At 44.7% G+C, this 144,179-nt stretch overlaps 2 protein-coding genes across 2 annotated transcripts; both read left to right on the plus strand.

Moving 5' to 3' along the window:
- Nucleotides 1-52,795: 52,795 nt before the first annotated feature.
- Nucleotides 52,796-99,742, plus strand: LOC140065256 (phospholipase A2 inhibitor and Ly6/PLAUR domain-containing protein-like). The gene is made up of 4 exons (XM_072112853.1): nucleotides 52,796-53,004; nucleotides 53,979-54,101; nucleotides 98,686-98,838; nucleotides 99,549-99,742. Exons 1-4 carry the CDS (start codon nucleotides 52,911-52,913, stop codon nucleotides 99,740-99,742), a joined length of 564 nt encoding a protein of 187 aa, XP_071968954.1. The 5' UTR covers nucleotides 52,796-52,910.
- Nucleotides 99,743-99,779: 37 nt separating this feature from the next.
- Nucleotides 99,780-121,511, plus strand: LOC140065299 (uncharacterized). Its single transcript, XM_072112892.1, has 5 exons — nucleotides 99,780-99,933; nucleotides 114,521-114,637; nucleotides 117,205-117,354; nucleotides 118,798-118,941; nucleotides 120,784-121,511. Exons 2-5 carry the CDS (start codon nucleotides 114,526-114,528, stop codon nucleotides 120,978-120,980), a joined length of 603 nt encoding a protein of 200 aa, XP_071968993.1. The 5' UTR covers nucleotides 99,780-99,933; nucleotides 114,521-114,525; the 3' UTR covers nucleotides 120,981-121,511.
- The last annotated feature ends 22,668 nt before the right edge of the window (nucleotides 121,512-144,179 follow it).

The raw sequence follows: 144,179 nt of genomic DNA on the forward strand, positions 1-144,179 counted from the left end.
CATGTGCAGCATACATGAGTTACATAACACACTGAGCGTGTGCAGCATACATGAGATACATAACACACTGAGCATGTGCAGCATACATGAGATACATAACACACTGAGCATGTGCAGCATACATGAGATACATAACACACTGAGCATGTGCAGCATACATGAGATACATAACACACTGAGCATGTGCAGCATACATGAGATACATAACACACTGAGCATGTGCAGCATACATGAGATACATAACACACTGAGCGTGTGCAGCATACATGAGATACATAACACACTGAGCATGTGCAGCATACATGAGATACATAACACACTGAGCATGTGCAGCATACATGAGATACATAACACACTGAGCGTGTGCAGCATACTTGAGATACATAACACACTGAGCATGTGCAGCATACATGAGTTACATAACACACTGAGCGTGTGCAGCATACATGAGATACATAACACACTGAGCATGTGCAGCATACATGAGATACATAACACACTGAGCATGTGCAGCATACATGAGATACATAACACACTGAGCATGTGCAGCATACATGAGATACATAACACACTGAGCATGTGCAGCATACATGATCAAAGAAAGTAGGTAGAAGCAGCACGCCAATATCAAGTGAAAACGAAAAAGTTTAATCCACCATTGATGCAACGTTTCGCCTGATCATTACAGGCATTCTCAAGCATAGTGTTAATCAGAAAACCGCTGACTTAAATAGGCGGCGTTAGTAAACGCCGGAACACGTGATATATCATACAGAGTATCTCAAAACATTGTTACAAAAAGAGCAAGATACAAAGTGTGTACAGTGACAACATAAAGTGCATATTATCATTAAAGTGCATAATTAAAGTGCATTAATGCTATTATAAAGTGCATTGATTGACTAGGACGCTATCAGCATACGTAAAAAATGAGAGCTATTCAAAAATGCATCCTCAGTCGTGTAAAACACAGCGTGCAAGTAAATACAAGAGAACGTTCCATAACGAGGCATCCGAAAAAAAATTTTTGAGTTGTGTATGCTCACGGACCTAGTATCGGTATGCAGCTGTCAATCAGCCCAAGTCCCGTATGTAGAGTCCGAGATTGACGCATGCGCACAAGGGTTGAGTGTCCACGTAGTCCCCATCTTCGTAAGGGGAATTTTTCCCAACTCCTTTGCAGCTGAAAACACACGGTAGGACTCAGACAGACCAAGCGGGACTTGTGAAAGGTGATGTACGGGGAAGTAGGACCAAGGACATTCAGGACAATGGGCAAAGGAACACTCAGAGTGCCACAAGGGCTAGAGAGAACCAGCCCGTCTTATATGTCCCATCCGGGATCGTGGTCCCGTCCAAGGTATCCATGGTTTCCAGAGTAGCCCAGTCACCTGTGTGTCACCGCATCCAGGAGAGTCTTGTAAGTCCACATCGTGGTTCAATTGCTGCTGTGGAGTGAAGAAGAGAGACAGTAAGTGTGGATAATTCTACCCGCAGTAAAAAGTTACCAATGGAGCCTCATATGGTATATTCATGTCTGAAAAAAGTTTGTAAACACATAACAATAGTATGATATATGATATCCACTGACGCAGAATCGGAAGAAGACAGAAAAACGGTCCAATGAGAGACAGAAAAATCAAAGGAATACATTGAGGAGGAAATCCCTATTTAAACCCTTCGGGTTCAGGGAGTTAAGTTTGTGTATCCACTGTACCTCCCTACGTTTAAGTAGTAACTCCCTGTTGCCACCCAGGGGTAATGGTGGTATTCTGTCAATAATGGCGAATCGGAGATCGTCTAATTTATGTCCAGCCTCATGAAAGTGAAAAGGAACTGGGAGATCAAGTTTTTTGGTGCGAATGCTGGATTTATGATTATTGAGACGTAGTCTGCATTCGGTGGTAGTCTCTCCCACGTAAAGCAGATCACATGGACACTGTAAAACATAAATAACAAAATCACTTCTACAAGTCATTATGGATTTGATTTTGTATGATGTCCTGGAGGTGGGGTGAATGAAATTCTCGCCCTTAAGCATTAAGGCACAATTTTCACAGGACATACATGGAAAACAACCTGTGCGGGAGGATTTAGTCCTTCCAGTGGGCAACACATCAGTCCTCACCAGTCTGTCACGTAAATTTCTATTCCTTTTATATGAGAACAACGGGGGAACCTGGAATTCAGGTATTTGTTTATAAAATGTATAAAATTTGTTTCCCATGGAGTATAACCCTGTCAATTGTAAGTCCTCATCTTCAACAATCCGTTTAACTCTCAGAAGCTGGCTATAGGGCAGGGAACGGATCATACTTTTAGGATGGTGACTGTCAAATCTCAAAAGTGTATTACAGTCGGTTTTTTTAAACATACAGGTCAGTACAGAGTCGATTGTCCACTATGGAAACCTTGGTATCCAGGAACTGTAAATAAGTGTCAACAACAACCATCGTGAATTTTATGTCGGGGTCTACACTGTTGAGGTAGTCCAGAAACAAATGCAATGAGGGGAGGTCCCCTTTCCAGATGGCAAAGACGTCGTCTATGTATCTCCACCACTCCAGCACTAGGCTGAAGTGGTGGGACACATAGACGCTCGTCTCCTCCAAATCTGCCATTACAATATTGGCGTAGGCTGGGGCCACATTGGACCCCATAGCTGTACCGCATAATTGTACATAAAATGCATTATCAAACATAAAATAGTTACAGGTAAGTATCAATTCCAATAGGTGTAACACAAAATCTTTACTCTCGTTCGAGAAGCTAGTACGAGACAGAGCTCTACTAACACTCATAAGACTCATGTGTCCCACCACTTCAGCCTAGTGCTGGAGTGGTGGAGATACATAGACGACGTCTTTGCCATCTGGAAAGGGGACCTCCCCTCATTGCATTTGTTTCTGGACTACCTCAACAGTGTAGACCCCGACATAAAATTCACGATGGTTGTTGGTGACACTTATTTACAGTTCCTGGATACCAAGGTTTCCATAGTGGACAATCGACTCTGTACTGACCTGTATGTTTAAAAAAACCGACTGTAATACACTTTTGAGATTTGACAGTCACCATCCTAAAAATATGATCCGTTCCCTGCCCTATAGCCAGCTTCTGAGAGTTAAATGGATTGTTGAAGATGAGGACTTACAATTGACAGGGTTATACTCCATGGGAAACAAATTTTATACATTTTATAAACAAATACCTGAATTCCAGGTTCCCCCGTTGTTCTCATATAAAAGGAATAGAAATTTACGTGACAGACTGGTGAGGACTGATGTGTTGCCCACTGGAAGGACTAAATCCTCCCGCACAGGTTGTTTTCCATGTATGTCCTGTGAAAATTGTGCCTTAATGCTTAAGGGCGAGGTTTTCATTCACCCCACCTCCAGGACATCATACAAAATCAAATCCATAATGACTTGTAGAAGTGATTTTGTTATTTATGTTTTACAGTGTCCATGTGATCTGCTTTACGTGGGAGAGACTACCACCGAATGCAGACTACGTCTCAATAATCATAAATCCAGCATTCGCACCAAAAAACTTGATCTCCCAGTTCCTTTTCACTTTCATGAGGCTGGACATAAATTAGACGATCTCCGATTTGCCATTATTGACAGAATACCACCATTACCCCTGGGTGGCAACAGGGAGTTACTACTTAAACGTAGGGAGGTACAGTGGATACACAAACTTAACTCCCTGAACCCGAAGGGTTTAAATAGGGATTTCCTCCTCAATGTATTCCTTTGATTTTTCTGTCTCTCATTGGACCGTTTTTCTGTCTTCTTCCGATTCTGCGTCAGTGGATATCATATATCATACTATTGTTATGTGTTTACAAACTTTTTTCAGACATGAATATACCATATGAGGCTCCATTGGTAACTTTTTACTGCGGGTAGAATTATCCACACTTACTGTCTCTCTTCTTCACTCCACAGCAGCAATTGAACCACGATGTGGACTTACAAGACTCTCCTGGATGCGGTGACACACAGGTGACTGGGCTACTCTGGAAACCATGGATACCTTGGACGGGACCACGATCCCGGATGGGACATATAAGACGGGCTGGTTCTCTCTAGCCCTTGTGGCACTCTGAGTGTTCCTTTGCCCATTGTCCTGAATGTCCTTGGTCCTACTTCCCCGTACATCACCTTTCACAAGTCCCGCTTGGTCTGTCTGAGTCCTACCGTGTGTTTTCAGCTGCAAAGGAGTTGGGAAAAATTCCCCTTACGAAGATGGGGACTACGTGGACACTCAACCCTTGTGCGCATGCGTCAATCTCGGACTCTACATACGGGACTTGGGCTGATTGACAGCTGCATACCGATACTAGGTCCGTGAGCATACACAACTCAAAAAATTTTTTTCGGATGCCTCGTTATGGAACGTTCTCTTGTATTTACTTGCACGCTGTGTTTTACACGACTGAGGATGCATTTTTGAATAGCTCTCATTTTTGACGTATGCTGATAGCGTCCTAGTCAATCAATGCACTTTATAATAGCATTAATGCACTTTAATTATGCACTTTAATGATAATATGCACTTTATGTTGTCACTGTACACACTTTGTATCTTGCTCTTTTTGTAACAATGTTTTGAGATACTCTGTATGATATGTCACGTGTTCCGGCGTTTACTAACGCCGCCTATTTAAGTCAGCTGTTTTCTGATTAACACTATGCTTGAGAATGCCTGTAATGATCAGGCGAAACGTCGCATCAATGGTGGATTAAACTTTTTCGTTTTCACTTGATATTGGCGTGCTGCTTCTACCTACTTTCTTTGATTATATCCAACGAGTCACGTCAGACCCGTTGAGAAGACCTGCACCCGACTTTCACACAGTGCCGTTCCAACCTGCTTTTCTTATCCTGCAGCATACATGAGATACATAACACACTGAGCATGTGCAACATATACTAGATACATAACACACTGAATGGGCACTAAATCAAACGGCCCCGTGATCTGCCCCAATTCAACTTCTTTCCATAACTTGTCCCTAATGAGCTAAACTGGAAGCCAAGTTACATGGCTCCTGCAACTCCCCCCGTACCTCACAAGGGATGCGAAACCCTCCTCAAATTGATGTCCTCATGATCCCACTTCAACCTCGGCTTTCCGCTGACGAAACTGATTGTCATGTCGTAGCCTTGCGTTACCCCCTTACACCCTGTATGCTTCACCGATAGAGTCTAAATAGTAAAACAAACCTGTACAATTTTGGGGTGCTTTTTCCCCAATCACCGCCGCTAATATAGCAACCAGCTTGAGAACGTCTGTGGTATAAGCCTATGATGCCGTAAATCCTCCTTCATGCTCTCCTCTGCTTTCAACCTCTCTAAGTTAAACTTCTCTAAAGGGAACAGCAAGAAAATCTCCACGTACTCCCCCTTCCAAATATGCACCTGCACTTCTGACTTTAAATGATTCCCCAGTGAGCCCGCGTAGCACACGTACACTTCCACCTTGGCGCCGTCCACCATCCGGACATCGTCCACCTACTTACTCACCGCCACTAGCACCACCACTGGCGCTGCCACTGCTGACTCAGGCCCAGTTGCCGCTGTTTCTGCTAAAGAACCCCCAGCGTCCACCCCTTGGGATATCCCCTTCCCTACTAACCCACCTGACTCTCCGCTTGCTGCCTTACTGCCAGTGGGGACCCGGTACCTGCGCTTTTCTGCACCCCTAACAGCTGCTGTGAGCCCATTAATAATGTATTCACTCCTTCTAGTGTAAGCTGACCCACCCATCCCCAAGAACCCCATGGATGCACTGGTGGTGGCCTCACCTGATCCCACGGCTCCTCTAACGGCCGCAGCCATAGCGAGTATCAAAGAAGCTACTCCCTCACCAGATTTCATCTGGAATGTGCTGCATCGTACGCATCATCCAGGAGGGGACTCAGGGACTTCTTCCACACGCCCCAAAAAACCGAAATGCCTCCTCACTCTGCCTCAACCAAGATGGCCGAAGGAGCTCTACTACCGGTAGCTCAGAGGTGCTACACTCACATTGCCTGCTCCAGGCATGCTGCTCCTTCTTGCAAGCCGACACCGGGGGCAATCTCCTCCTTTGACCCACCAGTCCCCAGGAGCATCTTCACCCCAGCCAACGGACCAGATGCACTGAGAGTGAATGCTGGTTGGAGCTTCAGCAAGCAATCCGGCCATCTCCTTGGTTGCTGGATCACACTGCAAGGGGCGTGGGGGGGGGGGGAAGCTACTAGGGCCCCCCATGCGCTAAGCCCCTGCCACTCATCCTCCCTCCAGCCTCAAATAGACATCTCTTGGAGGAGGATGGAGGATCCCTCGTGGGGCTTCAGAAGCAATGCAGGGGACGTGAGGTCACTTCTGGGCTAAGCCTGGATGGAGGGCAAGATCTTCTGCTCATCCTGGGAAAAGCAGCCTCACCTGCTGGAGCCAGAGAGGCCACTGCCACTCCCGCCAGGTGCTGTTTAATCCACCCTGGCCCATGCTGCTGGATATCCTCCTGGACTCTCAGATCCTGAACATCAGCCATGGCTACTTGTAAACAAAATTGGTCTTTTCTCCTCAAACTCTGGTAATAGACTGGCTCACACACATTTAGTGTTATTTACAAATACATTGTAACTCCTCCCCTGTACGTGACTTCACTAGTCCATCTATTAACACCACTACCTACAATTCGGACCTTCACTTAACCCATGAATGCTGCTTAAAATTTCTCGACATGTCATGCGCTGATTCCATTAATTGCATCTCACTCCATCGCTCCATGAGTTACATAATACACTGAGCATGTGCAGCATATATCAGTTACATAACACACTGAGGATGTGCAGCATAAATTAGTTATTTAACACACTGAGCATGTGCAGCATACATGAGTTACATAACACACTGAGCATGTGCAGCATACATGAGTTACATAACACACTGAGCATGTGCAGCATACATGAGTTAAATAACACACTGAGCATGTGCAGCATACATGAGTTACATAACACACTGAGCATGTGCAGCATAAATGAGTTATATAACACACTGAGCAGGTGGAGCATACATGAGTTACATAACACACTGAGCGTGTGAAGCATACATGAGTTACATAACACACTAAGCATGTGCAGCATACATGAGTTATATAACACGCTGAGCATGTGCAGCATACATGAGTTACATAACACACTGAGCATATGCAGCATACATGAGATACATAACACACTGAGCATGTGCAGCATACATGAGTTAAATAACACACTGAGCATGTGCAGCATACATGAGTTACATAACACACTGAGCATGTGCAGCATACATGAGTTACATAACACACTGAGCATGTGCAGCATACATGAGTTATATAAAACACTGAGCAGGTGCAGCATACATGAGTTATATAACACACTGAACATGTGCAGCATTCATGAGTTACATAGCACACTGAGCATGTGCAGCATACATGAGTTAAATAACACACTGAGCATGTGCAGCATACATGAGTTACATAACACACTGAGCGTGTGCAGCATACATGAGATACATAACACACTGAGCATGTGCAGCATACATGAGATACATAACACACTGAGCATGTGCAGCATACATGAGTTACATAAGACACTGAGCATGTGCAGCATACATGAGATACATAACACACTAAGCATGTGCAGTATACATGAGATACATAACACACTGAGCATGTGCAGCATACATGAGATACATAACACACTGAGCATGTGCAGCATACAGGAGATACATAACACACTGAGCATGTGCAGCATACATGAAATACATAACACACTGAGAATGTGCAGCTTAAATGAGTTACATAACACACTGAGCATGTGCAGCTTAAATGAGTTACATAACACACTGAGCATGTGCAGCATAAATGAGACACATAACACACTGAGCATGTGCAGCATACATGAGATACATAACACACTGAGCATGTGCAGCATACATGAGTTATATAACACACTGAGCATGTGCAGCATACATGAGTTATATAACACACTGAGCAGGTGCAGCATACATGAGTTATATAACACACTGAACATGTGCAGCATACATGAGTTACATAACACACTGAGCATGTGCAGCATACATGAATTAAATAACACACTAAGCATGTGCAGCATACATGAGATCCATAACACACTAAGCATGTGCAGTATAGATGAGATACATAACACACTGAGCATGTGCAGCATACATGAGATACATAACAGAATGAGCATGTGCAGCATACATGAGATACATAACACACTGAGCATGTGCAGTATACATGAAATACATAACACACTGAGCATGTGCAGCATAAATGAGTTATATAACACACTGAGCAGGTGGAGCATACATGAGTTACATAACACACTGAGCGTGTGAAGCATACATGAGTTACATAACACACTAAGCATGTGCAGCATACATGAGTTATATAACACGCTGAGCATGTGCAGCATACATGAGTTACATAACACACTGAGCATATGCAGCATACATGAGATACATAACACACTGAGCATGTGCAGCATACATGAGTTAAATAACACACTGAGCATGTGCAGCATACATGAGTTACATAACACACTGAGCATGTGCAGCATACATGAGTTACATAACACACTGAGCATGTGCAGCATACATGAGTTATATAAAACACTGAGCAGGTGCAGCATACATGAGTTATATAACACACTGAACATGTGCAGCATTCATGAGTTACATAGCACACTGAGCATGTGCAGCATACATGAGTTAAATAACACACTGAGCATGTGCAGCATACATGAGTTACATAACACACTGAGCGTGTGCAGCATACATGAGATACATAACACACTGAGCATGTGCAGCATACATGAGATACATAACACACTGAGCATGTGCAGCATACATGAGTTACATAAGACACTGAGCATGTGCAGCATACATGAGATACATAACACACTAAGCATGTGCAGTATACATGAGATACATAACACACTGAGCATGTGCAGCATACATGAGATACATAACACACTGAGCATGTGCAGCATACAGGAGATACATAACACACTGAGCATGTGCAGCATACATGAAATACATAACACACTGAGCATGTGCAGCTTAAATGAGTTACATAACACACTGAGCATGTGCAGCTTAAATGAGTTACATAACACACTGAGCATGTGCAGCATAAATGAGACACATAACACACTGAGCATGTGCAGCATACATGAGATACATAACACACTGAGCATGTGCAGCATACATGAGTTATATAACACACTGAGCATGTGCAGCATACATGAGTTATATAACACACTGAGCAGGTGCAGCATACATGAGTTATATAACACACTGAACATGTGCAGCATACATGAGTTACATAACACACTGAGCATGTGCAGCATACATGAATTAAATAACACACTAAGCATGTGCAGCATACATGAGATCCATAACACACTAAGCATGTGCAGTATAGATGAGATACATAACACACTGAGCATGTGCAGCATACATGAGATACATAACAGAATGAGCATGTGCAGCATACATGAGATACATAACACACTGAGCATGTGCAGTATACATGAAATAAATAACACACTGAGCATGTGCAGCATACATGAGGTACATAACACACTGAGCATGTGCAGCTTAAATGAGTTATAGAACACACTGAGCATGTGCAGCATACATGAGTCATATAACACACTGAGCATGTGCAGCATACATGAGTTACATAACCCACTGAGCATGTGCAGCATACATGAGTTTAATAACACACTGAGCATGTGCAGCATACATGAGTTAAATAACACAATGAGCATGTGCAGCATACATAAGCTACATAACACACTAAGCATGTGCAGTATACATGAGATACATAACACACTGAGCATGTGCAGCATACATGAGATACATAACACACTGAGCATGTGCAGCTTACATGAGATACATAACACACTGAGCATGTGCAGCATACATGAGATACATAACACACTGAGCATGTGCAGCATACATGAGGTACATCACACACTGAGCATGTGCAGCATACATGAGATACATAACACACTGAGCATGTGCAGCATAAATGAGTTACATAACATACTGAGCATGTGCAGCTTAAATGAGTTATATAACACACTGAGCAGGTGCAGCATACATGAGATACATAACACACTGAGCATGTGCAGCATACATCAGTTTCATAATACACTGAACATGTGCAGCATACATGAGTTACATAACACACTGAGCATGTGCAGCATACATGAGATACATAACACACTGAGCATGTGCAGCATACATCAGTTTCATAATACACTGAGGATCTGCAGCATAAATGAGTTATATAACACACTGAGCATGTGCAGCATAAATGAGTTATATAACACACTGAGCATGTGCAGCATACATGAGTTATATAACACACTGAGCATGTGCAGCATACATGAGATACATAACACACTGAGCATGTGCAGCATACATGAGATACATAACACACTGAGCATGTGCAGCATACATGAGTTACATAACACACTGAGCATGTGCAGCATACATGAGTTATATAACACGCTGAGCATGTGCAGCATACATGAGTTACATAACACACTGAGCATGTGCAGCATACCTGAGATACATAACACACTGAGCATGTGCAGCATACATGAGTTAAATAACACACTGAGCATGTGCAGCATACATGAGTTACATAACACACTGAGCATGTGCAGCATACATGAGTTAAATAACACACTGAGCATGTGCAGAATACATGAGTTACATAACACACTGAGCATGTGCAGCATACATGAGTTACATAACACACTGAGCATGTGCAGCATACATGAGTTATATAAAACACTGAGCAGGTGCAGCATACATGAGTTATATAACACACTGAACATGTGCAGCATTCATGAGTTACATAGCACACTGAGCATGTGCAGCATACATGAGTTAAATAACACACTGAGCATGTGCAGCATACATGAGTTACATAACACACTAAGCATGTGCAGTATACATGAGATACATAACACACTGAGCATGTGCAGCATACACGAGATACATAACACACTGAGCATGTGCAGCATACAGGAGATACATAACACACTGAGCATGTGCAGCATACATGAAATACATTACACACTGAGCATGTGCAGCTTAAATGAGTTACATAACACACTGAGCATGTGCAGCTTAAATGAGTTACATAACACACTGAGCATGTGCAGCATAAATGAGACACATAACACACTGAGAATGTGCAGCATACATGAGATACATAACACACTGACCATGTGCAGCATACATGAGATACATAACACACTGAGCATGTGCAGCATACATGAGTTACATAACACACTGAGCATGTGCAGCATACATGAGTTATATAACACACTGAGCAGGTGCAGCATACATGAGTTATATAACACACTGAACATGTGCAGCATACATGAGTTATATAACACACTGAGCATGTGCAGCATACATGAATTAAATAACACACTAAGCATGTGCAGCATACATGAGATACATAACACACTAAGCATGTGCAGTATAGATGAGATACATAACACACTGAGCATGTGCAGCATACATGAGATACATATCAGAATGAGCATGTGCAGCATACATGAGATACATAACACACTGAGCATGTGCAGTATACATGAAATACATAACACACTGAGCATGTGCAGCATACATGAGGTACATAACACACTGAGCATGTGCAGCTTAAATGAGTTATAGAACACACTGAGCATGTGCAGCATACATGAGTCATATAACACACTGAGCATGTGCAGCATACATGAGTTACATAACCCACTGAGCATGTGCAGCATACATGAGTTTAATAACACACTGAGCATGTGCAGCATACATGAGTTTAATAACACACTGAGCATGTGCAGCATACATGAGTTAAATAACACACTGAGCATGTGCAGCATACATAAGCTACATAACACACTAAGCATGTGCAGTATACATGAGATACATAACACACTGAGCATGTGCAGCATACATGAGATACATAACACACTGAGCATGTGCAGCTTACATGAGATACATAACACACTGAGCATGTGCAGCATACATGAGATACATAACACACTGAGCATGTGCAGCATACATGAGGTACATCACACACTGAGCATGTGCAGCATACATGAGATACATAACACACTGAGCATGTGCAGCATAAATGAGTTACATAACACACTGAGCATGTGCAGCTTAAATGAGTTATATAACACACTGAGCAGGTGCAGCATACATGAGATACATAACACACTGAGCATGTGCAGCATACATCAGTTTCATAATACACTGAACATGTGCAGCATACATGAGTTACATAACACACTGAGCATGTGCAGCATACATGAGATACATAACACACTGAGTATGTGCAGCATACATGAGATACATAACACACTGAGCATGTGCAGCATACATGAGGTACATCACACACTGAGCATGTGCAGCATACATGAGATACATAACACACTGAGCATGTGCAGCATAAATGAGTTACATAACACACTGAGCATGTGCAGCTTAAATGAGTTATATAACACACTGAGCAGGTGCAGCATACATGAGATACATAACACACTGAGCATGTGCAGCATACATCAGTTTCATAATACACTGAACATGTGCAGCATACATGAGTTACATAACACACTGAGCATGTGCAGCATACATGAGATACATAACACACTGAGTATGTGCAGCATACATGAGCTATATAACACACTGAGCATGTGCAGTATACATGAGATACATAACACACTGAGCATGTGCAGCATACATCAGTTTCATAATACACTGAGGATCTGCAGCATAAATGAGTTATATAACACACTGAGCATGTGCAGCATAAATTAGTTATATAACACACTGAGCATGTGCAGCATACATGAGATACATAACACACTGAGCATGTGCAGCATACATGGGATACATAACACACTGAGCATGTGCAGCATAAATGAGTTACATAACACACTGAGCATGTGCAGTATACATAACTTACATAGCACACTGAGCATGTGCAGCATACATGAGATACATAACACACTGAGCATGTGCAGCATAAATGAGTTACATAACACACTGAGCATGTGCAGCATACATGAGTTACATAACACACTGAGCATGTGCCGTATACATAAGTTACATACCAATGAAAAATATGAAAAATGGCACACAAAGCAGAAGATGGTTCTGCCTAAATAAAACAGATCAGAACTGTGCTCAGAAATCGGCTGACACCATAGCCTAAAATGTAAACAAAAGTAAAGTTACAAGTAAAGATACAGTATGTTTGTAATAATAATATTTAATACATACAACCCCTGTATTGAAATGGATAAAACAATACACAGATAAATAAATTGATAACTAATAGAGATGAGCGAGCACTAAAATGCTCGGGTACTCGTTTTTCGAAACGAACTTTTCCCGATGCTCGAGTGCTCGTCTCGAATAACGAACCCCATTGAAGTCAATGGGAGACTCGAGCATTTTTCAAGGGGACCAAGGCTCTGCACAGGGAAGCCTGGCCAAACACCTGGGAACCTCAGAAAAAGATGGAAACACCACGGAAATGGACAGGAAACAGCAGGGGCAGCATGCATGGATGCCTCTGAGGCTGCTTAATCGCACCATTATGCCAAAATTATGGGCAACAGCATGGCCATGACAGAGTGACCGAATGAGGCTAGATAGCATCTAAAACATCCAATAATTGACCCTGACACTATAGGAGACGGCATGCAGAGGCAGCGGCAGCAGCGGCAGGCTAGAGAGTGGCATGGCAACATACCCTAAATGGACTCAGGCTTCAAACCAATGGGTGGCAGAGAGGAACCAAAGGAGGTGAGCAAGAAGCGCTGAAATAATATCGGTACATGATAAAAGTTTGCCAGTATATTTTGTGGATTACACAGCAGGGTGGCGACAAAGTTAACATGGAAGCCATGAAAACAATCCAAAATTCTGCCTGACACAGCTCGTTTGATAAGGGGACCATGTATGGAGGCAGTGAACTAGTAGTAGATTAAAGGTGCTGCAGTTAAAACTATGTTAGTTGGATCTTGGCATGGAGCTGGCGCTCCGCTGCCAGGCGAGCTTTTGCCAATCCAAGCCCCTGTCTCTAGGCTACTCCCCAAACAGCACTTCTAAGAACCTTTTGTATAAGATCAAGTGTAGTAGCGTTCTTATAAGTTTGGGATATGGCGGGTGAGGGGAATGTAAACATCTGCGCAAGAAGCGCTGAAATAATATCCGTAAATGAAAAAAGTTTTCCAGTATATTTTGTGGCTTACACAGCACGGTGGCGACAAAGTTAACAAGTTTGATGCGGAATGCCCTGTAATAGCTCTTGGGCGGTGTGCCTTTTATCACCTAGGCTCAGCAGTTTGAGCACCGCCTGCTGTCGCTTAGCGACGGCACTGCTGCTGTGCCTAGAGCTACCGACTGATGGCGCCATGCCCACGCATGGTAATTCGGAGGAGGAGGTGGAGGAGGGGTGGGAGGAGGAGGAGGCATAGTAGGCCTGAAACACCTGGACCGAGGTAGGCCCCGCAATCCTCTGCGTCGGCAGTATATGACCAGCCCCAGGGTCAGACTCGGTCCCAGCCTGCACCAAGTTAAGTGTAGTAGCGTTCTTATAAGTTTGGAATATGGCGGGTGAGGGGAATGTAAACAGATGCGCAAGAAGCGCTGAAATAATATACGTAAATGGTAAAAGTTTGCCAGTATATTTTGAGGATTACACAGCAGGGTGGCGACAAAGTTAACAAGTTTGTTGTGGAAGCCATGAAAACAACCCAAAATTCTGCCTGACACAGCACGTTTGATAAGGCGGCCATGTATGGAGGCAGTGAACTAGTAGTAGATTAAAGGTGCTGCAGTTAAAACTATGTTAGTTGGTTCTTGGCATGGAGCTGGCGCTCCGCTGCCAGGCGAGCTTTCGCCAATCCAAGCCCCTGTCTCTAGGCTACTCCCCAAACAGCACTTCTAAGAACCTTTTGTATAAGATCAAGTGTAGTAGCGTTCTTATAAGTTTAGGATATGGCGGGTGAGGGGAATGTAAACAGATGCGCAAGAAGCGCTGAAATAATATCCGTAAATGGTAAAAGTTTGCCAGTATGTTTTGAGGATTACACAGCAGGGTGGCGACAAAGTTAACAAGTTTGTTGTGGAAGCCATGAAAACAACCCAAAATTCTGCCTGACACAGCACGTTTGATAAGGCGGCCATGTATGGAGGCAGTGAACTAGTAGTAGATTAAAGGTGCTGCAGTTAAAACTATGTTAGTTGGTTCTTGGCATGGAGCTGGCGCTCCGCTGCCAGGCGAGCTTTCGCCAATCCAAGCCCCTGTCTCTAGGCTACTCCCCAAACAGCACTTCTAAGAACCTTTCGTATAAGATCAAGTGTAGTAGCGTTCTTATAAGTTTAGGATATGGCGGGTGAGGGGAATGTAAACAGCTGCGCAAGAAGCGCTGAAATAATATCCATATATGGTAAAAGTTTGCCAGTGTATTTTGTGGATTACACAGCAGGGTGGCGACAAAGTTAACAACTTTGATGTGGAATCCATGAAAACAACCCAAATTTCGGCCTGACACACCTCGTTTGATAAAGGGACGATGTATGGAGGCAGCTATATGGACGACTTTTGGAGGTAGCAATGGAGACAACGTGTGGAGGCTGCTATGGAGTCAATTCAATTTGGATAGTGCCTGTATGTGGCAGTCCAAAAAAGTTTTCAAACCAGAGGAGCAGGTAGGTGGCCCTCCAGAAAAATGGAATAGATTGAGTGCCTGTATGTGGCAGTCCAAAAAAGTTTTCAAACCAGAGGAGCAGGTAGGTGGCCCTCCATAAAAATGGAATAGATTGAGTGCCTGTATGTGGCAGTCCAAAAAAGTTTTCAAACCAGAGGAGCAGGTAGGTGGCCCTCCATAAAAATGGAATAGATTGAGTGCCTGTATGTGGCAGTCCAAAAAAGTTCTCAAACCAGAGGAGCAGGTAGGTGGCCCTCCATAAAAATGGAATATATTGAGTGCCTGTATGTGGCAGTCCAAAAAAGTTTTCAAACCAGAGGAGCAGGTAGGTGGCCCTCCATAAAAATGGAATAGATTGAGTGCCTGTATGTGGCAGTCCAAAAAAGTTTTCAAACCAGAGGAGCAGGTAGGTGGCCCTCCAGAAAAATTGAATAGATTGAGTGCCTGTATGTGGCACTCCCAAAAATTGTTTAAAACAGAGGACCGGGTCGGTGGCCCTCCATAAAAATTAAATGCATAAAGTACTATAGCTAGAGCCAGTGGGCCTTGTAAAAAAATAGCCAGTTTCCTCTGCTTTACTGTACAAAGAGGAGGAGAAGGAGGAAAATGAGGAGGAGGAGGAGTGGATAAATTATTCAGGTTGAGCTTCCTTCACCTGGTGGAGATTGGAAATTAGGAGAAATCCAGGCTTTATTCATCTTGAAAAGCGTCAGCCTGTCAGCGCTGTCAGTCGACAGGCGTGTACGCTTATCGGTGATGATGCCACCAGCTGCACTGAAAACCCGCTCAGACAAGACGCTAGCGGCAGGGCAGGCAAGAACCTCCAAGGCGTACAGCGCCAGTTCGTGCCACATGTCCAGCTTTGAAACCCAGTAGTTGTAGGGAGCTGTGTGATCATTTAGGACGATGGTATGGTCAGCTACGTACTCCCTCACCATCTTTCTGTAAAGATCAGCCCTACTCTGCCGAGACTGGGGACAGGTGACAGTGTCTTGCTGGGGTGACATAAAGCTGGCAAAAGCCTTGTAAAGCGTACCCTTGCCAGTGCTGGACAAGCTGCCTGCTCGCCTACTCTCCCTCGCTACTTGTCCCGCAGAACTACGCACTCTGCCGCTAGCGCTGTCAGAAGGGAAATACTGTTTCAGCTTGTGCACCAGGGCCTGCTGGTATTCATGCATTCTCACACTCCTTTCCTCTCCAGGGATGAGAGTGGAAAGATTTTGCTTGTACCGTGGGTCCAGGAGAGTGAACACCCAGTAATCGGTGCTGGAATAAATTCTTTGAACGCGAGGCTCACGGGATAGGCAGCCTAGCATGAAATCTGCCATATGCGCCAGAGTACCAACGCGTAAGAATTCACTCCCCTCACTGGCCTGACTGTCCATTTCCTCCTCCTCCAACTCCTCCAACTCCTCTTCTTCTGCCCATACACGCTCAACAGTGAAGGACTCAACAATGGTCCCCTCTTGTGTCTCGCCAACATTCTCCTCCTCTTCCTCCTCATCCTCCTCCACCTCCTCCGATATGCGCAGACCTAAGGGTGCTTTGGCTATCAACAAGGGAATCTTCTTCCCCCGTCTCTTGTGAGGAACGCAAAGCTTCCGACTTCATGCTGACCAGAGAGTTTTTCAACAGGCCAAGCAGCGGGATGGTGAGGCTGATGATGGCGGCATCGCCACTGACCATCTGTGTTGACTCCTCAAAGTTACTCAGCACCTGACAGATATCAGACATCCACGTCCACTCCTCATTGTAGACTTGAGGAAGCTGACTGACCTGACTACCAGTTCTGGTGGAAGTTGACATCTGGCAGTCTACAATCGCTCGGCGCTGCTGGTAAACTCTGGATAACATGGTCAGTGTTGAATACCACCTCGTGGGCACGTCGCACAACAGTCGGTGAGCGGGCAGTTGGAGGCGGCGCTGCGCTGCCCTGAGAGTGGCAGCATCTGTGCTGGACTTCCTGAAATGCGCACAGATGCGGCGCACCTTCGTGAGCAAATCACACAGATTGGGGTATGTCTTGAGGAAACGCTGAACTATCAGATTTAACACATGGGCCAGGCATGGCACATGTGTCAGTCTGCCGAGTTGCAGAGCCGCCACCAGGTTACGGCCATTGTCACACACAACCATGCCTGGCTTCAGGTTCAGCGGTGCCAGCCACAGATCAGTCTGCGCCGTGATGCCCTGTAATAGTTCTTGGGCGGTGTGCCTTTTATCGCCTAGGCTCAGCAGTTTCAGCACCGCCTGCTGTCGCTTAGCGACGGCACTGCTGCTGTGCCTAGAGCTACCGACTGATGGTGCCATGCCCACGGATGGTCGTTCGGAGGAGGAGGTGGAGGAGGGGTGGGAGGAGGAGGAGGCATAGTAGGCCTGAAACACCTTGACCGAGGTAGGCCCCGCAATCCTCGGCGTCGGCAGTATATGACCAGCCGCAGAGTCAGACTCGGTCCCAGCCTCCACCAAGTTAACCCAATGTGCCGTCAGCGATATATAGTGGCCCTGCCCGGCAGCACTCGTCCACGTGTCCGTGGTCAGGTGGACCTTGTCAGAAACGGCGTTGGTCAGGGCACGGATTATGTTGTCTGACACGTGCTGGTGCAGGGCTGGGACGGCACATCGGGAAAAGTAGTGGCGGCTGGGGACCGAATACCGAGGGGCGGCCGCCGCCATGAGGCTGCGAAAGGCCTCGGTCTCTACTAGCCTATAGGGCAGCATCTCCAGGCTTGGCAATCTGGAGATGTGCACATTAAGGGCTTGGGCGTGCGGGTGGGTTGCACTATATTTGCGTTTCCGCTCCAGCGTCTGGGGTATGGAGAGCTGAACGCTGGATGCTGTGGAGGATCGTGGAGGCAACGATGGGGTTTTTGTGGCAGGGTCCTGGGCAGGGGGCTGACTATCAGCTGACGCAGGGGAAGGAGCAGTGGTGTGCACGGCCGGAGGTGAACGCGCTTGTTGCCACTGAGTGGGGTGTTTAGCATTCATATGCCTGCGCTTACTGGTGGTAGTTAAGTTAGTAGTGGTGGAACCCCTGCTGATCCTGGTTTGGCAAATGTGGCACACCACAGTCCGTCGGTCATCCGGTGTTTCCTTAAAGAACCTCGAGACTTCTGAAAATCTAGCCCTCGCCGCAGGAGCCCTCGCCACGGGAGCTTCACTAGTTGACACATTTGGCGCTGATGCACCAGCTCTGGCCCTGCCTCTCCGTCTGGCCCCACCACTGCCTCTTCCAACCTGTTCTGGTCGAGGACTCTCCTCCGTCTCAGAAGCACTGTGTTCACCCGGCTTCTCAACCCAGCTTGGGTCTGTCACCTCATCATCCTCCGATCCCTCAGTCTGCTCCCCCCTCGGACTTCCTGCCCTGACAACAACTTCCCCACTGTCTGACAACCGTGTCTCCTCATCGTCGGACACCTCTTTACACACTTCTTCCACTACGTCAACAAGGTCATCATCACCCACAGACTGCGACTGGTGGAAAACCTGGGCATCGGAAAATTGCTCATCAGCAACCGGACAAGTGGTTTGTGACTGTGGGAAGGGTCCAGAAAACAGTTCCTCAGAGTATGCCGGTTCAAATGGCAAATTTTGCTGGGAGGGGGCAGACTGGGGGGGAGGAGGCTGAGGTGCAGGAGCTGGAGGAGTGCCGATTTCGGTGACATGGGTGGACTGCGTGGAAGACTGACTGGTGGACAAATTGCTCGAAGCATTGTCGGCAATCCACGACATCACCTGTTCGCACTGTTCTGGCCTCAACAGTGCTCTACCACGAGTCCCAGTAACTTCAGACATGAACCTAGGGAGTGTAGCTCTGCGGCGTTCCCCTGCTCCCTCATCAGCAGGTGGTGTCTCACCCCGCCCAGGACCACGGCCTCTGACCCCTGCAGTAGTTGGACGCCCACGTCCCCGCCCTCGTCCTCTACCCCTAGCCCTCGGGTTAAACATTTTGAAAATGAGAGTTATAACTTTAATTTTTTTTTTACCTTTTTTTTGTGTTTTTTTTTTTTTGTGTGTTTTTTAGTTTTTAAAACCAAACGATGCTATCCTATTGCTATGGCTATTTTCTAGCCAAGTATGAAAGCACACTGCTATGCCAGATGAGATGACGCTGAGTAATGAAAAAAATAAACGTAAAATAAAAAAGGAAATGGCAGACTGTGCCTAATTGAAATACAACCCTGGGCCCTAATAAATTTTCCCACTTCGGTCTTTGCGATGGATATGTGCGTCACTAAGCGCAAAACACAGTGGTCGCACGTCTCACTCCAAATTGCTCACAATTTGCTAGTAGATGCACTGCAGCAACTACAGCCACCAGCAGATCAACCAGAAATCAAATATATATAACGCTACTGTAGGCGTAAGTAAGCCGTTTGGATTCTCCTATGGCTATTTTCTAGCCAAGTATTAAAGCACACTACTATGCCAGATGAGATGTCGCTGAGTTATGAAAAAAATAAACGTAAAATAAAAAAGGAAATGGCAGACTGTGCCTAATTGAAATACAACCCCGGGCCCTAATAAATTTTCCCACTTCGGTCTTTGCGATGGATATGTGCGTCACTAAGCGCAAAACACAGTGGTCGCAAGTCTCACTCCAAATTGCTCACAATTTGCTAGTAGATGCACTGCAGCAACTACAGCCACCAGCAGATCAACCAGAAATCAAATATATATATAACGCTACTGTAGGCGTAAGTAAGCCGTTTGGATTCTCCTATGGCTATTTTCTAGCCAAGTATTAAAGCACACTACTATGCCAGATGAGATGACGCTGAGTTATGAAAAAAATAAACGTAAAATAAAAAGAAACTGGCAGACTGTGCCTAATTGAAATCAAACCCCTAATAAATTTTCCCACTTTGGTGTTTGAGGTGGATATGTGTGTCACTAAGAGCTAAACACAACGGTAGCAAGTCCCCCTGCAAATTCCTCACAATATGGTACTAGCTGCACTACTAGTGCCAGCAAGCCCAGCCACAAGCAAATAAAAAAAAAAAGTATAACGTTATTGTAGCCCTAAGAAGGGCTGTTGGGTTCTTGTAGAATCACTCCTGCCTAACAGTAAGCTAATAGAACACCCTAACGCTTTCCCTGACCAGCAGCAGCTCTCTCCCTAGCGGCATCCAGACAGAGAATGATCCGAGCAGCGCGGGCAGCGGCTAGTCTATCCCAGGGTCACCTGATCTGGCCAGCCAACCACTGCTATCGACGTGTAAGGGTACCACGTCATGCTGGGTGGAGTGCAGAGTCTCCTGGCTTGTGATTGGCTCTGTTTCTGGCCGCCAAAAAGCAAAATGGCGGGAGCTGCCATTTTCTCGAGCGGGTGAAATACTCGTCCGAGCAACGAGCAGTTACGAGTACGCTAATGCTCGATCGAGCATCAAGCTCGGACGAGTATGTTCGCTCATCTCTAATAACTAACAATCGTTATATATTTCCTCCGTTGTACCTTTACTATACTATACTATGAGTGACTTGCATGTAAATCTCTATTTATACTCCTAAAATGCAACTGACTAGGTTATCCAATAGGTCAGAGTATATAAAATATGAAAAATGTAAAATATAAAATATGCCCAAATTTAAATAAACAAGGATTCCTTGTTGTATCTTTACCTGCAATGGTATAAAAAATATCACATCTATGAATCATATACACATTTTGTCAGTACCTGTCCAGCAACCGCGCAAACACAACCAGTTGTCAGACTAGGTAAGTGGTGGCAAACTCACCCTGGGATGTCCCTGCAGGCTAAGGCACTGCCTAAAGCAGATAAACCGCTCCCGGGAAAGGGCAAACCCACTATCAGGAACCTAACTGATGGTCCCTGAGAGACCCTACAAGATGACAGGGAAGACTTACTTCATCTGGCAGCTGCTGGATGGTGGAGCGGACATGTCACCGGAATACAGGTATAGACCAGTGTTCACACTGGTACACAGAAACCGACACAAGAGTGAGACAGGATGGTGGCAAAGGTACAGAATCGTATAGCAAATAGAATGGTCAGTAGGCAAAGCAGAAATTAATATACAGAATAGCAAGAACCGCAATGGCAAGAGCACTAGAGGACCCAGGAGACTGAATAACCAGCACCCAATGAAGGGATTGGGCAGAATATAAGGCAGTAATGGACACCACCTCCAGTACTGACTGGCTCAGCCATCCATCACTCCATCGTAGCTGCAGACAAAATGAGTACAAAGACACACCCAGCTTTCCCAGGATCAGAAATGGAGCTGTCAATCACAGGCAGCACTGAGTGTGGTTTTACAGCAAGAAGCCTGAAACCTGATCCTATCATAACAATTTGTGAGTTCTGACACAATTATACTCCTATAATATTTCTGAAGAATAAAAATGTCCAGTCAGAAGAGATATAGGTTTCCGTTGCTTTTATTATTTTTATTTATTATTTATTTATATTATTATAATTATTAAAGAACCCCTCAGCATAGGACAGCATTGAGTCAATGGACTGAGGGTCTTCTCTTTCAGGATCTTGCTGGGGCCTCCAAAACTGTTACATTAGTTAAATCATCAGAAAGAGAGTAATTAATTAAATAAATGCTTCGACCAATAACATAGACACAGCCAAGATGTTGTTGCATCAACGGAGATCTGAACATAACATCAACGGAACATAACTCAGTGTATCTTTATTTCATACACTTCCAGTCTATGAGGGTTCACAATTCTTGTGTAAAGGATTTTGGGTGGTAACATGAGAAATGACAGTTATATAACCACACACAATAGCATCATTGGCACATATATCAAAAAGTACTAACATAGGAATTCAGATGAAGTTGATTTTTCTGACTTTATCAGAGCAAATTATCCATTTCCAAGAAGCCTTTGGCCCCATAAATCTCTCAATATCAACCATTTTATTTCATATTGAGTACTAAACTCCCACATCCCAAAACTTTCATAGTGTATGTTTAATTCTAACAATTATAAAAGGCCGGGGGAAGTCTCCCAGCAGCCAAGTCATATAATACACCAAATTATATAATATGCCTGTGTCAGGATTGGTGGTAGTGGTTCCTGTGTACCATGACATAGTCCGACACCTGGGACCGGAGTCTATGTGGTGGTACCCGGTTTTCACCAGAGCCCGCCGCAAAGCAGGTTGAACTTGTTGCGGTGTGGTACCACCATATTGTACCACAGGCTCGACTTTGTCCGCGGTGGTGGCCAAGGCTTAGTACAGAAACTTAAGGCAAACTCGTGGTCGGGAACAAGAGCAGAATACAGCTTTCTCTAAGGCGTGGAAGCACAAAGATCCAGAAGGCGAAATAGGAAGGGGCTGGAATTCATCAGGGCAGGCAGCTGGGCAGCTGCCTTAAAATTTTACAGAGCCGACAAGCGCGCCCTAGGGCACGGGAGCACGCGTGTCGGAGCGCGGACATCACAGGGACCACCACTAGAGCAGGGACAGGTGAGTTAGAGACTGGGGCACATGGAGGTACCCACCCCCTTCTGCCTCCCCCTTCTTTTTAGATTGAAACAACCTTTGCAAAAAAGCATGATCCAGGATGTTGTCCTCGGGCTCCCAAGACCTCACCTCTGGCTCAAACCTCTTCCAGTCAACAAGAAAGAACCACTTCCCTCTGACAGACTTTATGCCCAGGACCTCTTTCACCTCATAGACATCGGTGGAATGTGCCTCAGGTGCTGGAGGTGGTACCACTGAAGTAAGGCAGACAACTTGGCAGGATCCATCTGTAGTCTGTTCTCAGAAATGATGTATCCCAGAAATGGAAGACTGGTCTGATGAAATTGGCATTTCTTGAGCTTGCCATATAAGTGATTGGCCCTTAGGCGCTTGAGAACTTGCTGTACGTGGATCATGTGAGACTGTAGGTCAGGCGAAAACACCTGAATATCGTCCAAGTAGACAACGACACAAATGTAGAGCAAGTCTCTGAAGATATTTTTTATATCATTCATGGATGAGGTTATATGCCCTTCTCAGATCCAGCTTGTTGAAAACCTTGGCTCAGTGATGAAAGGCAAAGGGTAATGTTTTTTCACCATGACTTCATTGAGGCTTTGGTAATCGATGCACGAACGGAGGGACCCATCCTTTTTGGCCACAAAAAAGAATCCAGCACTAGCAGGAGAAGACGACTTGCGGATGAATTCCTTCTGCAAATTCTCCTTGATGTAGGCTCAAGGAGGAGATGTACCTGGCAGCAGGTCTATGGGACAGCCATAGGGGAGGTGTGATGGCAGCATCTTTGCGTGCTTCTCAGAGAAGACACCTGCAAAATCCTTATAAGTAGCGGGAAAGCTTGCCAGCTGCTTGGGAGAGTCCACAGAAGACATTATGGACATAATGGACACCAGTCCTCAGCTTAGGATTTCCCCAGTCTGCGAGTCGAGCACCGAAGTGTGTTGCTGCAACCACGGGGGAGCACATAAAACGACGGCTGAGGTGATCTTTGGAAGACTGGAGCCAAGCGGGGCGGACGAGGGGTCCTGACTTGCAGTTGTTCCAGACATCGTCCTCCGAGCGCTCAGTAATACGGATGTCTAATTGAGTGGCCAGAAAGAATTGTTCACTCAGCTTAGACGGAAGGTCCGGTGCAGACAGGGCGTCTATGATCTGACTGGCGGCTTCATTCCAGGCAAGCTCAGAAGCCAGGGTACGGAACTGAACCACATAGTCACCAACAGATGAGTTCCCTTGAAGCAAGATCAGCAGGGCGGTCTCAGCAGAAGAAACTCGGGCTGTTTCCTGAAAGACGGACCGGAACTCGGCAAAGAAGGTGGTGATATTAGCCGTGACCAGGTCTTTCTTGGTCACAGCTTTCAAGAGCCGCGGCTCTTAGAATCGCTTCACTCTTCAATTACATGGGCAATTACATAGGCCAACTCGCCCAAATAAGTGAAGCGGGAATGCAGCCTCACAAGGTAACGTCTGTGCCAGCTTAAAAGGACTGGTGAGGGACAAGATCCCGCTATAGCATCACAGAGTGCACTCCTTTTAGACTGACATCAGATGATTCCCTAGATTACGACAGAACCTGTTCTGATACATGTAGAAACCCCCCAAAAGAGTGGAGAGAGTGTCGGCAGAGGGTTTTGATGATTTTGCCCTTCTTTCATCCATCAGTGTCCGCTTTCAATTCGTCAATAATCCATCAGTATTACTAAAGCCAAAAACAAACCGAAGTTGATCTAAAACAGAAATGACCAGTAAGTGGGATATTTGTATGTCCTCTGTGTTCTGTATCCACTCCTACTTTTGGCTATCAATCCTGAAGCTTTTCATTCCTTCTGACAGATGAAATGAAGGGGAAAAACCAAACATAGTGGCAATGTCATAGAGTGGTGGAGGGTGAAAACAGCATTATGGAAATCACAGAGTGTGCCAGGGAGACAGCGGTCAGTTGGCAGCAGCATGAGTAGGCCCAGAGTGGCACAATGACAAATTATGGAGGACGCAGGAACATCCTAGGCCACAGAGTGGCAGAATGACAAAGTGTGGAGGTTGTGAGAGCAGCAGGAGGTCAGAGAATGGCACAATCACAGTGTGTGTAGGTGGCGGCAGCAGCATCAGGAGGCCAGATAGTGGCACAATGACAAATTCTGATGGTGGCAGCAACATGGTAGGCCACAGAGTGGCACCATAAAAAATTGTGGAGGTGGCAGCAGGAGCAGGAGATCAGAGAGTGGCACAGTCGCAGTGTGTGTAGGTGGGGGACAGCAGTAGCAGCAGCATGAGGCAAGAGAGTGGCACAATGACAAATTCTGGAGGCGTTACTAACAAGGCGTTCCATACTGCGACATCATACTGCGCCGGAAGCGGCTGCACGTCACTCTGCTCCTGCTCCTGTCCGGTCCGGGCGCTGTTGTTGCTCGGGTGCCGGCTCCCCGACATCCCCGTCCTCCTTCCTCGCCCCCGGTGTGACTTGCTTTTGCCACGTGTGCTGTGGCCGGCGCGGTGCCTGGTGTGCGTTCCGGTCGGCGTGGCCTGCCTGGGGCTGGTTGCGGCTGCGGTCCGCGTGCTGCTGGTGCGGCGGCCCGTGTCCCCGGCTGAGGACCTGCCTGGGGTTGGCTGCGGCTGCGGTCCGCGTGCTGCTGGATCAGCGGCCCGTGTCCCCGGTTGTGGACTAAGGAGATTTGTTTGTCCGCCTCCCCCCCTCCTTGTCATTTGTCCTGTCCTGTCCGGTCCTGTCCTGTACTTTATGTGGACTTGGATTGTTGGGGACTCCTTACCTACACCGCTGCTGCTTGGACTGCTGGGGAACCCTGGGTCCTGTGTTGCTGCTGTCTGGGACGGCTGGGGACCTTCTGACGTCCGTGTTTGGATTGCCTGGGAGCCTCCGTCCCTGCCGCCAGTGCAGGGATTGCCGGGGATCGCCTGTATTTGCAGCGACTGCTTGGGTGGCTGAAGGTCCATTTGTGCTCATCGTATGTATATTTGACTACTATAACATCTGGACCCTATTATTTTGGACTACCGCCAAGATCTGGATTTGTGCCCACCGTATGTATATTTGACTACTATAACATCTAGACCCTATTATTTTGGACTACCGCCAAGATCTGGATTTGTGCCCACCCTATGTATATTTGACTACTATAACATCTGGACCCTATTGTTTTGGATTACCGCCAAGATCTGGACTACCTCGAGGACCTGCTGTACCTTGTGCTGGACTGGTTCACGAGGGAAGACATCGGACGTGGGACTGGAGAGGCCGGAGTATGAACTGGGACCGCCAAAGTCTGGATCCAAGGTATGGGGTCCCTGGTGGGGGGAGGATGGGCCAATGCCTAGGGATGGGAGGAGAGGATCCCTGCGTCTCAGACTGTCTCCCACTGTGGCCTAACGAACTGAGGAGGAAAATCTCCCAGGGTGATTTGATGGTACCAATTGCTGGTGCAGTCAGCCCTGTAATGGGGTCCTGGGGCGTCCGGGAATATGGGGTCTTGCAGGCATTTAGAGTGTGGAGTTTTGTTCTGCCTCTGTACTTTGTACTGGGGGTGGGCGGAAGTATCCCGCTCTGTTTGTGGTCTCTGCTTCTGGACCCAGCCCGTTGCTGCCGAGGTCTACCTGGTGAGATATCTCTGGGGGCTGTGGAGAGTCTGGGCTACCTCTATCAGAGGATGGGGGTTCTCTTGGGCTCCATCCATGGCGGGTGCTTGTTCCACCCCCTTATGGCCCCGTACTGCGGTCTGAATAAGGAGGTCCGGGTGCAAACTAATGCTGCAATTTCTGCTCAATGCTTGTCAAGGTCTAGATCGGACAATGTAGATATACTTGTGACTAATATGGGTTTGAGATTAGGGAATCTCAACCCCGGTTTTTATAAATATGGGGAGGAAACGGAAAATGATTATATGCATTCTAAGGAGAACAGCAGAATTAGGTTTACGCGTCATGTACTCTTAGAGATTAAGAAATCTATACCTAGGAGGAATATGAATTGTAAAGATATACCAAGAGAAATTAGGAGACCGTTTCGGGGAACAAGGGCAGGCTTTAAGTGTAAACAGAAGAAAAGGGGGATGAGACCGTTTGTCCCTTCGGTGTTAACGGGAAATGTAAGATCTTTAAGTAACAAAATGGACGAATTACATTCTCTGGTCATGAATGATAATGAATTGTTGAAGTGCTGTATTATGTGTTTCACTGAGTCATTAATGGAAGATATGATCCCGGATAGCCTGATTGGTGTACCAGGTTTCTCCCAGGTCAGGGGAGATAGGGATTGTAGAAGTAGTGGAAAGAAAAAAGGAGGAGGTATTATTATTTATGTAAATCAGGGATGGTGTCTAGCCGAACATATTACAGTGAGAATTAAACATTGCTGTGGTGACGTGGAGATCTTAGCATTGGTGATGAGGCCCTTCTATCTTCCGAGGGAGTTCTCTGCCGTAATCTTGGTTGGTATATATATTCCACCATCGGCCAATTATGATACGGCACTCGCAGTAATTCAGGATGTGGTTGGTGAACTACAAGGCAGATATAGTGATTAGAGATGAGCGAACATGCTCGTCCGAGCTTGATGCTCGGTCGAGCATTAGGGTACTCGAAACTGCTCGTTACTCGGACGAATACTTCGCCCGCTCGAGAAAATGGCAGCTCCCGCCGTTTTGCTTTTTGGCGGCCAGAAACAGAGCCAATCACAAGCCAGGAGACTCTGCACTCCACCCAGCATGACGTGGTACCCTTACACGTCGATAGCAGTGGTTGGCTGGCCAGATCAGGTGACCCTGGGATAGACTAGCCGCTGGCCGCGCTGCTCGGATCATTCTGTCTCTGGATGCCGCTAGGGAGAGAGCTGCTGCTGGTCAGGGAAAGCGTTAGGGTGTTCTATTAGCTTACTGTTAGGCAGGAGTGATTCTCAAAGAACCCAACAGCCCTTCTTAGGGCTACAATAACGTTCTACTTTTTTTATTTTAATTTGCATCTTTTACCATTTTGTGAGGAATTAGCAGGGGGACTTGCTACCGTTGTGTTTAGCTCTTAGGGGCACACATATCCATAGCAAAGACCGAAGTGGGAAAATTCAGTAGGGGTTGGATTTCTATTAGGCAATAACTCAGTGTCATCTCATCTGGCATAGTAGTGTGCTTCCTTTGATACTTGGCTAGAAAATAGCCATAGGAGAATACAAACAGCTTCTTGAAGCCTACAGTAGCGTTCTATATATTTGATTTCTGGTTGATCTGCTGGTGGCTGTAGTTTCTGCAGTGCATGTACTTGCCAATTCTGAGCAATTTGTAGTGAGACTTGCGACCGCTGTGTTCTGCGCTTAGTGGCGCACATATCCATAGCAAAGGCCGAAGTGGCAAAATTCAGTAGGGGTTGGATTTCTATTAGGCAATAACTCAGTGTCATCTCATCTGGCATAGTAGTGTGCTTCCTTTGATACTTGGCTAGAAAATAGCCATAGGAGAATACAAACAGCTTCTTGAAGCCTACAGTAGCGTTCTATATATTTGATTTCTGGTTGATCTGCTGGTGGCTGTAGTTTCTGCAGTGCATGTACTTGCCAATTCTGAGCAATTTGTAGTGAGACTTGCGACCGCTGTGTTCTGCGCTTAGTGGCGCACATATCCATAGCAAAGGCCGAAGTGGCAAAATTCAGTAGGGGTTGGATTTCTATTAGGCAATAACTCAGTGTCATCTCATCTGGCATAGTAGTGTGCTTCCTTTGATACTTGGCTAGAAAATAGCCATAGGAGAATACAAACAGCTTCTTGAAGCCTACAGTAGCGTTCTATATATTTGATTTCTGGTTGATCTGCTGGTGGCTTTAGTTTCTGCAGTGCATGTACTTGCCAATTCTGAGCAATTTGTAGTGAGACTTGCGACCGCTGTGTTCTGCGCTTAGTGCCGCACATATCCATAGCAAAGGCCGAAGTGGCAAAATTCAGTAGGGGTTGGATTTCTATTAGGCAATAACTCAGTGTCATCTCATCTGGCATAGTAGTGTGCTTCCTTTGATACTTGGCTAGAAAATAGCCATAGGAGAATACAAACAGCTTCTTGAAGCCTACAGTAGCGTTCTATATATTTGATTTCTGGTTGATCTGCTGGTGGCTGTAGTTTCTGCAGTGCATGTACTTGCCAATTCTGAGCAATTTGTAGTGAGACTTTCGACCGCTGTGTTCTGCGCTTAGTGGCGCACATATCCATAGCAAAGGCCGAAGTGGCAAAATTCAGTAGGGGTTGGATTTCTATTAGGCAATAACTCAGTGTCATCTCATCTGGCATAGTAGTGTGCTTCCTTTGATACTTGGCTAGAAAATAGCCATAGGAGAATACAAACAGCTTCTTGAAGCCTACAGTAGCGTTCTATATATTTGATTTCTGGTTGATCTGCTGGTGGCTGTAGTTTCTGCAGTGCATGTACTTGCCAATTCTGAGCAATTTGTAGTGAGACTTGCGACCGCTGTGTTCTGCGCTTAGTGGCGCACATATCCATAGCAAAGGCCGAAGTGGCAAAATTCAGTAGGGGTTGGATTTCTATTAGGCAATAACTCAGTGTCATCTCATCTGGCATAGTAGTGTGCTTCCTTTGATACTTGGCTAGAAAATAGCCATAGGAGAATACAAACAGCTTCTTGAAGCCTACAGTAGCGTTCTATATATTTGATTTCTGGTTGATCTGCTGGTGGCTGTAGTTTCTGCAGTGCATGTACTTGCCAATTCTGAGCAATTTGTAGTGAGACTTGCGACCGCTGTGTTCTGCGCTTAGTGGCGCACATATCCATAGCAAAGGCCGAAGTGGCAAAATTCAGTAGGGGTTGGATTTCTATTAGGCACTAACTCAGTGTCATCTCATCTGGCATAGTAGTGTGCTTCCTTTGATACTTGGCTAGAAAATAGCCATAGCAATAGGATAGGATTGTTTGGTTTTAAAAACTCAAAAAAAAACAAAAAACACAAAAAAAAAAAAAAAACACAAAAAAACACAAAAAAAAAACAAAAAGAAGTAAAAAAAAAAAAAAAGTTATAACTCTCATTTTAAAAATGTTTAACCCGAGGGCTAGGGGTAGAGGACGAGGGCGGGGACGTGGGCGTCCAACTACTGCAGGGGTCAGAGGCCGTGGTCCTGGGCGGGGTGAGACACCACCTGCTGATGAGGGAGCAGGGGAACGCCGCAGAGCTACACTCCCTAGGTTCATGTCTGAAGTTACTGGGACTCGTGGTAGAGCACTGTTGAGGCCAGAACAGTGCGAACAGGTGATGTCGTGGATTGCTGACAATGCTTCGAGCAATTTGTCCACCACCAGTCAGTCTTCCACGCAGTCCACCCATGTCACCGAAATCCCCACTCCTCCAGCTCCTGCACCTCAGCCTCCTCCCCCCCAGTCTGCCCCCTCCCAGGAAAATTTGGCATTTGAACCGGCATACTCTGAGGAACTGTTTTCTGGACCCTTTCCACAGTCACAAACCACTTGTCCGGTTGCTGCTGAGCAATTTTCCGATGCCCAGGTTTTCCACCAGTCACAGTCTGTGGGTGATGATGACCTTCTTGACGTAGTGGAAGTGTGTAAAGAGGTGTCCGACGATGAGGAGACACGGTTGTCAGACAGTGGGGAAGTTGTTGTCAGGGCAGGAAGTCCGAGGGGGGAGCAGACTGAGGGATCGGAGGATGATGAGGTGACAGACCCAAGCTGGGTTGAGAGGCCGGGTGAACACAGTGCTTCTGAGACGGAGGAGAGTCCGCGACCTGAACAGGTTGGAAGAGGCAGTGGTGGGGCCAGACGGAGAGGCAGGGCCAGAGCTGGTGCATCAGCGCCACTGTCAACTAGTGAAGCTCCCGTGGTGAGGGCTCTTGCGGCGAGGGCTAGATCTTCAGAAGTGTGGAGGTTCTTTAAGGAAACACCGGATGACCGACGGACTGTGGTGTGCAACATTTGCCAAACCAGGCTCAGCAGGGGTTCCACCACTACTAGCTTAACTACCACCAGTATGCGCAGGCATATGAATGCTAAGCACCCCACTCAGTGGCAACAAGCCCGTTCACCTCCGGCCGTGCACACCACTGCTCCTTCCCCTGTGTCAGCTGCTAGTCAGCCCCCTGCCCAGGACCCTGGCACAAAAACCCCATCGTCGCCTCCACGATCCTCCACAGCATCCACCAGCGTTCAGCTCTCCATACCCCAGACGCTGGAGCGGAAACGCAAATATAGTGCAACCCACCCGCACGCCCAAGCCCTTAATGTGCACATCTCCAGATTGCTTAGCCTGGAGATGCTGCCCTATAGGCTAGTAGAGACCGAGGCCTTTCGCAACCTCATGGCGGCGGCCGCCCCTCGGTATTCGGTCCCCAGCCGCCACTACTTTTCCCGATGTGCCGTCCCAGCCCTGCACCAGCACGTGTCAGACAACATCATCCGTGCCCTGACCAACGCCGTTTCTGACAAGGTCCACCTGACCACGGACACGTGGACGAGTGCTGCCGGGCAGGGCCACTATATATCGCTGACGGCACATTGGGTTAACTTGGTGGAGGCTGGGACCGAGTCTGACCCTGGGGCTGCTCATATACTGCCGACGCCGAGGATTGCGGGGCCTACCTCGGTCCAGGTGTTTCAGGCCTACTATGCCTCCTCCTCCTCCCACCCCTCCTCCACCTCCTCCTCCGAACTACCATCCGTGGGCACGGCGCCATCAGTCGGTAGCTCTAGGCACAGCAGCAGTGCCGTCGCTAAGCGACAGCAGACGGTGCTCAAACTGCTGAGCCTAGGCGACAAAAGGCACACCGCCCAAGAGCTATTACAGGGCATCACGGCGCAGACTGATCTGTGGCTGGCACCGCTGAACCTCAAGCCGGGAATGGTTGTGTGTGACAACGGCCGTAACCTGGTGGCGGCTCTGCAACTCGGCAGACTGACACATGTGCCATGCCTGGCCCATGTGTTAAATCTGATAGTGCAGCGTTTCCTCAAGACATACCCCAATCTGTCTGATTTGCTCACGAAGGTGCGCCGCATCTGTGCGCATTTCAGGAAGTCCAGCCCAGATGCTGCCACTCTCAGGGCAGCGCAGCGCCGCCTCCAACTGCCCGCTCACCGACTGTTGTGCGACGTGCCCACGAGGTGGAATTCAACACTGACCATGTTATCCAGAGTTTACCAGCAGCGCAGAGCGATTGTAGACTGCCAGATGTCAACTTCCACCAGAACTGGTAGTCAGGTCAGTCAGCTTCCTCAAGTCTACAATGAGGAGTGGACGTGGATGTCTGATATCTGTCAGGTGCTGAGTAACTTTGAGGAGTCAACACAGATGGTCAGTGGCGATGCCGCCATCATCAGCCTCACCATCCCGCTGCTTGGCCTGTTGAAAAACTCTCTGGTCAGCATGAAGTCGGAAGCTTTGCGCTCGTCACAAGAGACGGGGGAAGAATATTCCCTTGTTGATAGCCAAAGCACCCTGAGGTCTGTTTCTCAGCGCATATCGGAGGAGGTGGAGGTGGAGGAGGATGAGGAGGAAGAGGAGGAGAATGTTGGCGAGACACAAGAGGGGACCATTGTTGAGTCCTTCACTGTTCAGCGTGTATGGGCAGAAGAAGAGGAGTTGGAGGAGTTGGAGGAGGAGGAAATGGACAGTCAGGCCAGTGAGGGGAGTGAATTCTTACGCGTTGGTACTCTGGCGCATATGGCAGATTTCATGCTGGGTGTTCACTCTCCTGGACCCACGGTACAAGCAAAATCTTCCCACTCTCATCCCTGGAGAGGAAAGGAGTGTGAGAATGCATGAATACCAGCAGGCCCTGGTGCACAAGCTGAAACAGTATTTCCCTTCTGACAGCGCAGAGTGCGTAGTTCTGCGGGACAAGTAGCGAGGGAGAGTAGGCGAGCAGGCAGCTTGTCCAGCACTGGCAAGGGTACGCTTTACAAGGCTTTTGCCAGCTTTATGTCACCCCAGCAAGACACTGTCACCTGTCCCCAGTCTCGGCAGAGTAGGGCTGATCTTTACAGAAAGATGGTGAGGGAGTACGTAGCTGACCATACCATCGTCCTAAATGATCACACAGCTCCCTACAACTACTGGGTTTCAAAGCTGGACATGTGGCACGAACTGGCGCTGTACGCCTTGGAGGTTCTTGCCTGCCCTGCCGCTAGCGTCTTGTCCGAGCGGGTTTTCAGTGCAGCTGGTGGCATCATCACCGATAAGCGTACACGCCTGTCGACTGACAGCGCTGACAGGCTGACGCTTATTAAAATGAATAAAGGCTGGATTTCTCAGAATTTCCAATCTCCACCAGGTGAAGGAAGCTCAACCTGAATAATTGATCCACTCCTCCTCCTCCTCCTCATTTTCCTCCTTCTCCTCCTCTTTGTACAGTAAAGCAGAGGAAAATGGCTATTTTTTGACAGGGCCCACTGGCTCTTGCTATAGTACTTCATGCATTTAATTTTTCTGGAGGGCCACCTACCCGGTCCTCTGTTTGAAACAATTTTTGTGAGTGCCACATACAGGCACTCAATCTATTCCATTTTTCTGGAGGGCCACCTACCCGGTCCTCTGTTTTAAAAAATTTTTGGGACTGCCACATACAGGCACTCAATCTATTCCATTTTACTGGAGGGCCACCTACCTGCTCCTCTGGTTTGAAACATTTTTGGGACTGCCACATACAGGCACTCAATCTATTCCATTTTACTGCAGGGCCACCTACCTGCTCCTCTGGTTTGAACAATTTTTGGGACTGCCACATACAGGCACTCAATCTATTCCATTTTACTGGAGGGCCACCTACCTGCTCCTCTGGTTTGAAACATTTTTGGGACTGCCACATACAGGCACTCAATCTATTCCATTTTACTGCAGGGCCACCTACCTGCTCCTCTGGTTTGAACAATTTTTGGGACTGCCACATACAGGCACTCAATCTATTCCATTTTACTGGAGGGCCACCTACCTGCTCCTCTGGTTTGAAACATTTTTGGGACTGCCACATACAGGCACTCAATCTATTCCATTTTACTGCAGGGCCACCTACCTGCTCCTCTGGTTTGAACAATTTTTGGGACTGCCACATACAGGCACTCAATCTATTCCATTTTACTGCAGGGCCACCTACCTGCTCCTCTGGTTTGAACAATTTTTGGGACTGCCACATACAGGCACTCAATCTATTCCATTTTACTGGAGGGCCACCTACCTGCTCCTCTGGTTTGAAGAATTTTTGGGACTGCCACATACAGGCACTCAATCTATTCCATTTTACTGGAGGGCCACCTACCTGCTCCTCTGGTTTGAAACATTTTTGGGACTGCCACATACAGGCACTCAATCTATCCCATTTTACTGGAGGGCCACCTACCTGCTCCTCTGGTTTGAAAAATGTTTGGGACTGCCACATACAGGCACTATCCAAATTAAATTGTCTCCATAGCAGCCTCCACACGTTGTCTCCATTGCTACCTCCAAAAGTCGTCCATATAGCTGCCTCCATACATCGTCCCTTTATCAAACGAGGTGTGTCAGGCAGAAATTTGGGTTGTTTTCATGGATTCCACATCAAAGTTGTTAACTTTGTCGCCACCCTGCTGTGTTATCCACAAAATATACTGGCAAACTTTTACCATTTAGGGATATTATTTCAGCGCTTCTTGCGCATCTGTTTACATTCCCCTCACCCGGCATATCCTAAACTTATAAGAACGCTACTACACTTGATCTTATACAAAAGGTTCTTAGAAGTGCTGTTTGGGGAGTAGCCTAGAGACAGGGGCTTGGATTGGCGAAAGCTCGCCTGGCAGCGGAACGCCAGCTCCATGCGCATCATGCGCTTCTTGCGCATCTGTTTACATTCCCCTCACCCGCCATATCCCAAACTTATAAGAACGCTACTACACTTAACTTGGTGCAGGCTGGGACCGAGTCTGACCCTGGGGCTGGTCATATACTGCCGACGCAGAGAATTGCGGGGCCTACCTCGGTCCAGGTCTCAAAGGCCTACTATACCTCCTCCCACCCCTCCTCCACCTCCTCCTCCTCCGAATTACCATCCGTGGGCATGGCGCCATCAGTCGGTAGCTCTAGGCACAGCAGCAGTGCCGTCGCTAAGCGACAGCAGGCGGTGCTGAAACTGCTGAGCCTAGGCGATAAAAGGCACACCGCCCAAGAGCTATTACAGGGCATTCCACATCAAAGTTGTTAACTTTGTCGCCACCCTGCTGTGTAATCCACAAAATATACTTGCAAACTTTTACCATTTACGGATATTATTTCAGCGCTTCTTGCGCATCTGTTTACATTCCCCTCACCCGCCATATCCTAAACTTATAAGAACGCTACTACACTTGATCTTATACAAAAGGTTCTTAGAAGTGCTGTTTGGGGAGTAGCCTATAGACAGGGGCTTGGATTGGCGAAAGCTCGCCTGGCAGCGGAGCGCCAGCTCCATGCCAAGATCCAACTAACATAGTTTTAACTGCAGCACCTTTAATCTACTACTAGTTCACTGCCTCCATACATGGTCCCCTTATCAAACGAGCTGTGTCAGGCAGAATTTTGGGTTGTTTTCATGGCTTCCATGTTAACTTTGTCGCCACCCTGCTGTGTAATCCACAAAATATACTGGCAAACTTTTATCATGTACCGATATTATTTGAGCGCTTCTTGCTCACCTCCTTTGGTTCCTCTCTGCCACCCATTGGTTTGAAGCCTGAGTCCATTTAGGGTATGTCGCCATGCCACTCTCTAGCCTGCCGCTGCTGCCGCTGCCTCTGCATGCCGTCCCCTATAGTGTCAGGGTCAATTATTGGATGTTTTAGATGCTATCTAGCTTCATTCTGTCACTCTGTCATGGCCATGCTGTTGCCCATAATTTTGGCATAATGGTGCGATTAGGCAGCCTCAGAGGCATCCATGCATGCTGCCCCTGCTGTTTCCTGTCCATTTCCGTGGTGTTTCCATCCTTTTCTGAGGTTCCCAGGTGTTTGGCCAAGCTTCCCTGTGCAGAGCCTTGGTCCCCTTGAAAAATGCTCGAGTCTCCCATTGACTTCAATGGGGTTCGTTATTCGAGACGAGCACTCGAGCATCGGGAAAAGTTCGTCTCGAATAACAAGTACCCGAGCATTTTAGTGTTCGCTCATCTCTAATAGTGATGCTTTACTAATCATAACTGGGGACTTCAACCATGTCAGGAAAGCGGGTATATGGTCAAATCTAACACAGTATGTGACTAGGCCTACTAGAGGAGTACATATACTTGATTTATTCTATGCTAACACTACTGATGCTTACAAATCTGTGACACTGCCGCCCTTGGGAAATTCTGACCATAATTTGATTTTTCTTAAACCACGATATCGCCCGGTCCTAAAAAGACTCCCTCCCAAGGAGATAGTGGTACGTAAATGGTCAGGGGCGGTGGAAGAGGAATTGCAATGTTGTTTTGCAACTACGGATTGGGAGCTGTTATGTGGTGAAGCTCAGGGTGATGTAAACCTGGGTGTTAACTTGGTCACTGACTATATCAGGTTTTGCGTAGACAGTATAGTGCCAGAAAAAAGGGTCAAAATATTTGCAAATAATAAACCTTGGATGACCGGAGAACTTAAGAAATTGTTGGGGTTGAAGAGGCGGGCTTTCTTGACTGGTGATGAGGACTCCTATAGAAGCCTATTGAAGGATGTGAAAAATAAAATCCGAGAGTGCAAAGCTGCATATAAAAAGAGACTAGAAAATAAGCTGTCTGAGCAGAATACAAAGGGTTTAAAACTAATTACAGGTATACCAACGCGAACTGAAGGGGCAGTAGGGGATATAGAGAAGGCCAATGAATTGAATAATTTTTTTAATCGTTTTGATGAGATGAGTAATTCCATAGTGTCAGGAAGTATTGTATGGGATGATGTAAATCTAAAGGGGGAACACTTCGAGGGAGGAAAACGGGAGATGATGCCACCGATTAAAGTCGAGGATGTGGTACTAGAATTAGGACGGATAAAATCTAGTAAAGCTGGAGGCCCAGACATGTTGGACAACAGAGTCCTGAAAACGTGCTGTAGAGAGCTAGGTGAGGTTTTTACACATTTATTTAATATGAGCCTACAATGTGGAATAGTGCCAACTTTATGGAAAACTTCAGTCATAGTTCCTGTGAATAAAGTCCCTCGACCGAAAACGTTAAACGATTACAGACCAATAGCGCTGACCCCGGTGGTCATGAAAATCTTAGAAAGACTGGTTATGCGGCACTTATCTAGTGTAGTGAAGGATTTTGTAGACCCATTACAATTTGCATATCGGTGTGGGTTGGGAGTAGATGATGCATTAATCAACCTGTTACATAGAGTATGTGCTCATCTTGAATCCCCCAAAACAGAGGTACGCTTGACTTTTTTTGACTTCAGCAGCGCATTTAACACGATCATTCCAGCATTGCTAGAGTCGAAGCTGCAGGTTATGCAGATAGAACCAACCATGATCAAATGGCTGATGACTTATCTGCGCTGCAGACCACAGAGGGTTAGGTTGGGTGACATATGGTCTGATGAGGTGGTGTGCAGTACGGGGGCCCCTCAGGGTACTGTGTTAGCTCCTTTTTTGTTTATTTTATACACTTCGGACTTTAGGAAAAATGATTCGGCCTGTTTTCTACAGAAATACTCGGATGATTCGGTAATGGTGGGCTGTATCACAGAGGGGGACGACGGTGAATACCGAGAGTCAGTGAATACGTTTACCGAATGGTGCAGCTCAAATGGTCTCGTATTAAACGTAAACAAGACGAAAGAATTGGTTACAGATTTTTCAAGAAAAAAGGGCGTTATGCCCAAACCACTTAATATAGCAGGGACTGAAGTGGAGCAGGTTGGTAGCTATAAATATCTGGGCGTGATCATTGACAATAAATTAAGCTGGCATGAGCATATAGAAAAGGTTTCCAGGCGTGCTAATAGTAATCTATTCTTTTTACGTAGACTAAGGGCATTTGATGTCCCTAGGACTATGTTGGTCGGTTTCTATAATACGGTTATGGTGAGTGCATTTGCATTTGCCCTAGTGGCTTGGGGCAACTGTATTTCTAGTAGGGATTGTCAAAAGATGGATAAAATAATTAAGAAAGCCTCCTCGATAGTAGGTCTGCAATTTGATAGATGGGAGAAACTTGTACAATGCAGGATAATAAGGAAATTGGAAAAAATTATAAATAACAGTGATCATCCAATGTATGGCGTGCTGCAGGCACAGATTAGTGGTTTTAGCTCCCGTTTTATTCTCTTGCGGTGCAGGTCGGAGAGATTTAAAAAGACGTTTATACCGGCTGCTCTCGAGCTGTCAAATGCCGCAATTGGGGGGAAAATAGGAATGTTTTAGAAAATAAGACTGTTGGAAAAATGGGTTCTATTTTATTACTTTTATAATTTATTTAAGTAACTATTTATTGAATATTGGGTGAAATTTACTTATGTGTATTGGTGTTTTTTACTCTGTTTTATTGTATATGTGTTCTTTTCATGTGAGTTCTTTTTATATGTGATGTGTTATATATGTGATGTTCTGTCAATTTGATGTATTGCAGAGGTGACACTTTAAGTTCCCGCTTGGGATAATAAAGTATTATTATTATTATTATTATTATTATTATTATTATTATTATTAAACATGGTAGGCCACAGTGTGGCACAATGACAAAGTGAGGAGGTGGCGGCAGAAGTAGGAGGTCAGAGAGTGGCACAATCACAGTGTGTGTAGGTGGGTGGCAGCAATAGCAGCAGCATGAGGCCAGAGAGTGGCACAATGACAAATTCTGGTGGTGGTAGCAACACAGTAGGCCACATAGTGGCACAATGACAGAGAGTGGAGGTTCTGGCAGCAGCGGCATGAGGTCAGAAAGTGACAATTCCAGTCCCAGTAAAAGATAGTGGGAGGCATATGGAGCAACGGGCAGCAGATTTTTGGCATCAGGCGGGTGGCAGGATCAGAATAGTGTCTGAGGCAGGTGGTTAGAATCCAGATTCCTTTCTCATTGTTTGGGGGAGGCGTCATGGCTGACCTAATCTGATACATAAGGCATTGGTCTGTTAAAATCCAGGCCAATCCACGCCTGATTCACCTTGACAAAAGTCAGTGTCTCCATATTACGGTTGGACAAGCGGGTTCTCCTTGGGGTAACGATGGCTCCCACCGCACTGAACACTCGCTCTGATGCCACACAGAGTATCCGGGAAGGACAGCTTCTCTACTGCAAACTCCGCTAGTTGCGGCCACACATCAAGTTTGGCTGCCCAGTAGTCCAGGGGTTCCTCTACCTGCTGGTGCAGGGTCTGCTGCTGCTGGTGGCGGGTGAAGGGAGCTTCTCATTAAGGTCTCTAGACTCCTACCCCCCTATCTCCCTACAGCATCCGTGGCAGTAGTACATGAGAGATGACTTCCAGGAATCCCCTGGTCAGACCTGACAGAGGATGGACAATGGCGCACATAGGCAGTGGCCAACTGTCTGCAAATTTTTCCTCCCTCTTGGCAGCTGGAAAAAAGGCACCACTTTTTGACCGGTAGCAAGAGGGTGGAGAGCCAAAAGTCATCCCTATGTTGACTGCTCGGTTGTCACTAGTTAGACAAAGCAGCATGCTGCAGGCCATTTGTGCATGTGACTCTGATGGACTCCCTGCCTCCATCTTTATTGTAAATGGTGATGGTGCCTCTGGGACATCTGCCTTATCTTCTACCTCCTCCGGTTGCTCCTGCTCCTCCTCTCCTGTCACCTGAGTAGAAAAACCACTGATTTCACCAGACTCTGCTTGTGCTCTAATATCCTCCTCCTCCAGTTCAGCCCCAATGGACTCATGTGGCCATGAGTTGTTGTCTCCACTTCTCCAGTGCCCTGACCACACAGATTTTGCAGCATCTGTTCCAGGACATGAAGCAATGGAATGATGTTATTTATACAGCAGTCCTGACAACTGACAAATAACATGGCCTCTTCAAAGGGCCTGAGCAAACGGCAGGTGTCATGCATGAGCTGCCAGTGGCTGACATCAAAGTTACACAGGGGAGTCCTACGGTCCGCTTGCATCATCAAAAAATCATTAATGGCTTTTCTCTGTTCATACAGGTGATCTAACATATGGAGGCTAGAATTCTAATGGGTGGAAACATCGCATATCAGACTATGTTGGGGTAGGCCATTCTGCCGCTGCAACTCGAGGAGGGTGTGCTTGGCTTTGTAAGAATGGCTGAAATGCATGCACAGTTTCCTGGCCATTTTTAGAATGCCTTGCGGATGAGTCAAAGACTTCAGGAACCTTTTGACAACCAGATTGAACATGTGCGCCATGCAGGGCGCATGGACCATCCCTCCTCGGTGCAGCACGGACACCATGTTCCTCCCATTGTCTGTCACCATGGTTCCGATTTGCAATTGTCGTTTAGAAAGTGTCACGGGTGCTCCCGCGATCCCTGTCTCGGATCGCGGGCGCATCCGTGCTCCTCCATGTGCCCCCGCTGCTGCCCGGTCTCACTTACCTCTCCCGGCTCCTGCGCTTCCCCGGACTGCCGTATGCACGCGGCCCCGCCTCCTAGGGCGTGCGCGGCTCCTGCCGAAAATTTAAAGGGCCAGCGCACCGCTAATTGGTGCACTGGCTGAACACCTCACCTTTAAGAATCCTGCCTCTTCCTGTGTTCCTTGCCGGATCTTTGTGCCTCACAAGAGAGAAAGCTTCCTGGTGATTATTCCTGTGTTCCTGTGTATTCCTGCGTTCCTGTGTATTCCTGCATTCCTGTGTATTCCTGCGTTCCTGTGTGTCTCCGCTCCCAAGTCCTGTGTAGCCTTGTTACCCGAGTTCCTCCGTGTTGCTGTGTTCCGTGTGCCTGTGTTCCCGTTCCCACCTGCCTGGACCTCCCGTTGCTGACCCTGGATTTGGACTTGACCTCGCATCTCTGCCGCCTGCCCTGACCCCGAGCCTGGACCTGACTACGAGACCGTCTTCTGCTAAGGTACCTCGACCTTAGCTGGTCGCGCCTGGGAACGACCTGGTGGTATCCTGCAGCAGCAAGTCCAACCCACTTTGCGGCGGCTCTGCTGAAAACCAGGTGCCACTTGGATTCCGGTCCCAGGTTTCGGGTAGTTCCATCTCCCGCGGTGGTCCAGAGGATCCACTGATCCTGACAGTAAGATCCAGCCATGGATCCCGCCGAGGCTCCTTCTCCCAGTCATCCTGATCTCGCCACCATCGTGATCCACCAGTCCCGGCAGATTGCAGCACAGCGGAATCAGCTAGAGCAAGTCACCGCCATGCTACAACAACTACTAGCTACCCAACATCAGCAACAGTCTTTTGAAGCGGCCGCTGCGACCCCTGCTACCCCGGCTTATAATGTATAGGAAAAAAATGAAAAAGTTTTAAGTGTGTGCTCACCCTTCAGTGGAAACGTCCCGATCAATGGCCGTGCTGGATGCGATGAACTCCTGGTCTGGATCCAGGGTGACACATAGTAATGATGAGAGGAGGATAAAAGGAAATCCGCACAGGCAACTTGGTAGAAGTTTAAAAAGGTTTCTTGAGGCTTTATTAATTACATATTAAAAATGTGACATCACGATAGGAAAAAAGGCAAGTAGTAGGTGACGCGTTTCGGACAAAAGGTGTCCTTAGTCATAAAGGTGACTAAGGACACCTTTTGTCCGAAACGCGTCACCTACTACTTGCCTTTTTTCCTATCGTGATGTCACATTTTTAATATGTAATTAATAAAGCCTCAAGAAACCTTTTTAAACTTCTACCAAGTTGCCTGTGCGGATTTCCTTTTATCCTCCTCTCATCATTACTATGTGTCACCCCGGCTTATCTTCCTGCTGCTGAACCCAGGCTACTCCTCTCTTTGCCCGGCAAGTATGATGGAGATCCCAAGATGCGCAGGGGCTTCATAACCCAGTGCTCCTTGCACATAGAACTCATGCCGTCGCAATTTGCCACAGAGCGGTCCAAGGTGGCATTTGTTCTCAGCCTTCTTTCCGGGAAAGCCCTGGCCTGGGCTACTCCGCTTTGGGACAGAGATAACCCGGTTGTGTCTAGCCTCACTGCGTTTCTGTCAGAGTTCCGGTCAGTCTTCGAGGAACCAGCACGAGCCTCCTCTGCGGAGTCTGCATTGTTGAACCTGTGTCAGGGCAACTCATCGGTGGGAGAGTACGCAGTTTAATTCCGCACCCTGGCTTCTGAACTTGCTTGGAACGATGCAGCCCTCATCGCTACATTTAAGAAAGGGCTCTCTGCGCAGGTCAAGGACGCACTGGCAGCTTCCATCTACTCTGAGTGGCCTCATCACCTTGGCCACTCGAATTGATGTTCGGTTTAAGGAGCGAGCTGAGGAACTACGCTCCGAGTATCCGCAAGGCCGTGTTAGACGCATTTCTTGCCTGGCGCCAGTCTTCCAAAGGCCGCTCCAGCCCCCACCTGAATCTTCTGCTGAGGAACCCATGCAGGTTGACCGAACCCGGCTCACTCTACAAGAGCGTTCCAGACGACGTCAGGAGAACTTGTGCATGTATTGTGCCAGCCCACAGCACTTCTTCGGGACTTGCCCTGTACGTCCCCAACGCCCGGGAAACGCCAGCACCTAGGCTTCTCAGGAGAAGCGTCCCTAGGTGTGAATAAAGCTTCTCAACGCCTGATTCTCCCTGTGCTCCTCAGCATTGGCACCGGTACTCCGGTCCAGGTTTCCGCTTTCCTGGATTCGGGCACCACAGAGAACTTTGTAGATGCTGCACTGGTCGCCCTGCATCACTTCCCGGTGGTTCGTCTTGAGAAGCCCTTGTCCATTGCCTCAGTCAGTGGCCAGATTCTCTCCGTGCCTATCTGGTTTCGCACTGAACCCCTGCTCCTTCAAGTTGGTGCATTACATAAAGAGAGACTCTCCTTTTTTGTGCTGCCACAGTGTACTTCCACTCTCTTGCTGGGTCTCCCCTGGTTGCAGCATCATGACCCTGTTCTGGACTGGTCTTCTGGGGAGATTCTCCGGATTGCTCCTCACGCTGCATGACGGTTCCACATCCGCTCCCTGTCAGGACTGCTACCTTGTCTCCCAAGCCTCTGGAGGGACTTCCAGCTCCGTACCGGGACTTTGCAGACGTGTTTTCTAAAAAACAAGCCGAGACCCTTCCTCCACATCGTCCCTATGATTGCCCCATTGACCTGCTGCCTGGATCTTCTCCACCACGGGGTCGGGTGTATCCGCTCTCGGTTCCTGAGACTGCCGCTTTGTCGGAATATGTTAAGGAAAATCTGCAAAGAGGTTTCATCCGCAAATCCTCCTCGCCAGCTGGCGCTGGTTTCTTTTTTGTCACTAAAAACAATGGCTCTCTCCGCCCCTGTATAGACTATTGCAGTCTTAACAAGGTCACCGTTAAGAACCGCTATCCTCTGCCGCTTATCACGGAGCTATTTGATCGTCTGCGGGGTGCAAGAATTTTTTCCAAATTGGATCTTCGTGGGGCCTACGACCTCATCCGCATCAGGAAGGGTGACGAGTGGAAGACCGCCTTTAACACCCGTGATGGGCATTTTGAATATCTAGTTATGCCCTTCGGACTTTGTAATGCGCCAGCCGTTTTCCAGGAATTTGTAAATGAGATTTTCCGAGACTTATTGTACAGTTGTGTTGTGGTTTACCTGGATGACATCCTTGTGTATTCTGCCGATCTGGAGTCCCACCAGTCTCATGTACGGCAAGTTCTCACCCGCCTCAGGACAAACCACCTCTATGCCAAGCTGGAGAAGTGCCACTTTCATCAGAGGAGCCTTCCATTCCTTGGCTACATAATTTCTGATAAAGGTTTGCAGATGGATCCTGCCAAGTTATCTGCGGTTCTTCAGTGGCCACGCCCAGTGGGACTGCGAGCTATACAAAGATTTCTGGGCTTTGCTAATTATTATAGACAATTTATCCAACATTTTTCATCTTTGGTCGCGCCGATGGTGGCGCTAACGAAAAAGGGTGCTAATCCCTGTGTCTGGCCACCAGCAGCAGAAGAAGCCTTCACGAAATTAAAAACTGCTTTTTCCTCCGCTTCAGTCCTTACCGGACCGGATACTGAAAAGCCGTTCCTGGTGGAGGTTGATGCCTCCTCCGTGGGTGCTGGGGCAGTCCTTACCCAGAAGGGTCCCAGGGGACGAACACTCACTCTTCTCCAAAACCTTCTCCTCCGCGGAGAGAAATTATTCCATTGGAGATCAGGGGCTTCTAGCCATCAAGCTGGCTTTGGAAGAGTGGTGTCATCTGCTGGAGGGAGCCCGATTTCCAGTCAGCATTTTCACGGACCACAAAAACCTTCAGTATCTTCAGACGGCTCATCGTTTGAATCCACGTCAAGCCCGGTGGTCCCTCTTCTTTTCTCGCTTTGACTTCCGAATCCATTTTCGTCCTGCAGAGAAAAACATCAAGGCTGACGCCTTGTCCCGTGCTTCTGATGTTATGGGGGATGACTCTGCTCCGAGGCATATTGTTCCTCCAGAGAGACTTGTGCTTGCCGCGCCGGTGGACCTCCGGCAGCTGCCTCCCGGCAAGACTTATGTGCGACCTGGTCTCCGAAAGAGGATTCTGACCTGGGGACATTCTTCTCGTGTGGCTGGGCACCCTGGGGTGCAGCGCTCTGTGGCCTTAATTTCCCGATTCTACTGGTGGCGTGATTTGGTCAAGGACGATCAGGATTTTGTGGGTTCCTGTGCCTCTTGTGCCCGCAACAAGCCCTCACGACTAAAACCTGCTGGTCTTCTGTTGCCGTTACCCGTGCCTACCAGCCCATGGTCTCATGTGGCTATGGACTTTGTTACGGATCTACCGCCATCTTCTGGCAACACCGTTATCTGGGTGGTGACTGACCGATTTTCGAAGATGTCTCACTTTGTCCCTCTACCAGGTTTGCCTTCTGCTCCACGTCTCGCCAGCCTCTTCTTCCAGCATATTTTCCGGCTTCATGGTCTCCCTCAGCACATCGTCTCGGATCAAGGAGTTCAGTTTGTGTCCAAATTCTGGAGATCTCTGTGCAACCAGTTGCAGGTGAACTTGGACTTCTCTTCTGCCTATCACCCACAGACTAACGGCCAAGTGATGAGGGTGAATCAGACTTTAGGTTGCTATCTCCGCCACTTTGTCTCTGCCCGTCAGGACGACTGGGCCTCTCTTCTACCGTGGGCGGAGTTCTCTTACAATTCCCTGGACTCCACTTCTGCCGGTTCTGCTCCCTTTTTTATTAACTACGGACTGCATCCTCGGCCTCCTCTTCCGTTATCCACGTCTGCAGATGTTCCTGCTGTGGAGGACCTGGTACGTGATCTGAAAGCCATCTGGGAGCAAGTCCACACCTCATTGCTCCGAGCTACAGCCCAGACCAAGCGTCAAGCAGACAAAAGACGCCAACCATTTCCTGTTTTAGCTCCTGGTGACAGGGTCTGGCTGTCCGCCAAGTATGTTCGGCTGAAGATCCCGAGCTATAAATTGGGACCCCGGTTCTTGGGTCCATTTGAATTTCTCAGTCGCATCAACCCGGTGGCTTACAAGTTGCGTCTGCCTCCTAGCATGCGCATTCCTAATTCTTTCCACGTTTCTCTCCTTAAGCCAGTCATCTTCAACCGCTTCAACCGACAAATTACTCCTCCTCCGGCACCACAAGCTTATTCCACCGATGTCTTCAAGGTGAAAGAGATCCTGGATACTAAGACTGTGAGAGGTAGGCGGTTGTTTCTGGTAGACTGGAAAGGATTTGGTCCTGAGGAGAGATCTTGGGAGCCAGAGGATAACATCCTGGACAAGAGCCTGCTCCAATGTTTTCTAAGGCCCAAGAAGAGAGGGAGGCCGAAGGGGGCGGGGGGTACTGTCACGGGTGCTTCCGCGATCCCTGTCTCGGATCGCGGGCGCATCCGTGCTCCTCCATGTGCCCCCGCTGCTGCCCGGTCTCACTCACCTCTCCCGGCTCCTGCGCTTCCCCGGACTGCCGTGTGCGTGCGTCCCCGCCTCCTAGGGCGCGCACTCGGCTCCTGTCGAAAATTTAAAGGGCCAGCGCACCGCTAATTGGTGCACTGGCTGAACACCTCACCTTTAAGAATCCTGCCTCTTCCTGTGTTCCTTGCCAGATCTTTGTGCCTCACAGCCTAAGAGAAAGCTTCCTGGTGATTATTCCTGCGTTCCTGTGTATTCCTGCGTTCCTGTGTATTCCTGCGTTCCTGTGTATTCCTGCGTTCCTGTGTGTCTCCGCTCCCAAGCCCTGTGTAGCCTTGTTACCCGAGTTCCTCCGTGTTGCTGTGTTCCGTGTGCCTGTGTTCCCGTTCCCACCTGCCTGGACCTCCCGTTGCTGACCCTGGATTTGGACTTGACCTCGCATCTCTGCCGCCTGCCCTGACCCCGAGCCTGGACCTGACTACAAGGTACCTCGACCTCGGCTGCCACTGCGGGCTGGTCACGCCTGGGAACAACCTGGTGGTATCCTGCAGCAGCAAGTCCAACCCGCTTTGCGGCGGGCTCTGGTGAAAACCAGGTGCCACTTGGATTCCGGTCCTAGGTTTCGGCTAGTTCCATCTCCCGCGGTGGTCCAGAGGATCCACTGATCCTGACAGAAGGCATTGATTTCTTCTTGGATGACGCAGAGCAGTTCCTCCCCTGTGTGGTTTTGTTTGCCCAGAAAAACCAGGTGTAGAACTGTGTGACACTGCTGTGCCCTGCACATGTGGTATGATGGAGCAGCACTTAGACTTGTGGAGGCTGAGGTGGTGGGGAAGGAGGCGGACATTGGCACAGGAGCAGCAGTTTGACAACATGGAGGAGAAAGCGACGTCTCCTGTTCAAGTTGTTGGTGTGGCTAGGTACAGCTCCACACGTCCGCGCTGCTGTGTACCTTGGAAGAAACCGATAAGCTCAAGGACTGACCCACCTTCTGTTATACATATCTGAAGGGTACAGAGCCCATACTGCAGTACCAACAACTTGGACAGGAGCACATCAAAGTTACACAGGGGAGTCCTACGGTCCGCTTGCATCATCAAAAAATCATTAATGGCTTTTCTCTGTTCATACAGGCAGTCTAACATATGGAGGCTAGAATTCTAATGGGTGGAAACATCGCATATCAGGCTATGTTGGGGTAGGCCATTCTGCCGCTGCAACTCGAGGAGGTTGTACTTGGCTTTGTAAGAATGGCTGAAGTGCATGCACAATTTCCTGGCCATTTTTAGAATACCTTGCGGATGAGTCAAAGACTTCAGGAACCTTTTGACAACCAGATTGGACATGTGCGCCATGCAGGGCGCATGGACCATCCCTCCTCGGTGCAGCACGGACACCATGTTCCTCCCATTGTCTGTCACCATGGTTCTGATTTGCAGTTGTCGTTTAGAAAGCCACACATTGATTTCTTCTTGGATGACGCAGAGCAGTTCCTCCCCTGTGTGGTTTTGTTTGCCCAGAAAAAACAGGTGTAGAACTGTGTGACACTGCTGTGCCCTGCACATGTGGTATGATGGAGCAACACTTAAACTTGTGGAGGCTGAGGTGGTGGGGAAGGAGGCGGACATTGGCACAGGAGCAGCAGTTTGACAACATGGAGGAGAAAGCGACATCTCCTGTTCAAGTTGTTGGTGTGGCTGGGTACAGCTCCACACGTCCGCACTGCTGTGTACCTTGGAAGAAACCGATAAGCTCAAGGACTGGCCCACCTTCTGTTATACATATCTGAAGGGTACAGAGCCCATACTGCAGTACCAACAACTTGGACAGGAGCACGGTCAGCTTCTGAACCTTAGGATGGCTGGACACATACAGTTGTCGCTTTGTAATCGCCTCAGGCAACAACCACTGGACCAATGTGTAGCGAGGAACAGGAGCATCTGGACCGGGAGATTATGTAAAAAGAAAAAAATAGCTCCCTTCGGCAGAGGTGCTGGAGCCTTGACTGGCTGAAATGTGCCACTAGGTGCTGCTGCTGTTGCTGCGGCGGCAGGATGGACCACCAAATCTGTGTCACGTTTCTCCCAGGCCAATGTTAGCTCCCTGGCCACGCTTCACTTTCTGCCTGCAGATTCTACATTTACACACACTCGGCCGAGTTGGTGATTTTACTGCCACCACTGAGTGACTGCCAGCACTGAGTGACTACTAACTCCGGTGCCTCGCTGAGCCCCTGTGCCACTGCTTAATTGGAATTGTGAAGTGGGTTTTGTACCCCTTTGGTCGTTTGGCTCACGTCCTCGCATTGCTGCCACCCTGCTGACTCACGGCCACAGTAGCGACTTGCTGCCTGTTTTGCTGCATGACGCGCAAGCTGCCCCCCTCTTCTCCTGACAATGATGAAGCCCTGGCTTCACCTGACTCCCAAGTGCGATCCACTACATCATCTTCAATTTGGTCTCAGGATCCACAGACTGACTACTTGCAAGTGCAACCTAACCTCCCGTGCCACTTTCCACATCTCTACTTTCCCGCCTACTAAACAAAGCAGTGGATGGCTGAACCACCTATTCACTGTGAAGCAGCAGCTGACTGTCCTCAAAGAATTTATCCTTGCTGTATAGTGTCCCTGAGCCCAGACCACCTAGTAGTGGTTGAGTACAGGTGACCTGCTCCTGGGCATGCCAACTAAGGGTTGTATCTGATGAACCCATGGACTCTTGTCTGGGGTTGTCATTTGGAAGGAAGTGGATGACCTAGTCAACCAATAGAGAACCTTTGGGTTGCTAATCAACACACTGGCGCTAAATGACACGGGCAGTTCTGGCCTCACAGAGTCACCTATACTGTGATGTCCCCTGCCACCATTCTCTCTGACATATTGATTAACCTAATATGTTGATTTGAAACAGATTTCTTGATATCTACTTTATCAACAAAAAACACTTGAAATTTTGGGTATACAGAACCACAAGAACTGACACACAAGCAGATGGAGGCTACAGGCAGCACATGCAGTGTGAAATGACGAGATTGGAAATGGCTGCCTGTTTTTATTGGCCTGTGACATCACATTAGCCTGCCGGGCACTGATTGGCTTTCATGTCTCGAGGATGTGATCGAAGATGTTCCTTTAATCTTCCCAGATTTCTCTGCCCCATGTAACATGTTATGCTCGTGCCCATTTTGTTAATAAAAGGGAAAAAAAACTTTCTAGTAAGGATGTATACAGTACCTGACCTGCATGTCACTAGAAGGAGACCAGTACCTGACCTGCATGTCACTAGGAGGAGACCAGTACCTGACCTGCATGTCACTAGAAGGAGACCAGTACCTGACCTGCATGTCACTAGAAGGAGACCAGTACCTGACCTGCATGTCACTAGGAGGAGACCAGTACCTGACCGGCATGTCACTAGAAGGAGACCAGTACCTGACCTGCATGTGACTAGGAGGAGACCAGTACCTGACCTGCATGTCACTAGAAGGAGACCAGTACCTGACCTGCATGTCACTAGAAGGAGACCAGTACCTGACCTGCATGTCACTAGAAGGAGACCAGTACCTGACCTGCATGTCACTAGGAGGTTACCAGTACCTGACCTGCATGTCACTAGGAGGTGACCAGTGCCTGACCTGCATGTCACTAGGAGGTTACCAGTACCTGACCTGCATGTCACTAGGAGGTGACCAGTACCTGACCTGCATGTCACTAGGAGGAGACCAGTACCTGACCTGCATGTCACTAGGAGGAGACCAGTACCTGACCTGCATGTCACTAGAAGGTGACCAGTACCTGACCTGCATGTCACTAGAAGGAGACCAGTACCTGACCTGCATGTCACTAGAAGGAGACCAGTACCTGACCTGCATGTCACTAGGAGGAGACCAGTACCTGACCTGCATGTCACGAGAGGGTGACCAGTACCTGACCTGCATGTCACTAGAAGGAGACTAGTACCTGACCTGCATGTCACTAGGAGGTGACCAGTACCTGACCTACATGTCACTAGGAGGTGACCAGTACCTGACCTGCATGTCACTAGAAGGAGTCCAGTACCTGACCTGCATGTCACTAGAAGGAGACCAGTACCTGACCTACATGTCACTAGGAGGAGACCAGTACCTGACCTGCATGTCACTAGGAGGAGACCAGTACCTGACCTGCATGTAACTAGGAGGAGACCAGTACCTGACCTGCATGTCACTAGAAGGAGACCAGTACCTGACCTACATGTCACTAGGAGGAGACCAGTACCTGACCTGCATGTCACTAGGAGGAGACCAGTACCTGACCTGCATGTCACTAGAAGGTGACCAGTACCTGACCTGCATGTCACTAGAAGGAGACCAGTACCTGACCTGCATGTCACTAGAAGGAGACCAGTACCTGACCTGCATGTCACTAGAAGGTGACCATTACCTGACCTGCATGTCACTAGAAGGAGACCAGTACCTAACCTGCATGTCACTAGGAGGAGACCAGTACCTGACCTGCATGTCACTAGGAGGAGACCAGTACCTGACCTGCATGTAACTAGGAGGTGACCAGTACCTGACCTGCATGTCACTAGGAGGAGACCAGTACCTGACCTGCATGTCACTAGAAGGAGACCAGTACCTGACCTGCATGTCACTAGGAGGAGACCAGTACCTGACCTGCATGTCACTAGAAGGAGACCAGTACCTGACCTGCATGTCACTAGGAGGAGACCAGTACCTGACCTGCATGTAACTAGGAGGTGACCAGTACCTGACCTGCATGTCACTAGGAGGAGACCAGTACCTGACCTGCATGTCACTAGGAGGAGACCAGTACCTGACCTGCATGTCACTAGAAGGGGAGCAGTACCTGACCTGCATGTCACTAGGAGGAGACCAGTACCTGACCTGCATGTCACTAGGAGGTGACCAGTACCTGACCTGCATGTCACTAGGAGGAGACCAGTACCTGACCTGCATGTCACTAGGAGGTGACCAGTACCTGACCTGCATGTCACTAGGAGGAGACCAGTACCTGACCTGCATGTCACTAGAAGGAGACCAGTACCTGACCTGCATGTCACTAGGAGGAGACCAGTACCTGACCTGCATGTCACTAGGAGGTGACCAGTACCTGACCTGCATGTCACTAGGAGGAGACCAGTACCTGACCTGCATGTCACTAGGAGGTGACCAGTACCTGACCTGCATGTCACTAGAAGGGGACCAGTACCTGACCTGCATGTCACTAGAAGGAGACCAGTACCTGACCTGCATGTCACTAGAAGGGGACCAGTACCTGACCTGCATGTCACTAGGAGGTGACCAGTACCTGACCTGCATGTCACTAGAAGGAGACCAGTACCTGACCTGCATGTCACTAGAAGGAGACCAGTACCTGACCTGCATGTCACTAGGAGGTGACCAGTGACCTGACCTGCATGTCACTAGAAGGGGACCAGTACCTGACCTACATGTCACTAGAAGGAGACCAGTACCTGACCTGCATGTCACTAGAAGGGGACCAGTACCTGACCTGCATGTCACTAGAAGGAGACCAGTACCTGACCTGCATGTCACTAGGAGGTGACCAGTGACCTGACCTGCATGTCACTAGAAGGAGACCAGTACCTGACCGGCATGTCACTAGGAGGAGACCAGTACCTGACCTGCATGTCACTAGAAGGAAACTAGTACCTGACCTGCATGTCACTAGGAGGAGACCAGTACCTGACCTGCATGTCACTAGAAGGAGACCAGTACCTGACCTGCATGTCACTAGGAGGTGACCAGTGCCTGACCTGCATGTCACTAGAAGGAGACCATTACCTGACCTGCATGTCACTAGAAGGAGACCAGTACCTGACCTGCATGTCACTAGAAGGTGACCAGTACCTGACCTGCATGTCACTAGAAGGAGACCAGTACCTGACCTGCATGTCACTAGAAGGAGACCAGTACCTGACCTGCATGTCACTAGGAGGAGACCAGTACCTGACCTGCATGTCACTAGAAGGAGACCAGTACCTGACCTGCATGTCACTAGGAGGAGACCAGTACCTGACCTGCATGTCACTAGAAGGAGACCAGTACCTGACCTGCATGTCACTAGGAGGAGACCAGTACCTGACCTGCATGTCACTGGATGATGACCAGGAGTAGATGATGACCAGTTTGGGTGGTTACCTGAGGCACAAGCCTTCTAACGGGCTCATAGCCACCCACACATTTGTATACTGAGAAGGACCTTCAGCCATGAAATCCTCCTACATTTGATCCTGCTCTCAATACACATGTACACATGAATCTTTGAAGAACCTCCTGAAATCTCAGATTGAAAGAAGGAACTCATCCTCCATTCCCCAAGAAGCTTCTGGTACCATATAAAGGAAGCAATTTCAGACTTGAAGGGGCCTTAATATATATGCAACAAAAGGTTCATGTTAGTCTTAACCCACCCCTGGTGACCTGTACCTAACCAATGCCTGACCTACATGTTACTAGAAGGTGACCTGTACCTGACCAACATGTGATCAGTGGGATCTGGTACTTTCCCAATACTTCACAATTTAGTGACCGCTATTTAAACAGATAGGTATCCAATAAGTGACCAGTGTGTGACCAGGACTGAACTTGTTTTTCTTCCATTTAATGTTCTATCTTAGACTTTGTTTTGCTCCTCTGTGACGGGTGAAGACACCTGTGTCCTGCGCTGCCTCCCCGGGGACCTCCGCCTGATGTTACATGAAAAGAAGCCAAATCACATCAGAACCTGCTCCACCATGAGTCTCCTACTGATCCTCTCCACCCAAACCCTACTGATGGCTTCAGGTAAGTTGCTACTATCTATCTGAGGGAGAATGAGGGCAGAGGGCCACAATATGATCAGGATGGAGGATATTGGCCAGAATATGAGGGGAATGGAGGACATGGAGAACAGTATGAGGGGTATGGAGCACAGGAGGCCACAATCTGATTGCTGGAGGACAGGAGGCCACAGTATAAGGGGGGTGGAGGACCAAGAGGAAAAATGTGAGGGGGATTGAGGGCAGGGGACCACAATGAGCGGAGAAGGAGAGGGGACAAAATGGGAGGGGGATTTTGGAAAACTATGTCATAGTTTTTTTGTGGTGTTGGGGGGGACGTAAACAAAAAGAAACAAAAAGGAAGTAAAGAGGGACATGAATGTGAGGGGTACGGAAAGGTGGGATAAAAATAAAACTTCATTTATGTTGCGGAGTTGCATTATGGACATTAAATGAGCATATAGAAGAGCCGGCCACAAAAAGGAGGCTTTTCACTTTGTGGGGGGGGGGGGAGCAGGTCCACATTATACAGTGCCTGTGGGCGGGGCAATGGGCTGTCCCTTTTTTCTCTCTCTTTGGATCCCATAGGGTAGGTGATGTGATGTTCTATACTGTTCTGCTGTGCCCCCTGCTACCAGTACCATTACTACTACTGTTACTAACACTATTATTACTACACAGTCTCCTACCTTGTGTGACACGCACCGCTGCGGCTACTACTAATATTACTACTGTTACTAATACTATTATTACTACACAGTCTCCTACCTTGTGTGACACGCACCGCTGCGGCTACTACTATTATTACTACTGTTACTAATACTATTATTACTACACAGTCTCCTACCTTGTGTGACACGCACCGCTGCGGGTACTACTAATATTACTACTGTTACTAATACTATTATTACTACACAGTCTCCTACCTTGTGTGACACGCACCGCTGCGGCTACTACTAATATTACTACTGCCACTTCTTCTTCTTCTGTGATTTCCAGGTAATTGTCTGGAGTGTATAACATGTCTCAGGACTGCGGATCACCCCACTGACTGCACCGGTCTCACCCGCCCGTGTGCCCCTGCCCAGGTTTGCATGACGCTGCACATGAGGACATTATACAGTGAGTATTGTATGACACCGATGCCGTGGACCCACCATGAAATAGCATTGGGACCTGAAGCAAAACTGATCCCTACAAGTCTATCCCAGGAAAAGCAGTTGGACCAGAAGTCGATTTTTTTAAAATATTTTTTGGGGCTCATTTACTTACCAGGTCCAGACCCTATTCCACGCCGCGTTGTCTGACGAGGATTCAGATCTGCCGAAGGTCGTGCTCCCGATATCCAGCAGGTGTCGCTTCTGCTCTTAGGTCCGCCGGAGTTCACCTTCTTCTACCCGGTGCATGTAAGTGCGTGATCTTGCGTCACATTTTGTTTTTTAAATTCCGCGTTTTTTCCTGAATTCGTCGGGTTGTCCGATGGCCATGCCCCCACAATTTCTGTCGCAAGAAAGCCGGCGCGGTTGCGCCAAAATCCCGGCGGAATTAGCCCCAAAATGGAAAAATTTGGGATACCCGGCGGAAATGCGGCCGCGGAGCCCTTACTAAATGAGCCCCTTTGATTCAATTACTATGAAGATCTCAAGGAGTTAACAATCTTCCTAAAAGCCATTTCAGTTTGAGGGGGGCAGATTTGAAAATGGGTTGGTTATATAGGGGGGGGGGGGGTTGATGTTAAATATGTAAAATTTCATTCAAAACAGTATTTATGACAGATATTTTCCATAAACTCCTAAAATCAACTCTTAAAATGATGTTAATGGACCAGAAGGGCTCCTGGGAATGTTACCAGAGCCCCTGAGTGCTGTAGAATGACGGGCTGTTACACTGTGCAGGACTTCCCCCCTCCCATTGTGTGATGTCATATGGAAGTGTTCTATAACTGGAGGCAGCGTTACGTATCCACTTATGGGATTTATAAGGGCGAAGATTGAAACAGCGACCCATTTACAGTAACGGACCCTGACTCCTGCTAAGTGGAAAATATTATGGCCACGCCTTTATTTACTACCTCACATAAACCGGCAAAACCAACGTAGATAAAAGTTTAACCCCTTCGGAGCGCAGCCATTTCGTAGCTTAAGGTTCAGCCTGTATTCTGACCTGCGCCGCTTTATATGGTTATAACTTTTGAACGCTGTTACTTATCTCCCTCTGCCCACGCACAGTGTATGACGTCACACAGATATGCTTCTGCACCCGCTCAATGTATGATGTATGACAATTAACCCCTTACTGATGCGTGACGTCGGCTAAGTCTGCATGGAGAGGACTCACGGGCTGAGCCCTCTCCATAGCCGGTAAGTGTTTGCTGCATATTGCATCAAACACTTATTGGTAGCACCCTCATGGGCGCCGACATCTTGGTTAAGATCGCTGCTCCCTGTGACGTTATCGTGGGGCATGGATTGGTTGCCATGATAGCCACGGGTTTCCCGAAGACCCCAGGCTGTCTCGTTTTATCCTATTCATTACAATGTGCGATATTAGAATGCCTATACACTGTAGTATGGCAGCAAATGGTAGGATCAACCAGACAACCTGGGGTTAAAGTACCCTAGGAATACTGAAAAATAGTAAAAAAAAAAAGTTAAAAAACAATTATTTAAAAAAAACTAAAAATTCTAATAAAAAAACAGTAAATTTCATAAACACATTGGGGGTCATTTACTAAGGGCCCGGATCGTGTTTTTCCATCGGGTTACCCGAATTTTACCGTTTTGTGCCAATTTTCCCTGAATTGCCCCGGGTTTTTGGCGCACATGATGGGATTGTGGCGCATCGGCGCCGGCTTGCAGGTAACATGGCCGTCGGAAAACCTGACGGATTCGGAAAAACCGTATTAAAAAAAAAAAAAGTGTCGCTTGACATGCACTTACATGCACCCAGCAACGGATCGCGAACTCCAGTGAAGTCCGACGGACTTCAGCGCAGCAGCGACACCTGATGGACATTGGGCGCACTACCTTAGTGAATCGCCGGAAGACCCGAATCCTTCACAAAGAACATGCCAGAAAATGCCTGATCTATCAAAATATAATAACGGTTTTTCACAGCGTTTTAACCCCGTAATGTAAAATAGCGCCCAAACTCGAAAATGGCACCTTTTTGCCAATTTGTAAAATGTAAAAAAAATTAATAAAAAGTGATCAAAAGGCTGTACAGTCCTAAAAATAGAAACATTTAAAAGGCCATCAACGTTCGCAAAAAATGACACCAGCCACAGCTCTGTGCACTGAATTATTATCGCCAGAAGATGAAACAAAAAAATTATTGTGCCAATTTCACTGCATTTGGAATGTTTTTCCGGCTTCCTTGTACGCGGCATAGAATATTACATACTAGCAATATGAAGTGCAATTTGCTAAGCAGGAAACACACTGGTCTGTGCATGGAAAAATAAAAAAAATGCTAGATTTTTGAAGGTGGGGAGGGGTTAAGGGGTTAATTGTTTAACACCATAAAAATATTGTATTCAAGATGTTATTATGTTATTATGTACAAAGATAATTAATTTACAACCATTCACTTCCCCATGGATGTAGCGGGGAGGTTACACTGGATCCCCAGGATGGCACTGGACCCTCAGGATGGCACTGGATCCCCAGGATGGCACTGGATCCCCAGGATGGCACAGGACCCTCAGGATGGCACTGGACCCTCAGGATTGCACTGGACCCCCAGGATGGCACTGGACCCTCAGGATGGCACTGGATCCCCAGGATGGCACTGGACCCCCAGGATGGCACTGGACCCTCAAGATTGCACTGGACCCCCACGATGGCACTGGATCCCCAGGATTTCACTGGACCCCCAGGATGGCACTGGACCCCCAGGATGGCACTGGACCCCCAGGATGGCACTGGATCCTCAGGATGGCACTGGATCCCCAGGATGGCACTGGACCCTCAGGATTGCACTGGATCCCCAGGATGGCACTGGACCCTCAGGATGGCACTGGACCCTCAAGATTGCACTGGACCCTCAGGATGGCACTGGACCCTCAAGATTGCACTGGACCCCCAGGATGGCACTGGACCCCCACGATGGCACTGGATCCCCAGGATTGCACTGGACCCCCAGGATTGCACTGGACCCCCAGGATGGCACTGGACCCTCAAGATTGTACTGGACTCCCAGGATGGCACTGGACCCTCAGGATTGCACTGGACCCCCAGGATTGCACTGGAGCCCCAGGATTGCACTGGACCCTCAAGATTGCACTGGACCCTCAGGATGGCACTGGACCCTCAAGATTGCACTGGACCCCCAGGATGGCACTGGATCCCCAGGATGGCACTGGATCACCAGGATGGCACTGGATCACCAGGATTGCACTGGACCCCCAGGATTGCACTGGACCCTCAGGATGGCACTGGACCCTCAAGATTGCACTGGACCCCCAGGATGGCACTGGATCACCAGGATGGCACTGGATCCCCAGGATTGCACTGGACCCCCAGGATTGCACTGGACCCCCAGGATGGCACTGGACCCCCAGGATGGCACTGGATCCCCAGGATTGCACTGGACCCCCAGGGTTGCACTGGATCCCCAGGATTGCACTGGACCCCCAGGATGGCACTGGACTCCCAGGATGGCACTGGACCCTCAGGATGGCACTGGACCTTTACCACCTATTTATGATAATGTCCAGAGATTCATGGGGAACTGAATTGTTGTAGATTAATTATCTTTGTACATAATAACATTTGATTATTTAAAAATAAGACATTTCCCCGATTCTATTTTGTTTTTTTTTATGTCTATAAGAATTATTTACACACCTTATGGCAGAGTTTTATTCACCTTGAGGGAGCGACCACACGATCAGTTACTCCAAACCAAGAGTGGAGATAAAATAGAGAAGGAAGAACAGCAGCAATTACAGTCCACACCATCAAAGACTGAATCTGACAGAACGTGTGGCTAAATCCTAAAGTATTATCACTATAGACACTAAGGCCATTGTTATTTATACACATTGGGGCAGAGTTATTTATATACATTGGGGCAGAGTTATTTATACACATTGGGGCAGTGTTATTTATACACATTTGGGCAGTGTTATTTATACACATTGGAGCCGTGGTATTTATACACATTGGGGCAGTGTTATTTATACACATTAGGGCAGTGTTATTTATACACATTACGGCAGTGTTATTTATACACATTGGGACAGTGTTATTTATACACATTAGGGCAGTGTTATTTATGCACATTAGGGCAGTGTTATTTATGCACATTGGGGCAGTGTTATTTATACACATTAGGGCAGTGTTATTTATACACATTAGGGCAGGGTTATTTATACACATTGGGGCAGTGTTATTTATGCACATTGGGGCAGTGTTATTTATACACATTAGGGCAGTGTTATTTATACACATTGGGGCAGTGTTATTTATACACATTGGGGCAGTGTTATTTATACACATTGGGGCAGTGTTATTTATACACATTGGGGCAGTGTTATTTATACACATTGGGGCAGTGTTATTTATACACATTGGGGCAGTGTTATTTATACACCATGGGGCACTGTTATTTATACACATTGGGGCAGTGTTATTTATACACATTGGGGCAGTGTTATTTATACACATTGGGGCCGTGGTATTTCTACATTTTGGGGCAGTGTTATTTATACACATTACGGCAGTGTTATTTATACACATTGGGACAGTGTTATTTATACACATTGGGGCAGTGTTATTTATACACATTGGGGCAGTGTTATTTATACACATTGGGGCCGTGGTATTTATACATATTGGGGCAGTGTTATTTATACACATTACGGCAGTGTTATTTATACACATTAGGGCAGTGTTATTTAGGCACATTGGGGCAGTGTTATTTATACACATTAGGGCAGTGTTATTTATACACATTGGGACAGTGTTATTTATACACATTGGGGCAGTTTTATTTATACACATTGGGGCAGTGTTATTTATACACATTGGGGCAGTGTTATTTATACACATTGGGGCAGTGTTATTTATACACATTGGGGCAGTGTTATTTATACACATTGGGGCAGTGTTATTTATACACATTGGGGCAGTGTTATTTATGCACATTGGGGCAGTGTTATTTATACACATTAGGGCAGTGTTATTTATACACATTGGGACAGTGTTATTTATACACATTGGGGCAGTTTTATTTATACACATTGGGGCAGTGTTATTTATACACATTGGGGCAGTGTTATTTATACACATTGGGGCAGTGTTATTTATACACATTGGGGCAGTGTTATTTATACACATTGGGGCAGTGTTATTTATACACATTGGGGCAGTGCTATTTATACACATTGGGGCAGTGTTATTTATACACAATGGGGCACTGTTATTTATACACATTGGGGCAGTGTTATTTATACACATTGGGGCAGTGTTATTTATACACATTGGGGCCGTGGTATTTATACATATTGGGGCAGTGTTATTTATACACATTACGGCAGTGTTATTTATACACATTGGGATAGTGTTATTTATACACATTGGGGCAGTGTTATTTATACACATTGGGGCAGTGTTATTTATACACATTGGGGCCATGGTATTTATACATATTGGGGCAGTGTTATTTATACACATTACGGCAGTGTTATTTATACACATTAGGGCAGTGTTATTTAGGCACATTGGGGCAGTGTTATTTATACGCATTGGGGCAGTGTTATTTATACACATTGGGGCAGTGTTATTTATACACATTGGGGCAGTGTTATTTATACACATTGGGGCAGTGTTATCTATACACATTGGGGCAGTGTTATTTATACACATTGGGGCAGTGTTATTTATACACATTGGGGCAGTGTTATTTATACACATTGGGGCAGTGTTATTTATACACATTGGGGCAGTGTTATTTATACACATTGGGGCAGTCTTATTTATACACATTGGGGCAGTGTTATTTATACACATTGGGGCGCTGTTATTTATACACATTGGGGCAGTGTTATTATTGCACATTGGGGCAGTGTTATTTATACACATTGGGGCAGTGTTATTTATACACATTGGGGCCGTGGTATTTATACATATTGGGGCAGTGTTATTTATACACATTGGGGCAGTGTTATTTATACACATTGGGGCCGTGGTATTTATACATATTGGGGCAGTGTTATTTATACACATTGGGGCAGTGTTATTTATGCACATTGGGGCAGTGTTATGTATACACATTACGGCAGTGTTATTTATACACATTGGGGTACTGTTATTTATATACATTAGGGTAGTGTTATTTATGCACATTGGGGCAGTTTTATTTATACACATTGGGGCTGTGGTATTTATACACATTGGGGCCGTGGTATTTATACACATTGGGGCCGTGGTATTTATACATATTGGGGCAGTGTTATTTATACACATTACGGCAGTGTTATTTATACACATTGGGACAGTGTTATTTATACACATTGGGGCCGTGGTATTTATACATATTGGGGCAGTGTTATTTATACACATTGGGGCAGTGTTATTTATGCACATTGGGGCCGTGGTATTTATACATATTGGGGCAGTGTTATGTATACACATTACGGCAGTGTTATTTATACACATTGGGGTACTGTTATTTATATACATTAGGGTAGTGTTATTTATACACATTGGGGCGGTGTTATTTATACACATTGGGGCGGTGTTATTTATACACATTGGGGCCGTGGTATTTATACACATTGGGCAGTATTATTTATACACATTGGGGCAGTGTTATTCATACACATTGGGGCAGTGTTATTTATACACAATGGGGCAGTGTTATTTATACACATTGGGGCAGTGTTATTTATACACATTGGGGCAGTGTTATTTATGCATTTATCCTTTGTTTGGTATGCCTCTTAAATTTATATCCAAAAAGTGTATAGCTGTAGAGGGTGTTTCAGATGTAAATTTTAGATTGAAGTCATTCTCATTGATGTACATGACAAAATCCGAAAAAGATATTGCATCACCCTGCCATACCATCAGTATGTCATCCACATACCTTCCATAAAAAATAATATTTCGTAAAATAGGGTTATAAGTAGAAAAAATGGTTCTCTCTTCCCACCATGCCACAAAGAGTATGGCTAGTGATGGGGAGAATTTTGAGCCCATTGGGGCGCCACAAATTTGTAAAAAATACTCTCCATTAAACATAAAAAAATTGTTGTTAAGTAAATATTCAACACTGGAAAGTAAAAACATTTTTAAATCAGAATCAAATAGACTATATCTGTTGAGGTGGTAATGGATGGCCTTGATGGCCAGGGTATGGGGGATACATGAATATAAATTGACAACATCGCAGGTACCAAATAAAAATGACTTCTTCCATTTGAAATCATCAAACGTGCGTAATACATCTGAACTGTCCTTAAGAAACCCTGGAGTTCTCACTACAAGAGGTTGTAGGTGCGAATCAACCCAGGCACTGAGCCGCTCGTTGAGAGACCCAATGCCTGAGATGATTGGACAGAGGGGAGGCGGAAAAATGTTTTTATGAGTTTTGGGAAGGCCATGAAATACAGGCATGCTGGAATTCTCAATGACCAGATACTTGGCTGTTTTGGCATCCAAAACTCCCAAAGCTAAGCCATCATTAACAAGTTGGTTTAAGGTAACTTTATACAAGTTAACTTTTGTAAACTTTATACAAGTTAACTGTTGTGTCGACGCCAGGAGGGAGGCTTTTTTGGATCCTCGCACTAAATTCCAGGTATCCTCATGGCATGAATTTTAAGAATGACCTGTCATATATTTACTAACAACTCTTATGAGGACAAGTGTATGTATCTTTGATATATCTTCTATATATTTATGTCTACATTTTTTGTAAACTTTATACAAGTTAACTTTTGTAAACTTTATACAAGTTAACTGTTGTGTCGACGCCTATGTTGCCGGATGTGATGTTGGCAGCCACTAATTGTTCAGGTGTACCTTAGGGTTTAAAGGTTTGTTTTTAATGTTGCAGTGCATACCATGATTAAGGCTCCGCAGTGAGCGTAGGTTTTTTTGCCTCTGTAACCTGCACCGTCCATGCACTTAATTTGTGCTTTTTAAATGGATATTTAATAAAGCGATGTTTTAAATTTATAACACGTGCTCCGGCTACCAAAGTTTTTTCCTTATATACATTAGGGCAGTGTTATTTATACACATTGGGGCAGTGTTATTTATACACATTAGTGCAGTGTTATTTATACACATTGGGGCGGTGTTATTTATACACATTGGGGCAGTGTTATTTATACACATGTGGGCAGTGTTATTTATGCACAATGGGCAGTGTTATTTATACACATTGGGGCGGTGTTATTTATACACATTGGGGCGGTGTTATTTATACACATTGGGGCAGTGTTATTTATACACATTGGGGCAGTGTTATTTATGCACAATGGGCAGTGTTATTTATACACATTGGGGCGGTGTTATTTATACACATTGGGGCAGTGTTATTTATACACATTGGGGCGGTGTTATTTATACACATTGGGGCGGTGTTATTTATGCACATTGAGGCAGTGTTATTTATACACATTAGGGCAGTGGTATTTATACACATTAGGGCAGTGGTATTTATACACATTGGGGCAGTGTTATTTATACACATTAGGGCAGTGTTATTTATGCACATTAGGGCAGTGTTATTTATGCACATTGGGGCAGTGTTATTTATACACATTAGGGCAGTGTTATTTATACATATTAGGGTTGTGTTATTTATACACATTGGGGCAGTGTTATTTATACACATTGGGGCACATTTACTTACCCGGCCCATTCGCGATCCAACGGCGCGTTCTCTGCACAGGATTCGGGTCCGGCTGGGATTTAAGATGGTAGTTCCTCCGCCGTCCACCAGGTGGCGCTGCAGCGCCGAAAATAATCTTAACGCCCCGGAATGCACCATCCCATAGAAGGTGAAGGTGAGCGCTCCCCAAGCGACACATTTTCGGTTTTTAAATGCGGCGGTTTTTCCGAATACGTCATGTTTTCGTTCGGCCACGCCCCCCCCGATTTCTGTCGCGCGCATGCCGGCCCCGATGCGCCACAATCCGATCGCGTGCGCCAAAAACCCGGGGCAATTCATGTACAAGCGGCGCAAATCGGAAATATTCGGGTAACACGTCGGGAAAACGCGAATCGGGCCCTTAGTAAATGACCCCCATTGTCGCAGTGTTATTTATGAACATTGGGGCAGTGTTATTTATGCACATTGGGGCAGTGTTATTTATGCACATTGGGGCAGTGTTATTTATACACATTGGGGCAGTGTTATTTATACACATTGGGGCAGTGTTATTTATACACATTGGGGCAGTGTTATTTATATACATTAGTGCAGTGTTATTTATACACATTAGTGCAGTGTTATTTATACACATTGGGGCAGTGTTATTTAGGCACATTGGAGCAGTGTTAATTATACACATTGGGGCAGTGTTATTTATACACATTGGGGCAGTGTTATTTATACACATTGGGGCAGTGTTATTTTTGCACATTGTGGCAGTGTTATTTATATACATTAGTGCAGTGTTATTTATGCACATTGGGGCAGTGTTATTTATGCACATTGGGGCAGTGTTATTTATGCACATTGGGGCAGTGTTATTTATACACATTGGGGCAGTGTTATTTATACACATTGGGGCAGTGTTATTTATACACATTGGGGCAGTGTTATTTATATACATTAGTGCAGTGTTATTTATACACATTAGTGCAGTGTTATTTATACACATTGGGGCAGTGTTATTTAGGCACATTGGAGCAGTGTTAATTATACACATTGGGGCAGTGTTATTTATACACATTGAGGTGGTGTTAAATATGCACATTGGGGCAGTGTTATTTATACACATTGGGGCAGTGTTATTTTTGCACATTGTGGCAGTGTTATTTATATACATTAGTGCAGTGTTATTTATGCACATTGGGGCAGTTTTTTTAGGCACATTGGGGCAGTGTTAATTATACACATTAGTGCAGTGTTTTTTACACACATTGAGGCGGTGTTATATGTGCACATTGGGGCAGTGTTATTTATACACATTGGGGCAGTGTTAGTTATATACATTAGTGCAGTGTTATTTATACACATTGAGGTGGTGTTAAATATGCACATTAGGGCAGTGTTATTTATACAAATTGGGGCAGTGTTATTTATACACATTGGGGCAGTGTTATTTATACACATCGGGGCATTTTTATTTATACATATTGGGGCAGTGTTATTTATACACATTGGGGAAGTGTTATTTATACACATTGGGACAGTGTTATTTATACACATTGAGGCGGTGTTATATGTGCACATTGGGGCAGTGTTATTTATACACATTGGGGCAGTGTTATTTATGCACATTGGGGCAGTGTTATTTATACACATTGGGCCAGGGTTATTTATGCACATTAGGGCAGTGTTATTTATACACATTGGGGCAGTGTTATTTATACACATTGGGACAGTGTTATTTATACACATTGGGGCAGTGTTATTTATACACATTGGGGCAGTGTTATTTATACACATTGGGACAGTGTTATTTATACACATTGGGGCAGTGTTATTTATACACATTGGGGCAGTGTTATTTATACACATTGGGGCAGTGTTATTTATACACATTGGGGCACTTTTATTCATACATATTGGGGCAGTGTTATTTATACACATTGGGGAAGTGTTATTTATACACATTGGGACAGTGTTATTTATACACATTGGGGCACTGTTATTTATACACATTGGGGCAGTGTTATTTATGCACATTGGGGCAGTGTTATTTATACACAATGGTGCAGTGTTATTTACGCATATTGGGGCAGTGTTATATATGCACATTGGGGCAGTGTTATTTATACACATTGGGGCAGTTTTATTTATGCATATTGGGGGAGTGCTATATATGCACATTTGGGCAGTGTTATTTTTACACATTGGGGCAGTGTTATTTATACACATTAGGGCAGTGTTATTTATGAACATTGGGGCAGTATTATTTATACACAATGGGGTAGTGTTATTTACGCATATTGGGGCAGTGTTATATATGCACATTGGGGCAGTGTTATTTATACACATTGGGGCAATTTTATTTATGAATATTGGGGGAGTGTTATATATGCACATTGGGGCAGTGTTATTTTTACACATTGGGGCAGTGTTATTTATACACATTAGGGCAGTGTTTTTCATACACATTAGGGCAGTGTTATTTATGCACATTGGGGCAGTGATATTTATACACATTTGTGCATTGTTATTTATACACATTGGGACAGTGTTTTTTATGCACTTTGGGGCAGTGTTATTTATACACATTTGGACAGTGTTATTTATACACATTGAGGCAGTATTATTTATACACAATGGGGCAGGGTTATTTATGCACATTAGGTAAGTGTTATTTATACACATTGGGGCAGTGTTATTTATACATATTGGGGTTGTGTTATTTATACACATTGAGGCGGTGTTATTTATACACATTGGGGCAGTGTTATTTATACACATTGGGGCAGTGTTATTTATGCACATTGGGGCAGAGTTATTTATGCACATTAGGGCAGTGTTATTTATACACATTGGGGAAGTGTTATTTATACACATTGAGGCGGTGTTATATATGCACATTGGGGCTGTGTTATTTATGCACATTGGGGCAGTGTTATTTATGCAAATTAGGGCAGTGTTATTTATGCACAATGGGCAGTGTTATTTATACACATTGGGGCAGTGCTATTTATATATATTAGGGCAGTGTTTTTTATGCACATTGGGGCTGTGTTATTTATACACATTGGGGCAGTGTTATTTATATACATTAGTGCAGTGTTATTTATACACATTAGTGCAGTGTTATTTATACACATTAGTGCAGTGTTATTTATACACATTGGGGCAGTGTTATTTATACACATTGGGGCACTGTTATTTATGCACATTAGGGCTCTGTTATTTATGCACTTTGGGGCAGTGTTATTTATGCAGATTAGGGCAGTGTTATTTATGCACAATGGGCAGTGTTATTTATACACATTGGGGAAGTGTTATTTATACACATTGGGGCTGTGTTATTTTGACACATTGGGGCAGTGTTATTTATACACATTGGGGCAGTGTTATTTATACACATTAGTGCAGTGTTATTTATACACATTTGTGCAGTGTTATTTATACACATTGGGGCAGTGTTATTTATGCACTTTGGGGCAGTGTTATTTATGCACATTAGGGCTGTGTTATTTATGCACTTTGGGGCAGTGTTATTTATGCAGATTAGGGCAGTCTTATTTATGCACATAGGGGCAGTGTTATTTATATACATTAGTGCAGTGATATTTATACACATTAGTGCAGTGTTATTTATGCACATTGGGGCACTATTATTTATACACATTGGGGAAGTGTTATTTATACACATTAGGGCAGTGTTATTTATGCACATTGGGGCAGTGTTATTTATACACATTAGGGCAGTGTTATTTATACACATTGGGGCAGTGTTATTTTTACACATTAGTGCATTGTTATTTATACACAATGGGGCAGTGTTATTTAGGCACACTGGGGCAGTGTTATTTCGGCACAATGGGGCAGTGTTAATTATACACATTAGTGCAGTGCTATTTATACACATTGAGGCGGTGTTATATATGCACATTGGGGCAGTGTTATTTATAAACATTGGGGCAGTGTTATTTATGCACATTGTGGTAGTGTTATTTATACACATTGAGGCAGGGTTATTTATGCACATAAGGGCAGTGTTATTTATACACATTGGGGAAGTTTTATTTATACACATTGGGGCAGTGTTATTTATGCACATTGGGGCAGTGTTATTTATGCACAATGTGCAGTGTTATTTATACACATTGAGGCAGGGTTATTTATGCACATAAGGGCAGTGTTATTTATACACATTGGGGAAGTTTTATTTATACACATTGGGGCAGTGTTATTTATGCACATTGGGGCAGTGTTATTTATGCACAATGTGCAGTGTTATTTATACACATCAGGGCAGTGTTATTTATGCACAATGTGCAGTGTTCTTTATACACATTGGGGCAGTGTGATTTATACACATTAGGGCAGTGTTATTTATACACATTGGGGCAGTGTTATTTATGCACATTGGGGTGGTGTTTTTTATACACATTGGGGCAGTGTTATTTATACACATTGGGGCAGTGTTATTTATACACATTGGGGCAGTGTTATATATAGACATTGGGGCAGTGTTATTTATACACATTAGTGCAGTGTTATTTATACACATTAGTGCAGTGTTATTTATACACATTGGGGCAGTGTTATATATGGACATTGGGGCAGTGTTATTTATACACATTGGGGCAGTGCTATTTATATATATTAGGGCAGTGTTTTTTATGCACATTGGGGCTGTGTTATTTATACACATTGGGGCAGTGTTATTTATACACATTAGTGCAGTGTTATTTATACACATTGGGGCAGTGTTATTTAGGCACATTTAGGCAGTGTTATTTATATATATTAGGGCAGTGTTATTTATGCACATTGGGGCAGTGTTATTTATACACATTGGGGCAGTGTTAATTATACACATTAGTGCAGTATTATATATACACGTTGAGGAAGGGTTATTTATGCACATTAGGGCAGTGTTAATTATACACATTAGTGCAGTGGTATTTATACACATTGGGGCAGTGTTATTATTACACATTGTCGCAGTGTTATTTCTGCACATTGGGGCTGTTTTATTTATGCACATTGGGTCAGTGTTATTTATGCACATTGGGGCAGTGTTATTTATGCACAATGTGCAGTCTTATTTATACACATTGGGGCAGTGTGATTTATACACATTAGGGCAGTGCTATTTATGCACATTAGGGCAGTGTTATTTATGCACATTGGGGCAGTGTTATTTATGCACATTAGGGCAGTTTTATTTATGCACAATGGGCAGTGTTATTTATACACATTGGGGCAGTGTTATTTATACACATTAGGGCAGTGTTATTTATGCACATTGGGGCAGTGTTATTTATACACATTGGGGCAGTGTTATTTATGCACATTGGGGTGGTGTTTTTTATACACATTGGGGCAGTGTTATTTATATACATTAGTGCAGTGTTATTTATACACATTAGTGCAGTGTTATTTATACACATTAGTGCAGTGTTATTTATACACATTGGGGCAGTGTTATTTAGGCACATTGGGGCAGTGTTAATTATACACATTAGTGCAGTGTTATTTATACACATTGAGGCGGTGTTATATATGCACATTAGGGCAGTGTTATTTATACAGATTGGGGAAGTGTTATTTATACACATTGGGGCACTGTTATTTATGCACATTAGTGCTGTTTTATTTTTGCACTTTGGGGCAGTGTTATTTATGCAGATTAGGGCAGTGTTATTTATGCACAATGGGCAGTGTTATTTATACACATTGGGGCAGTGTTATTTATACACATTGGGGCAGTGTTATTTATGCACTTTGGGGCAGTGTTATTTATACACGTTGGGGCAGTGTTATTTATACACATTGGGGTAGTGTTATTTATACACATCAGGGCAGTGTTATTTATGCACATTGGGGCAGTGTTATTTGTACACATTAGGGTAGTCTTATTTATGCACATAGGGGCAGTGTTATTTATATACATTTGTGCAGTGATATTTATACACATTAGTGCAGTGTTATTTATACACATTGGGGCAGTGTTATTTATACACATTGGGGCAGTGTTATTTATATACATTAGTGCAGTGTTATTTATACACATTAGTGCAGTGTTATTTATACACATTAGTGCAGTGTTATTTATAAACATTGGGGCAGTGTTATTTATACACATTGGGGCAGTGTTATTTATACACATCAGTGCAGTGTTAATTATACACATTGAGGCGGTGTTATATATGCACATTGGGGCAGTGTTATTTATATACATTAGTGCAGTGTTATTTATACACATTGGGGCAGTGTTCTTTATACACATTAGTGCAGTGTTAATTATACACATTAGTGCAGTGTTATTTATACACATTGGGGCAGTGTTATATATGCACATTGGGGCAGTGTTATTTATAAACATTGGGGCAGTGTTATTTATACACATTGAGGCAGGGTTATTTATGCACAGTAGGGCAGTGTTATTTATACACATTGGGGCAGTGTTATTATTACACATTGTCGCAGTGTTATTTCTGCACATTGGGGCAGTGTTATTATTACACATTGTCGCAGTGTTATTTATGCACAATGGGGCAGTGTTATTTATGCACATTGGGGCAGTGTTATTTATGCACATTGGGGCAGTCTTATTTATGCACATTAGGGCAGTCTTATTTATGCACAATGGGCAGTGTTATTTATACACAATGGGGCAGTGTTATTTATACACATTAGGGCAGTGTTATTTATGCACATTGGGGCAGTGTTATTTATACACATTAGGACAGTGTTATTTATGCACATTGGGGTGGTGTTTTTTTATACACATTGGGGCAGTGTTATTTATACACATTGGGGCTGTGTTATTTATGCACATTAGGACTGTGTTATTTATGCACATTAGGGCAGTGTTATTTATACACATTGGGGCAGTGTTATTTATACATATTGGGGTTGTGTTATTTATACACATTGAGGCGGTGTTATTTATACACATTGGGGCAGTGTTATTTATACACATTGGGGCAGTGTTATTTATACACATTGGGGCAGAGTTATTTATGCACATTAGGGCAGTGTTATTTATACACATTGGGGAAGTGTTATTTATACACATTGGGGCAGTCTTATTATTACACATTGTCGCAGTGTTATTAATGCACATTGGGGCAGTGTTATTTATGCACTTTGGGGCAGTGTTATTTATGCACATTAGGGCAGTGTTATTTATGCACAATGTGCAGTGTTATTTATACACATTGGGGCAGTGTTATTTATACACATTGGGGCAGTGTTATTTATGCACATTAGGGCAGTGTTATTTATACACAATGGGGCAGTGTTATTTATACATTTTGGGGTTGTGTTATTTATACACATTGAGGCGGTGTTATTTATACACATTGGGGCAGTGTTATTTAAACACATTGGGGCAGTGTTATTTATACACATTGGGGCAGAGTTATTTATGCACTTTGGGGCAGTGTTATTTATACACATTGGGGCAGTGTTATTTATACACATTGGGGCAGTGTTATTTATACACATTGGGGCAGTGTTATTTATGCACAATGGGCAGTGTTATTTATACACATTGGTGCAGTGTTATTTTTATACATTAGGGCAGTGTTATTTATACACATTGGGGCAGTGTTATTTATATACATTGGGGCAGTGTTATTTATGCACATTAGGGCAGTGTTATTTATGCACATTGGGGCGGTGTTATTTATACACATTAGGACAGTGTTATTTATGCACATTGGGGTGGTGTTTTTTATACACATTGGGGCAGTGTTATTTATACACATTGGGGCTGTGTTATTTATACACATTGGGACAGTGTTTTTTATACACATTAGGGCAGTGTTATTTAGGCACATTGGGGCAGTGTTTTTTATACACATTGGGGCAGTGTTATTTAGGCACATTGGGGCAGTGTTAATTATACACATTAGTGCAGTGTTATTTATACACATTGAGGCTTTGTTATTTATGCACATTAGGGCAGTGTTATTTATACACATTGGGGCAGTGTTATTATCACACATTGTCGCAGTGTTATTGATGCACATTAGGGCAGTGTTATTTATGCACAATGGGCAGTGTTATTTATACACATTGGGGCAGTGTTATTTATACACATTAGGGCAGTGTTATTTATGCAGAATGGGGCAGTGTTATTTATACACATTGGGGCAGTGTTATTTATACACATTAGGGCAGTGTTATTTATGCAGAATGGGGCAGTGTTATTTATACATATTGGGGTTGTGTTATTTATACACATTGGGGTGGTGTTATTTATACACATTGGGGCAGTGTTATTTATACACATTAGGGCAGTGTTATTTATACACATTAGTGCAGTGTTATTTATACACATTGGGGCAGTGTTATTTATACCCATTAGGGCAGTGTTATTTATGCACATTGGGGCAGTGTTATTTATACACATTAGGGCAGTGTTATTTATGCACATTGGGGCAGTGTTATTTTTCTACATTAGTGCAGTGATATTTATACACATTGGGGCAGTGTTATTTATGCACATTGGGGCAGTGTTATTTATACACATTTGGGCAGTGTTAATTATACACATTAGTGCAGTGTTATTTATACAAATTGGGGCAGTGTTATTTATGCACATTGGGGCAGGGTTATGTATGCACATTAGGGCAGTGTTATTTATACACATTGGGGAAGTGTTATTTATACACATTGGGGCAGTGTTATTTAAGCACATTGGGGCAGTGTTATTTATGCACATTGGGGCAGTGTTATTTATGCACAATGGGCAGTGTTATTTATACATTTTGGGGTTGTGTTATTTATACATATTACGGCAGTGTTATTTATGCACATTGGGGCAGTGTTATTTATACACATTAGGGCAGTGTTATTTTTGCACATTGGGGCAGTGTTATTTATACACATTGGGGCAGTGTTATTTATACACATTAGTGCAGTGTTATTTATATACATTAGTGCAGTGATATTTATACACATTGGGGCAGTGTTATTTATACACATTGGGGAAGTGTTATTTATACACATTAGTGCAGTGTTATTTATACACATTGGGGCAGCGTTATTTATGCACATTGGGGCATTGTTCTTTATACACATTAGGGCAGTGTTATTTATATACATTGGGGCAGTGTTATTCATGCACATAGGGGCACTGTTATTTATACACATTGCGGCAGGGTTATTTATGCACATTAGGTCAGTGTTATTTATACACATTGAGGCAGTGTTATTATTACACATTGTCGCAGTGTTATTTATGCAAATTGGGGCAGTGTTATTTATGCACATTGTGGAAGTGTTATTTATGCACATTGTGGCAATGTTTTTTATGCACATTGGGGCAGTGTTATTTATACACATTTGGGCAGTGTTAATTATACACATTAGTGCAGTGTTATTTATGCACATTGGGGCAGTGTTATTTATACACATTAGTGCAGTGTTATTTATGCACATATGGGCAGTGTTATTTAGGCACATTGGGGCAGTGTTATTTATACACATTAGTGCAGTGTTATTTATACACATTGAGGCAGTGATATTTATACACATTGGGGCACTGTTATTTATACACACTGGGGCAGGATTATTTTTGCACATTAGGGAAGTGTTATTTATACACATTGGGGCAGTGTTATTATTACACATTGTCGCAGTGTTATTTATGCACATTGGGGCTGTGTTATTTATGCACATTGGGGCAGTGTTATTTATGCACAATGGGCATTGTTATTTATACACATTGGGGCAGTGTTATTAATACACATTAGGGCAGTGTTATTTATATACATTGGGGCAGTGTTATTTATGCACATTGGGGCAGTGTTATTTATACACAATAGTGCAGTGTTATTTATACACATTGGGGCAGTGTTATTTAGGCACATTTGGGCAGTGTTAATTATACACATTAGTGCAGTGTTATTTATACACATTGAGGCGGTGTTATATATGCACATTGGGGCATTGTTATTTATAAACATTGGGGCAGTGTTATTTATGCACATTGTGGCAGTGTTATTTATACACTTTGAGGAAGGGTTATTTATGCACATTAGGGCAGTGTTAATTATACACATTAGTGCAGTGTTATTTATACACATTGGGGCAGTGTTATTTATGCACATTGGGGCAGTGTTATTTATGCACAATGTGCAGTGATATCTATACACATTGGGGCAGTGTGATTTATACACATTAGGGCAGTGTTATTTATGCACATTAGGGCAGTGTTATTTCTACACATTGGGGCTCTGTTATTTATGCACATTGGGGCAGTGTTATTTATGCACATTGGGGCAGTGTTATTTATGCACCATGTGCAGTGTTATTTATACACATTGGGTCAGTGTGATTTATACACATTAGGGCAGTGTTATTTATGCACATTAGGGCAGTGTTATTTATGCACAATGGGCAGTGTTATTTATACACATTGGGGCAGTGTTATTTATACACATTGGGGCAGTGTGATTTATACACATTAGGGCAGTGTTATTTATGCACATTAGGGCAGTGTTATTTCTACACATTGGGGCTCTGTTATTTATGCACATTGGGGCAGTGTTATTTATGCACATTGGGGCAGTGTTATTTATGCACCATGTGCAGTGTTATTTATACACATTGGGGCAGATTTATCAAGCTGTCTGAAAGTCAGAATATTTCTAGTTGCCCATGGCAACCAATCACAGCTCCCCTTTAAAATATTCATGAGCACTGGTAAAATGAAAGCTGAGCTGTGATTGGTTGCCAAGGGCAACTGGAAATATTCTGACTTTCAGACAGCTTGATGAATCTGCCCCATTGGGTCAGTGTTATTTATGCATATTGGGGCAGTGTTATTTATGCACATTGGGGCAGTGGTATTTATACACATTAGGGCACTGTTATTTATGCACATTAGGACAGTGTTATTTATATACATTAGTGCAGTGATATTTATACACATTATTGCAGTGTTATTTATGCACATTGGGGCAGTGTTATTTATACATATTAGGTTTGTGTTATTTATACACATTGGGGCGCTGTAATTTATACACATTGGGGCAGTGTTATTTATACACATTGGGGCAGTGTTAGTTATACACATTAGGGCAGTGTCATTTATGCATATTGGGGCAGTGTTATTTATAAACATTAGGGCACTGTTATTTATGCACATTGGGGCAGTGTTATTTATATACATTAGTGCAGTGATATTTATACACATTATTGCAGTGTTATTTATACACATTGGAGCAGTGTTATTTCTGTACATTGGGGCAGTGTTATTTATACACATTAGTGCAGTGTAATTTATACAAATTGGGGCAGTGTTATTTATGCACAATGGGGCAGGGTTATTTATGCACATTAGGGCAGTGTTATTTATGCACATTAGGGCAGTGTTATTTTTACACATTGGGGAAGTGTTATTTATACACATTGTCGCAGTGTTATTAATGCACATTGGGGCAGTGTTATTTATACACATTGGGGCATTGTTATTAATACACATTGGGGCAGTGTTATTTATGCACATTGGGGCAGTGTTATTTATGCACATTAGGGCAGTGTTATTTATACACATTGGGGCATTGTTATTAATACACATTGGGGCAGTGTTATTTATACACATTGGGGCAGTGTTATTTATACACATTGGGGCATTGTTATTAATACACATTGGGGCAGTGTTATTTATGCACATTGGGGCAGTGTTATTTATGCACATTAGGGCAGTGTTATTTATGCACAATGGGCAGTGTTATTTATATATATTGGGGTTGTGTTATTTATACACATTGGGGCAGTGTTATTTATGCACATTGGGGCAGTGTTATTTATGCACATTTGGGCAGTGTTATTTATATACATAAGTGCAGTGATATTTATACACATTAGTGCAGTGTTATTTATACACATTGGGGCAGTGTTATTTATGCACATTAGGGCAGTGTTATTTATGCACATTGGGGCAGTGTTATATACACATTGGGGCAGTGTTATTTATGCACATTGTGACAGTGTTATTTATACACATTAGAGCAGTGTTTTTATACACATTAGGGCAGTGTTATTTATACACATTGGGGCAGTATTATTTATGAACAATAGTGCAGTGTTATTTATGCACAATGGGGCAGTGTTATTTATACATATTGGGGTTGTGTTATTTATACACATTGGGGCGGTGTTATTTATACACATTGGGGCAGTGTTATTTATACACATTGGGGCAGTGTTATTTATACACATTGGGGCAGTGTTATTTAAACACATTGGGGCAGTGTTATTTATACACATTGGGGCAGAGTTATTTATGCACTTTGGGGCAGTGTTATTTATACACATTGGGGCAGTGTTATTTATACACATTGGGGCAGTTATATTTATACACATTAGGGCAGTGTTATTTATGCACATTGGGGCAGTGTTATTTATACACATTAGGGCAGTGTTATTTATGCACATTGGGGCAGTGTTATTTATAAACATTAGTGCAGTGTTATTTATACACATTGGGGCAGTGTTATTTATACACATTTGGGCAGTGTTAATTATACACATTAGTGCAGTGTTATTTATACAAATTGGGGCGGTGTTATTTATGCACATTGGGGCAGTGTTATTTATGCACAATGGGCAGGGTTATTTATACATATTGGGGTTGTGTTATTTATACACATTAGGGCAGTGTTATTTATGCACATTGGGGCAGTGTTATTTATACACATTAGGGCAGTGTTATTTTTGCACATTGGGGCAGTGTTATTTATACACATTGGGGAAGTGTTATTTATACACATTGGGGCACTGTTATTTATGCACATTAGGGCTGTGTTATTTATGCACTTTGGGGCAGTGTTATTTATACACATTGGGGCAGTGTTATTTATACACATTAGTGCAGTGTTATTTATACACATTGGGGCAGCGTTATTTATGCACATTGGGGCATTGTTCTTTATACACATTAGGGCATTGTCCTTTATACACATTGGGGCAGTGTTATTCATGCACATAGGGGCACTGTTATTTATACACATTGCGTCAGGGTTATTTATGCACATTAGGTCAGTGTGATTTATACACATTGAGGCAGTGTTATTATTACACATTGTTGCAGTGTTATTTATGCAAATTGGGGCAGTGTTATTTATGCACATTGTGGAAGTGTTATTTATGCAACTTAGGGCAGTGTTATTTACTCACAATGGGCAGTGTTATTTATGCACATTGGGGCAGTGTTATTTATATACATTAGGGCAGTGTTATTTATGCATATTGGGGCAGTGTTATTTATGCACATTGGGGCCATGTTATTTTTACACATTGTGGCAATGTTTTTTATGCACATTGGGGCAGTGTTATTTATACACATTTGGGCAGTGTTAATTATACACATTAGTGCAGTGTTATTTATGCACATTGGGGCAGTGTTATTTATACACATTAGTGCAGTGTTATTTATGCACATATGGGCAGTGTTATTTAGGCACATTGGGGCAGTGTTATTTAAACACATTAGTGCAGTGTTATTTATACACATTGAGGCAGTGTTATTTATACACATTTGGACAGTGTTATTTATACACATTGGGGCAGTGTTATTTATACACATTGGGGCAGGATTATTTATGCACATTAGGGAAGTGTTATTTATACACATTGGGGCAGTGTTATTATTACACATTGTCGCAGTGTTATTTATGCACATTGGGGCTGTGTTATTCATGCACATTGGGGCAGTGTTATTTATGCACAATGGGCATTGTTATTTATACACATTGGGGCAGTGTTATTAATACACATTAGGGCAGTGTTATTTATATACATTGGGGCAGTGTTATTCATGCACATTGGGGCAGTGTTATTTATACACATTGGGGCAGTGTTATTTAGGCACATTTGGGCAGTGTTAATTATACACATTAGTGCAGTGTTATTTATACACATTGGGGCACATTTACTTACCCGGCCCATTCGCGATCCAGCGGCGCGTTCTCTGCACAGGATTCGGGTCCGGCTGGGATTTAAGATGGTAGTTCCTCCGCCGTCCACCAGGTGGCGCTGCAGCGCCGAAAATAATCTTAACGCCCCGGAATGCACCATCCCATAGAAGGTGAAGGTGAGCGCTCCCCAAGCGACACATTTTCGGATTTTAAATGCGGCGGTTTTTCCGAATACGTCGGGTTTTCGTTCGGCCACGTCCCCCCGATTTCTGTCGCGCGCATGCCGGCCCCGATGCGCCACAATACGATCGCGTGCGCCAAAAACCCGGGGCAATTCATGTACAAGCGGCGCAAATCGGAAATATTCGGGTAACACGTCGGGAAAACGCGAATCGAGCCCTTAGTAAATGACCCCCAGTGAGGCGGTGTTATATATGCACATTGGGGCATTGTTATTTATAAACATTGGGGCAGTGTTATTTATGCACATTGTGGCAGTGTTATTTATACACTTTGAGGAAGGGTTATTTATGCACATTAGGGCAGTGTTAATTATACACATTAGTGCAGTGTTATTTATACACATTGGGGCAGTGTTATTTATGCACATTGGGGCAGTGTTATTTATGCACAATGTGCAGTGTTATTTATACACATTGGGGCAGTGTTATTTATACACATTGGTGCAGTGTTATTTATACACTTTGAGGAAGGGTTATTTATGCACATTAGGGCAGTGTTAATTATACACATTAGTGCAGTGTTATTTATACACATTGGGGCAGGGTTATTTATGCACATTGGGGCAGTGTTATTTATGCACAATGTGCAGTGTGATTTATACACATTGGGGCAGTGTTATTTATGCACATTAAGGCAGTGTTATTTCTACACATTGGGGCTCTGTTATTTATGCACATTGGGGCAGTGTTATTTATGCACATTGGGGCAGTGTTATTTATGCACCATGTGCAGTGTTATTTATACACATTGGGTCAGTGTGATTTATACACATTAGGGCAGTGTTATTTATGCACATTAGGGCAGTGTTATTTATACAAATTGGGGCAGTGTGATTTATACACATTAGGGCAGTGTTATTTATACACATTGGGGCTCTGTTATTTATGCACATTGGGGCAGTGTTATTTATGCACAATGGGGCAATGTTATTTATGCACCATGTGCAGTGTTATTTATACACATTGGGTCAGTGTTATTTATGCACATTGGGTCAGTGTTATTTATGCATATTGGGGCAGTGTTATTTATGCACATTGGGGCAGTGGTATTTATACACATTAGGGCACTGTTATTTATGCACATTGGGGCAGTGTTATTTATATACATTGGGGCAGTGTTATTTATACACATTGGGGCAGTGTTATTTATGCACATTGGGGCAGTGTTATTTATACATATTAGGTTTGTGTTATTTATACACATTGGGGCGGTGTAATTTATACACATTGGGGCAGTGTTATTTATACACATTGGGGCAGTGTTAGTTATACACATTAGGGCAGTGTTATTTATGCATATTGGGGCAGTGTTATTTATACACATTAGGGCACTGTTATTTATGCACATTGGGGCAGTGTTATTTATATACATTAGTGCAGTGATATTTATACACATTGGGGGTCATTTACTAAGGGCCCGATTCGCGTTTTCCCGACGTGTTACCCGAATATTTCCGATTTGCGCCGATTGTACCTGAATTGCCCCGGGTTTTTGGCGCACGCGATCGGAATTTGGCGCATCGGCGCCGGTATGCACGCGACGGAAATCGGGGGGCGTGGCCGAACCAAAACCCGACGTATTCGGAAAAACCGCCGCATTTAAAAAAAAAATTGTGTCGCGAAAATTTCACTCACCTTCATCCTGGATAGGCCGGTGTATTTCGAGGCATTCCAGCGGACTTCAGCACAGCAGCGCCACCTGGTGGACGTCGGAGGAACTGCTTTGATGAATCCCGGCCGGACCCGAATCCAGTGCAGAGAACGCGCCGCTGGATCGCGAACGGACCGGGTAAGTAAATGTGCCCCATTATTGCAGTGTTATTTATACACATTGGGGCAGTGTTATTTCTCTACATTGGGGCAGTGTTATTTATACACATTAGTGCAGTGTAATTTATACAAATTGGGGCAGTGTTATTTATGCACAATGGGGCAGGGTTATTTATGCACATTAGGGCAGTGTTATTTATACACATTGGGGAAGTGTTATTTATACACGTTGGGGCAGTGTTATTATTACACATTGTCGCAGTGTTATTAATGCACATTGGGGCAGTGTTATTTATGCACATTGGGGCAGTGTTATTTATGCACATTAGGGCAGTGTTATTTATGCACAATGGGCAGTGTTATTTATATATATTGGGGTTGTGTTATTTATACACATTGGGGCAGTGTTATTTATGCACATTGGGGCAGTGTTATTTATACACATTGGGGCAGTGTTATTTATACACATTAGTGCAGTGTTTTTTTTATACACATTGGGGCAGTGTTATTTATGCACATTAGGGCAGTGTTATTTATTCACATTGGGGCAGTGTTATTTATACACATTGGGGCAGTGTTATTTATGCACATTGTGACAGTGTTATTTATACACATTAGTGCAGTGTTATTTATACACATTAGGGCAGTGTTATTTATACACATTGGGGCAGTATTATTTATGAACAATGGGGCAGTGTTATTTATACATATTGGGGTTGTGTTATTTATACACATTCGGGCGGTGTTATTTATACACATTGGGGCAGTGTTATTTAAACACATTGGGGCAGTGTTATTTATACACATTGGGGCAGAGTTATTTATGCACTTTGGGGCAGTGTTATTTATACACATTAGGGCAGTGTTATTTATGCACATTGGGGCAGTGTTATTTATACACATTAGGGCAGTGTTATTTATGCACATTGGGGCAGTGTTATTTATAAACATTAGTGCAGTGTTATTTATACACATTGGGGCAGTGTTATTTATACACATTTGGGCAGTGTTAATTATACACATTAGTGCAGTGTTATTTATACAAATTGGGGCGGTGTTATTTATGCACATTGGGGCAGTGTTATTTATGCACATTGGGGCAGGGTTATGTATGCACATTAGGGCAGTGTTTTTTATACACATTGGGGAAGTGTTATTTATACACATTGGGGCAGTGTTATTTAAGCACATTGGGGCAGTGTTATTTATGCACATTGGGGCAGTGTTATTTATGCACAATGGGCAGTGTTATTTATACATATTGGGGTTGTGTTATTTATACACATTAGGGCAGTGTTATTTATGCACATTGGGGCAGTGTTATTTATACACATTAGGGCAGTGTTATTTTTGCACATTGGGGCAGTGTTATTTATACACATTGGGGCAGTGTTATTTATACACATTAGTGCAGTGTTATTTATACACATTGGGGCAGCGTTATTTATATACATTAGTGCAGTGATATTTATACACATTATTGCAGTGTTATTTATACACATTGGGGCAGTGTTATTTATACACATTGGGGCAGTGTTATTTATGCACAATGGGCATTGTTATTTATACACATTGGGGCAGTGTTATTAATACACATTAGGGCAGTGTTATTTATATACATTGGGGCAGTGTTATTTATGCACATTGGGGCAGTGTTATTTATGCACATTGGGGCAGTGTTATTTATACACATTAGTGCAGTGTTATTTATACACATTGGGGCAGTGTTATTTAGGCACATTTGGGCAGTGTTAATTATACACATTAGTGCAGTGTTATTTATACACATTGATGCGGTGTTATATATGCACATTGGGGCATTGTTATTTATAAACATTGGGGCAGTGTTATTTATACACTTTGAGGAAGGGTTATTTATGCACATTAGGGCAGTGTTAATTATACACATTAGTGCAGTGTTATTTATACACATTGGGGCAGTGTTATTTATGCACATTGGGGCAGTGTTATTTATGCACAATGTGCAGTGTTATTTATACACATTGGGGCAGTGTGATTTATACACATTAGGGCAGTGTTATTTATGCACATTAAGGCAGTGTTATTTCTACACATTGGGGCTCTGTTATTTATGCACATTGGGGCAGTGTTATTTATGCACATTGGGGCAGTGTTATTTATGCACCATGTGCAGTGTTATTTATACACATTGGGTCAGTGTGATTTATACACATTAGGGCAGTGTTATTTATGCACATTAGGGCAGTGTTATTTATGCACAATGGGCAGTGTTATTTATACACATTGGGGCAGTGTTATTTATACACATTGGGGCAGTGTGATTTATACACATTAGGGCAGTGTTATTTATGCACATTAGGGCAGTGTTATTTCTACACATTGGGGCTCTGTTATTTATGCACATTGGGGCAGTGTTATTTATGCACATTGGGGCAGTGTTATTTATGCACCATGTGCAGTGTTATTTATACACATTGGGTCAGTGTTATTTATGCATATTGGGGCAGTGTTATTTATGCACATTGGGTCAGTGTTATTTATGCATATTGGGGCAGTGTTATTTATGCACATTGGGGCAGTGGTATTTATACACATTAGGGCACTGTTATTTATGCACATTGGGGCAGTGTTATTTATATACATTGGGGCAGTGTTATTTATACATATTAGGTTTGTGTTATTTATACACATTGGGGCGGTGTAATTTATACACATTGGGGCAGTGTTATTTATACACATTGGGGCAGTGTTAGTTATACACATTAGGGCAGTGTTATTTATGCATATTGGGGCAGTGTTATTTATACACATTAGGGCACTGTTATTTATGCACATTGGGGCAGTGTTATTTATATACATTAGTGCAGTGATATTTATACACATTATTGCAGTGTTATTTATACACATTGGGGCAGTGTTATTTCTGTACATTGGGGCAGTGTTATTTATACACATTAGTGCAGTGTAATTTATACAAATTGGGGCAGTGTTATTTATGCACAATGGGGCAGGGTTATTTATGCACATTAGGGCAGTGTTATTTATACACATTGGGGAAGTGTTATTTATACACGTTGGGGCAGTGTTATTCTTACACATTGTCGCAGTGTTATTAATGCACATTGGGGCAGTGTTATTTATGCACATTGGGGCAGTGTTATTTATGCACATTAGGGCAGTGTTATTTATGCACAGTGGGCAGTGTTATTTATATATATTGGGGTTGTGTTATTTATACACATTGGGGCAGTGTTATTTATGCACATTGGGGCAGTGTTATTTATACACATTGGGGCAGTGTTATTTATGCACATTAGGGCAGTGTTATTTATGCACATTGGGGCAGTGTTATTTATACACATTAGGGCAGTGTTATTTATGCACATTGTGACAGTGTTATTTATACACATTAGTGCAGTGCTATTTATACACATTAGGGCAGTGTTATTTATACACATTGGGGCAGTATTATTTATGAACAATAGTGCAGTGTTATTTATGCACAATGGGGCAGTGTTATTTATACATATTGGGGTTGTGTTATTTATACACATTGGGGCGGTGTTATTTATACACATTGGGGCAGTGTTATTTAAACACATTGGGGCAGTGTTATTTATACACATTGGGGCAGAGTTATTTATGCACTTTGGGGCAGTGTTATTTATACACATTGGGGCAGTGTTATTTATACACATTGGGGCAGTGTTATTTATAAACATTAGGGCAGTGTTATTTATGCACATTGGGGCAGTGTTATTTATACACATTAGGGCAGTGTTATTTATGCACATTGGGGCAGTGTTATTTATAAACATTAGTGCAGTGTTATTTATACACATTGGGGCAGTGTTATTTATACACATTTGGGCAGTGTTAATTATACACATTAGTGCAGTGTTATTTATACAAATTGGGGCGGTGTTATTTATGCACATTGGGGCAGTGTTATTTATGCACATTAGGGCAGTGTTTTTTATACACATTGGGGAAGTGTTATTTATACACATTGGGGCAGTGTTATTTAAGCACATTGGGGCAGTGTTATTTATGCACATTGGGGCAGTGTTATTTATGCACAATGGGCAGTGTTATTTATACACATTGGGGTTGTGTTATTTATACACATTAGGGCAGTGTTATTTATGCACATTGGGGCAGTGTTATTTATACACATTAGGGCAGTGTTATTTTTGCACATTGGGGCAGTGTTATTTATACACATTGGGGCAGTGTTATTTATACACATTAGTGCAGTGTTATTTATACACATTGGGGCGGCGTTATTTATATACATTAGTGCAGTGATATTTATACACATTATTGCAGTGTTATTTATACACATTGGGGCAGTGTTATTTATACACATTAGTGCAGTGTTATTTATACACATTGGGGCGGCGTTATTTATGCACATTGGAGCATTGTTATTTATACACATTGGGGCAGTGTTATTTATACACATTAGTGCAGTGTTATTTATACACATTGTGGCAGAGTTATTTATGCACATTGGGGCATTGCTATTTATACACATTGGGGCAGTGTTATTTATGCACATAGGGGCACTGTTATTTATACACATTGTGGCAGGTTTATTTATGCACATTAGGGCAGTGTTATTTATACACATTGGGGCAGTGTTATTATTACACATTGTCGCAGTGTTATTTATGCACATTTGGGCAGTGTTATTTATGCACATTGTGGCAGTGTTATTTATGCACATTAGGGCAGTGTTATTTATTCACAATGGGCAGTGTTATTTATACACATTGGGGCAGTATTATTTATATACATTAGGGCAGTGTTATTTATACAAATTGGGGCAGTGTTATTTATGCATATTGGGGCAGTGTTATTTATGCATATTGGGGCAGTGTTATTTATGCACATTGGGGCCGTGTTATTTATACACATTGTGGCAATGTTTTTTATGCACATTGGGGCAGTGTTATTTAAACACATTGGGGGTCATTTACTAAGGGCCCGATTCGCGTTTTCCCGACGTGTTACCCGAATATTTCCGATTTGCGCCGATTGTACCTGAATTGCCCCGGGATTGTGGCGCACGCGATCGGATTGTGGCGCATCGGCGCCGGCATGCGCGCGACGGAAATCGGGGGGCGTGGCCGAACGAAAACCCGACGTATTCGGAAAAACCGCCGCATTTAAAAAAAAAATTGTGTCGCGAAAATTACACTTACCTTCATCCTGGATAGGCCGGTGTATTTCGAGGCATTCCAGCGGACTTCAGCGCAGCAGCGCCACCTGGTGGACGTCGGAGGAACTGCTTTGATGAATCCCGGCCGGACCCGAATCCAGCGCAGAGAACGCGCCGCTGGATCGCAAACGGACCGGGTAAGTAAATCTGCCCCATTGTGGCAATGTTTTTTATACACATTGTGGCAATGTTATTTATACACATTGGGGCAGTGTTAATTATACACATTAGTGCAGTGTTATTTATGCACATTGGGGCAGTGTTATTTATGCATATTGGGGCAGTGTTATTTATGCACATTGGGGCAGTGTTATTTATGCACATTGGGAAAGTGTTATTTATACACATTAGTGCAGTGTTATTTATACACATTGGGGCAGTGTTATTTATATACATTGGGGCAATGTTTTTTATGCACATTGGGGTAGTGTTATTTATACACATTTGGGCAGTGTTAATTATACACATTAGTGCAGTGTTATTTATACACATTAGTGCAGTGTTATTTATGCACCTATGGGCAGTGTTATTTATACACATTGGGGCAGTGTTATTTATACACATTGGGAAGTGTTATTTATATACATTGGGGCAGTGGTTTTTATACACATTGGGGTAGTGTTATATATACACATTGGTGCAGTGTTATTCATACACATTGGGGCAGTGTTATTTAGGCACATTGGGGCAGTGTTATTTATACACATTAGTGCAGTGTTATTTATACACATTGAGGCGGTGTTATATATGCACATTGGGCAGTGTTTTTTATGCACATTGGGGCAGTGTTATTTATACACATTTGGACAGTGTTATTTATACACATTGAGGCAGTGTTATTTATACACATTGGGGCAGGATTATTTATGCACATTAGGGAAGTGTTATTTATACACATTGGGGCAGTGTTATTATTACATATTGTCGCAGTGTTATTTATGCACATTAGTGCAGTGTTATTTATAAACATTGGGGCAGTGTTATTTATGCACAATGGGCATTGTTATTTATACACATTGGGGTAGTGTTATTTATAGACATTGGGGCAGTGCTATTTATACACATTGGGGCAGTGTTATTAATACACATTAGGGCAGTGTTATTTATATACATTGAGGCAGTTTTATTTATTCACATTGGGGCAGTGTTATTTATACACATTAGTGCAGTGTTATTTATACACATTGGGGCAGTGTTATTTATGCACATTAGGGCAGTGTTATTTATGCACATTTGGGCAGTGTTAATTATACACATTAGTGCAGTGTTATTTATACACATTGAGGCGGTGTTATATATAAACATTGGAGCAGTGTTATTTATGCACATTGTGGCAGTGTTATTTATACACATTGAGGAAGGGTTATTTATGCACATTGTGGCAGTGATATTTATACACATTGGGGCAGTGTTAATTATACACATTAGTGCAGTGTTATTTATACACATTGGGGCAGTGTTATTTATGCACATTAGGGCAGTGTTATTTATCACAATGTGCAGTGTTATTTATATACCTTGGGTCAGTGTGATTTATACACATTAGGGCAGTGTTATTCATGCACATTAGGGCAGTGTTATTTAAACACATTGGGGCAGTGTTATTTATACACATTAGTGCAGTGTTATTTATACACATTGGGGCAGTGTTATTTATGCACATTGGGTAAGTGTGATTTATACACATTAGGGCAGTGTTATTCATGCACATTAGGGCAGTGTTATTTATGCACATTGGGGCAGTGTTATTTATATACAATGGGGTAGTGTTATTTCTACACATTGGGGCTCTATTATTTATACACATTTGGTTAGTGTGATTTATACACATTAGGGCAGTGTTATTTATGCACATTAGGGCAGCGTTATTTATGCACATTGGGGCAGTGTTATTTATGCACATTGGGGCAGTGTTATTTATACACATTAGGGCAGTGTTATTTTTGCACATTAGGGCAGTGTTATTTATACACATTAGGGCAGTGTTATTTATATACATTAGTGCAGTGTTATTTATACACATTAGTGCAGTGTTATTTATACCCATTAATGCAGTGTTATTTATACACATTGGGGAAGTGTTATTTATGCACATTGGGGCAGCGTTAATTATACACATTTGTGCAGTGTTATTTATACACATTAAGGCGGTTTTATAAATGCACATTGGGGCAGTGTTATTTATACACATTGTGGCAGTGTTATTGATGCATATTTGGGCAGTGTTATTTATGCACATTGGGGCAGTGTTATTTATACACATTGGGGCAGTGTTATTTATACACATTAGGGCAGTTTTATTTATACACATTGGGGCAGTGTTATTTATACACATTAGGGCAGTTTTATTTATGCACATTGGGGCAGTGTTATTTATACACATTAGGGCAGTCTTAATTATGCACATAGGGGCATTGTTATTTATATACATTAGTGCAGTGATATTTATACACATTAGTGCAGTGTTATTTATACACATTGGGGCAGTGTTATTTATACACATTAGTGCAGTGTTATTTATACACATTGGGGCGGCGTTATTTATGCACATTGGGGCATTGTTATTTATACACATTAGGGCAGTGTTATTTATGCACATAGGGGCACTGTTATTTATACACATTGGGGCAGTGTTATTTATACACATTAGGGCAGTGTTATTTATGCACATTGGGGCAGTGTTATTTATACACATTAGGGCAGTGTTATTTATACACATTGGGGTGGTGTTTTTTATACACATTGGGGCAGTGTTATTATTACACATTGTCGCAGTGTTATATATGCACATTGGGGCAGTGTTATTTATGCACATTGGGGAAGTGTTATTTATGCACATTAGGGCAGTGTTATTTATTCACAATGGGCAGTGTTATTTACACACATTGGGGCAGTGTTATTTATACACATTGGGGCAGTGTTATTTATACACATTGGGGCAGTGTTATTTATGCATATTGGGGAAGTGTTATTTATGCACATTGGGGCCGTGTTATTTTTACACATTGGGGCAATGTTTTTTATGCACATTGGGGCAGTGTTATTTATACACATTTGAGCAGTGTTAATTATACACATTAGGGCAGTATTATTTATACACATCAGTGCAGTTTTATTTATGCACATATGGGCAGTGTTATTTATAGACATTTGGGCAGTGTTATTTATACACATTGGGGCGTTGTTATTTATACACATTGGGGCAGTATTATTTATACACATCAGTGCAGTGTTATTTATGCACATATGGGCAGTGTTATTTATAGACATTGGGGCAGTGTTATTTATGCACATTGGGGCAGTGTTATTTATACACATCAGTGCAGTTTTATTTATGCACATATGGGCAGTGTTATTTATACACATTGGGGCAGTGTTATTTATACACATTGGGGCAGTGTTATTTATATACATTCGTGCATTGTTATTTATACACATTAGTGCAGTGTTATTTATACACATTAGTGCACTGTTATTTATACACATTGAGACGGTGTTATATATGCACATTTGGGCAGTGTTATTTATGCACATTGTGGCAGTGTTATTTATACACATTGGGGCAGTGTTATTTATACACATTGGGGCAGTGTTATTTATACACATTGGGGCAGTGTTATTTATACACATTGAGGCGGTGTTATATATGCACATTGGGGCAGTGTTATTTATACACATTGGGGCAGTGTTATTTATGCACATTAGGGCAGTGTTATTTATGCACATTTGGGTAATGTTATATATAAACATTGGGGCAGTGTTATTTATGCACATTAGGGCAATGTTATTTATGCACAATGGGCAGTGTTTTTTATACACATTGGGGCAGTGTTATTTATACACATTAGGGCAGTGTTATTTATGCACATTAGGGCAGTGTTATTTATGCACATTGGGGCAGTGTTATTTATACATATTAGGGTTGTGTTATTTATGCACATTGGGGCAGTGTTATTTATACACATTGGGGCAGTGTTAGTTATACACATTGGGGCAGTGTTATTTATGCATATTGGGGCAGTGGTATTTATGCACATTGGGGCAGTGGTATTTATACACATTAGGACACTGTTATTTATGCACATTGGGGCAGTGTTATTTATATACATTAGTGCAGTGATATTTATACACATTATTGCAGAGTTATTTATACACATTGGGGCAGTGTTATTTATGCACAATGGGCAGTGTTATTTATACATATTGGGGTTGTGTTATTTATACACATTGGGGCAGTGTTATTTATGCACATTGGGGCAGTGTTATTTATACACATTAGGGCAGTGTTATTTATACACATTGGGGCAGTGTTATTTATACACATTGGGGCAGTGTTATTTATACACATTGGGGCAGTGTTATTTATACACATTGGGGCAGTGTTATTTATGCACATTGGGGCAGTGTTATTTATACACATTAGTGCAGTGTTATTTATATACATTAGGGCAGTGTTTTTTTTGCACAATGGGGCAGTGTTATTTATACACAATAGGGCGGTGTTATTTATACACATTGGGGCAGTGTTATTTATACACCTTGGGGCGGTGTTATTTATGCACATTGGGGCGGTGTTATTTATACACATTGGGGCAGTGTTATTTATAAACATTGGGGCTGTGTTATTTATACACCTTGGGGCGGTGTTATTTATACACATTGGGGCAGTGTTATTTATAGACATTGGGCGGTGTTATTTATGCACATTGGGGCAGTGTTATTTATACACATTTGGGCAGTGCTATTTATATACATTAGTGCAGTGATATTTGTACACATTAGTGCAGTGTTATTTATACACATTAGTGCAGTGTTATTTAGGCACATTGGGGCAGTGTTAATTATACACATTAGTGCAGTGTTATTTATACACATTGGGGCAGTGTTATTTATACACATTAGGGAAGTGTTATTTATGCACAATTTGGCAGTGTTATTTATACATATTGGGGTTGTGTTATTTATACACATTGGGGCGGTGTTATTTATACACATTGGGGCAGTGTTATTTATACACATTGGGGCAGGGTTATTTATGCACATTGGGGAAGTGTTATTTATACACATTGGGGCAGAGTTATTTATACACATTAGGGCAGTGTTATTTATGCACAATGGGGCAGTGTTATTTATACACAATGCGGCGGTGTTATTTATACACATTGGGGCAGTGTTATTTATACACATCGGCTCAGTGTTATTTATGCACATTGGGACAATGTAATTTATACACAAGGGGGCAGTGTTATTTATGCACAATGGGGCAGTGTTATTTATACACAATGGGGCGGTGTTATTTATACACATTGGGGCAGTGTTAATTATACACATTAGTGCAGTGTTATTTATACACATTGGGGCAGTGTTATTTATGCACATTAGGGCAGTGTTATTTATCACAATGTGCAGTGTTATTTATATACCTTGGGTCAGTGTGATTTATACACATTAGGGCAGTGTTATTCATGCACATTAGGGCAGTGTTATTTAAACACATTGGGGCAGTGTTATTTATACACATTAGTGCAGTGTTATTTATACACATTGGGGCAGTGTTATTTATGCACATTGGGTAAGTGTGATTTATACACATTAGGGCAGTGTTATTCATGCACATTAGGGCAGTGTTATTTATGCACATTGGGGCAGTGTTATTTATATACAATGGGGTAGTGTTATTTCTACACATTGGGGCTCTGTTATTTATACACATTTGGTTAGTGTGATTTATACACATTAGGGCAGTGTTATTTATGCACATTAGGGCAGCGTTATTTATGCACATTGGGGCAGTGTTATTTATGCACATTGGGGCAGTGTTATTTATACACATTAGGGCAGTGTTATTTTTGCACATTAGGGCAGTGTTATTTATACACATTAGGGCAGTGTTATTTATATACATTAGTGCAGTGTTATTTATACACATTAGTGCAGTGTTATTTATACCCATTAATGCAGTGTTATTTATACACATTGGGGAAGTGTTATTTATGCACATTGGGGCAGCGTTAATTATACACATTTGTGCAGTGTTATTTATACACATTAAGGCGGTTTTATAAATGCACATTGGGGCAGTGTTATTTAAACACATTGTGGCAGTGTTATTGATGCATATTTGGGCAGTGTTATTTATGCACATTGGGGCAGTGTTATTTATACACATTGGGGCAGTGTTATTTATACACATTAGGGCAGTTTTATTTATACACATTGGGGCAGTGTTATTTATACACATTAGGGCAGTTTTATTTATGCACATTGGGGCAGTGTTATTTATACACATTAGGGCAGTCTTAATTATGCACATAGGGGCATTGTTATTTATATACATTAGTGCAGTGATATTTATACACATTAGTGCAGTGTTATTTATACACATTGGGGCAGTGTTATTTATACACATTAGTGCAGTGTTATTTATACACATTGGGGCGGCGTTATTTATGCACATTGGGGCATTGTTATTTATACACATTAGGGCAGTGTTATTTATGCACATAGGGGCACTGTTATTTATACACATTGGGGCAGTGTTATTTATACACATTAGGGCAGTGTTATTTATGCACATTGGGGCAGTGTTATTTATACACATTAGGGCAGTGTTATTTATACACATTGGGGTGGTGTTTTTTATACACATTGGGGCAGTGTTATTATTACACATTGTCGCAGTGTTATATATGCACATTGGGGCAGTGTTATTTATGCACATTGGGGAAGTGTTATTTATGCACATTAGGGCAGTGTTATTTATTCACAATGGGCAGTGTTATTTACACACATTGGGGCAGTGTTATTTATACACATTGGGGCAGTGTTATTTATACACATTGGGGCAGTGTTATTTATGCATATTGGGGAAGTGTTATTTATGCACATTGGGGCCGTGTTATTTTTACACATTGGGGCAATGTTTTTTATGCACATTGGGGCAGTGTTATTTATACACATTTGAGCAGTGTTAATTATACACATTAGGGCAGTATTATTTATACACATCAGTGCAGTTTTATTTATGCACATATGGGCAGTGTTATTTATAGACATTTGGGCAGTGTTATTTATACACATTGGGGCGTTGTTATTTATACACATTGGGGCAGTATTATTTATACACATCAGTGCAGTGTTATTTATGCACATATGGGCAGTGTTATTTATAGACATTGGGGCAGTGTTATTTATGCACATTGGGGCAGTGTTATTTATACACATCAGTGCAGTTTTATTTATGCACATATGGGCAGTGTTATTTATACACATTGGGGCAGTGTTATTTATACACATTGGGGCAGTGTTATTTATATACATTCGTGCATTGTTATTTATACACATTAGTGCAGTGTTATTTATACACATTAGTGCACTGTTATTTATACACATTGAGACGGTGTTATATATGCACATTTGGGCAGTGTTATTTATGCACATTGTGGCAGTGTTATTTATACACATTGGGGCAGTGTTATTTATACACATTGGGGCAGTGTTATTTATACACATTGGGGCAGTGTTATTTATACACATTGAGGCGGTGTTATATATGCACATTGGGGCAGTGTTATTTATACACATTGGGGCAGTGTTATTTATGCACATTAGGGCAGTGTTATTTATGCACATTTGGGTAATGTTATATATAAACATTGGGGCAGTGTTATTTATGCACATTAGGGCAATGTTATTTATGCACAATGGGCAGTGTTTTTTATACACATTGGGGCAGTGTTATTTATACACATTAGGGCAGTGTTATTTATGCACATTAGGGCAGTGTTATTTATGCACATTGGGGCAGTGTTATTTATACATATTAGGGTTGTGTTATTTATGCACATTGGGGCAGTGTTATTTATACACATTGGGGCAGTGTTAGTTATACACATTGGGGCAGTGTTATTTATGCATATTGGGGCAGTGGTATTTATGCACATTGGGGCAGTGGTATTTATACACATTAGGACACTGTTATTTATGCACATTGGGGCAGTGTTATTTATATACATTAGTGCAGTGATATTTATACACATTATTGCAGAGTTATTTATACACATTGGGGCAGTGTTATTTATGCACAATGGGCAGTGTTATTTATACATATTGGGGTTGTGTTATTTATACACATTGGGGCAGTGTTATTTATGCACATTGGGGCAGTGTTATTTATACACATTAGGGCAGTGTTATTTATACACATTGGGGCAGTGTTATTTATACACATTGGGGCAGTGTTATTTATACACATTGGGGCAGTGTTATTTATACACATTGGGGCAGTGTTATTTATGCACATTGGGGCAGTGTTATTTATACACATTAGTGCAGTGTTATTTATATACATTAGGGCAGTGTTTTTTTTGCACAATGGGGCAGTGTTATTTATACACAATAGGGCGGTGTTATTTATACACATTGGGGCAGTGTTATTTATACACCTTGGGGCGGTGTTATTTATGCACATTGGGGCGGTGTTATTTATACACATTGGGGCAGTGTTATTTATAAACATTGGGGCTGTGTTATTTATACACCTTGGGGCGGTGTTATTTATACACATTGGGGCAGTGTTATTTATACACATTTGGGCAGTGCTATTTATATACATTAGTGCAGTGATATTTGTACACATTAGTGCAGTGTTATTTATACACATTAGTGCAGTGTTATTTAGGCACATTGGGGCAGTGTTAATTATACACATTAGTGCAGTGTTATTTATACACATTGGGGCAGTGTTATTTATACACATTAGGGAAGTGTTATTTATGCACAATTTGGCAGTGTTATTTATACATATTGGGGTTGTGTTATTTATACACATTGGGGCGGTGTTATTTATACACATTGGGGCAGTGTTATTTATACACATTGGGGCAGGGTTATTTATGCACATTGGGGAAGTGTTATTTATACACATTGGGGCAGAGTTATTTATACACATTAGGGCAGTGTTATTTATGCACAATGGGGCAGTGTTATTTATACACAATGCGGCGGTGTTATTTATACACATTGGGGCAGTGTTATTTATACACATCGGCTCAGTGTTATTTATGCACATTGGGACAATGTAATTTATACACAAGGGGGCAGTGTTATTTATGCACAATGGGGCAGTGTTATTTATACACAATGGGGCGGTGTTATTTATACACATTGGGGCAGTGTTATTTATACACATCGGCTCAGTGTTATTTATGCACATTGGGGCAGTGTTATTTATACACATTGGGGCAGTGTTATTTACACATATTGGGGCAGTGTTATTTATAAACATTGGGGCAGTGTTATTTATACACCTTGGGTCGGTGTTATTTATGCACATTGGGGCAGTGTTATTTATACACATTTGGGCAGTGCTATTTATATACATTAGTGCATTGATATTTGTACACATTAGTGCAGTGTTATTTATACACATTGGGGCAGTGTTATTTATACACATTAGTGCAGTGTTATTTATACACATTAGTGCAGTGTTATTTATACACATTGGGGTAGTGTCATTTATACACATTAGTGCAGTGTTATTTATATACATTGAGGCAGTGTTATTTATACACATTAGTGCAGTGTTATTTATACACATTGGGGCAGTGTTATTTTTACACATTAGTGCAGTGTTATTTATACACATTGGGGCAGTGTTATTTATATACATTGGGGCAGTTTTATTTATGCACATTAGGGCAGTGTTATTTATGCACATTGGGGTAGTGTTATTTATACACATAGGGGCAGTGTTATTTCTACACATTGGGGCAGGGTTATTTATTCACATTAGGGCAGGGTTATTTATGCACATTAGGGCAGTGTTATTTATACACATTGGGGCAGTGTTATTTATACACATTGGGGCAGAGTAATTTTTACACATTAGGGCAGTGTTATTTATGCACAATGGGGCAGTTTTATTTATACACAATGGGGCGGTAGTATTTATACACATTGGGGCAGTGTTATTTATGCACATTGGGACAATCTAATTTATACACAAGGGGGCAGTGTTATTTATAAACATTGGGGCCGTGTTATTTATACACATTGGGGCAGTGTTATTTATAAACATTGGGGCCGTGTTATTTATACACATTGGGGCGGTGTTATTTATGCACATTTGGGCAGTGTTATTTATACACATTTGGGCAGTGCTATTTATATACATTAGTGCAGTGATATTTGTACACATTGGGGTAGTGTTATGTATGCACATTGGGGCAGTGTTATTTATACACATTGGGGCAGGGTTATTTATGCACATTAGGGCAGTGTTATTTATACACATTGGGGCAGTGTTATTTATACACATTGGGGCAGTGTTATTTATACACATTATTGCAGTGTTATTTATGCACATTGGGGCAGTGTTATTTATACACATTGGGGCAGTGTTATTATTACACATTAGGGCAGTGTTATTATTACACATTGGGGCAGAGTTATTTATACACATTAGGGTAGTGTTATGTATGCACATTGGGGCAGTGTTATTTATACACATTGGGGCAGGGTTATTTATGCAGATTAGGGCAGTGTTATTTATACACATTGGGGCAGTGTTATTTATACACATTGGGGCAGTGTTATTTATACACATTGGGGAAGTGTTATTTATACACATTGGGGCAGAGTTTTTTATACACATTAGGGCAGTGTTATTTCTGCACAATGGGGCAGTGTTATTTATACACAATGGGGCGGTATTATTTATACACATTGGGGCAGTGTTATTTATACACATCGGCTCAGTGTTATTTATGCACATTGGGGCAGTGGTATTTATACACATCGGCTCAGTGTTATTTATGCACATTGGGACAATCTAATTTATACACAAGGGGGCAGTGTTATTAATACACATTGGGGCAGTGTTATTTATAAACATTGGGGCAGTGTTATTTATACACATTGGGGCGGTTTTATTTATGCACATTGGGGCAGTGTTATTTATACACATTTGGGCAGTGATATTTGTACACATTAGTGCAGTGTTATTTATGCACATTGGGGCAGTGTTATTTATACACATTATTGCAGTGTTATTTATGCACATTGCGGCAGTGTTATTATTACACATTAGGGCAGTGTTATTATTACACATTGGGGCAGAGTTATTTATACACATTAGTGCAGTGTTATTTATACACATTGGGGTAGTGTTATGTATGCACATTGGGGCAGTGTTATTTATACACATTGGGGCAGGGTTATTTATGCACATTAGGGCAGTGTTATTTATACACATTGGGGCAGTGTTATTTATACACATTGGGGCAGTGTTATTTATACACATTGTGGAAGTGTTATTTATACACATTGGGGCAGAGTTTTTTATACACATTATGGCAGTGTTATTTATGCACAATGGGGCAGTGTTATTTATACACAATGGGGCGGTGTTATTTATACACATTGGGGCAGTGTTATTTATACACATCGGCTCAGTGTTATTTATGCACATTGGGGCAGTGGTATTTATACACATCGGCTCAGTGTTATTTATGCACATTGGGACAATGTAATTTATACACAAGGGGGCAGTGTTATTTATACACACTGGGGAAGTGTTATTTATACACAATGGGGCGGTGTTATTTATACACATTGGTCAGTGTTATTTATACACATTGGGGCAGTGTTATTTATGCACATTGGGGCAGTGTTATTTATAAACATTGGGGCTGTGTTATTTATACACCTTGGGGCGGTGTTATTTATGCACATTTGGGCAGTGCTATTTATATACATTAGTGCAGTGATATTTGTACACATTAGTGCAGTGTTATTTATACACATTGGGGCAGTGTTATTTATACACATTGGGGCAGTGTTATTTATGCACACTGGGGCAGTGTTATTTATAGACATTGGGCAGTGTTAATTATATACATTAATGCAGTGTTATTTATAAACATTAGTGCAGTGTTATTTATACACATTAGTGCAGTGTTATTTAGGCACATTGGTGCAGTGTTATTTATACACATTGGGGCAGTGTTATTTATGCACACTGGGGCAGTGTTATTTATAGACATTGGGCAGTGTTAATTATATACATTAATGCAGTGTTATTTATAAACATTAGTGCAGTGTTAATTATACACATTAGTGCAGTGTTATTTATACACATTGGTGCAGTGTTATTTATACACATTGGGGCAGTGTTATTTATACACATTAGGGAAGTGTTATTTATGCACAATGAGGCAGTGTTATTTATACATATTGGGGTTGTGTTATTTATACACATTGGGGCGGTGTTATTTATACACATTGGGGCAGGGTTATTTATGCACATTAGGGCAGTGTTATTTATACACATTGGGGAAGTGTTATTTATACACATTGGGGCAGTGTTATTTATACACATTAGTGCAGTGTTATTTATACACATTGGGGCAGTGTTATTTATACATATTGGGGCAGTGTTATTTATGCACAATGAGGCAGTGTTATTTATACATATTGGGGTTGTGTTATTTTTACACATTGGGGCGGTGTTATTTATACACATTGGGGCAGTGTTATTTATACACATTGGGGCAGGGTTATTTATGCACATTAGGGCAGTGTTATTATTACACATTGTCGCAGTGTTATTTATGCACATTGGGGCAGTGTTATTTATGCACATTGGGGCAGTGTTATTTATGCACATTAGGGCAGTGTTATTTATGCACATTGTGGTAGTGTTATTTATGCACATAGGGGCAGTGTTATTTATACTCATTGGGGCAGGGTTATTTATGCACATTTGGGCAGTGTTATTTATACACATTGGGCAGTGTTATTTTTGCACAATGGGGCAGTGTTATTTATACACAATGGGGCGGTGTTATTTATACACATTGGGGCAGTCTTATTTATGCACATTGGGACCATGTAATTTATACACAAGGGGGCAGTGTTATTTATATACATTGGGGCAGTGTTATTTATAAACATTGGGGCAGTGTTATTTATACACCTTGGGGCGGTGTTATTTATGCACATTGGGGCAGTGTTATTTATACACCTTGGGGCGGTGTTATTTATGCACATTGGGACAGTGTTATACACATTTGGGCAGTGCTATTTATATACATTAGTGCAGTGATATTTGTACACATTAGTGCAGTGTTATTTATACAAATTGGGGCAGTGTTATTTATACACATTAGTGCAGTGTTATTTATACACATTGGGGTAGTGTTATGTATGCACATTGGGGCAGTGTTATTTATACACATTGGGGCAGGGTTATTTATGCACATTAGGGCAGTGTTATTTATACACATTGGGGAAGTGTTATTTATACACATTGGGGCAGTGTTATTATTACACATTGGGGCAGTGTTATTATTACACATTGGGGCAGTGTTATTTATACACATTGGGGCAGTGTTATTTATACACATTGGGGCAGAGTTATTTATACACATTAGGGCAGTGTTATTTATGCACAATGGGGCAGTGTTATTTATACACAATGGGGCGGTGTTATTTATACACATTGGGGCAGTGTTATTTATAAACATTGGGGCAGTGTTATTTATACACATTTGGGCAGTGCTATTTATATACATTAGTGCAGTGTTGTTTATACACATTGGGGCAGTGTTATTTATACACATTAGTGCAGTGTTATTTATACACATTGGGGTAGTGTTATTTATGCACATTAGGGCAGTGTTATTTATACACATTGTGGCAGTGTTATTTTTACACATTGGGGCAGTGTTATTTTTACACATTGGGGCAGTGTTATTTATACACATTGAGGCAGTGTTTTTTTTGCACATTGGGGCAGTGTTGTTTATACACATTAGTGCAGTGTTATTTATGCACATTAGGGCAGTGTTATTTATGCACATTGGGGCAGTGTTATTTATACACATTGGGGCAGTGTTATGTATACACATTGGGGCAGTGTTATTTATGCACATTGGGGCAGTGTTATTTATACTCATTGGGGCAGTGTTATTTATACACATTTGGGCAGTGTTATTTATACACATTTGGGCAGTGTTATTTATACACATTGGGGCAGTGTTATTTATACACATTGGGGCAGTGTTATTTATACACATTGGGGCAGTGTTATGTATACACATTGGGGCAGTGTTATTTATGCACATTGGGGCAGTGTTATTTATACACATTGGGGCAGTGTTATTTATGCACATTGGGGCAGTGTTATTTATACACATTGGGGCAGTGTTATGTATACACATTAGTGCAGTGTTATTTATGCACATTAGGGCAGTGTTATTTATGCACATTGGGGCAGTGTTATTTATACACATTGGGGCAGTGTTATGTATACACATTGGGGCAGTGTTATTTATGCACATTGGGGCAGTGTTATTTATACTCATTGGGGCAGTGTTATTTATACACATTAGGGCAGTGTTATTTATACACATTGGGGCAGTGTTATTTATACACATTTGGGCAGTGTTATTTATACACATTGGGGCAGTGTTATTTATACACATTGGGGCAGTGTTATTTATACACATTGGGGCAGTGTTATTTATGCACATTGGTGCTGTGTTATTTATACACATTGGGGCAGTGTTATTTATACACATTGGGGCAGTGTTATTTATACACTTTGGAGCAGTGCTATGATATATTTTCCCTACCCATCATTAACACATTTTCTGGCCCCATTATACAGTGTGCAATAATATAACACAATTTTTAATTTTATTATCTGACATTCTTTTTTTTCTCAGTTATGAATGGTCTAAATTTGCATTTTGTCAGAAGACAGTGTATTGATTCCATTGCCTGTGGACAACGGGGCAGTTTATCATCTAAATCACATAAAACGAAGTTCAGTATCGACTGCTGCTCCACAGATAACTGCCGTGTGGCGATCCCAATGTGTAGGTATAATGGGGGGGGATCTAATTGATAATTGATAAATTGATAAATAATTTGATAAATTACAATGTTAAGGTAATGTTAATGTAGCGTGTGAACACAGCAGCTTCTCTGACACTGTCTGCTACTGATTGGACAATGTCAGAGAAGATTAGCATATCACATGCCCTCCTTCTCCATTCCAGCACTCCTCTCTGACAGCGGAGAGTTTTACAATTGTCAAACTCTTGGAAGGTTTGTCAAAATCCTTTGAAAGGCCTGGGGCTGCTGAGTTCAGAGTTCGAGAACCATATCTAGGGCGGCCTTACTGGGTGCTGACGGAGAGCTACCTTGCTGTGTCTGCTCCCTAGAAAGCTGGGGGGTTCATTCTGGAGCTCAGTGTTAGTTTCAGCTGTGGTTTGAGTCATGCAGGTTACAGATTAGGTACCTTCTAGACCTCCAGACTGTTCCGAACCATACTGTGAAGTGTTTTTTGTACCTGATCCAGAATTCTTATCCTGTCTGACCCAGAACCTTAAATCCAGGACCTTATCCTGTCTGATCCTCTTTGAGCTTCTCCTATCCCCTGTTCTGGTCTCCTGAATCTATCTGCAATTAGCAGAAAACCGCTTCTATACTGTAACAATGTATAACCATGACAACGTAAGCGGAAAAATGGTGGAAGAGACAACAATAATCTGAGACACCTTTCTGTCTCCCATTGTCTTTCTAGTGCCACCAGATAACACCACCTTTAATGGACTTCTCTGCCCGGCCTCTTCCTCTATGTTGGGGGACGTCTATGAGCCGGGTCAAGCCATGAAGTGTTCTGGAGATGAGGACCAATGTTTTCATTTGCGAAGAAAAATCCCAGAAGAATCAGGTCGATATTCAACCAGAATTGTTTTCATGCCGCACTTCATATAAAACTTTCCTTACTTTATCAATTCATTTTTTGGAAACAGACAGGACACCCAGTAAGTTCCTACACGGCTGCTCAACCGCCCAATACTGTACTGCGCATAAATTCATATGGAAATTTGATGACAACGAGCTTGAATTAACCCTAGATGATGTTAAATGCCACGTGGCACCGAGAAAAAGCTTCCTGCCGGTCGGTGAGTGATCTGCATTGTGTTTTGGTAATAATTACAATCATATATTGTCACCGGAGACCAAAACACGGGTTGAACCCGCAAACTAGCCCTTAAGCTCCACCCACACGCCCACTTTTATAAAAATTGGCGTCCTTACGCTAATTCCTTCTCCCCTAGCACACAGCACCCCCACTCAACTGAGTCCTCATGTCAGGGAAACCAAACACATTCAAATCCCAGACACTACACACGCACAGCCCAGGGGGCGCACAACCAAACAATGTACCCCACTACCTCTTACGTGACTATGGAACGCAACTGCACAGAGCCACTCTGTACCCCCATACCATCACCAATTTATTCCATACAACTTGCTGCTGCACCACTCATAATTATGGCTTACGGACAACGATACCGCACACTTACACCCGGATACAGACACTTCTAGGTGCCATAAAGATCACCTGGAATCACAACGCCTAAAGCTACTACTAGCACACAGACATACACTGCCTATAGCTACTACTAGCACACAGACATACACTGCCTAAAGCGACTACTAGCACACAGACATACTGCCTATAGATACTACTAGCACACAGACACACACTGCCTATAGCTACTACTAGCACACAGACATACTGCCTATAGCTAGTACTAGCACAGACACACACTGCCTATAGATACTACTAGCACACAGACACACACTGCCTATAGATACTGCTAGGACACAGACACACACTGCCTATAGCTACTGCTAGCACACAGACACTCACTGCCTATAGCTACTGCTAGCACACAGATATACACTGCCTATAGCTACTGCTAGCACACAGACACACACTGCCTATAGCTACTACTAGCACACAGACACACACTGCCTATAGCTACTACTAGCACACAGACACCTACTGCCTATAGCTACTGCTAGCACACCGGTACCGCACACTTACACCCAGATACAGACACTTCTGGGTGCCATAAAGATCACCTGGAATCACAGTGCCTAAAGCTACTACTATCACACAGACACACATTGCCTATAGCTACTGCTAGCACACAGACACACACTGCCTATAGCTACTACTAGCACACAGACACTCACTGCCTATAGCTACTACTAGCACACAGACACACACTGCCTATAGCTACTACTAGCACAGACACACACTGCCTATAGCTACTGCTAGCACACAGACACACACTGCCTATAGCTACTACTAGCACACAGACACTCACTGCCTATAGCTACTACTTGCACACAGACACACACTGCCTATAGCTACTACTAGCACAGACACACACTGCCTATAGCTACTGCTAGCACAAGTACACACACTGCCTATAGCTACTGCTAGCACACAGACACACACTTCCTATAGCTACTACTACCACACAGACACACACTGCCTATAGCTACTGCAAGCACACCGACACACTGCCTATAGCTACTACTAGCACACAGACACACACTGCCTATAGCTACTGCTAGCACACAGACACACACTGCCTATAGCTACTGCTAGCACACAGACATACACTGCCTATAGCTACTGCTAGCACACAGACACACACTGCCTATAGCTACTACTAGTACACAGACACACATTGCCTATAGCTACTGCTAGCACAAGGACACACACTGCCTATAGCTACTGCTAGCACACAGATACACACCGCCTATAACTACTACTAGCACACAGACACACACTGACTATACCTACTGCTAGCACACAGACACACACTGCCTATAGCTACTACTAGCACACCGACACACTGCCTATAGCTACTACTAGCACACAAACACACACTGCCTATAGCTATTACTAGCACTCAGACACACTGCCTATAGCTACTACCAGCACACAGACACACACTGCCTATAGCTACTACTAGCACACAGACACTCACTGCCTATAGCTACTGCTAGCACACAGACACACACTGCCTATAGATACTACTAGCACACAGACACTCACTGCCTATAGCTACTACCAGCACACAGACACACACTGCCTATAGCTACTACTAGCACACAGACACACACTGCCTATAGCTACTGCTAGCACACAGATACACACCGCCTAAAGCTAATACTAGCACACAGACACACACTGCCTATAGCTAATACTAGCACACAGACACACACTGCCTATAGCTACTACTAGCACACAGACACACACTGCCTATAGCTACTACTAGCACATAGACACACACTGCCTATAGCTACTGCTAGCACACAGATACACACTGCCTATAGCTACTGCTAGCACACAGATACACACCGCCTATAACTACTACTAGCACACAGACACACACTGACTATACCTACTGCTAGCACACAGACACACACTGCCTATAACTACTACTAGCACACAGACACACACTGACTATACCTACTGCTAGCACAAGGACACACACTGCCTATAGCTACTACTAACACACAGACACTCACTGCCTATAGCTACTGCTAGCACACAGGCATACACTGCCTATAGCTACTACTAGCACACAGACACACACTGCCTATAGCTACTGCTAGCACACAGACACTCACTGCCTATAGCTACTGCTAGCACACAGACACACACTGCCTATAGCTACTACTAGCACACAGACACTCACTGCCTATAGATACTGCTAGCACACAGACACTCACTGCCTATAGCTACTACTAGCACACAGACACACACTGCCTATAGCTACTACTAGCACACAGACACACACTGACTATACCTACTGCTAGCACACAGACACACACTGACTATACCTACTGCTAGCACAAGGACACACACTGCCTATAGCTACTATTAACTTACAGACACTCACTGCCTATAGCTACTGCTAGCACACAGGCATACACTGCCTATAGCTACTGCTAGCACACAGACACACACTGCCTATAGCTATTGCTAGAACACAGACACTCACTGCCTATAGCTACTACTAGCACACAGACACTCACTGCCTATAGCTACTGCTAGCACACAGACACTCACTGCCTATAGCTACTACTAGCACACAGACACACACTGCCTATAGCTACTACTAGCACACAGGCATACACTGCCTATAGCTACTACTAGCACACAGACACACACTGCCTATAGCTACTACTAGCACACAGACACTCACTGCCTATAGCTACTGCTAGCACACAGACACACACTGACTATAGCTACTGCTAGCACACAGACACTCACTGCCTATAGCTACTGCTAGCACACAGACACTCACTGCCTATAGCTACTGCTAGCACACAGACACACACTGCCTATAGCTACTACTAGCACAAGGACACACACTGCCTATAGCTACTACCAGCACACAGACACACACTGCCTATAGCTACTGCTAGCACACAGACACACACTGCCTATAGCTACTGCTAGCACACAGACACACACTGCCTATAGCTACTGCTAGCACAAGGACACACACTGTCTATAGCTACTGCTAGCACACAGATACACACTGCCTATAGCTACTACTAGCACAAAGACACACACTGCCAATAGCTACTGCTAGCACACAGACACACACTGCCTATAGCTACTGCTAGCACAAGGACACACATTGTCTATAGCTACTGCTAGCACACAGATACACACTGCCTATAGCTACTACTAGCACACAGACACACACTGTCTATAGCTACTGCTAGCATACAGACATAAACTGCCTATAGCTACTACTAGCACACAGATACACGCTGCCTATAGCTACTACTACCACACAGACACACACTGCCTAAAGCTACTACTATCACACAGACACACACTGCCTATAGCTAGTACTAGCACAGACACACACTGCCTATAGCTACTGCTAGCACAAGGACACACACTGTCTATAGCTACTGCTAGCACACAGATACACACTGCCTATAGCTACTACTAGCACACAGACACACACTGTCTATAGCTACTGCTAGCACACAGACACACACTGCCTATAGCTACTGCTAGCACACAGACACACACTGCCTATAGCTACTGCTAGCACATAGACACACACTGCCTATAGCTACTGCTAGCACACAGACACTGCCTATAGCTAATACTAGCACACAGACACACAGTGCCTATAGCTACTACCAGCACACAGACACACACTGCCTATAGCTACTACCAGCACACAGACACACACTGCCTATAGCTACTACTAGCACACAGACACACACTGCCTATAGCTACTACTAGCACACAGACACACACTGCCTATAGCTACTACTAGCACACAGATACACACTGCCTATGGCTACTGCTAGCACACAGACACTCACTGCCTATAGCTACTACTAGCACACAGACACTCACTGCCTATAGCTACTACTAGCACACAGACACTCACTGCCTATAGCTACTACTAGCACACAGACACACACTGCCTATAGCTACTACTAGCAAACAGACACTCACTGTCTATAGCTACTGCTAGCACACAGACACTCACTGTCTATAGCTACTACTAGCACACAGGCACACACTGCCTATAGCTACTACTAGCACATAGACACACTGCTTATAGCTACAACTAGCACATAGAGACACTGCCTATAGCTACAACTAGCACATAGACACTCACTGCCTATAGCTACTGCTAGCACACAGACACTCACTGCCTATAGCTACTGCTAGCACACAGATACACACTGCCTATAGCTACTACTAGCACAAAGACACACACTGCCAATAGCTACTGCTAGCACACAGACACACACTGCCTATAGCTACTGCTAGCACAAGGACACACATTGTCTATAGCTACTGCTAGCACACAGATACACACTGCCTATAGCTACTACTAGCACACAGACACACACTGTCTATAGCTACTGCTAGCATACAGACATAAACTGCCTATAGCTACTACTAGCACACAGATACACGCTGCCTATAGCTACTACTACCACACAGACACACACTGCCTAAAGCTACTACTATCACACAGACACACACTGCCTATAGCTAGTACTAGCACAGACACACACTGCCTATAGCTACTGCTAGCACAAGGACACACACTGTCTATAGCTACTGCTAGCACACAGATACACACTGCCTATAGCTACTACTAGCACACAGACACACACTGCCTATAGCTACTGCTAGCACACAGACACACACTGCCTATAGCTACTGCTAGCACACAGACACACACTGCCTATAGCTACTGCTAGCACATAGACACACATTGCCTATAGCTACTGCTAGCACACAGACACTGCCTATAGCTAATACTAGCACACAGACACACAGTGCCTATAGCTACTACCAGCACACAGACACACACTGCCTATAGCTACTACTAGCACACAGACACACTGCTTATAGCTACAACTAGCACATAGAGACACTGCCTATAGCTACAACTAGCACATAGACACTCACTGCCTATAGCTACTGCTAGCACACAGACACTCACTGCCTATAGCTACTGCTAGCACACAGATACACACTGCCTATAGCTACTACTAGCACAAAGACACACACTGCCAATAGCTACTGCTAGCACACAGACACACACTGCCTATAGCTACTGCTAGCACAAGGACACACATTGTCTATAGCTACTGCTAGCACACAGATACACACTGCCTATAGCTACTACTAGCACACAGACACACACTGTCTATAGCTACTGCTAGCATACAGACATAAACTGCCTATAGCTACTACTAGCACACAGATACACGCTGCCTATAGCTACTACTACCACACAGACACACACTGCCTAAAGCTACTACTATCACACAGACACACACTGCCTATAGCTAGTACTAGCACAGACACACACTGCCTATAGCTACTGCTAGCACAAGGACACACACTGTCTATAGCTACTGCTAGCACACAGATACACACTGCCTATAGCTACTACTAGCACACAGACACACACTGCCTATAGCTACTGCTAGCACACAGACACACACTGCCTATAGCTACTGCTAGCACACAGACACACACTGCCTATAGCTACTGCTAGCACATAGACACACACTGCCTATAGCTACTGCTAGCACACAGACACTGCCTATAGCTAATACTAGCACACAGACACACAGTGCCTATAGCTACTACCAGCACACAGACACACACTGCCTATAGCTACTACTAGCACACAGACACACACTGCCTATAGCTACTACTAGCACACAGACACACACTGCCTATAGCTACTACTAGCACACAGATACACACTGCCTATGGCTACTGCTAGCACACAGACACTCACTGCCTATAGCTACTACTAGCACACAGACACTCACTGCCTATAGCTACTACTAGCACACAGACACACACTGCTTATAGCTACTGCTAGCACACAGACACACACTGCCTATAGCTACTACTAGCACACAGACACACAATGCCTATAGCTACTACTAGCAAACAGACACTCACTGTCTATAGCTACTGCTAGCACACAGACACTCACTGTCTATAGCTACTACTAGCACACAGACACACACTGCCTATAGCTACTACTAGCACACAGACACTCACTGCCTATAGCTACTGCTAGCACACAGACACACACTGACTATAGCTACTGCTAGCACACAGACACTCACTGCCTATAGCTACTGCTAGCACACAGACACTCACTGCCTATAGCTACTGCTAGCACACAGACACACACTGCCTATAGCTACTACTAGCACAAGGACACACACTGCCTATAGCTACTACCAGCACACAGACACACACTGCCTATAGCTACTGCTAGCACACAGACACACACTGCCTATAGCTACTGCTAGCACACAGACACACACTGCCTATAGCTACTGCTAGCACAAGGACACACACTGTCTATAGCTACTGCTAGCACACAGATACACACTGCCTATAGCTACTACTAGCACAAAGACACACACTGCCAATAGCTACTGCTAGCACACAGACACACACTGCCTATAGCTACTGCTAGCACAAGGACACACATTGTCTATAGCTACTGCTAGCACACAGATACACACTGCCTATAGCTACTACTAGCACACAGACACACACTGTCTATAGCTACTGCTAGCATACAGACATAAACTGCCTATAGCTACTACTAGCACACAGATACACGCTGCCTATAGCTACTACTACCACACAGACACACACTGCCTAAAGCTACTACTATCACACAGACACACACTGCCTATAGCTAGTACTAGCACAGACACACACTGCCTATAGCTACTGCTAGCACAAGGACACACACTGTCTATAGCTACTGCTAGCACACAGATACACACTGCCTATAGCTACTACTAGCACACAGACACACACTGCCTATAGCTACTGCTAGCACACAGACACACACTGCCTATAGCTACTGCTAGCACACAGACACACACTGCCTATAGCTACTGCTAGCACATAGACACACACTGCCTATAGCTACTGCTAGCACACAGACACTGCCTATAGCTAATACTAGCACACAGACACACAGTGCCTATAGCTACTACCAGCACACAGACACACACTGCCTATAGCTACTACTAGCACACAGACACACACTGCCTATAGCTACTACTAGCACACAGACACACACTGCCTATAGCTACTACTAGCACACAGATACACACTGCCTATGGCTACTGCTAGCACACAGACACTCACTGCCTATAGCTACTACTAGCACACAGACACTCACTGCCTATAGCTACTACTAGCACACAGACACTCACTGCCTATAGCTACTACTAGCACACAGACACACACTGCCTATAGCTACTACTAGCAAACAGACACTCACTGTCTATAGCTACTGCTAGCACACAGACACTCACTGTCTATAGCTACTACTAGCACACAGGCACACACTGCCTATAGCTACTACTAGCACATAGACACACTGCTTATAGCTACAACTAGCACATAGAGACACTGCCTATAGCTACAACTAGCACATAGACACACTGCCTATAGCTACAACTAGCACACAGACGCACACTGCCTGTGCAACATCCCCCACCGGGGCCTAGCCTTTTCTCGGGGCCTGGAGACAGCCGGGGCCCGCAGTACCTGAGTGGCTGGCGGTTGCGGCCTAGGCACGCTAGTGTCACGGTGCTTGGTATGGGGAACCGGAGGGCTGTCCTATAGCCTAGCAGGTCTCCAGTAGGGTGGTGTTGGCAAGAAATGATGAGGGAGAGGCTGCTATAGCGGATCTCCCTGGGGCAACCCTTTGGTTTCTAGAGTATGGGTCTCTGTGTGGTGGACAGGATGCCCGTGATGGTGACAGCTGTAGTAGCAGGGACCAGACGGAGGCAGAGGTTGAACAAAAACAACTTACAGTTCTTTATTGGAACCGACAGGAACCGCAGCAACGTGCCTTTAACAGAGTAGTGGAGTGCTGAGATGCAGTTGGAGGGAGCCACAGGATGTAGATCATCAGCCTGGATGCAGAGGGTAGGCTGGGAGGTAGCTGTGTCCTGGAAGGATGCTTCAGCTTGTCCTGGGTTGCTTCAGGTATCACCCTTGAAGGTAGGATGATACCCCTTTCCTCACTATGCTAGCTATTAGTTACACCCTTCAGGCAGGGGCTAGGCTCTTCCTGCTCTGGTCTGGTATGCTAGCTGTACAGAGTCTGTACTGGAGTAACTCCAGTCTGCTTCTGCAGACTCCTAGGTCTGACTGCTCTCTACAAGTGTCCTTCAGACTCTCTGGTCTGACTGGAACTTCTCTCTAGAACATTCCTGGCCAGGGGTTTTGTTACTCCCCACTGGTCAGGTGGTGGCTACTCCTCCAATTACATCTCAGCTCACAGAAACAGTGTGTAACACAGGCGATTGGCTGACACATATGACATCAGACAAAACACTTAACTCCTGCCTTACCAGGCAGGATCTACCACTGCAATGTTCCCCTGTGTCCTATAAGGACTTTGTAGTGTGATGTAGTGACATGCTGTGGGGCTGACTAGACCCTACACAGGCTGCAAGCTACATGGTGGGACGTATTTGCAACCACTCCTCTGCCTTGCATCGGCGAGGGTGTTGCATACCCCCGGGGCAATTGAAAGAGCCGCCCTCGGCTCGACTACAGACTGATTGGGGTGCAGAGGTAGATAGGGGCACTTCTGTGAAGTGCAGGCTACATGATCTGTAGGGACAAACCGCCCATGGTTCTGGAGACATGCACCTGGGTTGGTGTCGGACTAAGACAAGGACATGTAAATGCGAAGTATGACAGTTGGTCGCTAACGCCATTAAACCAAACTGTACAGTAGGAAAGGTGTGGTATCATGTACTGTAATCCACTCCTTGCACCGGGGCCTGTATATTTGTTATATAAAGACTTCTTCCCTAGTGACAAATATATAGTGTGTATATGCATTACATTGGCATATGTGACACAATTAAACATTATACAAATGTATAAGTACCTGCCGACTGACATTCTTACCCTTGTATGAGTGGCATCCAGGTGCTATCTCTGTAACACCCCCGGCCACAGTTTACGGACTACCCCCACTTACAAACTTCGGTTTGAGGCATAAGATAGCGGTCAGGGTTTACATAGAGACGGTCCGACACAGCCACACTACAATCTGAAAAGCCTATAAAAGGTTAGTGCAAACTACTGGCATAACATTGACAGTGTGCAAGCATTTGGTAAACTCACATTGGCTTAGGAGCCCAATGGGTGCACATCTTAAACGTTACAAACGTTACAGAGGTAGGCTACTCAGCGTAGCAGGATAAAATGTCTCTTTACCTGAAAAGGAAAAGGCATAAAGGTGCATGCAGAATGTCCATACCTAAAAGGAAGGCATTAAGTGCAATATAAAAATAAGTCAATAAAGTAGCAACTTTTCCTTGGAGTTGGCAAAAGTCTCACAGAAGGTCTTTAATAGCAAAGTCCATCTTCTGGGTACAGCCCTTGATGTGGGGAAAAGTGCAATAAAGAAGCAAAGGGTCTCCTCTTTGTGTAGAGGGACAGAGTCCTTTGGTGGGAATCTCCGCTGTGGCAGAAGAAGGGGTGCTATCATAGCACATTACAGTGGGCAGTTCAAGGAGAGTCTCTTGACTGAGATAAGTAAATAGGGGAAGAGTCTCAGGACAGTTTCTGGCTCTTTAGGGATAGGGGCACTCAGCCCAAATGGGAGTAGCAGAAATAAATATACATATGTACAATATTCACAGTACCTGAAGTGGGCTACAGCCCTTCAGGGGTTAATCTTGCTACTCAAGAGCAATGGCTGCAGGCATGGAAGCAGGAACTGCAGCAGGGACATCATCAGCCTGGGTGAAGAAAGCAGTGTTGAGATCTGTCACCTGAAGACATCTGGTGGTAGAAACTGGAACTGCTGACATGGAACACCCAGAAGCTGGAGCTGGAACAGCAGGGAGGTCATCTGCGGCGGCAGGCATCTCAGCAAAGGAAGGAGACAGGCACTGCTCTGGCTGACCTTCTGTAGGTGGGGGCGCTGTGGAGCGCATGATGATGACCGCAGGAGCTGTAACTTCTTCATTGCTGACAGCTGAAGGATTGTTGTTCCTGGACTGACCTGTAGCTCTTGGGGGCGCTGTTGCGCTGGCGGTGGTAACCTCTGTAGCTGGCAGGGCGTTTTCACCGAACAGCCTGGGCCTCTTAGCAGGTGGTCCTGGATACTCCGCAGGACGGTCAGAAGCATTAGATAAGGGGTCAGGCCCCTTGAAGAGAGTCCCTTTTGTAGCCGGGCCTCCTATGGGGAGATGTTGGCCCTCTGTAGGGAGGCTGGACTGTACCCCAGCCAGGGCTAAGGGAGATATAGTGACAGTCACTGTGATATAGGCCCTGGGGGCCACGGTACTCACATCCGCGGTGGCCCTCTGGAGGTCCGGAATCGGGGGAGGAGGCAGCAGCTGTGGAGAATCCGCCATTGGAGACTGCGTACGGGAGACAGCAGTAAGCGGTGCAGCAGAGGAAGGTGCCCAAGGCTCGTGAGCAGGCCATGCGACACTCGGTTCCTCATCTCGGCAGCTGTACAGCATGTCGGCAGGACAGGAGACAGCAAGTGGAGAAATCCAAGATGGCCGATTAACCTCTCTGATACTGGATGGCGGCTGCGCTGACTCTGAGGTACCTCGTGGGCTCTCACTGGCGTTGCAGCGTGGGAGAGTTTTGTACCAGAGGGTGGAGCTTGAGTCTTTCCTGCCAGGAGCTGTGGCGGGTAGGATTCGCGGGCAGGATTCGCGCCATACGCGCAGGGGGCGAAGCTTAGCGATGCCTCTGGGTTTTCCCGCCAGTGAAGGTTTTGGCGGGCTGGAATTACTTGCTGCGCCACAGTTTCATGAGGTAAAATGCTTCAGGCGCGGCAGCGCCGGATGTAGCAGAGCTGACAGAGTTCTTTGCAGGGTTTAACCTCGAGTGCTGGAGCGATGCTCGACAGCATGTGGCAGCAGTAATCCAGTTCAATGCAGAAACGCACAATCACTTTGGCTAAACCCAGCAGCAGGGTTAGGCAGCACAGTCTTTTCAATAAATGACAGTCTATAATGCCAGAATAAGGCACAGAAGTATAAATCCTGTTCGTGACGCCACTTGCAATATCCCCCACCGGGGCCTAGCCTTTTCTCGGGGCCTGGAGACAGCCGGGGCCCGCAGTACCTGAGTGGCTGGCGGTTGCGGCCTAGGCACGCTAGTGTCACGGTGCTTGGAATGGGGAACCGGAGGGCTGTCCTACAGCCTGGCAGGTCTCCAGTAGGGTGGTGTTGGCAAGAAATGATGAGGGAGAGGCTGCTATAGCGGATCTCCCTGGGGCAACCCTTTGGTTTCTAGAGTATGGGTCTCTGTGTGGTGGACAGGGTGCCCGTGATGGTGACAGCCGTAGTAGCAGGGACCAGACGGAGGCAGAGGTTGAACAAAAACAACTTACAGTTCTTTATTGGAACCGACAGGAACCGCAGCAACGTGCCTTTAACAGAGTAGTGGAGTGCTGAGATGCAGTTGGAGGGAGCCACAGGATGTAGATCATCAGCCTGGATGCAGAGGGTAGGCTGGGAGGTAGCTGTGTCCTGGAAGGATGCTTCAGCTTGTCCTGGGTTGCTTCAGTTATCACCCTTGAAGGTAGGATGATACCCCTTTCCTCACTATGCTAGCTATTAGTTACACCCTTCAGGCAGGGGCTAGGCTCTTCCTGCTCTGGTCTGGTATGCTAGCTGTACAGAGTCTGTACTGGAGTAACTCCAGTCTGCTTCTGCAGACTCCTAGGTCTGACTGCTCTCTACAAGTGTCCTTCAGACTCTCTGGTCTGACTGGAACTTCCCTCTAGAACATTCCTGGCCAGGGGTTTTGTTACTCCCCACTGGTCAGGTGGTGGCTACTCCTCCAATTACATCTCAGCTCACAGAAATGGTGTGTAACACAGGCGATTGGCTGACACATATGACATCAGACAAAACACTTAACTCCTGCCTTACCAGGCAGGATCTACCACTGCAATGTTCCCCTGTGTCCTATAAGGACTTTGTAGTGTGATGTAGTGACATGCTGTGGGGCTGACTAGACCCTACACAGGCTGCAAGCTACATGGTGGGACGTATTCGCAACCACCCTCCGCCTTGCATCGGCGAGGGTGTTGCAACTGCCTATAGCTACTACTAGCACACAGACACACACTGCCTATAGCTACTACTAGCACACAGACACTCACTGCCTATAGCTACTACTAGCACACAGACACTCACTGCCTATAGCTACTACTAGCACACAGACACTCACTGCCTATAGCTACTACTAGCACACAGACACTCACTGCCTATAGCTACTACTAGCACACAGACACTCACTGCCTATAGCTACTACTAGCACACAGACACACACTGCCTATAGCTACTACTAGCATACATACACACACTGCCTATAGCTATTACTAGCACACAGACACACACTGCCTATAGCTACTACTAGCACACAGACACACACTGCCTATAGCTACTACTAGCACACAGACACACACTGCCTATAGCTACTGCTAGCACACAGACACTCACTGCCTATAGCTACTACTAGCACACAGACACACACTGCCTATAGCTACTACTAGCACACAGACACACACTGCCTATAGCTACTACTAGCACACAGACACACACTGCCTATAGCTACTACTAGCACACAGACACACACGGCCTATAGCTACTACTAGCACACAGACATACTGGGGCACATTTACTTACCTGGTCCGTTCGCGATCCAGCGGCGCGTTCTCTGCGCTGGATTCGGGTCCGGCCGGGATTCATCAATGCAGTTCCTCCGCCGTCCACCAGGTGGCGCTGCTGCGCTGAAGTCCGCTGGAATGCCTCGAAATACACCGGCCTACCCAGGATGAAGGTGAGTGAAATTTTCGCGACACAATTTTTTTTTTAAATGCGGCGGTTTTTCCGAATACGTCGGGTTTTCGTTCGGCCACGCCCCCCGATTTCCGTCGCGCGCATGCCGGCGCCGATGCGCCAAATTCCGATCGCGTGCGCCAAAAACCCGGGGCAATTCAGGTACAATCGGCGCAAAACGGAAATATTCGGGTAACACGTCGGGAAAACGCGAATCGGGCCCTTAGTAAATGACCCCCACTGCCTATAGCTAGTACTAGCACACAGACACACACTGCCTATAGCTACTACTAGCACACAGACACTCACTGCCTATAGCTACTACTAGCACACAGACACACACTGCCTATAGCTATTACTAGCACACAGTGGAGAAAACCGGTGAAAACCCTGGGAAGTCCCACAAGCTTAATGCATTCTCTGTAGAAAACTGGAATTCAATACCAGAGTGTTACATGTTACTAACCATCTGCCCCCTTGATCATGTGAGAGGGGCTGGCTACACTTGAATCCAGGTGGAAAGTTGGGGAAATATTTCCAAATTGTGTAATATCTTCTCACAAGTGTTTCCTGAGAAGAAGACATGCCCTCCACATTTCCCAGTTTGAATTAACAAATATAACAAAACCAAACACCAATATATAATGTTGGCCCAATGGTCTAATAGCCATTTTTTTGGCCCCTCAACTCTGAAACGCTTGTTGCTCGACATCTCATGACTATAAGAGGATGCTGATCCAGATTCGTTGACCTGAGATAGAAATATTTGCTTTGTGACTAAGTTTTCATTGAGGTATAATTAGGTCGCCATTTTGAGACACATGAAAAACCATTAGGTGGTCGGAGACACCAAGTCAATCAATTCACGGGACACAGGAAAAAAATTTACATTTCTATTGAAGGAACAGGGGCAGGTGCTAATTATGTTATCTGATAGGGCAAAGGTATCTTCCCCTTAGCACCTATCCTAAAAGGGGCCTCGTAACCCATAAAATATGACACATATCTACATGTATATTCCAGGGACCAGCCTGACCTGTGTATAGCCGTTGATTTCCAGGCTGCCCATGACTTCTCCAGAGAATATCCCCCACATACCAGCACATGGAGAACAGCGTTAGGTGCCAGGATATAAATATTTATAAGAAATAATAGTTGTAGCCCAACACAACGAGTCAATAATCCCCACAACTTCATGGAAACCAAAACATTTCCGGACCACATTCATATCCAAAAAACAAGAGAGAACAGTTGGTAACAAATCTACATTTTTGCTTTTTATTACAGTCAACATGTTACGGTGCAAACAATGTTCTGGATCAATTCACATGAAATGTGAAAGATATGCAATATGTGGCCCAGAACATGATGCCTGCGTGACGGTCATATTAAAGTCCACAAGAGGTAAGTATAATATTATGTGAATTTACACAAAATATACTAACATTGCATAGAAAGTGAGAATGTAATTTAGACTCTGCTGTGTGGTGTAGTACATAGAGGATGTGTCAGCTCTCCTGTGTGGTGTAGTATATTGAGGATGTGTCAGCTCTCCTGTGTGGTGTAGTATATAGAGGATGTGTCAGCTCTCCTGTGTGGTGTAGTATATAGAGGATGTGTCAGCTCTCCTGTGTGGTGTAGTATATAGAGGATGTGTCAGCTCTCCTGTGTGGTGTAGTATATAGATTATGTGTCAGCTATCCTGTGTGGTGTAGTATATAGAGGATGTGTCTCTTCTCCTCCTGTGTGGTGTAGTATATAGAAGATGTGTCTCCTGTGTGGTGTAGTATATAGAGGATGTGTCAGCTCTCCTGTGTGGTGATGTATATAGAGGATGTGTTGGCTCTCCTGTGTGGTGTAGTATATAGAGGATGTGTCTCTTCTCCTCCTGTGTGGTGTAGTATATAGAAGATGTGTCTCCTGTGTGGTGTAGTATATAGAGGCTGTGTCAGCTCTCCTGTGTGGTGTGGTATATAGAGGATTTGTCAGCTCTCCTGTGTGGTATACTATATAGAAGATGTGTCAGCTCTCCTGTCAGGTGTAGTATATAGAGGATGTGTCAGCTCTCCTGTGTGGTGATGTATATAGAGGATGTGTTGGCTCTCCTGTGTGGTGTAGTATATAGAGGATGTGTCAGCTCTCCTGTGTGGTGTAGTATATAGAGAATGTGTCAGCTCTCCTGTGCGGTGTAGTATATAGAGGATGTGTCAGCTCTCCTGTGTGGTGTAGAATATAGAGGATATGTAAGCTCTCCTGTGTGGTGTAGTATATAGAGGATGTGTCAGCTCTCCTGTGTGGTGTAGTATATAGAGGGTGTGTCAGCTCTCCTGTGTGGTGTAGTATATAGATTATGTGTCAGCTATCCTGTGTGGTGTAATATATAGAGGATGTGTTGGCTCTCCTGTGTGGTGTAGTATATAGAGATGTGTCCGAACACCTGTGTGGTATAGTATATAGAGGATTTGTCAGCTCTCCTTTATGGTGTAGTATTTAGAGGATATGTCAGATCTCCTGTGTGGTGTAGTATACAGAGGATGTGTCAGCTCTCCTGTGTGGTTTAGTATATAGTAGATGTGTCAGCTCTTCTGTGTGGTGTAATATATAGAAGATGTGTTAGCTCTCCTGTGTATTGCAGTATATATTAGATGCGTCAGCTCTTCTGTGTGGTGTAATATATAGAAGATGTGTTAGCTCTCCTGTGTGGTGTAGTATATAGAGGATGTGTCAGCTCTCCTGCGTGGTGTAGTATATAGAGGATGTGTCATCTCTCCTGTGTTTTGTAGAATATAGAGGATGCGCCTGCTCTCCTCCTGTGTGGTGTAGTACATAGAGGATGTGTCAGGTCTCCTGTGTGGTGTAGTATATAGAGGATGTGTCAGCTCTCCTGTGTGGTGTAGTATATAGAGAGTGTGTCAGCTCTCCTGTGTGGTGTAGTATATAGAGGATGTGTCAGCTCTCCTGTGTGGTGTAGTATATAGAGAGTGTGTCAGCTCTCCTGTGTGGTGTAGTATATAGAGGATGTGTCAGCTCTCCTGTGTGGTGTAGTATATAGAGGATGTGTCAGCTCTCCTGTGTGGTGTAGTATATAGAGGATGTGTCAGCTCTCCTGTGTGGTGTAGTATATAGAGGATGTGTCAGATCTCCTGTGGGGTGTAGTATATAGCAGATGTGTCAGGTCTCAAGTGTAGTGTAGTATATAGATGATGTGTCCGATCTCCTGTGTGATATAGTATATAGAGGATGTGTCAGCTCTCCTGTGTGGTGTAGTATATAGAGGATGTGTGTCCTGTGTGGTGTAGTATATAGAGGATGTGTCATCTCTCCTTGCTGGTGTAGTATATAGAGGATGTGTCAGCTCTCCTGTGTGGTGTATTATATAGAGGATGCGTTAGATCTCCTGTGTGATGTAGTATATAGAGGATGTGTCAGCTCTCCTCCTGTGTGGTGTAGTATATAGAGGGTGTGTCAGCTCTCCTGTGTGGTGTAGTATATAGAGGTTGTGTCAGTTCTCCTGTGTGATGTAGTATATAGAGGATGTGTCATTTCTCCTGTGTGATGTAGTATATAGGGGATGTGTCAGCTCTTCTGTGTGGTGTAGTATATAGAGGATGTGTCAGCTCTCCTGTGTGGTGTAGTATATAGAGGATGTGTCAGCTCTCCTGTGTGGTGTAGTATATAGAGGATGTGTCAGCTCTCCTGTGTGGTGTAGTATATAGAGGATGTGTCAGCTCTCCTGTGTGGTGTAGTATATAGGGGATGTGTCAGCTCTACTGTGTGGTGTAGTATATAGAGGATGTGTTGGCTCTCCTCCTGTGTGGTGTAGTATATAGAGGATGTGTCAGCTCTCCTGTGTGGTGTAGTATATAGAGGATTTGTCAGCTCTCCTGTGTGGTTCCTCTTTTTTGCAATTTGTACATTTCTAATTGCAGCTTTTACTGATGACACATATTTATCTCATTAATTTTATGAAGCAGAAGGAAGGATTTTTATGGAGATGATGAAGAGATGCGGCTTCTCCTCGGAGTGTAAGACTGCGGGGACCATAACCTCCACCCTGATGATTTCTTCCCGAAACACCTCCTGCTGTTATACTGATAACTGTATCTCCCCAATACCGGATGGTAAGAACCTAAGCTTTATCTAGCGGGTTAGAGCTCAGTAAAGTGATTTTCCTCAATATTTTCCTGGCACATTCTGGTATTTCAAAAACTCCTCAATGGAAATTCAATGTTTAAAATAACAAAAATTAACAACTATTAGGTCAGTGGATATTTCCCTCAGTGACTGGTACATGGGGGCTGAATTTGTACTTAAAGACATTTTACCTCTTAGTCAGCGCTGAGCACCCCCAGATATTGCTTCCCCCTTATACATTGTTTCCTAATATACATTGCTTCTCCCACACCAGACATTGGGGCAGATTTACTTACCTGTTCCTGTCGCGATCACGCAGAACGTTGTCCGACGAGGATTCGGATCTGGCGCGATTCACTAAGCTTGTGCGCCCGAGTTCCTGCATCCGTTGCTTCTGCGCTGAGGGCTGCCGGAGTTCACCTGCTTCTTCCCGGTGTGACAAAATTTTAAATGTGAAATACTACGCGTTGTCCGAATCCGTCGGGTTGTCCAACGGCAACCCCCCCCCTATTTCAGTTGCGTGCAAGCCGGCCTCGATGCGCCAAAATCCCAGGGCAATTTGGCGCACAGCGGAAACGTTGGGAAACCCGACGAAAATGCGTCCGACAGACCCTTAGTAAATGAGCCCCATTATTTTTTCATAGACATTATGGAGCAGCCAATAACTTTTGCCGCCCTCTAACTAGAACGGGCGACAGATGAGAGGTCACCAATTTATATGGACCCAAGAGCCCCACAGCAGTGGCCTGGTCCACATCATTGGCCCCTTCTCTTTTCTATATTTACACCAAGTTTCCTTTGAAATTGCCTTCGAAATTGGATGTTCTATAATGTTCTTGGATGCTTGGATATTAACTGGATCCCCATTTCTCTATCACCCCATAATGTACATAAGGGTTTTATACCTATGTGATACAGAGAGGTTCCCAGAAGGGTCCAGTCACAAAATTTGTATAGGAGACAGGTCTAACCCTTCCCGCGACCCTCTCCCATTAGCAGGTGCTTCTAGTTATGGTTTATACATTTCATAACCCAATTCGCATATTTAAGAGCCTTCTACTTTTGTTGGCCATGAGAGCCAAGACATCTCCAGGGGAAGTGTGTAAATCCAGGCTCCCAATGTTTGTAGGATTAGTCCTTTGAACTAAGGACCCCTGGTGGGATGTAACAGAGATTTCATGCCTAAAGTGTAACTTGGATTGGAATTTGGAGCTTAGGAGACGGGCGGACTACAGATTATGCAATATGCCAATATTTTTGTATTATTTCCACAAGTTCTTATCTTGCGATGTGACTTTTGGATTGAGTGAATGTCCTACAATTTCAGTAATTTCATTATGGAGAACCTGCAAACCTCTCATACCTCCCCTTTTATAATATTTGTAATTTTGGCAGATTAATCTTCAATACTTATGCATTTCTTTATCTAGTTCCCTACGAAAGCAACAAAACCAATGGGCACTTCTGTCAATCTTGTTATTTTACGGACCACGGTAGCTGTAAAGATGGAGAACGCGTCGCTTGTACCGGGGATGCAACGAGGTGTATTACCAGCACAATGAAAATGATGAGGGGTAATACATATTTCGAGCTAATCATAATGGTGATTCAACCAAAACTTGGATCTTGCTGTAACTACATCTCAGAGTAGTTCAGAGGCCTTGGTGCGTCCTGCACTGCAGAATCAAGGAGAGATTAGAAGAATCTGAGCTCTAGGCAGGAAAAACTCTAGCAGAGGTGCGGTTCTGACCCGAGGGCAAAAAGCAGAACATTATGATAAGATCTTATGTGGGCTAGACCTGGGGTTCCTAAGGCAAACCAGATCATTATTTTTAGGACTACACTCTAAGAACCCCTTGGAGAAAGCCCATAACACTCTTGATATGTGCAGAGTTTGAACAATTTAGATAGTTTAGTCTCCTTTGTATGCAGAGTTAAGATAGTAGTTAAGATAACAATAGGGAGGCAACGTAAAACCCATAGTCTTTGTCTACTGGCTGCCTCTAGGTCATTTTAACACTGGGTATGAAAAGTATTCAGACCACTTTAAATATGTCACGCTTTGCTTCATTGCAACCAATTGGTAAGAGGAAAAAACTTCCTTTTTTCCTCATTAATGTGCATCCTGCCCCCATCTTGACAGAAAAAAACAGGGCTCACAGCTCCCAATTCATATCAGATCACATGAGAATCATGAGGTCTAAGGAACTGCCCAAGGTGGAGAAAACCAAGCGCTGCTCATCACCTGCCAAGTACTTATCACCGGGGGCTGAACACTTATCACGGGGGGCTGAATACTTATCACTGGGGGATGAATACTTATCATCAGGGGCTGAATACTTATCACCGGGGGCTGAATACTTATCACCGGGGGCTGAATAATTATCACCAGGGGCTGAATATTTATCACCAGGGGTTGAATACTTATCACCGGGGGCAGAATACTTATCACCGGGGGCTGAATACTTATCACCGGGGGCTGAATACTTATCACCGGGGGCTGAATACTCATCACCGGGGGCTGAATACTCATCACCGGGGGCTGAATACTCATCACCAGGGGCTGAATACTTATCACCAGGAGTTGAATACTTATCACCGGGGGTTGAATACTTATCACCGGGGGCTGAATACTTATCACCGGGGGCTGAATAATTATCACCGGTGGCTGAATACTTATCACCGGGGGTTGAATACTTATCACCGGGGACTGAATACTTATCACCGGGGACTGAATACTTATGACCGGGGGCAGAATACTTATCACCGGGGGCTGAATACGTATCACCGGGGGTTGAATACTTATCACCGGGGGTTGAATACTTATCACCGGGGACTGAATACTTATCACCGGGGGCTGAATACTTATCACCGGGGGTTGAATACTTATCACCGGGGGTTGAATACATATCACCGGGGGCTGAATACTTATCACCAGGGACTGAATACTTATCACCGGGGACTGAATACTTATCACCGGGGGCTGAATACTTATCACCGGGGGCTGAATACTTATCACCGGGGGTTGAATACTTATCACCGGGGGCTGAATACTTATCACCGGGGGTTGAATACATATCACCGGGGGCTGAATACATATCACCGGGGGCTGAATACTTATCACCGGGGGTTGAATACTTATCACCGGGGGTTGAATACTTATCACCGGGGGATATTCCAGGGTTTCTTATTTAATAAATTAGCAAAAATATCTAGATTTTGTTTCTTTCTGATATGATGGCTGCAGAGAGAACATTAATGAGCAAAATAACTTTTTGTTCTTATATAAAGCAAAAATTTTAAAAAGTCAAGGGGTCGGAGTACTTTCCGTTCCCTCTGTAACTACATTCTTTACTCAAATGAATAAAATTTAAATATTAATTTTTTGGATAATTTTCATAATTTTTTATCTACAGGACCTGAGTCAAAGACTATATTTCATCGCGGTTGTGCTGACCCCGGTCTATGTAGCAACACAAATTTATCAGTGACCTTTGCCCAGAGCACACTGCATGAGACCAGATTGTGTAGCGTTCCCGGAATAAGCAGCTTCCACCCTCCTATCGCGCTGTTTGTTTACTTCATGTTATTGTCGCTGTTTATAGTAATGTAATAAGTATCAGACGCCCCGGATAATCCCTCAATATTATATCAGTTACTGGAGGAATCACAGTGTGTACAGTGTATATGATGTGTATAATATGTATAGTGTATAGTAATATGTATAGTGTATAGTATGTGTATCATATGTACACTCACCGGCCACTTTATTAGGTACACCTGTCCAACTGCTTGTTAACACTTAATTTCTAATCAGCCAATCACATGGCGGCAACTCAGTGCATTTAGGCATGTAGACATGGTCAAGACAATCTCCTGCAGTTCTCCCGAGCATCAGTATGGGGAAGAAAGGTGATTTGTGGCCTTTGAACGTGGCATGGTTGTTGGTGCCAGAAGGGCTGGTCTGAGTATTTCAGAAACTGCTGATCTACTGGGATTTTCACGCACAACCATCTCTAGGGTTTACAGAGAATGGTCCGAAAAAGAAAAAACAGCCAGTGAGCGGCAGTTCTGTGGGCGGAAATGCCTTGTTGATGCCAGAGGTCAGAGGAGAATGGGCAGACTGGTTCGAGCTGATAGAAAGGCAACAGTGACTCAAATCGCCACCCGTTACAACCAAGGTAGGCAGAGGAGCATCTCTGAACACACAGTACGTCCAACTGTGAGGCAGATGGGCTACAGCAGCAGAAGACCACACCGGGTGCCACTCCTTTCAGCTAAGAACAGGAAACTGAGGCTACAATTTGCACAAGCTCATTGAAATTGGACAGTAGAAGATTGGAAAAACGTTGCCTGGTCTGATGAGTCTCGATTTCTGCTGCGACATTCGGATGGTAGGGTCAGAATTTGGTACAACAACATGAAAGCACGGATCCATCCTGTCTTTTATCAGCGGCTCAGGCTGGTGGTGGTGGTGTCATGGATCCATCCTGCCTTGTATCAGCGGGTCAGGCTGGTGGTGGTGGTGTCATGGATCCATCCTGCCTTGTATCAGCGGTCAGGCTGGTGGTGGTGGTGTCATGGATCCATCCTGCCTTGTATCAGCGGGTCAGGCTGGTGGTGGTGGTGTCATGGATCCATCCTGCCTTGTATCAGCGGTTCAGGCTGGTGGTGGTGGTGTCACGGATCCATCCTGCCTTGTATCAGCGGTTCAGGCTGGTGGTGGTGGTGTCACGGATCCATCCTGCCTTGTATCAGCGGCTCAGGCTGGTGGTGGTGGTGTCATGGATCCATCCTGCCTTGTATCAGCGGTTCAGGCTGGTGGTGGTGGTGTCATGGATCCATCCTGCCTTGTATCAGCGGGTCAGGCTGGTGGTGGTGGTGTCATGGATCCATCCTGCCTTGTATCAGCGGCTCAGGCTGGTGGTGCTGGTGTCATGGATCCATCCTGCCTTGTATCAGCGGCTCAGGCTGGTGGTGGTGGTGTCATGGATCCATCCTGCCTTGTATCAGCGGGTCAGGCTGGTGGTGCTGGTGTCATGGATCCATCCTGCCTTGTATCAGCGGCTCAGGCTGGTGGTGGTGGTGTCATGGATCCATCCTGCCTTGTATCAGCGGGTCAGGCTGGTGGTGCTGGTGTCATGGATCCATCCTGCCTTGTATCAGCGGCTCAGGCTGGTGGTGGTGGTGTCATGGATCCATCCTGCCTTGTATCAGCGGGTCAGGCTGGTGGTGGTGGTGTCATGGATCCATCCTGCCTTGTATCAGCGGCTCAGGCTGGTGGTGCTGGTGTCATGGATCCATCCTGCCTTGTATCAGCGGCTCAGGCTGGTGGTGGTGGTGTCATGGATCCATCCTGCCTTGTATCAGCGGGTCAGGCTGGTGGTGGTGGTGTCATGGATCCATCCTGCCTTGTATCAGCGGCTCAGGCTGGTGGTGGTGGTGTCATGGATCCATCCTGCCTTGTATCAGCGGGTCAGGCTGGTGGTGGTGGTGTCATGGATCCATCCTGCCTTGTATCAGCGGCTCAGGCTGGTGGTGGTGGTGTCATGGATCCATCCTGCCTTGTATCAGCGGCTCAGGCTGGTGGTGCTGGTGTCATGGATCCATCCTGCCTTGTATCAGCGGCTCAGGCTGGTGGTGGTGGTGTCATGGATCCATCCTGCCTTGTATCAGCGGCTCAGGCTGGTGGTGGTGGTGTCATGGATCCATCCTGCCTTGTATCAGCGGCTCAGGCTGGTGGTGGTGGTGTCATGGATCCATCCTGCCTTGTATCAGCGGGTCAGGCTGGTGGTGGTGGTGTCATGGTGTCTTTGGGCCCCTTGGTACAACGCCACAGCCTACCTGAGTATTGTTGCTGCCCATGTCCATCCCTGTATGAGCACAATGTACCCTGTAACATCTGATGGCTACTTTCAGCAGGATAATGCGCCATGTCATAAAGCTGGAATCATCTCAGACTGGTTTCTTGAACATGACAATGAGGTCACTGGACACAAATGGCCTCCACAGTCACCAGATCTCCATCCAATAGAGCATCTTTGGGATGTGGTGGAACGGGAGATTCGCATCATGGATGTGCAGCCGACAAATCTGCGGCAACTGTGTGATGCCATCATGTCAATATGGAGCAAAATCTCTGAGGAGCTTCCAGCACCTTGTTGTATCTATGCCACGAAGAATTGAGGCAGTTCTGAAGGCAAAAGGGGGTCCGAGCCGTTACTAGCATGGTGGACCTAATAAAGTGGCTGGTGAGTGTATAGTGTATAGTAATATGTATAGTGTATAGTATGTGTATAATATGTATAGTATGTGTATAATATGTATAGTATGTGTATTATTTGTATAGTGTATAATATTTATAGCATGTGTATAATATGTATAGTGTATAGTAATATGTATAGTGTTTAATATGCATAGTATGTATATAATATGTATAGCATTTGTATAATATGTATAGTACGTGTATAATATGTTTAGTGTATAATATGTATAGTATGTGTATACTATGTATAGTAATATGTATAGTGTATAGTGTGTGTATAATATGTATAGTGTGTGTATAATATGTATAGTGTGTGTATAATATGTATAGTATGTGTATAATATGTATAGTGTATAGTGTGTGTATAATATGTATAGTGTATAGTAATATGTATAGTGAATAGTATGTGTATAATATGTATAGTACGTGTATAATATGTATAGTGTATAGTGTGTGTATAATATGTATAGTACGTGTATAATATGTATAGTATGTGTATAATATGTATAGTGTGTGTATAATATGTATAGTACGTGTATAATATGTATAGTACGTGTATAATATGTATAGTGTGTGTATAATATGTATAGTGTGTGTATAATATGTATAGTATGTGTATAATATGTATAGTGTGTGTATAATATGTATAGTACGTGTATAATATGTATAGTATGTGTATAATATGTATAGTGTGTGTATAATATGTATAGTATGTGTATAATATGTATAGTGTGTGTATAATATGTATAGTATGTGTATAATATGTATAGTGTATAGTATGTGTATAATATGTATAGTGTGTGTATAATATGTATAGTGTATAGTGTGTGTATAATATGTATAGTATGTGTATAATATGTATAGTGTGTGTATAATATGTATAGTGTATAGTGTGTGTATAATATGTATAGTACGTGTATAATATGTATAGTACGTGTATAATATGTATAGTGTGTGTATAATATGTATAGTACGTGTATAATATGTATAGTGTGTGTATAATACGTATAGTGTGTGTATAATATGTGTATAATATGTATAGTATGTGTATAATATGTATAGTGGTTGCGCTTAGTATTCCAACTGAGCAACAGAAGAAGAAGTCACATCGGCTTCAGAATCTGCACAGATCATCATCACTATCATCATTCTGAACGTCTATAACACAGGTGTAATGATAACTGTACATGTCATGACATTGTAATAAAGAATGGCTACCCTCCATACACATCTATATAGCAAGCACTGACTCTCTGGAGGACATTTATGAAGACCAATTTTGTGTAGAAAGACTTACAAACAGATTGCCAGGGATTGGGGTGGCCTGACTCTATGCTGCTTCCACAAACACCGTCAATTTGTCACCAGTAGAGAATGGCGAGTGCTACAGAGCTGTGCAAACTGCCTTTAGGAAGGACCTGGCTAGTAAATGAAACATGTACAGCATACGTGACTTAAATAACAAACTGAGCGTGTGCAGCATACATAAAATATATAACACACTGAGCATGTGCAGCTTACATGAAATATATAACACACTGAGAATGTGCAGCATACATGAGTAACATAACACACTGAGTATGTGCAGCATACATGAGTAACATAACACACTGAGAATGTGCAGCATACATGAGTAACATAACACACTGAGTATGTGCAGCATACATGAGTTAAATAACACACTGAGCGTGTGCAGCTTACATGAGATACATAACACACTGAGAATGTGCAGCATACATGAGTAACATAACACACTGAGCATGTGCAGCATACATGAGTAACATAACACACTGAGTATGTGCAGCATACATGAGTAACATAACACACTGAGCATGTGCAGCATACATGAGTTAAATAACACACTGAGCGTGTGCAGCATACTTGAAATATATAACACACTGAGCATGTGCAGCTTACATGAGATACATAACACACTGAGCGTGTGCAGCATACTTGAAATATATAACACACTGAGCATGTGCAGTATACATGAGATACATAACACACTGAGCATGTGCAGCATACATGAGATACATAACACACTGAGCATGTGCAGCATACATGAGTTATATAATACACTGAGCATGTGCAGCTTACATGAAATATATAACACACTGAGCATGTGCAGCATACATGAGTAACATAACACACTGAGCGTGTGCAGCTTACATGAAGTTTATAATACACTGAGCATGTGCAGTATACATGAGATACATAATACACTGAGCATGTGCAGTATACATAAGATACATAACACACTGAGCATGTGCAGCATACATGAGTTACATAACACACTGAGCATGTGCAGCATACACGAGATACATAACACACTGAGCATGTGCAGCATACATGAGTAACATAACACACTGAGCATGTGCAGCTTACATGAGTAACATAACACACTGAGCATGTGCAGCATACATGACATATATATATAACACACTGAGCATGTGCAGCATACATGAGATACATAACACACTGAGAATGTACAGTATACATGAGTAACATAACACACTGAGCGTGTGCAGCATACATGAGATACATAACACACTGAGAATGTGCAGCATACATGAGATACATAACACACTGAGCATGTGCAGCATACATGAGTTATATAACACACTGAGCATGTGCAGCATCCATGAGTAACAGAACACACTGAGCATGTGCAGCATACATGAGTAACATAACACACTGAGCATGTGCAGCATACATGAAATATATAACACACTGAGCATGTGCAGCTTACATGAAATATATAACACACTGAGCATGTGCAGCATACATGAGTAACATAACACACTGAGCATGTGCAGCATACATGAAATATATAACACACTGAGCATGTGCAGCATACATGAAATATATAACACACTGAGCATGTGCAGCTTACATGAAATATATAACACACTGAGCATGTGCAGCTTACATGAAATATATAACACACTGAGAATGTGCAGCATACATGAGATACAAAACACACTGAGAATGTGCAGCATACATGAGATACATAACACACTGAGCATGTGCAGCATACATAAAATATATAACACACTGAGCGTGTGCCGCATAGATGAGTATCATAACACACTGAGCGTGTGCAGCTTACATGAAATTTATAATACACTGAGCATGTGCAGTATACATGAGATACATAATACACCGAGCATGCGCAGCATACATGAGTTACATAACACACTGAGCATGTGCAGTATACATAAGTTACATAACACACAGAGCATGTGCAGCATAAATGAGTTACATAACACACTGAGCATGTGCAGTATACATAAGTTACATAACACACAGAGCATGTGCAGCATAAATGAGTTACATAACACACTGAGCATATGCAGTATACATAAGTTACATAGCAATGATAAATATGAAAAATGGAACACCAAGCATATGGTCATAAGAATATTCCGCCTAAATAAAACAGATCAGAACTGTGCTCAGAAATAGGCTAACACCATAGCCTAAAATGTGGGGCTCATTTACTATGAGTCTGAACAGCGCACTTTTGTCGGGACTTCCCGAATATTTCCGTATTCCGCCGATTTGCCATGGGATTTTGGTGCACGCAATCGGATTGTGCCGCATCGTCGCCGGCTTTTACGCAACAGAAATCGGGGGGTGTGGCCGTCAGACACCAACGGATTCGAAAAAAAAGCAGAATTTGAAAAACGAATTGGGTCGCAAGATCAAGCACTTACATGCACCAGGAAGAAGCAGGTGAACTTTGGCAGACCTCGGCGCAGCAGCGACACCTGCAGGATATCGGGTGCACGACCTTAGTGAATCCCAGCAGACCTGAATCCTCGTCGGACAACACGCTGCAGGATCGTGACTGGACCGGGTAAGTAAATCTGCCCCAGAATGTTTGCAATAATAATATACAATACATAAAACCCCTATATTGAAATTAATAAAACAACATAAAAATAAGTAAATAAATTGATAACTAACAATCGTTATATATTTCCTCCGTTGTATCTTTACTAAACTATACTATGAGTGACTTGCATGTAAATCTCTCCCACTAATGTATATTAATACACCTAAAATGTAACTGACTAGGTTATGCAATAGGTGACAGTATATAAAATATGAAACATGTAAAATATAAAATGTGCCCAAATTTAAATAAACAAGGATTTCTTGTTGTATCATTCCCTGCAATCGTATAAAATTGCCACATCTATGAATCATATACACATTTATACTCCTATGATATTTTTGATGAATGAAAATGTCCGATCAGTAGAGATATAGGTTTCCGTTGCTTTTATTATTTTAATTTATTATTTATTATTATTATTATTATCATTATTATTATTATTATTATTAAAGAACCCCTCAGCATAGGACAGCATTGAGTCAATGGTTCACTTACCTAGGATCAGCATTCCTGGACTGAGGGTCTGCTCTTTCAGGATCTCGCTGGGGCCTCCAAAACTGTTACAGTAGTTCAATCATCAGACAGAGAGTAATTAATTAAATAAATGCTTCGACCAATAACATAGACACAACCAAGATGTTGTTGCATCAACGGAGATCTGATCTGGAACTCTGTGTATCTTTATTTTATACTATTCCAGTCTAGGAAGGTTCACATTTCTTGTATAAAGGATTTTGGGTGGTAACATGAGAAATGACAGTTATATAATCACACACAATAGCATATTGGAAAAATCATTGCCACGTATATCAACTACTACTGCTACTAACATAGGAATTCAGCTAAAGTTCATTTTATGATTATTGGATTTAAAACTGGACATAAATACAATAACCATTTTATTTCATATTGAGTAATGAACTCCCACATTCCAAAACTTTCATAGTGTCTGTTTAATTCTAACAATTATACATGGCCCAGGAAGCTTCCTAGCAGCAGTCATATAATACATCAATGATTATGACATAATCCGACACCTGGGACTGGAGTCTATGTGTTTTTCACTCGAGCTTGCCGCAAAGCAGGTTGGACTTGTTGCAGCATGGTACCAACAGGTTGTTCCACAAGTGCAACTTTTTCCGCGTTGTCGGCCAAGGCGTAGTACAGAAACTTAAGGCAAATTCGTGGTCAGGGACAGACAGAAGGTCGGGACGGGCAGCACGGAATTGGAGTCAGGAACAGAATCGAGGTCACAACAGGAACTCAGGATAACCGCAGAGAGCTTGGAATACAGCTTTCTCTCAGGCATGGAAGCACAAAGATCCAGCAGGAGACATAGGAAGGGGTTGGAATGCATCAGGGCAGGCAGCTGGGCAGCGACAATTAGCGGCGCTGGCCTTAAAATTTTACAGAGCCGACCCATGCACCCTAGGAAACAGGAGCGCGTGTTCGAGAGCGCGGACAATGCAGGGACCACCACTGAAGTAGGGACAGGTGAGTTAGAGGCTGGGGCACACGGAGGTACACCCCCCCTCCTTCTGCCTCCCCCTCTTTTTTAGACTGGAGGAACCTTTGCAGAAAATCATGATCCAGGATGTTGTCATTGATCTCCCAAGACCTCTCCTCCGGCACGATCCCCTTCCAGTCAACCGCTTCCGTCTGACTCACTTTATACCCAGGACCTCTTTCACCTCATAGACATTAGTGGAATGCGCCTCAGGAGCTGGAGGTGGTACTTGCCGATAGAAGCAGTTCAGGATGACTGGGTTCAGAAGGAAGACGTGGAAGGAATTCAGGATGTGCATGGTGGGAGGAAGGTGGAGCTTATAGGCCTTGGGATTGATGCATTTCAGCACCTCAAATGGACCCAGATAGTGAGGACCAAGCTTGTAGCTGGGAACCTTCAGCTGGACGTAACTTGAAGATAACCAGACCTTATCTGGGTCTTGTTGTGGGCGGAGGCCCAAAGTAGTGACTGCCATGTTTACTTCCAGACTTGAGATTTTGAACCAAATCCTCCACGGCCGGAAGGTGGGCGTGGATGTTGTCCAAAGACAACAAAAAAATGGAGTGGAACCATTGGAATTTGGATGGTACGCAGATGAGAAGTCCAATTTAACCTGTAGTTGAGAGCACCAGAAACGGGGGAAAAACTGGACCTCACTATGTGAAGGGGAGATTATGTGAAGGGGAAGTCCATGTAGCCAGAAGATTTGCAGGAAGAACAGGCTTGCAAGGCATGGAGCCAAAGGCAGACCTGGCAGAGGAACAAAGTGGGACATCTTAGAGAAGCGATCCGTTATCACCCAGATAACTGTATTACTAGAAGAAGATGGGAGATCCGTGATAAAGTCCATAGCTATATGAGTCCACGGCAACTGGGCATCGGCAACGTGAGCATCAGACCTGAAGGCTTGATGCATGATGACTTGTTACGGGCATAGGAAGCACAGGAACACACAAAATCTTGAACGTCCTTGACCAGATCTGGCCACCAGTAGTAACGAGATATGAGGGCAACAGATCTCTGCACCCCAGGGATCCCAGCCACACGAGAGCAATGTTCCCAAGATAGTATCCTCTTGCGAAGAGCAGGTCGGACATAGACATAGACAGTGGGGAGCTGCCGTAGGTCCACAGGAGCCGCAGCAACCAGTCGTTTCGGAGGAACAATATGACGAGGAGCCGATTCTTCCCCAACAATCAGAGGCACGGGAGAGGGCATTAGCTTTGATGTTTATCTCGGCTGGACGGAAGCGAATCAGGAAGTTGAATCGCGAGAAAAAGAAGGAGCAGCGAGCCTGGCGAGGATTGAGACGCTGAGCAGTCTGGAGATACAGGAGATTCTTGTGTATATGTAGATAAAGACCGGATGATGAGCTCCTTCCAGAAGATTCCTCCAAAGCAAGCTCTGTGTCCAGAAGTTCCCGATCACTTAAGGAATAATTCCTCTCGGCAGCTGAGATGGTCTTAGAGAACAAGCCGCAGGTGAGGGTTCGACGCTTGGGCCCTTTCTGGGTGAGAACGGCCCCAGCATCAACGGATGAGGCGTCAACCTCCAACTGGAATGGCTTCTCTGAATCAGGCCGTGTGAGAATTGGTGGAGAGGCAAAGGCAGGCCTCAGCTTAGTGAAGTGAAATAAATTACCAGTAATAGTTGGCGAAGGCGACTGTAGATCAGGAGAAAACACCAGAATATCGTCCAAGTAGACAACGACACAAATGTAGAGCAAGTCTCTGAAGATATTGTTGATGAATTCTTGATACACCGCTGGGGCATTGCAGAGTCCAAAGGGCATTACCAAATACTCGTCATGAATATTGAAGGTCGTCTTCCACTCAGGGATGAGGTTATATGCTCCTCACGCATCCAGCTTGTTTAAAACCTTGGCAGCCTAGGCGCGGGCATTTTCCAGGACCTGTGGACAGACTGAACAAGATGAAAGAAAGTGCTCTGGGCTGGCACAATAGAGGCAGAGATTCGCCTGTGTTCATATGGAACAATCCTGGGGAGATAGGCGAGCTCTATGCACTTGCACAAGCTCCTCTGCAACAGGCACGGAAGATGGCTGAGGTGATCTTTGGAAGACTGGAGCCAAGCAGGGCACACGACGGGTCATGACTTGCGGTTGTTCCAGACGTCGCTCCTGAGCGCTCAGTAAACTGGATGTCTGAGTGGCCAGAGAGATTAGCTCACTCAGATTAGACGGAAGGTCCCGTGCAAACAGGGCGTCTTTGATCTGACCAGACAATACCTTTTTAAAAGTTGCAACCAGGGCGGCTTCATTCCAGGCAAGCTCAGAAGCCAGGTTATGGAACTGAACCGCATAGTCACCGACAGATGAGTTCCCTTGACGCAAGTTTAGGAGCGCAGTCTCAGCAGAAGAAGCCCAGGCTGGTTCCTCAAAGACAGACTGGAACTCAACAAAGAAGGTGGTGATATTAGCTGTGACCAGGTCTTTCTTGTCCCAGAGGGGAGTAGCCCATGTCAGGGCCTTCCTGGAGAGGATTCTGATTAGAAAAGCCACTTTAGACCATTCTGTAATGAAATGCATAGGCATGAGTTCAATGTGCAGGGAGCACTGAGTGATAAAGCTCCTGCACAACTTCCCCTTTAGAGATGGGCGAATTTTTTAAAAATCGATTTGCCGAGTTTGACAAATTTTCTGTCAAAATTTGTTTCAAATCATGGCAAATCATGTTAAAAACAGGTATTTCACATATAGGCTACTCCTGCACCTTCTTACTTCTTAAAATGTTTAATTTCGGCAAAATGGAAAAAGCCTGTATCACCTTCCAGAGTGGAGCTTTGTACACGTATACAGGAGATTTGTACTATGGAGTACCTCACTGCACTCCTGCAAAATACGGTAGATACATTTAATAGCATTTGGGCTCCATGGGATGATTATTGGACGGGGCAGAGTGTATGCTAAAGGACAGCTTCCACAACAGGAAGCACTCACTACTCAGATAGTTTGGATATCATCCCTTACCCTCTTCCTCCTGTGTCTTGTCCTCTGTCCAATCCCCTCATTGGAGTTACGCCGTTATCTCTCTCTAGAGTTGTTTCTTATGTCTTACTAATGACATGGTTTGGGGGAGTTTTCCCCTTTTTGTACAAATGGGTCTATGTCGGCTGACAAGACCCAGTTACTTCACTTTGTTTTAAAACAGATGCATCAATGTTGTATTCCAATTTTGGACTATGTAAAATCCATTAATGTTGTAAAAGCATGAAAAAATGAAAAAAATCCAATAAAAACACAGTTATATATATAAAAAAACACAGGTATTTCCTGGCTGCAGAGAGCCTGTAGGGTGTTGTAGAACATTGTGCCATGCTTAAATATGCATAGGGAGCGTGGTTTGGTCTTCAAACAATGCTGTGTTTTAGTATGACATGCAAATGACAGCCGCCGCTCTTAGAATCGCTTCACTCTTCAATTCCATGGGCACTTACAGGGGCCACCGTGATCAAATAAGTGAATCGGGAATGCAGCCTGACAAAGTAACGTCTGGTGCCAGCTCGAAAAGACTGAGCTGAGGGTAAAGATCCCACTATGTCATGAAAGTAATTTTGCATTGACGTCACTGATCATTTTGCAATTCTTTTAATCCGTCAGTGTCCATTTTTAATCGGTCAATAATCCATCTGTATTGCTAAAGCCAAAAACAAAAAGAAGTTGATCCAAAACAGAGATGACCAGGAAATGGGATATTTGCATGTTCTCTGTGTTCTGTATCCACTCCTGATTTTTGCTGGCATCAATATAGTAGGCCACAGTGTGGCACAATGACAGTGTGGAGGTGCCGGCAGCAGCATGAGGTCAGAGAGTGGCACAATGACAAATTCTGGAGGTGGAGGGAGTTTGGAGGTGCCAGCAGCAGCCGCAGCAGGAGGTCAGGGAGTGGCATAATGACAAATTCTGGAGGTGGCAACAACATGGTAGGCCACAAAGTAGCACAATGACAGTGAAAGTGTGGAGGTTGTGACAGATGCAGGGTGTGTAGGTGGGTGGCAGCAGTAGCAGCAGCATGAGGCCAGAGAGTGACACAATGACAAATTCTGGTGGTGGAAGCAACATCGTAGGCCACAGTAAGGCACAATGACAGAGCATGGAGTTGGCGGCAGCAGAATGAGGTCAGAGAGTGGCACAATGACAAATTCTGGAGGTGGCAGCAACACAGTAGGCCACAGTGTGGCACAACGTCGAAGTGTGGAGGTGCCGACAGCAGCGGCAGCAGGAGGTCAGGGAGAGGCACAATGACACATTCTGGAGGTGGCAGCAAAATGGTAGGCCACAGAGTAGCACAATGACAAAGTGTGGAGGTTGTGACAGATGCAGGAGGTCAGAGAGTGGCACAATCACAGTGTGTGTAGGTGGGCAGCAGCAGTAGCAGCAGCATGAGGCCAGAGGGTGGCACAATGACACGATCTGGTGGTGGCAGCAACATGATATGACAGAGTGTGGCATAATGACAGAGAGTGGAGGTGCTGGCAGCAGCAGCATGAGGTCAGAAATTGGCACTGTTAAAGATGGTGGGAGGCATATGGAGCAACTGGCAGCAGATTTGTGGAATCAGGCGGGTGGCAGCACCAGAATAGTGGTTGAGGCAGGTAGTTACAATCCACACTCATTTCTCAATGTTTTGGGGAGGGGTCATGGCTAATCTGATGCATAAGGCATTGGTCTGTTGAAATCCTGGCCGATCCAAGCCTGATTCATCTTGACAAAGGTCAGTCTCTCCACATTATGTGTGAGCTAGCGAGTTCTCCTCGGGGTAACAATGGCCCCTGCCACACTGAACACCCGTTCTGATGCCACACTACTGGCCGGGCAGGACAGCTTCTCTACTGCAAACTCCACAAGTTGCGGCCACGCATCAAGTTTGGCTGCCCAGTAGTCCAGGGGATCCTCTACCTGGCGTGGTAGACTGCTGTCCAAAAAGGCCCCCTGATGGTGCAGGGTCTGCTCCATGTCATGCTGCTGCTTCTGGTGGTTGCTACCCTCCTCACCAGGCGGGTGAAGGAAGCTGCTCATTAAGGACTAATGGAGCTGCTTCTGCTCCTACCCCCCCTTCTCCCCACAGCATCTGTGGCAGTAGTACGTGATAGATGACTGCCAGTAATCCCCTGGACAGACCTCACAGAGGATGGACAATGGTGCACAAAGGTAGCGGCCAACTGTCTGCACAGTATTTCTCTAAAGTACACCAGTTGTACCTCCCTCTTGGCAGCTGGAAAAACGGCACGCATTTTGGACCGCTAGCGAGGGTCTAAGAGGGTGGAGAGCCAAAATTCATCCCTATGCCGGATGTTGACTATTTGGCTGTCACTAGTTAAAGTGACAGGCAAAGCAGCATGCTACGGGCCATTTGCGCAAGAGACTCTAGGGCAGTGATGGCGAACCTTTTAGAGGCCGAGTGCCCAAACTACAACCCAAAACCTTGCTTATTTATCGCGAGGTGCCAACCAAAAATTAAAGCAGTAACTTATTGCTCCCTGTTCTGCAACTTTCAAGTGTATTTTGCCTCTAAGGACAGCAACACAGTAGAAAGATGGAAAATTTACATCATATTAGCTTCTTTCCAGTTTCCCTCTGTACACAGAGTATCGTGGGGCCTGCAGGAGGTCCTCCAAAAATAATTCGACCCTGTCTAATTCTCCCTCTTCCTGCAGTCCCAAGAAGCGAAGTCAGTTTCAAAATATGACTGAAAGCAGCATCTTTTCAGTTGCTAGGAACTGCAGGAAGATTCTTTGAGTCTTGTCTGGTGTGCTGGGGCGATGGCCCGGGTGCCCACAAAAAGGGCTCTGAGTGCCGCCTCTGGCACCCGTGCCATAGGTTCACCACCACTGCTCTAAGGGATTTCCGGCCTCCATCTCCACTGTATACTTCCATAGTCCTTCTGGGATATCTGCCTCATCTTTTACCTCTTCCGGATGCTCCTGCTCCTCCTTTCCTGTCACCTGAGAAAAACCACTAATTTTACCAGACTCTGCTTGTGCTCCAATGTCCTCCTCCTCCTCCAGTTCCTGGCCATTTTTAGAATGTCTTGCAGATGGGTGGAAGACTGCAGGAACCTTTTGATGACCAGATTGAACACCTGCTCATTGCAGGGAACATGGACCATCCCTCCTCGGTGCAGCACGGACAGCATGTTCTTCCCATTGTCTGTCACCATAGTTCCGATTTGCAGTTGTCGCGGAAAAAGCCACACATTGATTTATTCTTGCATGACGCGTAGCAGTTCCTCCACTTTGTGACTTTGTTTGGCTAGGCAAACCATGTGTAGAACTGCGTGACTGCGTCTACTGTTCAAGTTGTTGGTGTGGCTGGGCGTGAAGCATATTCACCCAGTGGACTGTAAAGGACATGTACTGGCCCTGACCATAGTTACAGCACCACATGTCCCCGCTGCTATGCACCTTGGAAGAAGCCTATTAGCTCAAGGACTGGCCCACATTCTGTTCTACATATTTGTGAAGGGCTGGTAATGCCCTTTTAGGAAGGAAATATCGTCTTGGAACTCTCCTTCTCAATTTGGCACAAATCATTAGTTCTCTGAAAGGGTGCAGAGAGGGTGGGAGATAAAAAAAAAACAGCTCCCTTCGGCAGAGGTGCTGGAGCCTGGACTGGCTGAAACAGTATGTGTGCCACTAGGTGCTGCTGCTGTTGCTGCGCCTGCAGGATGGACCTCCACATTTGTTCCATGTTTCTCCCAGGCCATTGGATGGTGAAGCTGCATGTGTTGATGCAGGGCCGTGGTGCCAATGCAAGCTCCACTTTCTGCCCGCAGATTCTACATATGCACACCCTCGGCTGCTCTGGTGCCTTAACAAAAAACTCCCACACTGCTGTGTTGGTGATTTTACTGCCAACACTGAGTGATCGCCAGCACCAAGCGAAAAAATCACTCCAGCAGCTACTGAACACAAAGAGATAGAGGCTAGCGACGTCAGATGCAGTGTGAAATGATGATTGGAAATGGCTGACAGTTTTAATAGGGCTGTGACATCACATAAGCCTGCCAGTCGCTGATTGGCTTTCATGTCTGCTCATGTGATTGAGGGTGTTCCTTTCTTGTTCTCAGAGTTCTCTGCCCCAGGAAACACATTAGGGAAGATTTACTTACCCGGTACAGTCGCGATCCAGTGGTGCGTTCTCTGACGCTGATTCGGGTCTGGCCGGGATTCACTAAGGTTGTGCGCCCGATATCCACTAAGTGTCGCTGCTGCGCTGTAGTCCGCCGGAATTTACCTCCTCCATCTAAGTGTGTGCGAGTGACATTTTTGCGAAACATTTTTTTTTTTTAAATTCCGCCGTTTTTCTGAATTCATCAGGTTTTCCGACGGCAACACCCCCCGATTTCTGTCACATGAAAGCCGGCGCCGATGCGCCACAATCAGATCGCGTGCGCCAAAATCCTCGGGTAATTCGGAGCAAATCGGAAAAATTCAAGAAACCCTGTGGAATAACGCGGTTCACAACCATTCTGCATGTCACAGGAAGGAGACCAGTACCTGACCTGCATGTCACTAGGAGGAGACCAGTACCTGACCTGCATGTCACTAGGAGGAGACCAGTACCTGACCTGCATGTCACTAGAAGGAGACCAGTACCTGACCTGCAAGTCACTAGAAGGAGACCAGTACCAGACCTGCATGTCACTAGAAGGGGACCAATACCTGACCTGCATGTCACTAGAAGGAGACCAGTACCTGACCTGCATGTCACTAGGAGGAGACCAGTACCTGACCTGCATGTCACTAGAAGGTGACCAGTACCTGACCTGCATGTCACTAGAAGGAGACCATTACCTGACCTGCATGTCACTAGAAGGAGACCAGTACCTGATCTACATGTCACTAGAAGGTGACCAGTACATGACCTGCATGTCACTAGGAGACCAGTACCTGACCTGCATGTCACTAGGAGACCAGTACCTGACCTGCATGTCACTAGAAGGAGACCAGTACCTGACCTGCATGTCACTAGAAGGAGACCAGTACCTGACCTGCATGTCACTAGAAGGAGACCAGTACCTGACCTGCATGTCACTAGAAGGAGACCAGTACATGACCTGCATGTCACTAGGAGGTGACCAGTACCTGACCTGCATGTCACTAGAAGGGGACCAGTACCTGACCTGCATGTCACTAGGAGGAGACCAGTACCTGACCTGCATGTCACTAGAAGGGGACCAGTACCTGACCTGCATGTCACTAGGAGGAGACCAGTACCTGACCTGCATGTCACTAGAAGGGGACCAGTACCTGACCTGCATGTCACTAGGAGGAGACCAGTACCTGACCTGCATGTCACTAGAAGGAGACCAGTACATGACCTGCATGTCACTAGGAGGAGACCAGTACCTGACCTGCATGTCACTAGAAGGAGACCAGTACCTGACCTGCATGTCACTAGGAGGAGACTAGTACCTGACCTGCATGTCACTAGAAGGGGACCAATACCTGACCTGCATGTCACTAGAAGGAGACCAGTACCTGACCTGCATGTCACTAGAAGGAGACCAGTACCTGACCTGCATGTCACTAGGAGGAGACCAGTACCTGACCTGCATGTCACTAGAAGGAGACCAGTACCTGACCTGCATGTCACTAGAAGGAGACCAGTACCTGACCTGCATGTCACTAGGAGGAGACCTGTACCTGACCTGCATGTCACTAGAAGGAGACCAGTACCTGACCTGCATGTCACTAGAAGGGGACCAGTACCTGACCTGCATGTCACTAGAAGGAGACCAGTACCTGACCTGCATGTCTCTAGGAGACCAGTACCCGACCTGCATGTCACTAGAAGGAGACCAGTACCTGACCTGCATGTCACTAGGAGGAGACCAGTACCTGACCTGCATGTCACTAGGAGGAGACCAGTACCTGACCTGCATGTCACTAGAAGGAGACCAGTACCTGACCTGCATGTCACTAGAAGGAGACCAGTACCTGACCTGCATGTCACTAGAAGGGGACCAGTACCTGACCTGCATGTCACTAGAAGGAGACCAGTACCTGACCTGCATGTCACTAGAAGGAGACCAGTACCATGACCTGCATGTCACTAGGAGGAGACGAGTACCTGACCTGCATGTCACTAGAAGGAGACCAGTACCTGACCTGCATGTCACTAGAAGGGGACCAGTACCTGACCTGCATGTCACTAGAAGGAGACCAGTACCTGACCTGCATGTCACTAGAAGGAGACCAGTACCTGACCTGCATGTCACTAGAAGGAGACCAGTACCATGACCTGCATGTCACTAGAAGGAGACGAGTACCTGACCTGCATTTCACTAGGAGGAGACGAGTACCTGACCTGCATGTCACTAGGAGGGGACCAGTACCTGACCTGCATGTCACTAGGAGGAGACCAGTACCTGACCTGCTTGTCACTAGAAGGAGACCAGTACCTGACCTGCATGTCACTAGGAGGAGACCTGTACCTGACCTGCATGTCACTAGAAGGAGACCAGTACCTGACCTGCATGTCACTAGGAGGAGACCTGTACCTGACCTGCATGTCACTAGAAGGAGACCAGTACCTGACCTGCATGTCACTAGGAGGAGACCAGTACCTGACCTGCATGTCACTAGAAGGAGACCAGTACCTGACCTGCATGTCACTAGGAGGAGACCAGTACCTGACCTGCATGTCACTAGGAGGAGACCAGTACCTGACCTGCATGTCACTAGGAGGAGACCAGTACCTGACCTGCATGTCACTAGAAGGAGACCAGTACCTGACCTGCATGTCACTAGAAGGAGACCAGTACCTGACCTGCATGTCACTAGAAGGAGACCAGTACCTGACCTGCATGTCACTAGGAGGTGACCAGTACCTGACCTGCATGTCACTAGGAGGAGACCAGTACCTGACCTGCATGTCACTAGAAGGAGACCAGTACCTGACCTGCATGTCACTAGGAGGAGACCAGTACCTGACCTGCATGTCATTAGAGGGGGACCAATACCTGACCTGCATGTCACTAGAAGGAGACCAGTACCTGACCTGCATGTCACTAGAAGGAGACCAGTACCTGACCTGCATGTCACTAGGAGGAGACCAGTACCTGACCTGCATGTCACTAGGAGGAGACCAGTACCTGACCTGCATGTCACTAGAAGGAGACCAGTACCTGACCTGCATGTCACTAGAAGGAGACCAGTACCTGACCTGCATGTCACTAGGAGGAGACCAGTACCTGACCTGCATGTCACTAGAAGGAGACCAGTACCTGACCTGCATGTCACTAGGAGGGGACCAGTACCTGACCTGCATGTCACTAGGAGGAGACCAGTACCTGACCTGCATGTCACTAGGAGGAGACCAGTACCTGACCTGCATGTCACTAGGAGGAGACCAGTACCTGACCTGCATGTCACTAGGAGGAGACCAGTACCTGACCTGCAAGTCACTAGAAGGAGACCAGTACCTGACCTGCATGTCACTAGGAGGAGACCAGTACCTGACCTGCATGTCACTAGAAGGAGACCAGTACCTGACCTGCATGTCACTAGGAGACCAGTACCTGACCTGCATGTCACTAGAAGGAGACCAGTACCTGACCTGCATGTCATTAGAGGGGGACCAATACCTGACCTGCATGTCACTAGAAGGAGACCAGTACCTGACCTGCATGTCACTAGAGGGGGACCAGTACCTGACCTGCATGTCACTAGGAGGAGACCAGTACCTGACCTGCATGTCACTAGAAGGAGACCAGTACCTGACCTGCATGTCACTAGGAGGAGACCAGTACCTGACCTGCATGTCACTAGAAGGTGACCAGTACCTGACCTGCATGTCACTAGAAGGAGACCAGTACATGACCTGCATGTCACTAGGAGGAGACCAGTACCTGACCTGCATGTCACTAGAAGGTGACCAGTACCTGACCTGCATGTCACTAGAAGGTGACCAGTACCTGACCTGCATGTCACTAGAAGGAGACCAGTACCTGACCTACATGTCACTAGAAGGTGACCAGTACCTGACCTGCATGTCACTAGAAGGAGACCAGTACCTGACCTGCATGTCACTAGGAGGTGACCAGTACCTGACCTGCACGTCACTAGAAGGAGACCAGTACATGACCTTCATGTCACTAGGAGGAGATCAGTACCTGACCTGCATGTCACTAGGAGGAGACCAGTACCTGACCTGCATGTCACTAGAAGGAGACCAGTACCTGACCTGCATGTCACTAGGAGGAGACCAGTACCTGACCTGCATGTCACTAGAAGGTGACCAGTACCTGACCTGCATGTCACTAGAAGGAGACCAGTACCTGACCTGCATGTCACTAGGAGGAGACCAGTACCTGACCTGCATGTCACTAGAAGGAGACCAGTACCTGACCTGCATGTCACTAGGAGGAGACCAGTACCTGACCTGCATGTCACTAGGAGGAGACCAGTACCTGACCTGCATGTCACTAGGAGGAGACCAGTACCTGACCTGCATGTCACTAGGAGGTGACCAGTACCTGACCTGCATGTCACTAGAAGGAGACCAGTACCTGACCTGCATGTCACTAGAAGGTGACCAGTACCTGACCTGCATGTCACTAGAAGGAGACCAGTACCTGACCTGCATGTCACTAGGAGGTGACCAGTACCTGACCTGCATGTCACTAGAAGGAGACCAGTACATGACCTGCATGTCACTAGAAGGAGACCAGTACCTGACCTGCATGTCACTAGAAGGAGACCAGTACCTGACCTGCATGTCACTAGAAGGAGACCAGTACCTGACCTGCATGTCACTAGGAGGAGACTAGTACCTGACCTGCATGTCACTAGAAGGAGACCAGTACCTGACCTGCATGTCACTAGGAGGTGACCAGTACCTGACCTGCATGTCACTAGAAGGAGACCAGTACATGACCTGCATGTCACTAGGAGGAGACCAGTACCTGACCTGCATGTCACTAGAAGGTGACCAGTACCTGACCTGCATGTCACTAGAAGGAGACCAGTACCTGACCTGCATGTCACTAGGAGGTGACCAGTACCTGACCTGCATGTCACTAGAAGGAGACCAGTACATGACCTGCATGTCACTAGGAGGAGACCAGTACCTGACCTGCATGTCACTAGAAGGAGACCAGTACCTGACCTGCATGTCACTAGAAGGAGACCAGTACCTGACCTGCATGTCACTAGGAGGTGACCAGTACCTGACCTGCATGTCACTAGAAGGAGACCAGTACATGACCTGCATGTCACTAGGAGGAGACCAGTACCTGACCTGCATGTCACTAGAAGGAGACCAGTACCTGACCTGCATGTCACTAGGAGGAGACCAGTACCTGACCTGCATGTCACTAGAAGGTGACCAGTACCTGACCTGCATGTCACTAGGAGGAGACCAGTACCTGACCTGCATGTCACTAGGAGGAGACCAGTACCTGACCTGCATGTCACTAGAGGGAGACCAGTACCTGACCTGCATGTCACTAGAAGGAGACCAGTACCTGACCTGCATGTCACTAGAAGGAGACCAGTACCTGACCTGCATGTCACTAGGAAGGAGACCAGTACCTGACCTGCATGTCACTAGAGGAGACCAGTACCTGACCTGCATGTCACTAGGAGGAGACCAGTACCTGACCTGCATGTCACTAGAAGGAGACCAGTACCTGACCTGCATGTCACTAGAAGGAGACCAGTACCTGACCTGCATGTCACTAGGAGGTGACCAGTACCTGACCTGCATGTCACTAGAAGGAGACCAGTACCTGACCTGCATGTCACTAGGAGGGGACCAGTACCTGACCTGCATGTCACTAGGAAGGTGACCAGTACCTGACCTGCATGTCACTAGAAGGAGACCAGTACCTGACCTGCATGTCACTAGAAGGAGACCAGTACCTGACCTGCATGTCACTAGAAGGAGACCAGTACCTGACCTGCATGTCACTAGGAGGAGACCAGTACCTGACCTGCATGTCACTAGAAGGAGACCAGTACCTGACCTGCATGTCACTAGGAGGAGACCAGTACCTGACCTGCATGTCACTAGAAGGAGACCAGTACCTGACCTGCATGTCACTAGGAGGAGACCAGTACCTGACCTGCATGTCACTAGAAGGAGACCAGTACCTGACCTGCATGTCACTAGAAGGAGACCAGTACCTGACCTGCATGTCACTAGGAGGTGACCAGTACCTGACCTGCATGTCACTAGAAGGAGACCAGTACCTGACCTGCATGTCACTAGAAGGAGACCAGTACCTGACCTGCATGTCACTAGAAGGAGACCAGTACCTGACCTGCATGTCACTAGGAGGAGACCAGTACCTGACCTGCATGTCACTAGAAGGAGACCAGTACCTGACCTGCATGTCACTAGAAGGAGACCAGTACCTGACCTGCATGTCACTAGAGGAGACCAGTACCTGACCTGCATGTCACTAGAAGGAGACCAGTACCTGACCTGCATGTCACTAGAAGGAGACCAGTACCTGACCTGCATGTCACTAGAAGGAGACCAGTACCTGACCTGCATGTCACTAGGAGGAGACCAGTACCTGACCTGCATGTCACTAGAAGGAGACCAGTACCTGACCTGCATGTCACTAGAAGGAGACCAGTACCTGACCTGCATGTCACTAGAAGGTGACCAGTACCTGACCTGCATGTCACTAGAAGGGGACCAGTACCTGACCTGCATGTCACTAGGAGGAGACCAGTACCTGACCTGCATGTCACTAGAGGGACCAGTACCTGACCTGCATGTCACTAGAAGGAGACCAGTACCTGACCTGCATGTCACTAGAAGGAGACCAGTACCTGACCTGCATGTCACTAGGAGGAGACCAGTACCTGACCTGCATGTCACTAGGAGGTGACCAGTACCTGACCTGCATGTCACTAGGAGGAGACCAGTACCTGACCTGCATGTCACTAGGAGGTGACCAGTACCTGACCTGCATGTCACTAGGAGGAGACCAGTACCTGACCTGCATGTCACTAGGAGGAGACCAGTACCTGACCTGCATGTCACTAGGAGGAGGACCAGTACCTGACCTGCATGTCACTAGGAGGAGACCAGTACCTGACCTGCATGTCACTAGGAGGAGACCAGTACCTGACCTGCATGTCACTAGGAGGAGACCAGTACCTGACCTGCATGTCACTAGGAGGAGACCAGTACCTGACCTGCATGTCACTAGGAGGAGACCAGTACCTGACCTGCATGTCACTAGGAGGAGGACCAGTACCTGACCTGCATGTCACTAGGAGGAGACCAGTACCTGACCTGCATGTCACTAGAGGAGACCAGTACCTGACCTGCATGTCACTAGGAGGAGACCAGTACCTGACCTGCATGTCACTAGGAGGAGACCAGTACCTGACCTGCATGTCACTAGGAGGAGACCAGTACCTGACCTGCATGTCACTAGGAGGACCAGTACCTGACCTGCATGTCACTAGGAGGAGACCAGTACCTGACCTGCATGTCACTAGGAAGGAGACCAGTACCTGACCTGCATGTCACTAGGAGGAGACCAGTACCTGACCTGCATGTCACTAGAAGGAGACCAGTACCTGACCTGCATGTCACTAGAAGGAGACCAGTACCTGACCTGCATGTCACTAGAGGAGACCAGTACCTGACCTGCATGTCACTAGAGGAGACCAGTACCTGACCTGCATGTCACTAGAGGAGACCAGTACCTGACCTGCATGTCACTAGGAGGAGACCAGTACCTGACCTGCATGTCACTAGAAGGAGACCAGTACCTGACCTGCATGTCACTAGAGGAGGACCAGTACCTGACCTGCATGTCACTAGAGGAGACCAGTACCTGACCTGCAAGTCACTAGAAGGTGACCAGTACCTGACCTGCATGTCACTAGGAGGAGACCAGTACCTGACCTGCATGTCACTAGAAGGAGACCAGTACCTGACCTGCATGTCACTAGAGGAGACCAGTACCTGACCTGCATGTCACTAGAAGGAGACCAGTACCTGACCTGCATGTCACTAGGAAGGAGCCAGTACCTGACCTGCAAGTCACTAGAAGGGACCAGTACATGACCTGCATCACCTGACCTGCAAGTCACTAGAAGGTGACCAGTACCTCACTGGTGTCTCTGGAGGACCAGTACCTGACCT

The sequence above is a fragment of the Engystomops pustulosus genome, chromosome 6 (genome assembly GCF_040894005.1).
Source record: "Engystomops pustulosus chromosome 6, aEngPut4.maternal, whole genome shotgun sequence".
Classification (NCBI taxonomy): domain Eukaryota; kingdom Metazoa; phylum Chordata; class Amphibia; order Anura; family Leptodactylidae; genus Engystomops; species Engystomops pustulosus.

What these genes read in the sequence shown, in the direction of transcription:
- LOC140065256 (XM_072112853.1), top strand. Translation starts at nt 52,911, where the DNA reads ATGTTACATGAAAAGAAGCCAAATCACATCAGAACCTGCTCCACCATG. An exon ending in GCACATGAGGACATTATACA is followed by an intron (nt 54,102 to 98,685) that starts GTGAGTATTGTA and finishes TTTTTTTCTCAG; the next exon opens with TTATGAATGGTCTAAATTTG. An exon ending in CCGTGTGGCGATCCCAATGT is followed by an intron (nt 98,839 to 99,548) that starts GTAGGTATAATG and finishes TTGTCTTTCTAG; the next exon opens with TGCCACCAGATAACACCACC.
- LOC140065299 (XM_072112892.1), top strand. Translation starts at nt 114,526, where the DNA reads ATGTTACGGTGCAAACAATGTTCTGGATCAATTCACATGAAATGTGAA. An exon ending in CATATTAAAGTCCACAAGAG is followed by an intron (nt 114,638 to 117,204) that starts GTAAGTATAATA and finishes AATTTTATGAAG; the next exon opens with CAGAAGGAAGGATTTTTATG. An exon ending in CACAATGAAAATGATGAGGG is followed by an intron (nt 118,942 to 120,783) that starts GTAATACATATT and finishes TTTTATCTACAG; the next exon opens with GACCTGAGTCAAAGACTATA.